The sequence below is a fragment of the Papio anubis genome, chromosome 17 (genome assembly GCF_008728515.1).
Source record: "Papio anubis isolate 15944 chromosome 17, Panubis1.0, whole genome shotgun sequence".
NCBI classification, from domain to species: Eukaryota; Metazoa; Chordata; class Mammalia; order Primates; family Cercopithecidae; genus Papio; species Papio anubis.
In genome coordinates this window covers 68,430,998-68,572,742 of record NC_044992.1, presented here as the reverse complement: position 1 = coordinate 68,572,742, position 141,745 = coordinate 68,430,998, and the positions used below count along the sequence as shown (strand labels likewise).

At 52.5% G+C, this 141,745-nt stretch overlaps 1 protein-coding gene and 2 long non-coding RNA genes across 10 annotated transcripts; 1 reads left to right on the top strand and 2 right to left on the bottom strand.

Moving 5' to 3' along the window:
• The first annotated feature begins 35,770 nt into the window (after positions 1–35,770).
• LOC110741526 lies at positions 35,771–46,564 on the top strand. Of its 2 annotated transcripts, XR_002517807.2 has the most exons (4): positions 35,771–36,805; positions 41,457–41,619; positions 43,816–43,947; positions 46,378–46,564. It is a non-coding gene; the product is annotated as an uncharacterized LOC110741526 (long non-coding RNA). The 2 variants fall into 2 exon arrangements; XR_002517806.2 differs by lacking the exon at positions 35,771–36,805 and having other exon boundaries at positions 41,020–41,619.
• A 9,391-nt stretch (positions 46,565–55,955) lies between these two features.
• On the bottom strand, positions 55,956–135,988 carry MGAT5B (alpha-1,6-mannosylglycoprotein 6-beta-N-acetylglucosaminyltransferase B). Of its 7 annotated transcripts, XM_031657802.1 has the most exons (20): positions 135,308–135,705; positions 131,382–131,494; positions 121,753–121,900; positions 102,162–102,277; positions 101,456–101,529; positions 100,414–100,584; positions 99,504–99,668; positions 98,676–98,845; positions 81,407–81,538; positions 79,695–79,828; positions 75,389–75,466; positions 73,276–73,406; positions 72,755–72,760; positions 68,049–68,204; positions 65,688–65,834; positions 65,388–65,504; positions 59,870–59,944; positions 58,235–58,491; positions 57,494–57,688; positions 55,956–57,379 (listed from the first exon to the last, which is right to left on the bottom strand). In XM_031657802.1, the coding sequence occupies exons 1-20, from the start codon at positions 135,373–135,375 to the stop codon at positions 57,322–57,324; spliced, it is 2,511 nt and encodes an 836-aa protein (XP_031513662.1). In that variant the 5' UTR covers positions 135,376–135,705; the 3' UTR covers positions 55,956–57,321. The 7 variants fall into 7 exon arrangements, with proteins under 7 accessions (XP_031513662.1, XP_031513663.1, XP_031513664.1 ...); XM_031657803.1 differs by lacking the exon at positions 72,755–72,760 and having other exon boundaries at positions 135,308–135,706; XM_031657804.1 differs by having other exon boundaries at positions 55,956–57,688.
• LOC116271082 lies at positions 94,577–97,448 on the bottom strand. The gene is made up of 2 exons (XR_004179517.1): positions 96,536–97,448; positions 94,577–96,227 (listed from the first exon to the last, which is right to left on the bottom strand). It is a non-coding gene; the product is annotated as an uncharacterized LOC116271082 (long non-coding RNA).
• Positions 135,989–141,745: the final 5,757 nt, after the last annotated feature.

Sequence of the window (141,745 nt, the reverse complement as noted above, 5' to 3'; positions counted from 1 at the left end):
TCCCTACCTCAGGTGATCTGCCCGCCTCGGCCTTCCAAAGTGCTGGGATTTCAGAAGTGAGTCACCGTGCCCGCCCTGTAATGAGTGTTTTTAAATTATTCTTTTTCACAATTTCTAAAAAATAGAGACAGGGTCTCGCTGTGTTGCCCAGGCTTGTCTGAAATTCCTGGCCTCAACTGATTCTCCTGCCTCAGCCTCCCAAAGCAACTGTGTCCAGCCTCGTTATTCTTATCGCCTTTAGCTGTATCCCACGCGAGGGTACACCATTTCTTCACTGTCATTTACTTCTAAATATTTGATACTTTTATTATGATTTATCTTTTGAATTGTTTAGAAGTATGCTTTTTAGCTTCCAAGTATTTGAGATTTCTCATTTTATTATTTAGCATCAGAGGAAGTCATCTGTATATCAGTTCTCTGGTGTTTATCGGAATTTCTTTTGTAGCCTAATACCTAATTGTTTTCAGTGTCAGGCGTGTGTTTGAAAATAATATTTCGTTCCGAAGGGTGTAGCGGTTCATGCCTATAGTCTCAACACTGGAGGCCGAGGCTGGAGGACTGCTTAAGCCCAGAAATTTGAGACCAGCCTGGGCAACATAGCAAAACTTTGTCTCATAAAACAAAATAAAATAAAATAGCCAGGTATGGTAGCACATGCCTATGGTTCCAGCTACTCAGGAGGCTGAGTGGTGAGAATTGCTTGAGTCCAGGAGGTCGAGGCTGCAGTAGCCATGATTGCACCACTGCGTTCCAGCCTGGGTGACAGAGCAAGGCTCTGCATTAAAAAAAAAAAATTAGTTTCTATGTATGTCTAGATCAAGTTTGTTAGTTGTGTGGTTTAAATCTTCTATATTCCTACTAATTTAAGCTACAGTTTTGTAACAAAGATATGTTAAAATTTTCCACTGTAATTGCAAGTTGGTTTCTCCTTCAGTTTTGTTTCTATAGTTGAGACCAAATGGTTAGATGTATAGAAGCTCAGGATTAGTACATTTCTTGAAGAATTATTTGTTTTATTATTGAGTAGCAACTTGCTTTTTATCTTAATGACTCATTTGTCTGGTATTAATATTGCTGTACCAGCTTTCTTTTGTATACATATCTTTTCAACTTTTATTTTTAATCTTTCTGTGTTGTTTGGGTTTAGTTGTATCTTTAAACTTTTGATGTCTGGGTGTGGTGGCTCACAACTATAATCCCAGCACTTTGGGAGGCCAAGGTCTTTCACCATGGCCAACATGGTGAAACCCTGTCTCTACTAAAAATACAAAAATTAGCCAGGCATGGTGGCACGCTCCTGTAGTCCCAGCTCCTTGGGAAGCTGAGGCAGGAGAATTGCTTCAACCCAGGAGGCAGAGGTTGCAGTGAGCCGAGATCGCGCCACTGCACTCGAGCCTGGGTGTCAAGGCAAGACTCTGTCTCAAAAAAAAAAAAACTTTTGGATAGATGGACTTTTCTTTTCATTCTGAGTCTCAGTCAATGAATAGGCAAGTTTAATACCTTTACTATTATTGTAACTACTCACATATTTGGACTTAAATCTATTAACTTACCTATCAGTCTTTTCTCTAATTTTGTCTTCCCATCTTGCACGTTATTATTGGCTAGCTTTTTTTCTTTTCTTGTTTTTTTGAGACAGAGTCTCACGTTGTCCCCCAGGCTGGAGTCCAGTGGTGCGAGCTCGGCTCACTGCAGCTTCAACTTCCCAGGCTCAGTGATCTTCCCACCTCAGTCCCCCAAGTAACTGGGACTACAGGCATCCGCCACCACACCTGGCTAATTTTTGTATTTTTAACAGAGACAGGATCTCGCCATGTTGCCCAGGCTGGTCTTGAACTCCTGGACTCAAGTGATTCGCCCATTATTGGCTAATGTTTTATTTTTATTTTTTTTTCTTCCAGTTTTGTAGAGTCAATTATCACCTTTTATTCGTCCCCTGAATCTTGATCTTGTAATGAGGCTATACTGCCCCCATGTGGTATGGACTGCCCTGGAACTTTATTCTGAACTAGTAGTCTGCAAACTTGCTGTAAAGGGCCAGATAATAAATATTTTAGACTTTGAGGGTCTATGGTCTTTTTCCTTTTTCTCTTCTTCTTTTTTCTTTTTGTAGAAATGAACCCTCACTATGTTGCCCAGGCTGGTTTCAAACTCCTGAGTTCAAGTGATCCTCCTGCCTCAGCCTCCCAGAGCACTTAGATTTCAGGCATAAGCCACCATACCTGGCCAATTTCACTTTGTTTTTAATCTTCTGAGTTCATTGTCATGATCATTATTAATATTAGTATTATTTATAGCAATGCTTGTTAGGTTAACTGTCATTTAAATTCTCCTGGATTTAATTTCCACTCCAAGGGAAGCAAACTTCTTAATAGTTCATTCAGTGAGGATCCATGAATGGTAAACTCTCTGCATTTGTCTGAAAATGTCTCTATTTTAGCCCTCCCTTTTGGATGACAGTTTTGCTGGGTATATAACTCTAGGTTAACAGATACACTCCATCAGTGCTTTGAAGATATTAAAGCCTTGTCTTCTGGCATCCACTGACAATGCTGAGAATTCTATTAATCAAAGTGTTATTTCTTTTTAGGCAGGTAGTTTTATCTCTTTGGTTTCTTTTTTTGTTTGTTTGTTTTGTTTTGTTTTTTTCATCTGTTTGTTTTTGAGATGGAGTCTCGCCTTCTCGCCCAGGCTAGAGTGCAGTGGTGTGATCTCGGCTCACTGCAACCTCTGCCTCCCGGGTTCAAGTGATTCTCCTGCTTCAGCCTCCTGAGTATCTGGGATTACAGGCACATGCCACCACACCCGACTAATATTTGTATTTTTAGTAGAGACAGTGTTTCACTATGTTGACCAGGCTGGTCTTGAACTCCTGACCTCAGGTGATCCACCAGTCTCAGCCTCCCAAAGTGCTGAGATTACAGGCGTGAACCACTGCACCTGGCCAGTTTCTTCTAAGATCTCTATGTCTTTGATGTTCTCTAGTTTATCCACTGTGTATCCAGATGTATATTTACTTTTTATTTACCCTGTTTGGATAATGTGATACTTTGGTGACTTGTTCCTTCAGTTATGGAAAAATCCTGTCATTTTGCATTTTGAATTTGCCTCCCCCCACCTCACATTGTCTTTATTCTCTTCTAAATCTATAAAATATGTGCTAACCTACTTATTCTGTCTTCCACATTTCCTTATTGTGCTTTCAAATTTTCATACTTTTCATCTCTTTATATCTCTGTGCTACATTTTAGATGATTTCCTTGTATTTATCTTCTATTTCTGTAATTCTCTCTTTGATGTGCTCTTCTCTGCTATTTATCTCAGAAATTTAATTTATAATTTCAATGAAAATATTTTTTACATCTAGAGCTATTTGATTAGTTTCCAGGTCTGCTTACTCTATTTTCAAAATGCTTTTTCTTTATGATTTTGATTCCTTCTTTTTCTTCTCATGTCATTTTAAACACATTTCAAAGGCATGTCTGCCTAGTCACATGTGGAAAGAAAAAAAAATTCAGTTATTGGTGGGCCAATTCCCCTTTTGTTATGTTTGTTTATTTATTTACATATTTATTTATTGAGTCAGGGTCACCAAGGCTGGACTGTAGTGGTATAATCATAACTCACTGCAGCCCCAAACTCCTGGGCTCAAATGATCCTCCTACCTCAATCTCCTGAATAGCTGGGACTACAGACACGCACCACCATGTCAGGCTAATTTTTTTTTTTGTGTGGGGGACAAGGTCTTGCTATGTTGCCCAAGCTGGTCTTGAACTCCTGGTCTCAGACAGTTCTCCTGCCTTGGCTTCCCAAAGTGCAGGGATTACAGGTGTGAGCCATCAGTCTCAGCCTCCTTTTGTTAGTTCTAATGTCTCTCTTTCAAGGTGGTTTGTTTATCATATGTTTTGTCATACTTTTGGAGGGGGCTTATATTGAAAGCATTTGCCCCCGCTCCTGTGGGAGTTCAGTGTTCTCTACTTTGTGAAATTGTCCCTGAAGGGCACTTTCATCCTTGCTTCTGCCAAGGCTCATGTATGTCAATGGTTGTGGACCAGTTTTTATATTATTTTCTTGACTCAGACCTCCTGAGCTCTCACATAGTATAAAATCACACTCTGCCTATAATTTTTGGCTCAGGATTGGGGTTTTGATATCTGACCACTGGCTTCTTTTTTGCTATCCAAGGCCCTAAGTCCCTGGTCCAAAAGGTAAAGTTTTTCTAGTCCCTTTTACACCACCTTAAGGGCAGCAATGCACAGCTCCAGGCTTTGAACTGGGGTTCCATTCCCGCCACATTACCTCAAGTAAGCTCCAAATATTACTTCCTATTCCTACCTTATAACCTCAGTCCCATCCAAAACCTTGAGGATTGCCAGTCTGTGCTATCCTGCTGTGGCCTGGAACTCTATTTCCCATCCTGAGGATTTATCTTTCCTTCTTTTGAGTATTTGTTTTGAGGAGTTTGTTGTTGTTGTTGTTGTCCTTTCCTTTTTGTGTTTGAAGAAGGAGAAAAGCCCAGGTCCACCTGGTCTACCAGGTGACAGGAAGCCCTTCTTCCCCTCCAGTCACCTGGGCTCACCTGGTTCTGTTTGTCTGTGTGGTTTTTTTGTTTTGTTTTGTTTTGTTTTTGTTTTGAGATGGAGACTCACTCTCAGGCTGGAATGCAGTGGCACAACCTCAGCTCACTGCAACCTCCGCCTCCCAGGTTCAAGCAATTCTCCTGTCTCAGCCTTCTGAGTGTCTGGGATTACAGGTGCCTGCCACCACGTCCAGCTAATTTTTGTATTTTTAGTAAAGAGGGGGTTTTATCATGTTGGCCAGGCTGGTCTCGAACTCCTGACCTCAAGTGATCGCCTACCTCAGCCTCCCAAAGTGCTGGGATTACAGGTGTGAGCCACCGTGCCTGGCCTGTTTGTGTTTTTTGAGACAGGGTCTCTCTCTGTTACCCAGGCTAGAGTGCAGTGCTGCCATCTCAGCTCACTGCAGCTTCAATCTCCCGGGTTCAAGCGATCCTCTTGCCTCAGCCCCCTGAGTAGCTGGGACCACAGGCATGTGCCACCACACCCGGCTTAATTTCATTTTATTTTTTGTAGAGACAAAGTCTTACTATGTTGCCCAGCCTGGCCTTGAACTCCTGGTCTCAAGCTATCTTCCCACCTCGGCCTCACATAAGTGCTGGGATTATAGCGTGAGCCACCATGCCTGGTCTTACTTGGTGGAACAAAGACACAAACATCATTCAAAGAGTCCTTATAGAGGGAAGATGAGAGGGAAGGGCAAGGCCAGAAAGAGAGAGGGGGGGCTGAATAATGATGAAAGGATGGGCCTGCGGGGCCTCAGGGGCAGTTTCCACACGGATGAATTTAAGGAAACCAGCTTTGGGATCAGAGAAGGGTTTACTTACATTAGCAGCCCAGGTGATGGGAGAGTGTGTGATCTGAGAAGCAGCTTTGAAGAGTAGACACTCTGTGCCTAACTCTAGTTCTCTCTCTCTTTTTTTTTATTTTTATTTTTTTTGAGATGGAGTCTCTCTCTGTCACCCAGGCTGGAGTGCAGTGGCGCAATCTCGGCTTACTGCAACCTCCACCTCCTGGGTTCAAGGGATTCTCCTGCCTCAGTCTCCTGGGTAGCTGGGATTACAGGTGCACGCCACCACGCCTGGCTAACTTTTGTATTTTTAGTAGAGACGGGGTTTCACTGTGTTGGCCAGGCTGGTCTCGAACTCCTGACCTCGAGTGATCTGCCCGCCTTGGCCTCCCAAAGTGTTGGGATTACGGGCATGAGCCACCACGCACGGCTATCTCTTTTCGGCTGTCACATGACCTCATGGGAATCACAACTGTGGTTGCCATAGGTCAGCACCATGGTCTGCCCCTGGGAGTCACCCGCCCCCTGCAGGGGTCCAGCCTGCAGGCATGTGGGCCCCCAGGGAGCGTGCACTGAGCCCCACAGCTCTAGATGTAGGGACGGAAAGAGGACGCTGGAGGGGGAGCTTCGCAGAGAGCCACTGGCAGTCGGGAGAAGCCATCAATCTCTGGTAAAATGGAAGCCTGCCTGCTTCCGGTCGCCAATCAACCAGAGGAGACAGAAGAGGCGGCTGTCACCAAGCTGCCACCGCTCCGGAATCACTGCTGAGTAATTGCTCGGTACTTCAAGTCCTGGGCTGGGGGCTCTCCAAGCAATATTTCATGTGCGAGATATTGAGCCCTCATCAAGAAGAAGAAATACGGTTGTTAAACAGGCAGCTAATGGTGCACCATCTATCTGATGGCAAGTGGGGGAGGCTCATTAAGCTGACCAGCTCAGCCTCTGAAGGGGAATGCAAAATTAGCCAGAGGAGGGAATCAGTTAGGAAATTAAAGGGGAAGGGCCAGGCGCAGTGGCTCGCGCCTGTAATCCCAGCACTTTGGGAGGCCGAGGGGGGCGGATCACTTGAGGTCAGGAATTCGAGACCAGCCTGGCCAACGTGGTGAAACCCTGTCTCTACTAAAGGTAGAAACATTAGCCTGGCATGGCAGTGTGTGCCTGTTACCCCAGCTACTGGAGAGGCTGAGGCAGGAGAATTGCTTGAATCTGGGAGACGGAGGTTGCAGTGAGCTCATACACACCAATGTGCTCCAGCTTGGACGACAGAGCAAGACTCCATCTAAAAATAAATAAATAAATAAATATAAACAAATAAATAAATAAACCGGAAGGGGCAGACAATGCTGACCGTACAAATGGGTGTGGTTCCAGAACACTGAGGGGAAGGAATTGGAGGTTCGCTTTCTTCCCCGCTCCTCAGAGGAAGTATTTTGACTCCGCAGCACGGACTTCTGAGAGGAATCTCTAGTAAGTGCAGCTGAGACCCCTCCACAGATTCAGCAACTTCCATTGTTAAATTCCCGCCTTACACCATCCCTGAACCCAGAAAGCTACTCTGCAAAAACCTGCACAATCAACCCAGCCTCTGGATAATCAGAAAATGAAGAACAACCTCACCTTCATCAGGGAAAAGCTGGGAACCTACCTGCCCTGGGAAATCTATATGTAAATTCAGATTTGCAGATCTCCAGCCAGAGGCCAAGCCAAGATGACGCAGAGCCAGCAGCAGATTGCAGTTCAGAGCTGAGGGTTTTCTGTTGGGGTCGGGTGAGGAGAGGGGGTGTCCGGGCTGCTTCTGAAAGTCATAGAAAGTCAAACGGTCTCTACGTGGTCCTAGAGAGCCCAAACCTACAGCTCATATTCTAGTTCTTAAAATTGTAATTTGCAGTTGAAAAAAAAATAAAAGGAGGCTGCTAGTGGGGGAAATCATTTTGAAATACTATAAAGCAAACTTTCTCTTTTTTTATTTCAGACAGGATCGCGCTCTGTCACCCAGGCTGGAATGCAGTGACATAATCATGGCTTACTGCAACCTCTGCCTCCCGGATTCAAGCAATTCTCCTGTCTCAGCCTACAAAGTAGCTGGGATTACAGGCATGCACCGCCACACCAGGCTAATGTTTGTGTTATTAGTAGAGATGAGGTTTCACCATGTTGGCCAGACCAGTCTCGAACTCCTGACCTCAGGTGATCTGCCCACCTCGGCCTCCCAAAGTGCTGGGAATACACGCATGGGCCACCGCCGTTGGCCTTACGGTACTCTAAGGCAGCCTGTCCAACTGGAATAACCAAAAGGATCAAAATCCAGTATAAAAGAGTTGATTTAAGCGAAAAGCTGAGAATAGCCATTCGGGTACACAGACTCCACAGGAATAGGGTCAGTGCTCTGAAGTTAAAAGTTAAGGTCTTGGCTGGGCACAGTGGCTCACGACAGTAATCCCAGCACTTTGGGAGGCCCTGGCAGATGGATCCTTTGAGCCCAGGAGTTTGAGACCAGCCCGGGCAAGATGATGGGACCCCATCTCTAAAAAAAAAAGTTAAAAAATTAGTGGGGCGTGGTGGTGCACACCTGTGGTCCCAGCTAGTAGGGAGGCTGAGGTGAGAGCTCAGTTAAGGCCAGGCAGTCAAGGCTGCAGTGAGCTGTGATTGTGCTACTGCACTCCAGCCTGGGCAACAGAGCAAGACTCTGTCTCAAAAAAAAAAAAAAAAAAAATTAAAGTCTTGCTTGTATAGTCAGAAAACAAAGAAATTTAGTAGGAATATAGCACTTTGTATACAAGTCTAGTTTATGAATTACAACAATTTATGTATGTATTTATTTATTTATTTATTTATTTATTTACTGAGATGGAGTTTCACTCTTGTTGCCCAAGCTGGAGTGCAATGGTATGATCTTGGCTCACTGCAACCTCCGCCTCCCAGGTTCAAGCGATTCTCCTGCCTCAGCCTCCCAAGTAGCTGGGACTATAGGCGCCCGCCACCACGCCTGGCTAATTTTTTGTATTTTTAGTAGAGACGGGGTTTCACCGTGTTAGCCAGGACGGTCTCGATCTCCTGACCTCGTGATCTGCCCGCCTCGGCCTCCCAAAGTACTGGGATTCCAGGCGTGAGCTACCACGCCCAGCTTAGTTACAATTGAATCGGTCACAATTTATTTTCTGTACAACTCATTTCTATTTCCTTTCCAATTTAAGTGTTTATTTAATGTTCTTAGACAATGTGATAGTCAGAAGTCTTTGCATGAGAGAGGAAAGGGGAAAGTTAATCTATGATGAAGACCAACAATGAAGAGGGACAGGGTCTTCCCTGCCACACTTTAGTCACAACATTTTCAATACAGTGAGGGAAGGAAAAATGCTCATCTATAATCACAGAAACAAAGGTTATAGCTGCCTGTTTATGTGACTCAGGTCTTATAGTCACGATCCCTTAGGGCTCAAAATATTTTAAAGTTCCAACAGTTTAGATTTTTTTTTCCTTGTTCTGTCGCCCAGGCTGGAGTACAGTGGTGCAGTCTCAACTCACTGCAGCCTCTGTCTCCTGCGTTCAAGTAATTCTCCCGCCTCAGCCTCCCCAGTAGCTGGGATTACAGGTGCCCACCACCACGCCCAGCTAATTTTTGCATTTTTAGTAGAGACAGGGTTTCACCTCTTACTTGTTGACTCCATATGTGGGTGGCAAGAGAGAGTGAGCTGGTGCCATATGTTGCTATTGGAATTTCAGAGAAAATGTATTAATATTGGCCGGGCTTGGTGGCTCACACCTGTAATCTCTGCACTTCGGGAGGCTGAGGTGGGTGGATCACTTGAGGCCAGGAATTTAAGACCAGCTTGGCCAACATGACGAAACCCTGTCTCTACCAAAAATATAAAAATTAGCTGGGCGTGGTGGTGGGCACCTGTAATCCCAGCTAATCGGGAGGCCGAGACAGGAAAATTATATAATATTATATATTATATAATATTAAGTAATATAGTATTATATAATATTATGTAATATTAAATAATAATAATATTATTATTTTGAAACAGAATCTCACTCTGTCACCCAGGCTGGAGTGCAGTGGTGTGATCTCGGCTCACTGCAACCTCTGCCTCCCAGGTTCAAGCAATCCTCCTGCCTCAACCTCCCAAGTAGCTGGGATTATAGGTGCCCGCCACCACACCCAGCTAATTTTTTTGTATTTTTAGTAGAGACACGGTTTCACCATGTTGACCAGGCTGGTTTCAAACTCCTGACCTCAAGTGGTTCTCCCAACTCGGCCTCCCAAAGTGCTAGGATTATAGGCATGAGCCACGGTACCTGGCCTAGATTAAGTATTTTTAAATCTGCAGCTTATATAACAGTTTGTGCAGAATCTGCCTGTCTGGCCTTGGGCAGGTCACGAAACCATCTCAGTGTCCATCTACCTCCTCATCTGTGAAGCAGAGATCATGACGGCGTCTGCACTGAATTCTGGAAACTCTATGGTCAGAGGGCACAGGTCCCACAAGGCAGCCCCCACTTCAGACCCCGGCCACAACTATGAGGGTCCCAGGACCACCCTCACTTTAGACCAGCTGGTTATGAATTTGGGGGCCCACACAACTACTGTCTCATTTGATAATTTTCTAGAATGACCTCCAGAACTCAGGAAAGTGCTATACTTAACAATTATAGTTACAGCAAAAGGTTACAAATTAATGGCCAGGCACAGTGGCTCACACTTGTAATCCCAGCACTTTGGGAGGCCGAGGCGGCTGGATCACAAGGTCAGGAGTTTGAGACCAGTCTGGCCAACATGGTGAAACCCCACCTCTACTAAGAATACAAAAATTAGCCATGCATGATGGCGCGACGCCAGTAATCCCAACTGTTCAGGAGACTGAGGCAAGAGAAATGCTTGAACCCAGGACGTGAAGGTTGCAATGAGCCGAGATCGAGCTACTGCACTCCACCCTGGGTGACAGAGGAAGACTCTGTCTCAGAATAAATATAAATAAATAAATTACAAATTAGGACCAGCCACAGGACAAGATGCAAAGGCCAAAGTCTGCTGGGATCCAAACGCGGAGCCTCTGGCCGTCTTCTCTCTGGGAGCCCTGGACGGCCTTCCCACCTCCTGGCCCTGACACCTGACAACATTCAAGAGCGCTTCCCGCCAGGGAAGCTCACCCGAGGCTTTGGGGTCCAGAGCTTTTACTGGGGCTCCATCACACGCTAACCATGCGACTCGCCTGTCCTCTTCAGTCCCTCTGGAGGTCGGCACTGACAGGCGATGTCCAGAGGTCCCCATCACAAACCACGTTGCTGGATCCTCCAGGGGCCAAAGCCCGGGCGACAAAGACGCTCCTGTCAGGAGGGACCTGGCAGGGCCTAGAGATCGCTCCCCGGGTAACCGGGTCAGAGGCCAGGCATTCTTTGGGTCAGTTACCTCTCCTGCACGCAGTGTCCAGCTCCTGGCGCTGGGAGGGTTCTGCGAGCTAATCACCGTGTTTGTTGCGGTGAATGCTTGGTACATGTGAATTGCCATCATATCACAGCACTGTATTTAGAAAGGACGCTGTCTCAGGCTGTTAGAGCAGGGCCTGAGTTGTGGCTGGAGAGACGATGCTATAGATACCAGGGCCCCTGCCCTGCCAGGTGCAGGATTTACAGTGGGATGAAGGAGCACCGCCCCTGGTCTCTTGAGCCCCCTCGCCCTCTCCCAGAACCCTGGAAGGGAGAATTTCCAAGAGCACAGTGTTCCCGGCCAGTGGACCCTCAGAAAATAGAGGTTGACCGAGAGTCTGAGATGGGCTTGAGCAAGGCAGTTTATCAGGGCTTTCAGCTGGAGCAGCAGGGGGGACAGTACAGGAAGTACAGGAAGAGACCTGCAGCTGGCTCCCCAAAGCAGTTTGGACCGGGGTTTTATTTTCCTTCTGGCCTCCTCCAGATGACGTCATTGCAGCATGTTCAGCGTGGTCTGTCCATCACGACTGCACTGTCTCCCGTCACGCTTCTTCACACGACGCACGTCTCATTAGCATCTCAACTCTCCACCCGGAGTATGATGTTTACCATTAAAATGAAGCAAAGGTGCAGTTAGGGCGGGCTAGGACCTTGCTGGGGATGTGCATTTGGAGACTGTGGAGAGTCCCTACTGTTAACAGCCAGGACGCTTGTGTTTTCTTTTTTTTTTTTTTTTTTGAGACGGAGTCTTGCTGTGTCGCCCAGGCTGGAGTGCAGTGGCCGGATCTGAGCTCACTGCAAGCTCCGCCTCCCGGGTTCACGCCATTCTCCTGCCTCAGCCTCCCGAGTAGCTGGGACTACAGGCGCCCGTCACCTCGCCCGGCTAGTTTTTTGTATTTTTTAGTAGAGATGGGGTTTCACCGTGTTAGCCAGGATGGTCTCGATCTCCTGACCTTGTGATCCACCCGTCTCGGCCTCCCAAAGTGCTGGGATTACAGGCTTGAGCCACCGCGCCCGGCCGACGCTTGTGTTTTAAGTGCTCTGTGTGTTTTAAATGTACGTGGCCTATTTTTGTGAAAGGAAGTGTTTGTGGTTACACGGCTGCAAGGCTGAGTAAGGCTGCAGTCAGCATGGTGTGTAAGGAAAACGGGGACCCTTCCCCCGTCTCTGTCCTGCTTTCCCCGGCTGTCTCATAAAGGGCACTTATGGCAGGGCGCCAAGCAAGGGGAACGGGCAGCTAAGGCTGAAGACTCGAACTCCTACAGCTCACAATCAGGGGTTTTGTTTGTTTGTTTGTTTTGAGACAGAATTTTGCTCTTCTCGCCCAGTCTGGAGTGCAGTGGAACGATCTTGGCTCACTGCAACCTCCGCCTCTTGGGTTCAAGTGATTCTCCTGTCTCAGCCTCCTGAGTAGCTGGGGTTACAGGCACCCGCCACCAGGCTTGGCTAATTTTATTATTATTATTATTTTTTTTTTTGAGACGGAGTCTCGCTCTGTCGCCCAGGCTGGAGTCCAGTGGCGTGATCTCGGCTGACTGCAAGCTCTGCCTCCCGGGTTCACGCCATTCTCCTGCCTCAGCCTCCCCAGTAGCTGGGACTACAGGCACCCGCCACCACACCCGGCTAATTTTTTTGCATTTTTAGTAGAGATGGGGTTTCACTGTGTTAGCCAGGATGGTCTCGATCTCCTGACCCTCGTGATTCGCCCGCCTTGGCCTCCCAAAGTGCTGGGATTGCAGGCGTGAGCCACCGCGCCCGGCCTAATTTTGTATTTTTTAATAGAGACAGGGTTTCACCATGTTGGCCAGGCTGGTCTTGAACCCCTGACCTCAAATAATCTGCCCACCTTAGCCTCCCAAAGTGCTAGGATTACAGGTGTGAGCACAAGCAAGGGTTTTAAAAGGCAGGGGTGCATTTCAGGAAAGCGAGGGGTGCTTTGCAGGTGAAGTCATAAACCCATACATGGAGGTTGTACATAAGTGTGGCCATGGGCATGACTCTTCAGGCCTCTCAGGACGAGACTCTGAACAAAGAGCAAACTCAAGATTCTTCCTTTATTTCCATGCTTTGGTTGGGGGTGGGTGCAGACAGGCCCCTAGGTGGATCCCTGCTCTGTCTCTGCATCAGGAGAACTCATGGGACCCCCCAGAGAGCCTTGAAATGTGTCTCCTGCAGCAGAGAAATGCAAAGCACGGACACCTGGCCCAGCCTGGAAACGCGTGAGTGAGGGGGGCCAGGCGTCTGCCTCCCCCAGAAACGTCTCCATGGTGGAGAAATGGCTGTGGCCGTTTGGATGGTGGAGCAGGAGGCCTACAGGCCCAGGTTTGTGTGTCAGAGCAAGGAGGTGGGAGTGTTCCTTGCAGACTAGAGAGAGAATCACAAGGGGCTGCCCAAGGACCCTACCAGTGGGGCCTTCTGGAAGGGGATAGGGCAGTGCCCAGAAGGATGCTGAGGGGGGCTTCTGCTGGATGTCACATAGGACTACCCAGGATTTGAGGAGCATCCCCCAGGGTCACGGGGACCCGGAGCCCAGCAGGGAACCTTCCAGGAGCCCATGGAAGCCAAGAGGGGAAGCTGTCCAGGCGAGTGAGGACTACCCTAGCAGGTTCCCATCTCCTTCGCCTCCACCCCCTCTCTTTCTGCCAGGGCTGGGGCAGATCATCCGCTCCATCCCCTCCCCGTTGCAGCCTCTGGACTGGAGCAGGCTGAGCTGGGGAAGGGAGAAGATTCAACCCCTATTCCCTTGAGAGATATGATTAAATATCATGGGCTTGTAGGGGTGGAAAACTCATTTGTTCCTATAATACTTATAAGTTCTCAGCTGGAACAGCCTCCTGGAACAAAAAGACAGATTAACAAGAGAAAGACAGGGCGACGGGCGTCAGCATGCACACTGCCCTTCTCTTCTGGTTTTTGTTGTTGTTGCTGTTGTTGTTGTTGATATGGAGTCTCACTCTGTCACCTAGGCTGGAGTGCAGTGGCACGATCTCAGCTCACTGCAACCTCCACCTCTCAGGTTCAAGTGATTCTCCTACCTCAGCCTCCCGAGTAGCTGGGATTACAGGTGTGTGCCACCACACCCAGTTAATTTTTGTATTTTTAGTAGGGACGGGGTTTTGCCATGTTGGCCAGGCTGGTCTCCAACTCCTGACCTCGAGTGATCTGCCCACCTCGGCCTCCCAAAATGCTGGGATTACGCCCAGTCGGCATACATGTTTCCTATGTGCACAGGAAGCACCCAGGGAGTGCCTGGATCATGTTGCTTCTTCCACAGTACATCTTTAGAGAAGTCACAAGACAAAGGGAAAGGACTTTGGGTGTCGAGGGGCAGCCCCTTGGGGAGGCACAGAGCTGGCAGGTGCAGGCTGGCTGGCAAAGCCTGTTCCTATGGATGCCTCTGGAGCTGGCCTCAGGCCCACAAGGGTGCAAAGGTGTCTTCAGTGGCTCAGCTTTGCTCTGTGGTAGAAAGGGGAGTGGGACAACTTCTGTCTCTATAAATCCATGTCCTGCTTTTAGGCAAACAGAGGGAGTGCAGAGCTTCCTGCACCTGCTTCTTCTTAACTGCCCACAGCTCAACAAGCCTGATGCAAAAAGGTGCACATGTTGGGGTGGCATGTTTCTGCTCTCCCACAGCCCGAATATTCTGAGGACCAAATTAAGACTGTGTTTGCAACCCAGCGTGGCCATGAGCTATTACCTAAGAGAAGGAGCTGGGGGTCATGCATTTGCTTATGTTTGCATCCGGGGGTGAGGGGCAGGGGAGACAAAGCAGTGACGTCAGGAGCCAACAAGGCAGTTACCCAGAGAGACAGGACTGGAAAGGTTTACAGCCAAATGCTAGCGGTGGGTATTTGGGGTGTGGGCGGGATTATAATTGACTTTACCTTATTCTGTGTGGTTTTCTCTATTTTCTCATTTTTCTGGATGTGAATGACTTATGTAATTAGGAGGAAATGCTGGGTATTTTTGTTTTTATTTTATTATTTTTATTTTTTAATTCTTTTTTGAGACCGAGTCTTGCTCTGTCCACTCAGGCTGGAGTGCAGTGGCGTGATCTCAGCTCACTGCAACCTCCACCTCCCAGGTTCAGACAATCCTACCTCAGCCTCCTGAGTAGCTGGGATTACAGGCACGTGGACCATGCCCGGCTAACTTTTGTATTTTTGGTAGAGATGGGGTTTCGCCACGTTGACCAGGCTGGTCTTGAACCCCTGGCCTCAAGTGATCCACCCATATTGGCCTCCCAAAGTGCTGGGATTACAGGCACGAGCCACCACGCCCGGCCCCTATTTTTGCTTTTTGTATAAAAAGGAAGGCACTCAGAATAGGGAGTTTTCTTTTGCAGCTGAATGCTGGAGTCTTGGTATGAAATAGGCAAAGCCGGTCGACCGTCCGGCCTGCTCAGGGAGGCTTCCCCCAGAACCCTCAAGGTGGCCTCTGGTGTGGGTACTCTGGGATTTTCTGCTTTTGAGTTGGAATTTTTTTCCCCTGTACGTGGCATCCTTCACAGAGATCAGAACAGGGTGAAGGCAATTTGAAGTAAGGAGCCCAAGACAGTGGAAGAAAAGGAGAAAAATAAAACCTCATTGCCTTTGACATTTCTGGAAGGCTCTGGGTTAATTGCAGTGCCAGGAACTGTGTGTGGGAACCACAGAGGCTGCTCCTCCCCTGTGGCCAGGGCAACTCCTGGAGTACTCTGTAATTAATAGTGTCCTTTCCGGTAGTGGCTTCTCGGCCTCTCCTCAGGCCCATCTCCTGGAAACAAAGACCTGTTCAGAGGTGCTGGGCCTTCTGGTAATTTCCTTCCTCAATCCGTTTGTCTGGAGGAGAGTTCACTTGAAAAGCACTTCCAATGAATTCCATTTTACAATCCCAAAAGCACGGGGGGCAGTTGCCATAGCAACCAGGGATGGGCCAGTCTGTTAATTTGTAGGGGAACAATGATGGATGTCCTGACCCTCACAGGAAGCCTGAGGTCAGCATGACCATTGTTTCTCCGATTCTCCTCCCATCATCTCTGAGCAAGGGAGACATAAACCTACGTGGTCAGCACTGGACCAGGATAAGAGAATTATCCAGAACCTCCGAGGCCCCTGGTTCGTCAATGTCCGCTGCTCTGGCTTCTTTCCAAATATGTTTATATCCTGTTCCCGACTCTCCAAAAACAAGGGGTACAAGTGTCAGCTGTGTGTTTAAATAAATAAATCTCCATCAACCCCAAAGGACAAATCCGGAGATGCCTGGTAAAGAAAACAGATTCCCAGGGCAAGGCCTTGAGGGAGGGTGGTGTGGGAGGCCTCTGAGGGATTTCTCAGTATCCACCTGCCTGCCTTCACAGTCTTGCAAAACTTTTTTTTATTATTATTTTTTAATTTTTTAATTTTGAGACAAGGCCTCGCTCCGTTGCTCAGGCTAGAGTGCAGTGGTGCAATCGTGGTTCACCTCAGCCTTGATCTTCCAGGCTCAGGTGATCCTCCCACTTCAGCTTCCCAAGTAGCTGGAACTATAAGTGTGCACCACCAAGCCTGGGTAATTAAAAAAAAAAATTATTTATAGAGATGGTATCTCGCTGTGTTGCCCAGGCTGGTCTCAAATTCCTGGGCTCAAGTGATCCTCCTGCCTCAGCGTCCTGAAGTGCTGGGATTACAGGTATGAACCACCTCACCCAGTCTCCAGTCTTACAAAACTTAATGTTGACTTTCATTTTATCTAAGGATGAAGGAAAGCCAGGGGGGTGTAGGGTTAGAGCTCAGGAAAACCTTGCCTGAGGCTGTGCTAAGAGCTAGAAGGAGAGGCTGGGCACGGTAGCTCAGACCTGTAATCCCAGCACTTTGGGAGGCCGAGGGGGGCAGATCATGAAGTCAGGAGTTCAAGACCAGCCTGGCCAACATGGTGAAACCCTGTCTCTACTAAAAATACAAAAATTAGCTGGGCATGGTAGTGCGTGCCTGTAATCCCAGCTACTTGGGAGGCTGAGGCAGGAGAATTGCTTGAACCAGGACCTGGGAGGTGGAGGTTGCAATGAGCCAAGATTGCGCCACTGTACTCCAGCCTGGGCTACAGAGCGAGACTCCGAAGAGCTGGAAGGAGAAGCCCAGGAAGATGCAGAACCGCTTCCCCTAAGATGCTAAACTAGAGAAGAACCAGGGGAGACAGCGATTGCTCCTCTCATCTGTAAAACCTTCCATAGGAGCCCCCATGCTTGGTTCAATACAAAGCCTACGGCCTCCCCTCCACCTGCAGAACTGAGACCAACAGAGACCAGGGAGCATGGTGTGCCTTGGACGAGAGATGGGAGGGGCAGCAACAGGGCCACCTCCCTGGCCCCAGTTCCAACTTGGCCTTTCTTTCTTTTCTGGCACTTTCCCAGGCAGACCAGAGCCATGCACTTAGCCCTCAACGCTGGAGAAATTGGTCTTCAGCCAGAAAAGTATAAATATAAACAGGCACCACAGTGCTTTCTTAATCTTCACAGCAGTCCTGTGGGCTAGGACTGCCACTGCCCAGAGGGAGGCCTTTTCAGATTTACCCAAAGGTACCATATAAAACCAACAGCCACCCCGGCAGCCTCCACTTTAGATAGGAAGAAACTCAGAGAGGTTAAGTAACATATATAAGGTCACACAGCTGGTCAGCGGTCACTGGGATTCAAGCCAGGTCTTTCCATTTCACCGGTGGGGAAACTGAGGCTCAGAGAAGTGAATTATCTGTCCAAGTTATACAGCCAAGAGGTGAATGAGCAAGGCTTCGACCTCGTCTTTGATTTCTAAGCTTGTGTTTCCCACCGTGTTATGTTGGTGATGCTCCACCCAGCAGAGTCCCTGGTCGCTGGACATTTCCCTTTATAAACACAGCATCTGTTGAGGTCTTTTGCTCAGCAGAACCTTGCTTTCGGCAATGCTATAGAATGCAAAGACCGGGCTTGGATCCCAAGGATCACTGACAAGCTGTGTGATCTTAGATATGTTACTTAACCTCTCTGTGTTTCTTCATTTCTAAAATGGAAGCTGTCAGGATGGCTGTCATTTGGTACCTTTGGGCAAATCTGAGAAAGGCTACCCTCTGGGTGATTGCAGTCTGTGTGTGGGCTCCCAGTTGGGTGCATGGAGCCCAGGCTGGATTTCAGCACCACTCAGCATTTGGCCTTTTGCTCTTGTGCAGTGAAAACCTGCACAACTGAACAGGGCGGCCTTGGAAACTGCAGAGGGTCTTGGATGCAGTGAAAAACAAGCTTTGAAATCAATGAGGGCCTGAACCCTTGCTTGGTCATATGTGCGAAATGTCTTGTGCAGCAAAGATGCAACGAATGGGGGCGAAAACAAGAAGTGATGCCTTGAGAAGAAGCAGCTTTGATGGCCGGAGCTTGAACTCTGAGATTCGAGGGCCACGCTGTCTTCACATTTCCAACCCACATAGGACCTGCTCCTGGGTAAGGACAAGAACAGACTTGGGAGAAGGCAGAGAGCTGCCCCATGATGGGGCCCTTCCTGGCCACCCCAGAGCCGCGCTGAAGCTGAAGACCCATTTCTCCAGCGTTGAGAGTTAGACCAACCAGCTGTGTACAGCCAGCCCTGCCTGCCTCCTCCCTGCCCACCTGCACTGACGCAGGGCTGTGGTTACAGAATGCGAAAAGCACTTGTATTCATCTGTTCTCACATTGCTATTAAAAAACGCCTGGAGACGGTGTAATTCATTAAGAAAGGTTTAATTGGCTCATGGTTCTGCAGGCTGCACAGGAAGCATGGTGCTGGCCTCTGCTTGGCTTCTGGAGAGGCCTCAGGAAATAATTATGGCAGAAGGCAAAGGAGGAGTCGACACCTCACATAGGGAGAGCAGGAGCTGGGCGGGGAATGTGCTACACACTTTTATTATTATTATTTATTTATTTTGAGATAGAGTCTCGCTCTGTTGCCCAGGCTGGAGTGCAATGGCGTGATCCTGGCTCACTGCTACCTCCACCTCCTGAGTTCAAGAGATTCTCCTGCCTCAGCCTCCCAAGTAGCTGGGATTACAGGCGTGCACCACCACGCCTGGCTAATTTTTTGTATTTCTAGTAGAGATGGGGTTTCACCATGTTGGCCAGGCTGGTCTCAAACTCCTGACCTCAGGTGACCTACCTGCCTCGGCCTCCCAAAGTACTGGGATTACAGGTGTGAGCCACTGCGCCCAGCCTGCTACACACTTTTAAAAAAGCAGATCTCAGGAGAACTCACTCCCACTGTCCTGAGGACAGCATCCAGGCGATGGTGCTAAACCATTCATGAGAAGCTGCCCTCATGATCCAGTCACCTCCCACCAGGCCCCACCTCCAACACTGGGGATTACAATTGAACATGAGATTTGGGTGGGGACACAGAGGCAAACCATGTCAGCTCTCAACCTCCCACTTCGTGGTATGTAGTCCCATCCAGGCCAAGTCCTGGGGCTTGGGGCTCAGCCTTCGAGCATGCTGTATGTATGGCCATGCCCTCCACAGACCCCCAAAAACTGGAATCAAATTCCCTCCAGAGTCAGGAAGGTCCTGGGCGCCAGTCACAGGGTGTGGCTGCAGAATCATGGCCCCCAAACGTGCTCATGTCCTAGGCCCTGGAACCTGTGACCGTATTACTTAAATGGCAAAAGGGACTTGGCAGATGGGGCTAAGTTGTGATGCTGAGATGTGGAGAGTGTCCTGTACTATCCAGGTGGCCTAATCTCAGCATGTGGCGGCTCAAAGGGGAAGGGGGAGGAGAAATGATGGCGATGTTCGACATCTTGTCACACATCCGTGTGGCGGGAGGTCACGGGTCCTGAGCACGATGGAAGCTTTGCAAGTGGGACCCTCCAAGCCCCCGCCCCACGTGTCTCTCCTTGTGGCTGGTTGATTTGTATCCTTTGTTAAAATAAAACTGAAATCCTAAATTGAGTAGTTTCCTGAGTTCTGTGAGTCATTCTAGTGGGGTGAAACTTAGGGGGTAACAGAAACCCCTGAATGTACAGCCAGCTGATCAGAAGCGAGGTGACTGGAGACCCTGACTTTGCAGCACAGTCTCCTGTTCTTCATCTGTGACATGTGGCCCAAATCATGGTGACTCCCTGCCCTGGGGGAGGGGTGGCCCAGGGGTGGCCAGAGCGTGGCCTTCTGCAGCCTGGGGCTCAAGGCAGGAGTCCCACCTGCTTGGGTGGAAGGGTGGTTCCCAGCTTGAAGGGACAGCTGTATTTTAGGGTAACAGGCTCCGGGACAGTGCAGGGGAGGAACTGGCAGGAGCAAGCTGGTCTAGGTGGCACATAAGGGTCTCAAGGACAGTGAGGATAGGAAGAGGGAGTCCCTAGGCTCTGCTAAACCTCACACAGGTAACCTGGGGTCACACCACAAGCTTCTACCAAGTAGCCAGTGATTCTCCTGACCTGAGAGCTTAAGGGATAGCAAAGCCCCGCAGAAATGCAAATAGGGCCGAATGCTCCAAAGTCTCCTGCGGTACTGTCTGGAACCCTGGAGCATTCGGCTGGGCCATAGCTTACTGGAACTTCCCAGTGATTTTTCTCATGCTTGGATTCCACTGTTCCCAGCCCCAAGCACAGAGAAAAATTGAAAATCAAATTTACCAAGAAGGGATAGAAGAGAAAGCTGATTTGCATTATAATGATTTCTTTTTCTTTCTTTTTTTTTTTTGCCTCAGCTAAAATTTTCCTTTTAAATAGCGAGCATTCCTGGGGCAGTGGAAATGGAATTCAGCTTACAAAATCAGGGTTCACGCTCCGATTTTAGGGACTCTCTACTGCGCTGGGTAAAGCCAACCTGGCCTCTGGAGATCATATTTTGGAGGGTGGAGGAGGAAGCCGTTAGCGTGTTACCCATCAGAGACAGCGACTCTGAGGCAGCGCCCACAGCAAAACAGACATCATTCTTCCCAGTTTCCTAAACCCTGGCGATTTCGGCTTTATATTAACAGATAAATATTTTTGCAGGAGATTCTATTTGAGCTCATGTGATTTTATTCTTTTTAATAAAGGAGAGCTGTTCAATGTGTAACAGAAAGTGACTTAATGTTTATGGCTGTTTCAGTGACGCTCCCAGGATGCGCTGTGGTTGCCTCAGTCATGGCAGCGGGAGGGGAATTCTTGTTATTAAGAGGAATCTTGTGCCTGCCGAGGAACCAGGAATAGCTGAAGACCCAGGCTGGGATGAGCTGCAATGAGGCAGGCCACGTGGTGCAGACCTGGCTCTTGTCATCTTTTCTTTTTCTTTTTTTTGAGATGGAGTCTTGCTCTGTTGCCCAGGCTGGAGTGCAATGGCATGATCCTGGCTCACTGCTACCTCCACCTCCTGGGTTCAAGTGATTCTCCTGCCTCAGCCTCCCGAGTAGCTGGGATTATAGGCATGTGCCCCCAAGTCTGACTAATTTTTGTATTTTTAGTAGAGACGGGGGTTTGCCATGTTGGCCAGGCTGGTCTTGAACTCCTGACCTCAAGTGATCCTCCCACCTCGGCCTCCCAAAGTGCTAGGATTACAGATGTGAGCCACCGCGTCCAGCCTCTTGTCATCTTTTTTACCTAAATGCATTCTCAAGTTGAAGGAGGGAATCCAGGGCCATCATATTTGACTCAGAAAATATAGAGTTTTTCGCTTAGTTTTCTTTTCCCCTGCCTTCCCCAAGATGAACTTGACTTCTCTGTACAGCTGTTCCAGCAGGAATTAAATCATTCCTCTACATCCGGGGATCCCAGTTGCTATTGCCCCTCAGGTACTTGGACACTGTCCTCCAGCTACCTGGTCACTGCAGAGGCCCTCTCTCCCCCTTACTACCTCCCCCACCGACTGTGGCAAGGTGGGCTGTGGGCCTCTTTCTTTGCCTCAGTGGGAAAGTCTTGGCTGTTTGCAAAAGCTTTGCCTGTGGCTTCTTTAACAAGAGGTGGGGGCAGATGCTTGAGCCCAGGAGTTCCAAGTTCGAGGCTGCAGTCAACCCTGATGGCCGCACTGCCCTCCAGCCTGGGTGACGGAGTGAGACCCTGTCTTAAAAAACAAAACAAAACAACAACAACAAAAAGACAAGAACTATTCAAGAATCACTTGAGCCTAGGAGGTTGAGGCTACAGTAAGCCATGATGGTGCTACTGCACTCCAGCCTGGGTGACAGAGCAAAACTGTCTCAAAAATAAATAAATAAATAAAAATCCCAGGCTGAGCGTGGTGGCTCACGTTTGTAATCTCAGCACTTTGGGAGGCTGAGGCGGGCAGATCACCTGAGGTCAGGAGTTCAAGACTAACCTGGCCAACGTGGTGAAACCTCCACTAAAAATACAAAAATTAGCTGGGCATGGTGACACGTGCCTGTGATCCCAGCTGCCTGGGAGACTGAAGCAGGAGAATTGTTTGAACCTGGGAGGCAGAGGGAGGCTGTAGTGAGCTAAGATCATGCAGCTGCACTCCAGCCTGGGCAACAGAGTGAGACTCTGCCTCAAAAAAAAAAAAAATATTCCTTCTTTTGTAAGGCTGAATAAGCAATTCTCCTGCCTCAGCCTCCCAAGTAGCTGGGATTACAGGCGTGCACTACCACACCTGGGTAATTTTTGTATTTTTTCTAGTAGAGACGGGGTTTCGCCATGTTGGTCAGGCTGGTCTCCAACTCCTGACCGCAAGTGATCTGCCTGCCTCGGCCTCCCAAAGTGCTGAGATTACAGACATGAGCCACTGCACCCATCCAGGAACTTTAATTTGGAAATATTTTCAAACTTATTTTTAAAAGTTGGAAGAACAGTACCACAAAACTCCTGTGTATCATTTACCCAGACTCATCAGTTTTTAAAAAATAAATTTTTGTTTTTGAGTAATTTTAGATTTGCTGAAAATGCAAAGTAATTACCATTCCCATCTCCATTTCACTCAGCCTCCCCTGATTTTAACATCCTACCTAACCAGGGTGCATAGATCTGTCAAAACTAACAAATGGGCACTGGTATCAGACTAGTAACTAAACTACAGACTTTATTAGAATCTCACCAGTTTCTCCTCTAAAATCTTTTTTTCTGTCGCAGGATCTAATCCAGGGTTCCACGTTGCCTCTAGTCAGACACCAGTCAGAATTGGTAAGAGATGATACAAACCAGCTGAGACTGAAATATCATTAAATGTCAAGATCAAGACAAAATGTCTCCCAGGTTGCGAGGAGGTGTGAGCAGGGCTCTAAGGAGGATTAGAGATTGGAAAGGAAGCTGCTGTCTCTGCCTGTCTGTGGAGAGGTGATGTGAGCACCTTGACCGCCTAAGGGGAAGACTTGGCCCAGGGCCTCTAGGAACCCCACAGCCAGGGGCGGGAGGGGTGGATGCGTCAAGGGTCCAGGCGGGGAGCTACGTCTCAGCAGCCTCTTCCAGGCTGGAGGAGAAGGGAGGAAGGCAGAGGGTGCAGGGCTGGCGCAACGCGCAGGAAGACAAGGGAAGCAAGCCTGGAAGCCTCTGCTCTTCCCCAGAAAGCAGGGTCCTTGGGTCATCTGCTAAGTGGAAGGGGAGAGGAGTGGCGTTTGGGAGCCTTGCTGTGGCCAAGTAGAGCCAAGGATGCCCCAGAGTGTGGGCATGTGCTGCCTCCAAGGAGCTGCGCTCTAGGGGCTATGCAGACCAAGGTGACACGAGAAGGCGGCCACAGGCTGATGCAGGGCTGGGTGGACTGGCAGCTAGGACTGAGGGTACACGGAGGGGCAGTTAGGTGAGCAGCTTTGTTGTCGGAAAAACAGAGTGCTGTCCCTGTTCCACCTCAGACACGCAAAAGCAGCCGTTGGCAAAGGCCTCCACCCCTTGGGTGGGGTTATGTGAGGAAGGCGATGCCCCTTCCCCGGTAAGCTGGACAGCTCCTTTCATAGCAATGGGTTTGTCTGACTCCCCAAGGTTTTACGTCTGTCCCCAGGGAGATGCTCATCTACCCTCAAGTATTCTCTGAGCAGAAACTCCCGGGATGCTTGGATGAGAACAGGCAGGGTTTAAACAAAGGAAGCCCCCAAAAGCCAAGCCTGGGCGCTCATGGTGGGATTCTGGCTGTGAGAGTCTAGGTGGGTGGGTAGGGGGACGGCTGCCTCCTCTCAGAGTCTGTGACCTTCCTGCGTCTTGCCTCTGCACAAGACAAGCATGCTTCAGGGTCCCATGTCAGCCTGGAAATGGGTGGGTGGGGCTCTGTTTGTGGGTGCCTGTGACCTGCCTTTGAAGATGGTGCTGCATTGCTTAAAATTGCAAACCCCTGCTTCTCTGATCACCAGTATCCAGGGCTGCTCGTTTCTTCTTCCATAGCATCTTTCACACTATTTATCATGCATGCACTATGTCTACTGTCCACTCTCTGCTTCCCCTGCCAGAATGTAAGCTCCTTGAGGGCAGGATCCTTCTCAGATGTGTCCACTTCTGCATCTCCAGAATAGCGCCTGGCAGAGGAGCAGTTGTTCATGGATGCTGATCCAAGGAGCCTGTGTACCTTGGCCTGGTGATCCCAGGGAGTCAGCCTCGGGCCTCTCCCTGCAGATGCGGGATCTCACAGGACAGGGGACAGATGCTGAAATGACACCAAGCTGCCCTTCTCCATCCTCTGTCCCACCCTTTGGCTGCCTCTCTGTCAAGCATGAGCCACAGTTCCCCCAGTTTGCTAGCAAATGGTGGATTATTCCCTCCAGTACCTCCCTACTGAGCCCAGGAGAGACTGTGAGGTCTAAAGCTGTTTCTATGGCAACAGGATCAGGGATCAGGGATTTGATGCTACAGTAACTGGTTAGGAGGTGGCTGCCTCCCCGCTCCTGGCGAGGGTCTTGTCTGAACTGGGTGTGGGTGGGGCAGTATTGTCGTGGGACTGCATCATGAGATGGAAAACATCCAGACATTGATGGACCTTAATCCCAAATTCATCACCTTCCTTACTTCTCTAAGCCTCAGTTTCCACATCCCTAAAATGGGGATTAAAAGGCTGTTTTAGGAGTCACTGAGAAAGCTGCTATAAGGTACCAAGCATGGCCTGGGCAGAGCAGGGTTCATGGATGTGAAACTGCCTGGCACCGAGAAGAGCCTTGCCATGGTAGGGGCAGGGGTGGGCGACATGTGGGCAGGTGGTGGGCTGACGCCACTCAGGGCTGGCGGAGCTCAGGACTGGTGGGAAAGCAGCCTCTGGTTGTAGGCAGTTTCCCCATTTCCCTTTCTGAATTCTCTCCCCCGTCTGCCAGCTGGTAAGCCCCGCTCCCAGCTCCAGGACACTTTCTTTTCCCAATCTCATCCCCGCAGCTAAATTTCAAGGAGACACTTTATGCTCTTTCAAAGGATCCTCCCCACCCCCAGCCTCCCAAAGTGCTAGGATTACAGGCGTGAGTCACTGCACTTGGCCAGGGATCCATTCTTTTAGAGACCGGCTTTCAACTGGAGAAAATGTACGTGGGGCTGGTCAAAGCACCTCACTCCCTGCCAGAGTATTCCCTAAATGGCATCTTGCCTTTCCCAGGAGACATGGCTTTAATCCATTCGAGGGACATGTGTCCCCAGATGGCTCCAAAGAGTGACTCTTAGGGATGGGGTTCCAGGCTCCTGGACAGGCCCCAGCAGAGACCTCTACACAGCTGGAAGTCTAGACCATGGGCCCAGCTGACCAGATTTACAAATGTGAATAAGATGAGCCTAATAGGGCTGTCTTCCCATCCCTCTCAAGTGCTGTGATTATCCACAGAAAAGGTGAGTACTTGGTCGGGCACTTTGGGAGGCTGAGGTGGGCGTATCACCTGAGATCAGGAATTCGAAACCAGCCTGGCCAATATGGTGAAACCCTGTCTCTACTAAAAATACAAAAATTAGCCAGGGGTGGTGGTAGGCGCCTGTAATCCCAGCTACTCAGGAGACTGAGGCAGGAGAATTGCTTGAACCCAGGAGGCAGAGGTTGCAGTGCGCCAAGATGGCACTACTGCACTCCAACTTGGATGATGGAGCAAAAACTCCATCTCAAAAAACAAAAGAAAGAGAGAAAGAAAGAAAGAGAGAAAGAAAGAAAGAGAGAAAGAAAAGAAAGAGAGAAAGAAAGAAAGAAAGAAAGAAAGAAAGAAAGAAAGAAAGAAAGAAAGAAAGAAAGAAAGAGAGAGAGAGAAAGAAAGAAGAAAAGATGAATACTGGAAAGGCCTGGAGAAACCACTAAACCCTGGCTGCATACGCCCAGCTACAGGGCCATGTAGGTGATGGAAGTGGGTGGGGAGAACCACAGGGCATGGTGGAGCCTGTGGCAAACTGGAGAGCATGTGACCCTTCTCTAGGGGGCAGCCACTACCCAGCTCCTGTGGGCTGTTACCACGTGGGCATGTGACCCTTGTGGATGGATGATCTGCTCGCAATTTTTCTTCCCTCCCTACCCTGGCCATGGCTTCCCACGAGCATCATGAACTTCCCCATCCTAGAGATGTCGGCCTTGGCTGACTTGCTTCAGCCAATGAGATATGCGTGTCTAGGGTGTGTGCAGAGGTATTCGATGCCCACATGGTAAGCCTCCTGCACATTTTTCATCACAATGAGACACACCTGTCCTAGGCAGCCACTGCCCCTCCGGCCTGCTGCCCCCTTACCCAGAAGTTCTGTCCACTTCTGTCCACCTGAAAGAAGGGGAAATTGGATGGTTCAGGGTGCCCAGATTTGGAGTCCAGCTGCAGCTCCCCTGTCCTAGCTGGGCAATCCTGGGCAAGTTCCTTAACCTTTCTGAGCCCCAGTATCCTCATCTGTAAAATGGGGTGGGTGAGAGAACTTACTGTGTTTCAGGGGATCCAATGGAAAAATCGGTGCCAACTGACCATCAGGTATCAACAACGTAACTTCTCTGGGTGCCCTGTCCCATCCTTACTCCTTCTTTGGTACCCTCCTGTGATCCACTCAGTTCTTTGACAAACATTTATTGAGCGTCTGTGTGCTGGGTGTCATAGCCACCCAAATTCCTGTTCAGGACTGAAGGGCTTAGAACTCCAGCTGCTGAAAGTGTCATTGACACTCACCATCAGGTGCCAGCCCTGTTGGAGACTGCTTCAGCTGAGACAGCTGCCTTCCTAGACAATCTCCCCTTCCCAGCATGGCTCCTCGCCAAGCACCGCCCAAAGCAGGGATATGGAGTCCCGACCCTCTTCTCCCGGCTCGGGATGGCCCTGAAGGGCCATGTCTTCAGAACTCCCTGCACAGTCCACCAAGGCTTCTGTTGAGGCTGCATCACAGCTCAGCTTCTCCTTTGGCCCCAAGTGCTCTTTTGCACCCCTCCCACAGGCAGGACCCCCAAGAATGCTCACCAATCAACCTTGTGACGCGAATCTCCCAATCAGTTGATGGGCATTTGAGTTGTTTCCAGCTTTGGGGTGATTATGAACAAAAGCCGCTATAAACATTCTCCTACAGGTCTCCGTGTGAACACAGGTTTTCATTGTTCATGGATAAATAATGAAGGGAGGTGTATTAGTCAGTTCTCACGCTACTGTAAGGAAATACTTGAGACTGGGTAACTTCTGAAGAAAAGATATTTAATTGGCTCACAGTTTCACAGGCTATACAGGAAGCATGGTGTCATCTGCTTCTGGGGAGGCCTCAGGGAGCTTTTATTCATGGCGATGGAGGGCAGGGGGGAGCAGGTGTCTTACATGGCAGGAGCAGGACCAAGAGAGAGAATGGGGAGGTGCCACACACTTTTAAAAAACCAGATCTCATGGGAACTCACTGACTATCACAAGAATGGCACCCAGGGAGATGGTGCTAACCCACTCATGAGAATCTACCCCCATGATCCAACCACCTCCAACACAGGGGATTACAATTTGACAGATTTGGGTGGGGACAGAGATCCAAACCATATCAGGTGGGACTGCTAGGTTGGATGGTAAATGTAGGCTTAACTTCATAAGAAACTCAGCTGGGCACGATGGCTTATTCCTGTAATCCCAGCACTTTGGGAGGCCAAGGTGAGTGGATCACGAGGTCAGGAGATTGAGACCATCCTGGCCAACATGGTGAAACCTCATCTTTACTAAAAATATAAAAATTAGCCAGGTGTGGTGGTAGATACCTGTAATCCCAGCTGCTCGGGAGGCTGAGGCAGGAGAATTACTTGAACCCAGGAGGTGGAGGTTGCAGTGAGCCAAGATCATGCCACTGCACTCCAGCCTGGCAACAGAGTGAGACTCTGTCTCAAAAAAAAAAAAATTGAAGTCCAGTTTTTTCTCTTATGGTTTATGCTTTTTATACCTTATCTAAGTAATCTTTGCCTAACCTAAGGCCACTAAAATTTTCTTCTGTTTTCTTCTAAAAGTTTCATAGTTTTAGGTTTTCCGTGTAGGTCTATGATCCAGCTTCAGTTATTTTTGTATATGGCAGAAGATATGGCCCTAGGCTCATCCTTTGGCATATTAATGCACAATTAGTTGTCCAACCATTTGTTGATTTTTTTGTTTGTTTGTTTTAAAGAGACAGGGTCTTGCTCTGTTGCCCGGGCTGGAGTACAACGGTGCAATCATAGCTCACTCCATCCTTGACCTCTCAGGCTCAAGCAGTCCTCCCATGCCAGCCTCCTAAATAGCTGGAACTATAGGCATGAGCCATTGTGCCCAACTGATACAATAACTTTTTATTTGTTTTTATTTTTATATTATATTTATTTTTATTTTTATATTAACTTTTTATTTCTTTTTCTTCCCATGTTACTCATGGGGTCTTCGCCTGTACTCAGGAAGATCATTCAATTATTAATTCATTCGACACCTACTTATTGACACATTTTCCCAGACTGGGTGCTGGTGATGTCAGGCTCCTGCCTTGGAGGAGGTAATGGAGTAAAGGAGGGAATGAACCATGGCATGGGAAAGGCCCAGCCTGGGGAAGGTACATTGGCCATGCCTGCTGCTCTGCCAGCCCCCAGGGAGCAGGTTGGAGATGCAACTAGAGGCCACCCAGGCCACCTTGGCCAGCTGTGGCCGACTGCCACGGTTACTACTTGAGACCGTCATTAGAGCAGTTACTACTGTTATTGCTTGAGACCGTCATTATGAGACTGAACGGAGGGACGAATGTAGAAATGATAACAACAACAACAACAAAAAAAGGAAGCCGTTTTAAAGGAAGGGTCCAGGGGAAGAAGAGGAGAGCTCCCTGCTTCTCGTAAGCAAAGGCAGCCCCGAGCGTCCACAGTCCTTCGTATTTATTGGGTAGAAAGAGCAGAGAGGAGGAGGTAACCACTGAGCAGCTGCTTAATTGATCACAGGTTCATATTATGACTAACAGGCTTCAGATGTACCTAATCCCAAGAAACACTGCGCTTGCGGAGTGACTGCCCGCAGCGTTCCTTCTGGGTGGCAGATGCAGTTTGTCAGTTTTGCCAACATTCTGCATTTGTGAGAAACAGTTTGCTATTTACTCATGTAGCCTCCAGTGGTATACTGAGTTGATCACGACCCTCACTCTTTCGGCCTCCCATGGCCAACTCTTCATTTTTTCTACAACAGCGGTGTCCGATCTTTTGGCTTCCGTGAGCCACAGTGGAAGAAGAATTGTCTTGGGTCACACATAAAATACACTAACACTAATGACAGCTAATGAGCTACAAAAAAAAAAAAAATTGAGGCCAGGTGCAGTGGCTCAGGCCTGTAATCCCAGCACTTTGGGGGGTGAGGTGGGTGGATCACCTGAAGTCAGGAGTTTGAGACCAGCCCGGCCAACATGGTGAAACCCTGTCTCTACTAAAAATACAAAAAAATTAGCGGGCGTGGTGGCAGGCGCCTATAATCCCAGCTACTCAGGAGCTGAGGCAGGAGGATTGCTTGAACCCGGGAGGCAGAGGTTGAGGTGAGCCAAGATTGTGCCACTGCACTCTAGCCTGGGTGACAGAGTGAGACTCCATCTCAAAAAAAAAAAAAAAAAATTGCAAAATAATCTCACAGTATGTCAGGTGTGGTGGGTCATGCCTGTAATCCTAGCACTTTGAGAGGCTGAGGAGGGAAGATCACTTGATCCCTGGAGTTCGAGACCAGCCTGGGCACCATAGTGAGACCCTGTTTCTATTTTAAAATTTCATTTATTAAAGAGTATGTTTTAAAAAAAAATCTCATGTCTTAAGAAAGTTTATAGATTTGTGTTGGGCTGCATTCAAGGCCATCCTGGGCTACGTGTGTCCCATGGGCCACAGGTTGGACAAGCTTGTTCCACAGGTTGATTTTCCCATTGCCCATCTTCCTTTGAGTGTAGGAGTCTGAAATGGAGGTTAGCATGTAAGAGGCTTGTAGGGAGTGCTCTTGGACCAATAGCTGTGGAAGGGAAAGGAAAGAAGCAGAATTGAGCAAAAAGAGAAGTTGAGCTGGCACTGTAGTCTCAAGAGAGGCCTCAGCCTACCCTACGGACGTTCTGAAAAATCAGACGACCCTTCTGAACTGCTTGGGTTGGGGTGAGAAGGCCAGGCCTCTGTACCCTGCATCAATCAGTTGGTCCAGTCTGAGCAGAGCCAATGACAGTAGCAAAGGACTAACAAAGTTCCAGGTTCTGCGGAGTTTGAGGGAGAAGCCCAGGAGAAGCCTCAGCCTCTTCCCAAGAGGATTCTCCTGCTTGTGTTCAAGGTCACACAATCTATGGACTCCAGACAACTGGCAGGACGTATTTGCACCCTAGCAAAGCTGAAACCACAAATGTTTTTTCTCTTCTATGCTTACTTTCTGGCCCCTTCCTACAGGTGGGGCCCATGTGGGAATGCTGCTTTTCTTAGGATAAATTTTGGGAAGGGGGAACAGCTGTTTCAGGATGATGAGTTATCCTGAAAACCCTCCCTCTCAACCACACCTAAAACTTCAGGTAAAACATTTTAAACACTCTTTGGCATACAAAGGTGAGCTCAGAAGAAAGTGAGGGAAGTCCTCAGAGGTCCCAAATGAAGCAGGAGCACAAATCAATGGGGTTGTCTCAGCGACTCGTTAGAAATTCGGGGAAGGGTTACGTTGGAGACATTTGAAATTGGTTTATCACGCAAACCAAATCTTGTTCTAGTGAAAGGCAGCTTGGGCTCTAATGGCTAAAGAAGGAACATAGGTGTTTGGAACTTGTTGCTTTGGGAATTTAATTTCCATAAGGAGAGGACAATTTTGTTTGGCATTCTAATTCTTGGTGGAAACTTGGTCAGGGAAAAGTGTTTGCATCCACACTTTGGACACTGGGTATCTGGGCTTTCTGATCTCATGCTGTGCAGGATAAACCCCTCCTTAATGACCTAGGTGTCTGTATTAGTCTGTTCTCATGCTGATAAAGACATACCCAAGACTGGGCAATTTACAAAAGAAAGGTTTAATGGACTTACAGTTCCACGTGGCTTTGTTCCAAGATGGGAGCAGGCACCAACAGCAGAAACAAGCCAGACAGTGTGGGCAGGCACTTCTGAGCCTGCGAGGGTAGGGGTGCCTTCCTGGGACCCCAAGAGTACAGGGATGCCTGAGTCTGCTGCCACAGTTTGGGTAGCTGCAGTGGCACCCAGGAGGGCAGGGCTCTTTCCTGCTCCTGGCCCCCCAAGAGCACAAGGAAGCTCAGATCTGCAACCACAATTTGGGTGGCTGCAGCCCCACCAGGAGGGCAGGACTCCTGCCTGCTCCGTAGAACGTGCAGCCCCAGCCATGCCTCCCTGCTGCAGCTGGTGTGACGGCAGCACCAGGCCATCTGGAGCAGCTGCTACCATCATTAGAGTCACCCATCACCTCGGTTTGCCCAGGACTGCAAGATTCCCCAGGAGACAAGACTTTCAGTACTGAAACTAAAAAGTCCCAGCCAACTGGGATGAGTTGGTCACCCTGTCTAGGCCTGAGATCAAACCTTAGAACTTCCCTTGACTCTCTTCTAGGTTGGATTCAGTTTCCTGGATCTTCCTCTTTCTTCGTTTACTCCCTGATTTCTCTGGAGAACATTATCAAGCAACTTTTAAAGAAAGGCTGTGTTCGTGTATGTATACCAAATCATCACGTTGTATACCTTAAATATACACAATTTCTATTTATCAATGGTACTTTGATAAAGCTGAGGAAAAAATGTTTAAGTGGGTGTGTTGAAGATAATCTGTATCCTTATATGTTTGAAATGTCTTTATTCTGCCATGAGGTTTTTGATAGATAATGTAGCTAGATATATAATTCCAGGTTGAAAATAATTTTCCCTTCTAACATGCAGCCATCCTGCACCCATTGCCTTCTAGCACCCAGTGTTACTGGTAGGCAATGTGGTCCTAGTCTGCCCCCCTTTCTGTACAGAGCCTGCTCCTCTTTCTCCTGGGTTCCCCAGCTCTGTTTTCTTTAGTTTTTGCATTTTGAGATTGTGTATTTTCCAGTCCTTCTATTGAACTTTTCATTTTAGCAAGCATATTTGTTCATCTCAGGAGCTCTTTGATGGTTCTCTGGGGTTTTCTTATCCCAAGAAAACTGAGCTCTCTCATAGATGGAATATATTCTGCAGTCTCCCTGAGTATATTCATTAGAGGGCTTAAATGCTATCTTCTGTTCCGTGAATTATTTCTGCTTCCTCTGGGCCAGCATTTTTGTTGCTTTCCTGCTTTTTCTCCTTCGCATGGATGGTCTTCTTCAAATGCCTGGGGATCCTTCATGGCTCATTCACATGCAAGAGGGAAGGACGGGGTTGTAGGCTGGTGTTTCCTCTGCTATGGAGGAAATTGGCCTCCCCATCCCCTCCTGTGTAGGCTGGGGTGGGGGCCTACGTGCGGGATGGGCAGGGATTTTCTCTGGAGCATCAGTATCTTCACAGGGGCACACTCATATTTGGCAGCCTTGCGGTTCAGAGGCCTTAGCTTTCCCCAGCAGTTCTTTAGCGAGGAGCCTTCCAGGATGTCATTGAGTGACATGCACAGAGGGTGGGAGAGGGTGAACTGCTACGTGTGCAGTTGTTTCATAAACAGACCGTCAATGACTCCCCTGTCCTCAGCAAGCACCTTTTGCTCTACAGAATCTCTTGCCTCTGAGCCCCGAGTCTCGGGGGCTCTGTCTGGTCACTGCCCCCTCTCTCTGCAGTTCTATCCTGAGCTGCAGCACTCTCTACCTGTGTAGCAAGCAACACCTCCCATCCACTGTCTCCCAGGGATTGGTGACCCCCCACCCCTGTCTTGGTGTTGTGGGTTTATTCTTTTTAGTCTATTACCTTTGCATTTTGAGGCCAGGGGCAGAGGGGAGCTTGGAAGATACACATATGCACAGCCTTCGAAACGGAAGCTTTGGCTCAAGATTGAATTGGGGCTTGCCATGAAATAGAGGCTCCCATAACACAAATAAAATTGGACATTTATGGATGCTTGTAACACGTGAGGCTCTGTGGTTCACATGCTTTGTCTTTTTTATTTCTCATTGTTTTTATCCCCATATTACAATTTAAAACTGAGATGTATAAAAATTAAGTAACTTGCTCCAAATCACACGGCAGGTAAAAAGTGGAGGCAGAATTCTAACCCCCACCCACTCAAAGTGAAATTAGCCAAGTACCTGCCAAGCAGCCGGGGAGATGTACCCGTGGGGCTGCTTCCAAAATCCCCAGCCACGTTTGTGTTCCAGGAAAATTGCACACACCAGGCTTCCTCCAGGAGCCTCCCCCAAGAGAGGCAGCCTTGGGAGCCATCTGACCCAGCTTGGGACAGGTATGGGGCTGCATCCTGCCCCTTCCCATCTTCCATGCCATTAATGGGCCTCAGCTAGAGCCTCGCCTGGGGCCACCTCTTGCTCTGACAGCTGTAGGGAGGAGGGAGCTGAGACTTCTTCAAGCTGAGCCTAAGGCAGAGCTCTTCCTGCATTCCCTCCCCTGGGCTGCCGGTAACACCACCCGAATGAGACAGGAATAAATACAGGGTGGGTCACAGGATAATTAAAAAATTCCAGGCGCTGTTTTGTCAGAAGCCTTGGAACCAGAGCAACTCCATCTTGAATAGGGGCTGGGTAAAAACAGGCTGAGGCCTACTGGGCTAGTCACAGGATGAGATAAGAGGTCAGCACAAGATACAGGTCATAAAGACCTTGCTGATAAAACAGGTTGCAGTAAAGAAGCTGGTCCAAACCAAAACCAAGATGGCCACGAGAGTGACCTCTGGTCGTCCTCCCTGCTACACTCCCACCAGCACCATGACAGTTTACAAACGCCATGGCAACATCAGGAGGTTACCCTGTATGGTCTAAAAAGGGGAGACATGAATAATCCATCCCTTGTTTAACATATAATCAAGAAATAACCATAAAAATGGGCAACCAGCAGCCCCGTCTACAGAGTAGCCATTCTATTATTCCTTTACTTTCGCAATAAACTTGCTTTCACTTTATTCTACAGACTCGCCCTGAATTCTTTCTTGCACAAGATCCAAGAACCCTCTCTTGGGGTCCGGATTGAGACCACTTTCCTATAACAGTTTCACATGACTAGAGGGTATGGGCTGATAAAACCCTGGAAACCAGGGTGTGTGGACCCACCATGGTGCTGGATTTGACCCAGGTTCCTCCTAGGATCTCATTATACGCTCATTAACATCCTAAATCACACACCTGCCAGCGCCAGGACAGTTCCAAGACCACCTGTATTTGGTGTAAAAATGAGTGGCACCACAATTCTGAGAAATGTCCACCTTTCTCCAGGAACTTTCGTGAACATCCCATCCCTTGGCTGAAGAAACCCATAAAGATGAAACCCCAAACCCACTGCGCCATCCTCTCTTGAGAACGCTGCTCTCCCCTTTCTTGTGCACTTTGTTTTGCAATAAATCTCCATACTTCCACTGTTTTCTGACTCATCCTTGAATTCCTTCTCGAAATGGTGTCGAGAGCTGGGGTTGAGGTCCCACCGGCATTTGGGGCCCTCCTCAGGCCCATCAGTATCGTGAAGAGTATTTGAAGTGACAGCCACTGTGTACTGAAGGACTACCATGGTCAAATACATCAACTCCAATTCTCCATAACCCTTAAAGATAGGGACTTGCGTCCCCATTCTTCTGATAAGAAAACTGAGGCTCAGCAGTGAAGGAACTTGCCCAAACCACCCAGCTGGTCAGCGACAGAGCCAGACTTTAACTGGGTCTGAAATGTGTTCATGCCAGTGTGAGCTATAGACAGCGACAGGACTTCCACCTCCGCCACACCCTGGCATGGCCCTGTGTAAGTTTCAGTGCTGTAGAAGGAATAGCACTCGAATATAAAATTTGCTTTTTTAATTCTCAGCAAGGCAAGTTACTTCCATAGAAGGGTGGCCCTTACAGATGGAGCAATGGTAAGCGCACCCTTGGACAAGGGAGGGGAAGGGGCTCTTATCCCTGACGCAAGTGGCCCCTGCTGCTGTGTGGTTCCCCTATTGGCTAGGGTTAGACTGCACAGGCTAAACTAATTCCAACTGGCTAATTTAAAGAGAATGATGGGGTGAGTGCTTTGGCAGGAGTCAGGGCAGAGCAGGTAATCTGAATGAGTTAGGGTGGAGTAGGTGATCAGAAGGAGTCAGGGTGGAGCAGGTGATCAGAATGAATCAGGGTGGAGTAGGCAATCAAAAAAGGTTGCTTTATGAGACAGTAAGTTTAAAAGTAGAAGGCAAAGAATTAAACACACTGACGTATTAATTCTTGGAAAATAAATGTAGAACTCATATCTAATAACCCTAAGGGGCAACCAGGCCCCAAAACCTGGGTTCAGGCTCAAGAGGCCCCTAGCCAAGGCGCTCCCAATGCCACTGGGTTACGACCCTTGGGAGTTTTCAAGGGTGAACCTTGGGCACTGCCCCCTTCAGAACCATTGTCTGGGGAAAACAGCCACCTGATTGTTGGTCAAGATTCTGGATTAATCCTTCACCTGCTGGCGCCAGCTGGCCACTTGACCCAGCGCTGTGCCCCAGCCAGGGATGCGTCCTTGCAGCCAGCAGCGCTTCCTTCAGCATTAATCACATTTACAGCTGGCTCACAGAGCCGGCAGCCTGGCAGATGCAGCTGTGAAGAATGTGGGTTGGGAGGTAGTGGTAAAAAAAAAAAAAAAAAAAAAAAAATTCGGGGAGTCCAGGGAAGGGGGAGGGGGTGCGGGTGACAGGAAAGGAAATGGATGAAATGGATGTAAGGTCTAACTTTTAAGGGTAATTGTCACAAAGATTGGAGATTGTAGAGAAAATATTTGCAAAAGCATCTAGCCCACTGTCTCCCCTTTCCTAGAGGAAGTCAGCGCCAGAGACCAAGGAGGTAGGGAGGGGGTCTTGGTGCAGGGGTGGCACCAGGAGGGGCTGGAAGGGGGTACTAGGTTCTCCGGGCAGGAATTGCTGCACAGAGCCACTGGGTGGAGAGGCCAGAACCCCAGGGGAGCTCCCGCTGCCTGCCAGGCTCTCAGCAGGCTGAGCTCATGCAGTTGCCCTGAAGACCCCGGATGGAGATCGCACAGTCCCCCTCCTCACCGATGAGTCTCACTCCACTTCATGGCAGCCTTGCTTCAAGAAATTTCTGTTTTCATCACCAAGGTTTGGTCTTGGGCTTCAGCCTCGGATCCTGCCCTCTGGAGACCCCTCTCCTCCTTCCCGACGTGGGAGGAGGAGAAGGCAGAGCCGGGGCGGGTGAGCAGCCGAGGGTCTCCAGGCAGAGCTCCTCATGCATAAAACAGGAGGCTTTTCCTGCGCAGCTAATCAGAGCCTCTGGGCCGAAAGACTGCAAATGAAGGGCCTCGTCAAGTCATTTCCCTTGCAAATGAAGCTGTCGCTCCGGCGCTTTTGCCTCTTTCATACCTCATCAACACCGCAGGTGACCCGGGGCCCGCTGCTCGGCTCGAACCCGCGCCGGGGAGCTATTTGGCACATTTCAATGAGCGTGACGGGTGCCTGGTAAACAACCGAGGCCGGCTGCTGGCACCTGCAATCCCTGACCCCCGACGCCCTCCCCGAGACCCTGGAGACGCGGCTCCGCCCCCACCGGTAATTAGCAGATTTTCAAGGCCGAGGTCCCCAAAGCCCAGCCCAGCTGGAGAGATCAGCGCTGCGGTCCTGCCGCGCACTCCACCGCCAGCCTCTCGGGAGTCAAGGGATCCGCCTTCAGGGTGTAAGTGCGGCTGGGGGGCCTCGGGAGGGGAAGGGTGGTGTCTGGGGAGTCCAGGCCAGTTCTTAGGGCAGACGGCTACGGGCCACGTCCGCCGGCAGAGCTCAGCTTCAGATACACCCAGAGAGAAAGAAAACCTCAAGCCGCCCACCCTCTGGGTGCCTCAAAGTCTTTCTATCTGTAACATAGGCCAATGAAATTACCTACCTTGTAGGGACTTAGGAGTAAATGAGATGATCTGGGTATAGACTTGCCCGCAGTATCTGGAACTTAGGAAGTGCTCAGTAGGGGCCAGGCGCGGTGGCTCACGCCTGTAATCCCAACACTTTAGGAGGCCAAGGCGGAAGGATCGCCTGAGGTCAGGAGTTCGAGACCAGCCTGGCCAACATGGTGAACTCTTGTCTCTACCAAAAATACAAAACATTAGCCGGGCGTGGTGGCGCACGCCTGTAGTCCCAGTTACTCAGGAGGCTGAGGCAGAAGAATCGCTTGAACCTGGGAGGCGGAGGTGGCAGTGAGCCAAGATGGCACCATTGCACTCCGGCCTGGGCGACCAGCAAAACTACGTCTCAAAAAAAAAGAGAGAAAGTGCTCAATAGATGCTAGTCACGATTTTTGTTAATATTCTATCAGCGCTTTCCCTCAGTGCAGATATCAAATCCACCACACAGTGTACAGTGATCCTACTATAGAAACAACCACTTACCGTGAGAGAGAGGATGAATTACTTAACCTCTGTGCTGCCGTTCTTGACATAAATAATGTACCTATTTTGCCTGGTGGAGTGGCTCATGCCTGTAGTCCCAGCACTTTGGGAGGCTGAGGCAAGAGGGTTGCTTGAGGTCAGGAGTTTGAGACCAGCCTGGGCAACATAGCAAGATCCCAACTCTACAAACAGTAAAAAGATTAGTTGGGCCTCGTAGTGTGCACCTGTAGTCCCAGCTACTGAGGAGGCTGAAGTGGGAGGGCCACTTGAGCTCCTCAACCTCCTGGTTGAGGCTGCAGTGAGCTATGATCGGACCACTGTACTCTAGCCAGGGCAATGGAGTGAGATCTGTCTCTAAAAATAAAGTACCTATTTTGTGGGGTTACTTGGGGGACTGACAGATAACAGAGCTCAAGTGCTCTTTAAGGACTTTGAACGAGATTGCTGCATCCAAATCCTGGCCCCACCCCACCTCGCTGTGTGACCTTGGGCAAGCTACTTCAAGTGTCTGTGCCTCTGTTCTTCCTCTTAGCGTGGGGGCCTGTAGTAGTTCTCACTACGAGGACTATAAGGCGTTGCTAGAGAATACTTTTTATAAAGGAATATCATGGCTCCATCAGATAGAACAAACAAATGCCCATGATTTTATTTAACTCATTAATTCATGAGGGAGCCTGCAAGGTGCCACAACCAAGTTCAAAGGAGAATTCAAAGAGCATACCTCAGTAGACAGTCAGGAAATGAATTTACAAATAGATGCAAACCTGGCCATGAGGCAAGAATCAATTGCATTCCAACCAAGGCTTCCTCCTTGGCACTGAGCTTGGGTGTGGGGACCCCTTGCCAGGGCTTCTGAGGCCAGAGCTCCTGGGATCATCACGGCCTTTTCAGCCATCCCTTTTCAGGACCTGTCACCTTGTAGGGAGACTGCTAGAACTGGGACGCAGGTTCCCCCATCCTCCGAATCATCTGCCCTCAAAGCTCCAATCCTCTTCCTTTCTGGGGAAGTGACATTTAGTGAAACTATCTCCCATTCTCCAAGGCTCAGAGCCGTCCCACCCTCAGAATTTTATCTTCCACCCTCCTAGCCCTTAGGGGTGGATGAGAGAGAGAGAGAGAGGACAAATGACACATTATCATGCTGGGAAATTAGCCTGCTCCAAATGGTCACTAGTACTTTAAAATGTTGCCTTGCCTCTGTTCAGAGGGCGGCTTCTCAGTTCACCCAGGAGGAAGAGACCCTCAGAACTCTGCCAGTCCTCTCCTCAGGGGAGCCTTTCCTGTCCTCACCTCCCTCGTCCCAGCAGCCTGGCTTGGCATTTCCAGAACTCCAGGGCTTAGCTCAGGCCCTACAGGTGTGGTCTGTCTCCCTGCAATGACCCAGGAATTCCCTGAGGGCAGGGCTGGGTCTTCATCTCTCCACTGTCTGGCATCATCCTGGCAGGGATGGAACTCAACACATTCCAGCCCCAGTCTCCCAAATGAATGAGCAAACCCTGAGTCTTGGTTCAAGGCTTGGTTCATGCAGCAGGCTCGTCCCTTCGCCCTGGGAAAGCTCCCAGATGAGCAGCATTGGGCAGAGGTGCAGGGTCCTCAGCCTCTGGCTTACCCCACTCTCTTCCACTCTACTCCACTCCACTCCTCTCCTCGATCCACCCCACCTCTGCTAGTTAGAGAAGCTCCTTGGAGATTCCTCTTGAATTTTCATTAATTTCTATTGAATAATTAAAACCGGGAAATTAATACTTTAATCCTAAACCCGAATTGCAGTGTGTGGTTTTTCATAATTATAATTCCACTGTAGCATTAAACTTTCAAGTGAGCCATCCCTCTCGAGGGGCAGAGGGGACAAAGAGCTATGTCCTGGGAGCTTAAACACAATATTTGGCTCAGGATATGCATGCAGTAATTACTTTTTAATGGATGGATGGATACGTGGGTGGGGGGAAACAAAGACCTTTTCAGGACCCAGAAACTGATACCCCAAAACATGGCGCTTTGACATGAGGTGGCCTCAAGGTCTCCCTGACCGCCTCTGCAGTCCTCTCTCTGTCTCAGAGCACAGGATGAAGCTGTTCTCTGAAGTTTCCTTATCTACCCAGAAACCAGACCTGCTAAAGAAGGATGCAATTGCCTTCCCTGAGGTGTTTTTTGTTGTTGTTGTTGTTGTTGTTGTTTTTGAGACAGAGTCTCACTCTGTTGCCCAGGCTGAAGTGCAATGATGCCATCTCAGCCACTGCAACCTCTGCCTCCCGGGTTCAAGCAATTCTGCCTCAGCCTCCCAAGTAGCTGGGCCTACAGGCACACACCACCACACCTGGCTAATTTTTGTATTTTTAGTAGAGACAGGGTTTCACCATGTTGGTCAGGCTGGTCTCAAACACCTGACCTCAAATGATCTGCCTGCCTTGGCCTCCCAAAGTACTGGGATTATAAGGGTGAGCCACCATGCCCAGCCACTTCCCCGAGTTTTCATTACTAACTCATATTGCAGGAAGAAAGACTGCAGTCTGTCAACACACCTAGGCAGACTTGTCACACTGCTCTGTGGGCCCAACAGACTCTGACCCAGGCCATTATATGTTCTCCAAGCCCACAGAATCCCCCTGAAAATCATTTACCCTCTTAAAACATCCCTCTTGAAATCATCCCCATTTTCCCACCTTCCTTTCCCCTATGACGAAAAGTCCGTAAGTATCTGTGCTGGACGCGGTAGCTCACGCCTATAATCCCAGCACTTTGGGAGGCCGAGGCGGGCAGATCACCTGAGGTCAGGAGTTCGAGACCAGCCTGGCCAACATGGCGAAACCCCGTCTCTACTAAAAATACAAAAAAATTAGCCAGGCATGGTAGCAGGTGCCTGTAATCCCAGCTACTTGGGAGGCTGAGGCAGGAGAATTGCTTGCAGTGAGCTGAGATCGCACCATTGCACTCCAGCCTGGGGGACAAGAGTGAAACTCTGTCTCAAAATTAAAAAAAAAAAAAAAAGGTATATAAGTATCTGTAAGCCACCAAGTTACTGGGTGATCATTCTACAATTCCCCCTTGCTATGCACATTACAACAAATTGTGAACGCCGTTTCTCCTACTAATTAATCTGCCTTTGGTCAACTGATTTTCAGAGAAGCTTCACCCCTACAAGCCCAACAGCCAAGACAGCTGTTTGAAAGCTTCTGAAATTAGGGCTGACACCACTACTTCCTGGGCTTTGTTTCTTTCATCAGGGAAACTGCAGGATACCAAGAGGCAGGAACCTGGTCAAAGAGGCTTTGCTTTTCCTGTATTCTTTATTATTATTATTATTATTATTATTTTTTTTTTTGAGAAGGAGTCTTGCTCTGTTGCCCAGGCTGGAGTGCAGTGGTACAATCTTGGCTCACTGCAACCTCTGCCTCCCAGGTTCAAGTGATTCTCCTGCCTCAGCCTCCCAAGTAGCTGGGATTACAGGCCTGTGCCACCACGCCTGGCTAATATTTGTTTTCAGTAGAGATGGGATTTCACCATGTTGGCCAGGCTGGTTTCAAACTCCTGACCTCAGGTGATCCACCCGCCTTGGCCTCCCAAGTGTTGGGATTACAGGCGTGAGCCACCGTGCCTGGTCTTTGCTTTTCCTGTATTCCTATCCAGTGCCAGGCCACCTCACATCCAGGTGTTCCCTGCCCTGCATCCAGCCTTGCCCAAAAGTGGGATTCCTCAAACATGGCATCTGTTCTGGGCCCTGGAACAGACTGACTGATGAGAAGCAGCAGAAAGGTTTGGTCTGCAGCCCACAGCCTGGACTCTCAGGGACAGCCGGGAGATTGTTCTTGCAGGTGTGGACACCCTTCTAATCCCGATTACTACCTCTCTCGATCCTGGCAGGAATTGGGGTTCCACCATGTCATCCTCGTGGAGCTTTCGTTAGCCTTATTTGGGATACCAAGGGATAAGTGTCCCCTGATTTTACAGAAAGATCAAGAGCCAGTGAATAGGGTTTCCCAGCAAGAGACATGGAGCAGGGCACCTGCAGACGGTCCACGTGCTCGAGGCTGAAGACAGCTCACCTCCCGAGGGGCCCGCGTACATTTCCCCCAGGAGGAGAGAAGGACCCAATCATTATCCGGAGTCAATGGTGAGTCCCAGACTCATGTTGTGGGTTGGGGGCAGCAGTGGTTTCTAAGGGGGTCTCCACAGCCAGGGCAGCAGGGAGAGAAGCCGGTGGGAAAGAGATGGGAAGTGAGTAGGATACAGCCTGTAGGGTGAAGCTGCTTTGAGCACCTGGGGAACTCCTGAGAAGATGAGAGGTGTGGCGGGAGGGCTCTCCAGGCTTATCCCTTGTGTAAGTCGGGATGCCCAGGCTTTTTTTTTTTTGGGGCAGGTCTTGCTCTGTCACCCAGGCTGGAGTGCAGTGGCCAGATCTCAGCTCACTGCAAGCTCCTCCTCTTGGGTTCCCGCGTATTCTCTGCCTCAGCCTCCCCAGCTGGGACTACAGGCACCACCACTTATTGTGGATTTTTGTGTACTTTGGTAGAGGCGAGGGTTTCACCCATCCAATAGCCAGAATGGTCGATCTCCTGACCTTGATCCACTTCCGTCTCGGCCTCCCAAGTGCTGGGATTACAGGCTTGAGCCACCGCGCCCGGCCAAGGATGCCCAGGCTTTTGTTTGTTTGTTTGTTTTTGAGGTGGAGTTTTGCTCTTATTGCCCAGGCTGGAGTGCAATGGCGCAATTTCGGCTCACTGCAACCTCTGCCTCCTGGGTCAAGTGATTCTCCTGCCTCAGCCTCTCAAGTAGCTGGGATTACAGGCTTGTGCCACCAAGCCGGCTAATTTTGTATTTTCAGTAGAGACAGGGTTTCTCCGTGTTGGTCAGGCTGGTCTCAACCTCCTGACCTTAGGTGATCCACCTGCCTCAGCCTCCCAAAGTGCTGGGATTATAGGCGTGAGCCACCGTGCCTGGCCAGGCTTTTCAGGTCAGTGCTCCCACCTGGCCAATCAGAAGCCCCCAGGAGCCGCATACCTCACCACCACCCATCTAAGTGCCTCTCCATGGTGGGGCCCTCCCTATAGACACTGAGCTTTTTGAGGATAAGGATGGCTATGTTTACCACTATATCTCGAGGGTCAAGTCCAGGGCCACCCACAGGGCTGCAGTTCAGCAACTCTTACAGAGAATGGGTCTGATCCTCACTCTACCCTCCCTGCTCTGCTCCACCCACGCTAGCCTCTTTCCTCCATCTTGCACCTGCCTCAGGGCCTTTGCACAGGCTGTTCCTGCTACCTGGATGCTCGTCCCTTTAGCTCACTCCCTCACTTCCTGCCCAAATGTCATGTCCTTGAGATCTCCCTAGAAACCCAGGACTACCTTCCCACCTTCCACACTCCCTCGCCCTCTTGCTATGAGTTTCTCTATGACATGTATTAAATATTTGTTTATTGTCTGTCTTCTGCCAACTGCATTATAAGCTCCCCAAGAGCAGGTGCCTTCTTTCGTGCACAGCTGTATCTCCAGAGTGGTGCTTGCAGGCAGCAGCTTCTCAATAAACTCTTGATAAATGAATGAATGAATGAATGAATGAATCACCATCCCTGGCCAGAGAAGGAGCACAGGGCACTGGGCCTAATAGGGGAAACCCTTTAGACTCAGCTGGCATGCAGGGGCCAAGTGGCCTGAGTTTGGCACCAGGGATTTCATCCTCTCCCTCTGTAGCAAACGGTCACCTGCTTCCAGGCCATCCTGTTCCCTCCCTGCTGGTGGCCATGGCTGCACCAGCCCTCTCAGACTGAAGACCCACTCTGATCTTTGGGACCACACTCCTCCAGGTCCTCCCCACGGTTTCTGGCTGTACCCTTGCTCTCAGGACCAACCTCCCCTCCTCCTCCCATCATCTCAGGCTCCATCTGCAAAGGTGGAATCAGAGAGAGGCCCAGACTGTACTGGGCAACCAAGCCAGTGTTCCATTTCAAATTGACGTTTAAAAGATGCCACTTTTAATTATGCTTGAGTGCAGTGTACCCTGAGGCCTTTTGTGGTAAATGGCTCTCAATAAACCCAGTTTATTCATTAATTATTATGAATTATTTTCTTAAGTAGTGGCAAGGGGAGGCAGGGCCACTCTCAGACTGCAAGTCACACATTGACTGTCAAATCCTCGATGAGCAGGCTCGGAGGAGCTGCCTGTGCTGGCTTCAACCAGCTCGCCTGGCCCCGGGCTGGGGTGCAGGAGACTCTGGACTGAGGCGGGGCTTCCAGAGTGTGGGGCAGGGCTGAGGGAAAGGAGGGCCTGGAGGAGCCATGGGCCACACCAGACAAAAATACCTTCCACCAGGGTGGCACTTCACCTTTGGGAAGCTCCTTCACTGGATAATGAAGACTTCTGTCTTCGGCAAAGCAGGGAAGAGAAGAGAATTACCATTACCACCAGCCAAGGCACCTGACACGTGTGGTCAGTGGTAAACTGGTAAGCTCGCTCTCCAGAAACAAAACAATCATCCAACATTTCTTTCTTCTTTTTTTTTTTGAGACGGGGTCTCGCTCTGTTACCCAGGCTGGAGTGCAGGGGCGCGATCTCAGCTCACTGCAGCCTCAACCTCCCAGGCTCAAGTGATCTTCCCACCTCAGCCTCCTAAGTACCTGGGACTACAGGTGCAGCACCACCACACCTGCCTAATTTTTGTAATTTTGTTTGTAGAGATGGGGTTTCGCCATGTTGCCCAAGCTGGTCTCGAACTCCTGAGCTCAAGTGATCCTCCCACCTCGATCTCCCAAAGTGCTGGGATTACAGGCCACTGCACCTGGCCTACCAATTCATTATTCATGGTTCTGTAATATTCCACTGTAGGGGCGTACAGGTCCCTTCACTTACCAGCTCCTCACTACTGGGCCATTCCCCACTTTTCATTATTCTAAACAAATCTGATGAACAGGCTTTTGCATAAATATCTACCCATACCCTCATTCACTTACCTCGGTGACATTTCTTTTTTTTTTTTTTTTTTTTGAGACAGAGTCTTGCTCCGTCGCCCAGGCTGGAGTGCAGTGGCCAGATCTCAGCTCATTGCAAGCTCCGCCTCCCAGGTTTATGCCATTCTCCTGCCTCAGCCTCCCGAGTAGCTGGGACTACAGGCGCCCGCCACCTCGCCTGGCTGGTTTTTTGTATTTTTTTAGTAGAGATGGGGTTTCACCGTGTTAGCCAGGATGGTCTCGATCTCCTGACCTCGAGATCCGCCTGCCTCGGCCTCCCAAAGTGCTGGGATTACAGGTTTGAGCCACCACGCCCGGCCCCTCACTGACATTTCTAAAGGTGAAATTACCTGATCATAGGACATGTGTTTTTAAGGCTTTGATGCACATTACTTAACTAATCTCGGGAAGAATGGTGATAAATTATACCCCAAAGTCAGCACTTTGGGAGGCCGAGATGGGCGGATCACTTGAGGTCAGGAGTTGGAGACCAGCCTGGCCAACATGCTGAAACCCCGTCTCTACTAAAAATACAAAAATTAGCGGGTGTGGTGGCAGGTGCCTGTAATCCCAGCTACTAGGGAGGCTGAGGCAAGAGAATCGCTTGAACCCAGGAGGCGGAGGCTGCAGTGAGCCAAGATCACACTACTGCACTCCAGCCTGGGCAAAAGAGTAAGATAGATAGATAGATATAGGTGTATATATAGATATATAGGTATATATATAGGTATATATATAGATAGATATAGGTGTGTGTATATATATGGGGGGTGTGTGTGTGTGTGTGTGTGTATATGCCCCAAGGAAAGCTGTGTATAAGGGATCACAATGATCTTTATATACAAAATCTAGAACAAGGAAAAATGCAAATAAGAAATAACAAGTCCTGATTTCTAGTGCTTGCCAGTTTCCGTGGTGTAATACTCCCACCCTGGCCAGTCTGGAGATACTAACAATTTAACAACTGGCTTGCAAAATTCCTGAAAATCTAACAACCATCTCTGGAAGCTCATGGGAGCTGACCCCAGCACCTTTGTGTGTGTGATGAGATTTACTCCTTCCCTGAAAGGAGGTCATCGTGAGCAATTTTATCTGTCAACTTGACTGGGCCATGGGGTGCTCAGGTGCTGGTCAAACATTCTGGGTGTTTCTCTGAGAGTGTTTCTGGATGAGATTAACATTTGAAGGCCGGGTGCAGTGGCTTATGCCTGTAATCCCAGCACTTTGGGAGGCCAAGGTGGCCAGATCGCTTGAGCTCAGGAGTTCGAGACCAGTCTGGGCAACACAACAAAACCCCATTTCTACTAAAAATATAACAATTAGCTGGGCATGGAGGCACATACCTGTAGTCCCAGCTACCTGGGAGGCTAAGGTGGGAGGATCACTTGAGCCTAGGAAGTTGAGGCTGCAGTAAGCTGTGCTCACACCAGTGCACTCCAACCTGGGCAACAGAATGAGACCCTCTCTCCAAAAAAAAAAAAAAAAGAAAGAAAGAGGGAGGCAGGAGAGTCAGCATCAGAGGGATGAGATATACAGGAAGGACTTGACTGGTCATTGCTGGTTCTAAAGATGCAGGAAGGAATCAAGAACCAGGGAGTGCAGGCAGCCTCTAGAAAACAGAAGAGGAAGAAAATTGATTCTGCTACAGCCTCCAAGAGGGATGCAGGCAGCCCTGCTGACACACTGATTTTAGCCCAGTGAGGGCCGTTCCAGACTTCTGATGTTCAGGACTGTAAGATATATTGTGTTATTTTATGCCACTAAATTTGTGGCCATTTGTTTCCAACACAGTGGTATTTAACCAGGTGATGGAACAAAATTTCAAAGACGTAAACTCTGTGGGTCACAGCTAGTGATGGGGGCCCAAAACAGGGTTTGACCCCAGGGCTGTCTGACTCCATGGCCTACGTTCTTTATTATATCCCAGGAGAGAAGTCACTCTTTACATGAAAGCACCTCTGGGAAGGTTGACAACTTCGTCCTATGTCAGGCACGGGAACTGGGCAGCCTTTCTTTATGAAACACCAAAAATAAAAGAAACCTGCCGGGCGCGGTGGCTCTGTCACCCTAGCACTTCGGGAGGCCAAGGCCAAGATCACTTGAGGTCAGGAGTGCGAGATCAGCCTGTCCGGCATGGCGAAACCCTATCTCTACTAAAAATACAAAAAAATAGCCAGGAGTGGTGGGCGCCTGTAACTCCAGCTACGTGAGAGGCTGAGGCGGGAGAATTGCTTGAACCCAGGAGGTGGAGGTTGCAGTGATCCAGGATCGCGCCACTGCACTCCAGCCTGGGTGACAGAGCACGAGACTCAGTCAAGAGAAGAGAAGAGAAAAGCAGAGGGGAGAGAAGCGGAGAAGAAGAGAAAGGAAAAGAAAGAAGAGAAAGGAAAGGAAAATGCAAAGAAAAGGAAAGGAACCACCACAAGCAACTACATCCAGCTTAAGGCAGAGATGAGCTTGCAGGAAGGAGGGGAAGCCCAAGGGCCAGAGTGAACCAGGAGCTGAAAACCAGATGGTGGCCGTGTGAGTGTGGCCTGCGCGGGCTGAGGGTTCCCGGTCCTGGGGTCCAGGGCTTGGACTCTGACTCCTCCATGGAGACGAGAGGTGTGGCCTTGGGGATGGACATGCAGAATCGAGAGCCCTGCGGAAAGCCAGGCCCCTTCAGGACTGCGGCCTCTGTGGAAGGACAGAGCGAAAACACCCATCCCCAGCACTGTGAGATGGGGAGGGGGGTCTGTCATTGGGAAAAGGAAGATTGAAGATATTGGCAGAGCGGTCTCCAGAACTGATGAAAACCAGGCACCAGCAGATTCAAGAAGCCTGCTTGAGTCCCCAGCAGGTCCCAGCCCTGGACACAGGGGCTCGGGACTCAGCCACTAGACAGGAGACTGTACCCTCCAGGCCTAGTGCCTTACCCAGCCCTGCTCCTGGGAGAATGTTTGCTGAACGGATGGTGATGGGGAGAGGGAAAAGAGAGGGGAAAGTGAGGGTGTCTAAATCTGGCTTGAGACAAGGCTGGGGGATTCATAGTCTCTACCCACCCTCCACCTTCAGAGGTCCAAGGATCGGGTGGGCACCAGCATGGGGCTGGGGGAGCCATGGGGGCCAGGGGTATCTTCTGTGGGCCCAAGGAGCCCTCCCAGGGCTGAGACCCCAGCCTGAAACTCCCAGCACTCCAAAAGCCAAATCCCACCCAGCTCTGGGCTACTCCATGGGGCCCCAGGCTGGAGAAGACCCCCGGCAAAGGTTCTCTAAGGAAGAGGCGGCTGGTGGTCAGGCCTGGGCAGCTGTGAGAGCTGAGAGTTGAATGGGGAGAAAGTACTCTGTTGGCTTCACGCCCCAACATCAGGGGGAACCAGCTGCACCGTTTCCCCAGAATCATGGTCTCTTGAGCCCAATATTCAAATATATGCAGACATCGGAGCCTGGACTATTTTTAGCTGAGACTCAGAGATGATCTCAGGCTGACTCGAGTGAGAGGGGCCAGTCCCAGAGGAGCGCAGAATCAACCTGAAAAGTCCAGCTTGAGGACCACCCCCGTCTCCTGCTGTAAGCGCCTGGATTCTGCACCCCAGGTGCCCTGAAGGTCTGTGTTGTGGGTGTTTATTTGGGACGGGGGGACTCGTCTGGATCCCTGGGGGGCTGCGTTCTTTTTCCTTCGAGGCTTTTCTTCAGCAAACACTTTGCTTTTCTGCGAATAGATAAAGCGGGCTGCACACTGGAGCCAGCAGCCTGACCGGGGGCGCTGTTTAACTCCTGAGTCAGGACGCGTGGCTCGGCCTCTGTTATTATCTTCAAAGGCAGAAGTCTGACCCTTCTGTATGTGCCTCCCTGGGCTGTTATAATAACTTACCACAGCTGTGGCTTAAAACCACAGGAGCCTATTTCCTCACAGTTCTGGAGGCCCGAAGTCCAGCATCAGGGTGCCAGCAGGGCCGTGTTCCCTCTGAAGGCGCTAGAGAAGGGTCCTTCTTTGCCCTCCCAGCTTCCGGCGGTCACCAGCCGTCCTTAGTATTTGCTGGGGCAGCTGCATGGCTCTGATCTCTGCCTCTGTCTTCACAGGGATTTCTCCCTGTGTGTCCCTGGGTCCTCTTCTGATAAGGACACCAGTCATCGGACTTAGGACCCGTGCTAATCCAGTCTGGCCTCCTCTCAAATTGATGAACATCTGGAAACACCCTATTTCCAAGTAAGATCCTATTCACAGGTACCAGGGGTGCCTTCAATGCATCTTTTGCGGGGGAACATAATTCAACCCACAGCATCTTCTGCGTTGTTCTGCCCGAGGACAGCCACCCCTCCCGCAGCCGCGGTGAGGAGAAGGCCCCCCAGGTTTGGGGTTTCTAATCTTGGGTGGCAGCAGGCTGGGAACTGGGGACCACTTGAGCCTTACTGTGCTCTCCTGCCAGGAGGGGCGGCAGCTTCTTGCCCCTGGAGTCAGTGCGGCTCCTGAGAGCAGCTGAGTGCCTTGCAGTCATCAACAGCCACCTCATCTCAGAGGCAGCACCTGGAATCTTACCTGCCTTACCTCCTTTAGTCCTCAAAACACCTGTGTCCCAGGATGATGTCCCTTATTCTACAGAGGAAGCTGAAGTGCAAACTAAGGAAGTTCTGCAGCAGCAGGTTGGGTGCTGGGTGCCAGCCTGGCGAGGAGCTCGGTGCTGTTGCGAGGACTGTGACAGGGCTTTCACCCCATCTTCCCTTCTGAGCCGGGCTTGTCGGGATGGGGTGGCGGGGTCTGCACCTGCACAGCCAAGGAGGAGCAGGGCAGCCTCTCCCTAGCACAGTCCTGAAAAGAGGACCCCGCCCCCATTAAGGGAATGCATTGATCCCTTTTAGAGAGTGCTAGGCCAATACATGGAGGAGCCAGTGTGGCCAGGCAGAAAGGGGTGGATAAACCTAAACCCTGCGGACCTCTTTTTTGAGACCCCAAACTGCTCTTGACCCCCAGAGGTCAGATCTTCCCCAGGGGAGGGCGTGGGAAGGTGGGGTTAGGGAACATAGAGTCTTTGGGAGCCTTTCTAAGTCAGCCAAGGGAGTTGGGGCAGCCGCGGGGCCAGAGCACAGGGAAGGCAGGTCCACCAGGTCTAGCTGCTCGGCCTCCAGCCCCGCCAGGCCCAGTTAAGAGGGTGCCTTGGCTGCCAAGAGAAGAACCCAGGGTAGGGACTGCCTCCTGGACCTCCACAGGCAGCTGGCCTCCTACAGGCCTGCTGGGAGCTGGGACCCTGTCCCCTCTGCTGCCCTCCAGCTTTCCTAGCTCTGGGGGACGGAACTCGTTACCAGCCTCCCACTCATTATTTCTCGTGCCCTTGAAGTTCAGGACTGTCTTGAAGCCACCGAGGCCTGTTTGCATCCTTTGCCCCCAGGTCCAGCTGGATCCCCCGCCTTTTCCTCCACTGGGCTCAGCCTAGTGGACCCTGGGCTGCAAGAGAAGTTGCGTCAGCCCACGTGCTGGGGCTGGAGGCCAAGGCTTCAAATGAGGCCTCCCCGAGTTGGTACGCAACTGCTTGGAGGGCAAAGCCACGAGGGCTGCAGAGGAGCTAGCCAGGTATGATGGGTGAGTGCAGTGGTTCACAGCAGAACCACATTAGACACACAGAGAAGTGCTTTATGAAACTCGGATGCCTAGCTGGGTGCGGTGGCTCACGCCTGTAATCCCAGCACTTGGGGAGGCCGAGGTGGGAGGATCGCTTGAGCCTAGGAGTTTGACACAAGTCTACGCAACATAGTGAGACCCCCCCTCCACCACCCATCTCTATAAAAAAAAAATTAGCCAGGTTTGGTGACACTCGCCTGTGGCCCCAGCTACTCAGGAGGCTGAAGTGGGAAGATTGCTTGAGCCCAGAAGTTTGAGAGCTCCAGCCTGGGTGACAGAGTGAGACCCTGACTCTAAGAAATTTTTTTTTTTTTTTTTTTTGAGATGGAGTCTCAACCTCCACCTCCTAGGCTCAAGTGATTCTCCTGCGTCAGCCTCCCGAGTAGCTGGGATTACAGGTGTGCACCACCATGCCCAGCTAATTTTTGTATCTTTAGTAGAGACGGGGGTTTCACCATGTTGGCCAGGCTGGTCTCAAACTCCTGACCTCAAGTGATCTGCCCACCTCGGCCTCCTAAATTGCTGGGATTGCAGGCGTGAGCCACCGTGCCTGGCCCTGCCTAGATATTTTGGTTTTTGGCTTAATTGGCTCCTCAGGTGAGTCCACAGGCTGAGGGACTTCATCACACCTGTTTCCTCACCTGTGAGTGGGGAGGGGTGGTCACCTGGCAGGGTGGTGCTGAGGCCAGCTCGTGCCTGCCCTTCCCTCCACTGTTCAGAGTTGGGCCAGGGCTGAAGGAGGCGTGGCCAACTTCAGAGGCAGGCATGGGAGCCGCAGCTCTGCCTGGCACTGACATCTGGGCTGCAAATTCTTTCTGATTCTCAACTTCTCTCCCTCTACTGCCAGCCAGCCCCTCCAGCTTCATTTAAAAGTTCAGACAGGATTCAAAAGTAGGCTGATATACAGAGACCTATTAAAACTCAGCAATAAGAAAACAACTCAATTAAAAAATGGGCAAAAGACCTGAACAGACACCTCGCCAAAGACGATACACAGATGGCAAATACATATATATGTCACATCATATGTCATCAGGGAAATGCAAATTAAAACAGCAATGAGATACCACTGCACATCTATCAGAATGGCCCAAATCCAAAACACTGACAACCCCAAATGCTGGTGAGGCTGTGGAACGACAGGAATTCTCATTCAGGGCTGGTCATACAAAACCAGGGATTCTCATTCAGGGCTGGTCATACAAAACCAGGGATTCTCATTCAGGGCTGGTCATACAAAACCAGGGATTCTCATTCAGGGCTGGTCATACAAAACCAGGGATTCTCATTCAGGGCTGGTCATACAAAACCAGGGATTCTCATTCAGGGCTGGTCATACAAAACCAGGGATTCTCATTCAGGGCTGGTCATACAAAACGCTGCAGCCATTTTGGAAGACAGCTTGGCAGTTTCTTACAAAGCTAAACGTACTTTTACCATATCATCCGGCAATCGTGTTCCTTGGCATTTACCTGGATTAGTTGGAAATTGTGTCCAGGAGCTTCTGGACAGCTGCACATGTGGAGGTTCCTGGAAGGTGGCCATCCAGGGAGGGCATGGAAGTTCCATGTCCTCCGCCCCCCTCATACCTCGCCCTACACATCTTCACCCCTGCATCTCGTTCCTTACATGTCCCTGCCCAGCACATGCATCAAGTCCGCCCTCCGCCCACAACTATACCTGCGCTTGTTTACCCCCGCTCTCCTTTTTCTCTTTCGTTGGATGGAATGAGGCCTTAGAAGGGAGCCATCTTGGACCAGATGAGGGCAAGAGTCCAGAAATGCTGGAAGACCAAGATGCATCTTTGGCAGATGATATTTTCCAAAGATAGAGGCAACACTATATCCCATTCCACGAGCGCTTCTTCTACTGTGACTTTGACACCCCTCCCATTGAGAGGTGGCATCTATGTTTCCTCCTCACGAACTGTAGCAGGAGGGGCTTTGTGACTCCCTCCACCAATAGAGAATGCCAGCATCGACAGCGTGCGGCTTCCAAGGCTAGTTAAAAGAAAAAAAAAAAGCCTTTCACTTCCATCTTGTTCTCCTGGGACGTTCACTCTGGGAACCCAGCCACCATGCTGCAAGGAAGCACAAGAGTCCTGGGAAAGGCCCACGTGGATGGGAACCACGGGCCCCAGCCCAAATCCCCTGCTGAGCTCCCCAGCTGACAGCACCAACTTGTCAGCCACGAGTGAGCTGTCCTGGAAGTGATTCTCCAGCCTCCGGGCGAGCCACCTCAGCTGATGCCACGTGAAGCAGAGACAAATTACCTCCACCAAGCCCTGCCCAAATTGCAGATCTGTGAGCAAAACAAATGACTATGATTGTTATAAGCAAAAAAGAAAATAGAAAAGAAAATGGATTCCACTCAAAAACTTGGACGTGAACGTTTATAGCAGCTTTATTCAGAACTGCCAAAACTTAGAGGCAACAAAGATGTCCTGCAGTAGGTGAATCTGTAAACAAACTGTGATGCATCCAGACAATGGAATATTATTCACGGCTAAATGGAAATGAGGCATCAAGCCATGAGAAGATGCGGAGGAATCTTAGATGCATGTTACTAGGGGAAAGGAGCCAATCTGAGAAGGCTGTAATCTAAGAAGACTGTAAGGGCTCCAACTACCTGATGATCTGGAAAAGGTAAAGCTGTGGAAACGGTCGTAAGATCAGTGGTTTTCCAGGGTTAGAAGGAGGGAGGGATGTATAGGGGAGCACAGAGGACTTTTAGGGCAATGGAACCACTCTGTATGGTGCCGTAATAGTGGATACATCTCATTCAAGATTTGTCAAAACACGTAGAATACACAGCACCAGGAGTGAGCTGCAAGGTGAACTGTGTTTGGTTGATGATGTCAGTGTGGGCTCATAGATTGGAACGCATGGACCACTCTGGTAGGGGATGTGGATGGTGGGGGTGGCCTGTGTATGTGGGGGAGGTGGCATATGGGAAATCTCTGTACTTTCCACCCAACTTTGCTGTGAACATAAAACTGCTCAAAAAAATAAAGTCTTTTTTTTTTTTTTGAGACAGGGTCTCACTCTGTCACTCAGGCTAGAGTGCAGTGGTGCAGCACAATCACAGTTCACTGTAGCCTGGACCTCCCGGGCTCAAGTGATCAAGGGATCCTCCCACTTCAGCCTCCCGAGTAGCTGGGACCACAGGCACTTGCCACCACACTAGCTAATTTTTAAATAATTTTTGTAGGCTGGGTGCAGTGGGTCATGCCTGTAATTCCAGCACTTTGGGAGGCCGAGGCGGGTGGATCACCTAAGGTCAGTAGTTCGAAACCAGTCTGGTTAACATGGCAAAACCCTGTCTCTACTAAAAATACAAAAAATTAGCCGGGCGTGGTGGCAGGTGCCTGTAATCCTAGCAATCTCAGCTACTCGGGAGGCTGAGGCAGGAGAATTGCTCAAACCCAGGAGGCGGAGGTTGCAGCGAGCCGAGATCCCACCACTGTACTCCAGCCTGGGTGACAGAGTGAGACTCCATCTCAAAAAAATAATAACAATTTTTGTAGAGATGGGTTCTTGCCATGTTGCTTGAACTCCTGGGCTTAAGTGATCCTTCTACCTCAGATTCTCCCACTTTGGCCTCCCAAAATGCTGAGAAAACAGGCGTGAGCCACCGCACCTGGCTTTTTTTTGTTTGTTTTTTTTCTAACTAGGTTCAGTTCCTAAAAGAAGGCCTTGGCCAGGTTTCTGAGCGCTACCCCCCTCCTGCTGGACAAGACCATGGAAAATGCCTGGCTCAGCTATCTTTTTCTCAGCCTCTTTTAAGCAGCATAGCAGAGAGGGACAGAAGCAGAGACAGAGAGGGACTGAGATCTGGGCTTTTCCTCCAGCTGCACGATATGGACCAGGCCTCTGGTCTCTTTGGGCCTCCATCTGTAAAATGAGGGGACAGGAGGAATTCTGATGGCGTGGCTTGAGCAGATTTGGTTGTATGAGGACTCTTACCTGGCATTACATGCTGGAACAAGGAAATGGCCATAGTCACTGTTAATTAAAAACTGGCATCGAGTTATTGGTACTCTCATGTTTGAAATACCTTCTAGTACCTGCTTGGTCTAGACCAGCTGTTCTCAAAGTGCGGGCCCTGGCCCCCTGTAGCAGCAGCAGCACCCAGAGTTTTTTTTGTTTGTTTTTGTTTTTGTTTAGACAGATGAGGTCTGTGTTACCCAGGCTGGTCTCCAACTCAAGCATCGGCCTCCCAAGTGCTGGGATTACAGGTGTGAGCCACCATGCCTGGCATTTTTTTTTTTTTTTTTTTTAGACAAGGTCTTGCTCTGTTGCCCAGGCTACAGTGCAGTGCACAATCATGGCTCACTGCAGCCTCAAACTCCTAGGCTCAAGCCATCCTCCCACCTCAGCCTCCTGAGTAGCTGGGAACACAGGTGCATGCCACCAACCTTGGCTTTCTTTTCTTTCTTTCTTCTTTTTTTTTTTTTTTTTGGTAGAAACAAGGTCTCATTATGTTGCTCAGGCTGGTCTCAAACTCCTGGGCTCAAGCAAGCCTCCCACCCACCTGGAGCTTATTAAAGACTCAAATCCCAGGGTCCAACCCCAGACCTGCTGAATCAGAAACTCTGCAGGTGGGGCCCAGCAACCTGTGTTTCAGTAAGCTCAGGAATCAGGTGACTCTGATGCATGCCAAAATTTGAGAACCACTGGCCTGGAACAGGGTGTGTCAAGCTTGGCGCTGCTGACGCTCCAGGCCAGATCTTCCTGTGTCGTGGGGCTGTCCTGTGCACTGGAGGATGCTGCCAGCATCCTTGGACTCTACCCCACTGGAGGCTAATAGCATGCTACCCCTGCCTCAAGTCACAACAATCCAAAACAATGCCAGCTGTCCTCCAGGGAACAAAACTGCCCCAGTGGAGAACTCTTGGCTGGAAGGAAGGCCCTGATTGTGCAGCGACTCAAATATAGGATCACATAAAACCGGGAGCGAAGGCTGGGCACAGTAGCTCATGCCTGCAATCCCAGAACTTTGGGAGGCCGAGGCGGGTGGATCACCTGAGGTCAGGAGTTTGAGACCAGCCTGGCCAACATGGTGAAACCCTGTCTCTATTAAATACAAAAATTAGCCAGGTGGTAGCGGGCACCTGTAGTCCCAGCTACTCAGGAGGCTGAGGCAGGAGAATTGCTTGAACCCAGGAGGCGGAGGTTGCAGTGAGGTGTGATTATGCCACTGCACTCCAGCCTGGGTGACAGAGCGAGACTCCGTCTCAAAAAAACAAAAAGCCTGGAGCAAAGACCATGCATGCAGGGTCACCATGCCAGGCTGTCACTCTATCCAGCCATTTGCTCCTCACCACGACTTGAAAATGATCCCCATTTTATAGCAAATCCCACCTCTCTGCTTACAAGCTGTGTGACCTTGGGCAAGTTACTTGAACTCTCTGTGCCTCTTGCTGTAAAGTGGAAATATTAATACAATAGCACTTACCTGCTAGGGTAGCTGAGTGCATGAAATGACAACTCAAGCATGGGACAAACTCTCAGCCCAGTGCCTGAGGCAGTAAACACTGGCTCATTTTCTCATGATGTGGCTCAGGCTGTTATCAAAATGGATTTGTGTTCTCTGACCTCACACTGCCACTGTCACAGCCAGCTGGAGGTAGGCGGAGGCCAGCCTGAGGTGAACATGACTGAGTTCGCCACTGCTTGTCAGGGTGCCTGCAGTCACAGCTCTGGGGCAGCTAAGAGACCCTGGGTCTCTGCCATCAGCAGGGACTTCCTTTGGGCGGCTTGAAGCAGACAGCACCCAGCTCCGCAGGCCTAACGCCCCATGTGCCCCAACTGACACGGAGCAGAGCCCGGGGACCCCGGCCATCTGCCCTCCACCCTGGGCGCGCTCTGGATGCCACAGGAAGATGAGAATCAGCACAGTTCCTCTTCTGCGTCTCACATCCCAATAAAATATTTATTATTTCAAGAAATAAATCTTTAAAAAAAGAGAGAAAAAGAGTGTCTCTATTGCTTTCCCCCACAGGTTAGTCCTTGGGAACCAATGAGTTTTTTTTGCCATCGTGGTTTCTGCGGCTGCAGGGGCCAGCCATGTCTGGAGGGGACTCCCGTGGGAAGTGTCCAGCCTGGCCCCTCCACCAACTCTCAGCATCCCGGGGCTGCCTCCTGGGAAGGGCGGAGGAGCAGGCCTAGGTTGGTGGGTGGGAGCAGGATTATAAAACTGGGTGGGTGGCAGTGTTCTGAAGGCCTGACCCGCTGAGGCAGGTGGGGCTCTGGGCATGGGGGGAGGGACAGGGGGCATCCTGGGGCAGGCATGCCACTCGGAGAAGGACGGCTAGATCTGGAGGCCGTTTGAGGCCGGAGGAAGCTGGAGGTGGGGATGAGGACTCAGCACTGATGGGCTGGGAGGTTATCTGGGGTAAGCACACAGGGCAACTGGAAACTGGGCAGGGCGTACCATGGGGCTAAGGCTCCATCCCAAGCCCTCGTCTGCAAAAGATGCTGGGGAGTTGGGGAGTCAGCACCTGTGGAAGTGCCTGGTGCATGAAGGCCACCCCCGGGCGGGGGTCCCAGAGCCCATTCTCTGAGGCTGGGGTGGAAACCTGCCCCTTGGAGGGGGTAGGGATTGAGGCTTTAGAACAAATCCACCGTCTGGAGTCAGTCACAGGTCATGCCAGGATGGGTTTTGGGAGAAGCCCAGAGTGAAAAGGGTTAGAACAAGCAGGAGAGAGAAACAATTCAACTAGGGTTTGGGTGGTTCCTGCACCCCCAACTGTGGTCCTCAAGTGTAGAAGGAGGGTGGGGGAATCGGGAAATCGGGAGGGAAGGGGCTAAGGGGAGGCACAAACAGGACTCCTCAGCTTAGCCTTCTCCCAGCCCCCTGCCCCTCTGTCCACATCCCAAACACCAGTGGGCCCTGTGTGCCTGGCTTCCCTCATAGGAGGAGGGCGAGCCCCCAGTTTCCTTGCCTGGAGCAGGTACCACCCAGGCCTGCTCTCCAGGGCCATGGGGAGGGCCCCTCCTTGGACCCTTCAGGGACCACAGGGCAGTCTGGTCCCTGCTCCTCTCCCTTGCAAGTCTAGAGGCCCCATCCTGGGCCCAAGAATGACTGGGCCCCTTTCACCACCTGGCCCAGATCTGGCCTTGCACAAAGCCAGGGGCCTCCGACCACCTGCTCCTGGGCCATGAGGACTCTGAGTAGTCCGACATCTTCTTGGCCATGATGCTGCCGTGAGTCCCCAGGAGAGAACCAGGAGCCTGCCTGGGAGGTCCCAGGGGCTCAGCGTGCTGCCTCCTCCTATTCCTGTGCACGGCTCTCCTCTGCCAGCTTCCTGGCTAAGGAAGGAAGCTCCGGCCTGGAGGGGTTGCAAGAAGGACAAGCAGCCGGAGCTCAGAACCTGCTGGTGCTTTCTCCTGTGGCAGGAGAGAGCCAGCATGGGTGCCAGGCAGGGCGGCAGAGGTGGACTCACAGACAGCCCTGGCACAAGGCCACCTGGCCTTTGCGGAAGTCGCGGCATGGGCAGAGCCGGCGGTACTTGGTGTTGGAGCCGGCACAGCTGAAGAGCAGAGGCTCCTTCTGCAGGTAGCACTCCTGGCCGGGCTGGGCGAAGGCCGGGTACAGGTGGTTCATCTCCGATTCGGTGCTGTCACAGGGCACCTGCAGCCTGGCAGGCACCGCACAGCACCGTCACTCAGCGTTGGTCACTTGGGCAGAAGGGCTGGGGCAGGGTAGGGGCTGCCCCGAGCCTAGACCCGCCTGCCCCACTTCTCTGGCCCATCCCCATCCCAGACTGGGTAAGGAGATGTGTTATGGCTCCTTTATCCCACGTGCTACCCAGGGACCCCTGGAGAAGAGAGGGGCCTGGCCTGGAGGGGCTGGGGACCCAGGCAGCCCCAGTAGGAGGAGCACCCGGGACAGTTTTCATGGTCTGGGATAGGACAATGCCCAAATAGGATGTGTAGGAGGCTGAGTGGGTGGAAGACGGCAGGCACTGGAAGGAGCTTTCCCTGGTAGTTTAGGGCTTGGCCAAGAGTAGGGCAGCAGTGACCAGGATAATGGCCTGGAGGATCCCTTCTGGATCCTTCCTGACTCATTGGAAAGCATTAAATCCCCCCGACTGGCAGGGCTGAGGGCTGGTTCTAGGTGTGAGAGCTCTCAGTGAGCCCGGCTGGGCCAGTGAGGATAGGGGCTGGGTGAGGGGCACACTCACTTGAGGAAGGCGTCCTGGCTGTTGAGGAAGGGGAAGAAGGAGGGCTCACAGATCAACCCGTGGTCCAGGCAGGTGTCGGTGCAGGCCCTCCCAGGTGTGGCCAGCCAGGCCCGCAGGGAGTGTGCAGGGGGCCAGGCTGCAGGGGCCAAGCTGGCGTTCTGAGCCCACTCGAGGTGGGTGGCATTGGGGGCCAGGACAAAGGGGCTCTGCGGGGTGTGGGCCCCTGGTAGAGCAGGGCCTGGAGCTACGCAGAAGTCCTGCAAGAAGGAGAGCAGTGTTAGGGCGGGGAAATGTGACCCAGGTGTGCCTGGGAGACACCTGAAGGTGTGGCCCTGCCGTGCCAGTATGAGCCACCACTATTGGGCGCTTACTGAATACCGGGTAGCTTTACCTGCATTATTTCATTTACTTCTCATGGACACTCATGTCTCCAGATCGCTTACAGGAATTATAGAGGTTCAGAGGTCACAGCACCTGCCCAGGGCCTTGGGGTTGGATGGCAGAACAGGACTTGGATTCAGGGCCCTCTGCATCCTGTCTGCCCTGGAGCAGCCTCGACGCTCAGGTCAGGCTGGGGTTTCTACTCTGGGGCCCACGAGCCCTGCCCTCCATGGGGACACGGCCCCAGGCTGGCCGTGAGGCTCTCCCTGCAGGGTTCAACTCCAGGGGTAGGAGGGCCCCGCGAATGCCTTCCTGTGAGTTTCCTGTCTGGGTTCAGTCCTGGGTTCTGGCCACGGCCCTGACCCTCACCCTGTCACCTGAACACGCTCTCCCTTCTGGGGGCCTCGGTATTCCCATCTGTAAAGGGACAGGGGAGAACCAGACTCTCCCGGCCCCTAACACTGGTGGGGCCAACAAGATGGAAAGGGAGGCCACGCACTATCCGTGGAAATTTCTCACAGCCATACAGCCACCAGCCCCAGGGCCCCCGAGCCCAAGGCCCACCCCGGGCATCACCCTGGCGACCTGGAACCTGCAGAGCCGCGCTCCATCTGGGCCACCGGCAGCCCTCACGGTGGCTTAGACCCACCAGGATGCAGTGGGGGGCCAGGACTCCCCAGGAATAGGGCACATCCTCCTTCTCACCCACTACTTCCAGGCACTCTGAGCACCCGTGGGAGGAGAAAGGAGTGTACTCCTGGGACAGCTGCCTGCCCGGGTGCTCCCTTGGGGGGCTGGGGTAGCCGAGCTTTCGAAACCGTGGGGCTGTCCTTGGTTTCTCAGGGCAGAGATCCCAATCTCCTGTTCCAGTCTCACTGCCCTCCTTAGCGGGTGGGTGGGGAGTCCGGGGATCTTCACTTCCCAGTTACCAAATCCCAATCAGTTACCAGACTTTCCAACCACTGTTTTCTAAGAATGAAAGTCTTTGTGTTTCTGTTAGTGCCGTGGAGCTCAGCTCTAAAGTTGGGCCCCGGGCAGGGGTGCCCTGAGCAGTGCTGCTTTCTACACCCGCAGTCAGGCCTGCCTGTCTCCAGCCCTGAGGGAACTCTGGGAAAACAGACTGGACAGGCTGGAGGAGGGAGCAGGGAGCTGGATGACTTCACGGGTGCAGGTCCCTGGGCAGACAATGAAGCTGGCTCAGCCCCCTCCTCTGGTCTGACGGGATCTGGGGCAGAGACCAGAGGGCTCACTGACCTGGTGCTGGATATAGGCGTGGATCCGCTCCAGCATCCCCTCGCAGGTGTACTCGTAGGGTAGGTAGGGGTCTACCTGTGGGAGGGACGGGAAGAGACATAGCGTGGGAGGAGGCCCAGCTGTTGGGGGCCCTGCCATGCTCAGCCTTGGGAGTGGAGGTCTGGTGGGCTCTCATATCCTGTGCCATGCCCAGGGAGGTGACCACCCCATCCACCTGGCCCTTCCGCCCAGCTCAGAGTCCCTGTTCCCCGCATACCCTCCAGTGGTCCCTGGGACTCAGGCTCAGGACCCACGAGGCCCAGCCTCATCCCTCCCCGCCCCTCCCAGGTCCTGGTCCCAACTGCACTGGGGATAAAGCTCATACTCTGTCCCTTCCTGGGCTTTGACACCTCCTCTTCCCACAGCCCACCCACCCTCTTAGGCATCACCTGCTCCAGGGAGCTTTCCCTGAACCCCACCCCCACTCCTGTTACAGGAATACTTTCCGTGGTGGCTCCCAGCACCCCAGACTTCCCCAGCACAGAATGAGCCCCTGTGTTGTCTCCTGTTTATTCCTCATGTCTCTCATGAACTTATGAACCCCTTGAGGGTGGGGACTATGGCTTGTTCACTTTGAATCCCCGGTGCCTGGCACAGTACCTGGCATACAGTGGGTGCTCAGGAAATAGCCATGGAATGAAAAGGCATCCCCAGCTCTGCCTGTATCCTGCCCAAGACATGGGGCGTTCATGCAGAGGAACACAGGGACATCTCCCAGTCGGCGGGAATGAGATGACATCTGCAAAGTACCCTGCCCCCACAGGCACAAACCCCCAAACAGAGACCACGGGCTGTCTGTCTAAATATCTAATAGTCATCCAGGCATGGTGGCTCACACCTGTAATCCCAGCACTTTGGGAGGCCGAGGCGGGCGGATTGCCTGAGGTCAGGAGTTCGAGACCAGCCTGGCCAACATGGTGAAACCCGGCTCCACTAAAACTACAAAAAAATTAGCTGGGCATGGTGGCAGGTGCCTGTAATCCCAGCTACTTAGGAGGCTGAGGCAGGAGAATCGCTTGAACCTGGGAGGTGGAGGTTGCAGTGAGTCGAGACTGTACCAGTGAAACCCCAGCCTGGGTAACAGCGAGACTCTGTCTCAAAAATAAATAAATAAATATCTAATAGTCACACAGCAACCTGTCATGTGGGCAGATGCACAGAGTAGCTGGGGTCCAAGAAGCCAGGGAAATGGAGGGAAGAGGTGACAGAGGAGTAAGGGGGTACTCTTGCCTCCCCCCACTTCTTAATCAACCAACCCCTTCCTGTTCCATTAACCTTCTCAGGCCCAGCGCGGCGCACTGTGGGGGAAATCACTGACCTGGAAGGGCAGGGGCAGCGGTCAGCACCCGGGAAGGAGCCATCCCAGACTCAGAGAAAGGTCTGTTTTAGCCTTCAACCTCCCCACCCCAACATGTCTGGTGGCACCTGACCTGGCCCAGCCCATCTCCTAATGAGGCCACTTTCCTGTCTTTAGCCAGTGGGTGAAATCTAACTGTTTGATTCAAGCCTGCAACCACTTCCTTTCTTCCTCATTGGCATTGGGTGGTGCTAGAAAGTGCAATTGTGCCAAGCTCCGTCTTGCTTCCTGTGTTTCTTAGGAGACCTGTCCTGGGGCCTCTGGCCAAGGGGACATTCCTGACACTCAAGGGTCCCAGGGAAGCAGCAGTCACCGACGTCCTTGAAGCCGGACATTGCCCCAGCACTGACTTCCCCCGGCACTGTGCACGGGTATTCTTAACACTGGGGCAACTTCAAAGTCCTGGAGAATCTGCAGGTCCCATCCTCAGCCCAGCCTTGAAGCCCCATGCTCTGCACAGCCCTGTCCCGACCTGCTCTCGTTCCCAAGCTGATGGCCCAAGAAGACCCTGGCAGCCAGTTGCTGCCCCAGCTGGTTCCCTAAATACTCAAAGTCCTGGGAGCCTCTGAGCCCCACACACTCCTGGGGGTCTTGCAGGGACAAGGCTTCACTCCCAGGTTATAAATAAAACTCCCCAGAGAAGAGCTTTCCCCTCCAAGTGCCGCTCCCCCTCTCCGTGACAGCAGATCTCTGAGTTACTCTCGCTCCTGTGTCTGAAGCTCTTGTCATAAGGTAATTCAAAGGTCCCTGTGTGAAGCGAACACTCACAGCCAGGGGATGACGTTCCGCCTGCCACGAATCTCCTGCCGGAGGAGCCAGCCTGCCTGGCCTAGAAATCACCCCCATTAGATCTAATTACAGGTGTGCACCCTCATCAGTCTTGACAGAGTGACAGGTGCTGGTCCTGCCTGGGAACTGCTGGCCTGCGGGAATGACAGCAGGGAGGGGTGCAGCGGAGGCCGGTGTTGGCATCACCTTGAATGGCCTTGCTGTGGACACAGAGATGCCCACAGGCAAAGCCGGGGAGGTGCAGAGACACAGAAGGGGTGCTGGGCCCTGGTTTTCCATGGCTGTCAGGCCGGGGGCTGGCTGGGCTGTGTGTTAGATCTCCCTCTTCTCACCTCCTCTTCTCACCTCTTTCTCCCCATCCTGGCCGCTCCTCCCTCCCTTTCCCTGTAAAAGGCCACAGGACTTGCTGAACAAGCCACTCCCCCTGACGGCGGCCCTCATTTGCTCTCAGCCTCCACCAGCTGGCCCTAAACCTGTTTTCTAAAATAGAATTATTAGGCCGGGCATGGTGGCTCACGCCTGTAATCCTTGCACTTTTGGAGGCCGAGGTGGGCGGATCGCTTGTGCCCAGGAGTTCGAGACTGGCCTGGGCAACAAAGTGAGACCCCCCCCCACCCCGTCTCTATTCAAATAATATAAAAAGAATATTTTTAAAAAATAATAAAATGGGATTATTAGAATTACCCAGAGTTCTTATTTAAAATGCAGATTCCCACGCAAAGCTGGGTCCTATTAAATGGGAAGGTGCGGGATGGACTCGAGAATCTGCATTTAAGCCCCTCCCCTGGGTGACTCTTGGGCACATGAACGTTTTTGAGTTGCTGTGAGCTAAGACGGGGTGAACTGTTATGCGGAGGGGTGGGGCCCACAGAAAGGAGGGGCCTGAAGGCAGAGGGGCCTCGGCTGGTTTGGGGCCCGGCACAAGTCTCAGCTGGTCGGATTTGCAATACCTTGCTTCCTTAATCCCTTTGTAATTGTTATTTTTTAATTAATTAACAAAATTAAACAGATGTTCATGTAAAAAAAAAAAAAAATCAAACAGGAAAGCAATGAAAGGGAAGTTTCCTCTCACCCCAGACACTCAGTCCTTCCCCCAGTTGTCAATTTCTTATGTGTCCAACCAGAAATACCTGCGACTATCCCAGCACCTTCATGCACACAGCCCTCCCCTGACCCTGCTTTCTGGGCCTCCAGGGGGCAAGTTATCCACAGGGTGGAGTGTCTTCCTCATTCAGCTCAGCAATGTATCTTGGAGGTTGGGCCAACCCTGCTCCCCACATTGGAAAAGTCTATGTAGTCCCCCTCCCCAGCCTTGCTCAAGCCCCTCTGTAGGAGAAGTCTTGGAGGATTGGTTTGCAATGGGAGGGGAGAGGGAGGAGAGCAGAGGCAGGTGGGTGGAGAAGTGGGGAGAAGGAGGAGGAGACTGTGGGGTGGGAGGAGCCCCCTTCACTACCTGTGCACCTTGCTGCCAGCTTCCCCATGCAGTGGGCTGGGGTTGGTCAGTTTCCAGCAGTGAAATTGATCAGTTAACCCCCTTCAATCTTCTTTCCTATGCACTGAGGTCCCTACCTAAGGCCTCCTTCCTGGCCCTGGTACTTCTAGCCCCATTTAAGCCTATGAACTGGTACCAGTCAAATACCTGGCCCTCTTCCTAGGGCGTGGCCAAGGGGCCAAGTTCCTATTGGTCTTTTTAAAAATTTTTTGAGATGGAGTCTTGCTCTGACACACAAGCTGGAGTGCAGTGGCATGATCTTGGCTCACTGTAACCTGTACCTCCCAGGTTCAAGCGATTCTCCTGCCTCAGCCTCCTGAGTGGTTGGGATCACAGTCGTGTGCCACCACGCCTGTCTAAATTTTTTTTTTTTTTTTGTATTTTTAGTAGAGGTGGGGTTTCACCATGTTGGCCAGGCTGGTCTCAAACTCCTGGCCTCAAGTGATCCGCCCACTTCAGCCTCCCAAAGTGCAGAGATTACAGGTGTGAGCCCCTGTACCTGGCCTCTATTTGTTTGTGCTCTATAAGGCCTTGCCAGAACTTAAGCCACCAGCCCAGGACAGGGGACAACACTGGGTTGAGAGCTAGCAAGGGAGCTTTTTATCCCTCCCCACTCTGTCTAGGCCGGTGCTTTGCTAGGACCCAGCATTACAAGGTCACACAACCTCTCCCTGCAGCAGGACCATCAGCGCCCCACCCTCAGTCACCTGTGACTCCACCTCAGGGCTGTCTCTGGCCTGCTGAGCCCATCCATGTGCAGGTCAAAAGTGTCAGGAACTGGCATCCCAGGCGCCACCCTCAGCCACAGATGGATGGGAAGAGGAGGATACCTACCCTAGCCTCCTTCTCCTCGGGCAGGACAGCTCTGGGATGTGACCTACCCCATCTCACAGAGGCCCCCGTGGTGATGAGCTCCAGGTGCCACCTGCTGATACCCACCCTGCCTCACCTGGCACCTCCGTCCCTGCTTCCTGGGGTTGCCTCCCAAATAAGCTACTGCTGAAATTCCTGTTTTCATGTTACTTCCTGGAGGAATCCAATCTCAGACAGCCCCTGACTTTGAGAAACCTGCCATGTTGGCCAGGCTGCTCTCAAACTCCTGGCCTCAAGTGATCTGCCCGCCTCAGCCTCCCAAAGTGCTGGATTACAGGCATGAGCCACCATGCCCGGCCTGGAGCGATTATTTTTGCTCAGCCTGAGGTCTGAGCCTCCCCAGAATGAAGGAACCAGCCAAGCACAAGGCATGCTCAAAAGCCACAAACATGCCCACTGTGGAGATGAGCATCAGGCACAAGCCCCTCCTCACTCTCACCCAGCCCACACATGTGAACCTACACACACCAGCACCCACGTTCGCTGGAGACCCAGGGTGTTCTACCCCCTTGCTACTCAAAGCGTTGCCCTGCATTTAACAGATGGTCTGTGTGCACATTATATTTTGAAATGTGCTGGGTAAAGGCTGCAAACCCACACCTGCAGCAGTTTAAAGAACCTCCACACATTAATCGTGAAAACACTCACTTAGCACCTGGCCCTCAAAAGTGCTCCATAAACAATTCGAGATCCAGGGCTCTCGAATCCATGTAAGGTTGTGCAGGTTGCTCACTGCACAAAGGCATTTCCCCACACATTACACCTGAGTAGATGAATGGGGGCCCCCATTCCACTCCCCAGTCCACATGCCGGGGCTCAGAGCTGTGTCTGACCAGGGGAGGGACGGACACCTTTGTCAACCCAGGCCTGCAAGTCTGAACTCACCCAGAGGGGCACCGTTTTCTAATCAGAGTAAAGACCAGCAGTGTGGACTAGTGGTGGTCTGGACGGCATGTAGCTGCTCTCACCTGAGTTCTCATGATGGCCTTGATGGCTGCTTCAAACTCCTCTGAGTTGTTGTAGTCGACTGTCCACACGTGGGGCTTGCCGATGAAGTTCTCCGCGTAGGGATGCTGGGAGAACACCTGGCAAGGGTATAGAGATCGCAGCTGCCCCCTGTGCCTGCCAGTGGGGCAGGGACAAAGGAAGGTACCCCATCCACTTGTCCTATCTCCTTTTGCCCCACATCTCAGTCTGCCTCTTCCAGGACCTGCAGGGGTCTCTGTCCTGGCCCCTCCTGATTGGGGACCAGGATGCTTTTCACTCACCTCTCTGGAGGTGGGCTTGCCTCGGAAGAACTCGTGGTTGAGGGAGCTGTGGGGTGGGCTGAAGCGGGACTGCAGGAAGATGCAGCCATTGGCGATGGCCTCCAGGGGGGCGGGGCCCTCATAGGGGAAGCCAAACCCGATGAAGAGCTGCAGAGTCAAGAGGCACACGGTAGTCAGGAAGCACTGCACCGCACAGCCCGGTCAGCCCCAGGACGCCGGGGACAAGGTTAGGCTTCAGGATATTCACAGGAGGCAGCTGGGCCAGAAAAGCCAGCCCAGAACATCTTGTGCCATGGGCAAGCACTTCCCCTCTCTGGGCCTCAGTTTCCCCATTGGTGAAATAAGGGGTCTAATTAGCTATTATCAATAGTCTCTTCTTGCTCTATCAGGCTATGATTTATGATTCTGGAGGGAGGAAGAGAAGAGCAAGGGTTTCAAGTCGAGAAAGGTGCAGGCCCGCACCTACAAGAGACCTCCAGGAACCTCACTCACTCACCCCAAAAACATTTATTCAGCACCTAACTTGTGCGAGGCTATTCACAATAGCAAAGACATGGAACCAACGCAGGTGCCCATCAACGGTGGCTTACATAAAGAAAATATGGTACATAAACACCATAAAATACTATGCAGACATTTAAAAAAAAGAACAAAATCATGTCCTTTTCAGCAATATGGATACAGCAGGAAGCCAATATCCTAAGTGAATTAAAGCAGGAATAGGAACCAAATACCGCATATTCTCACTTATAAGTGGGAGCTAAACATTGGGTACTCATGGGCATAAAGATGGCAGCAACAGACACTGGGGACTCCTGGAGTGGGGAGGAGGAAGGGGTAAAGACTGAAGAATTAACTGCTGGGTACTACGCTCACTACCTGGGTGACAAGATCCTTCATATCCCAAACCTCAGCATTATGTAATATACCCAGGGAACAAGCCTGCACATGTACCCCTTAAACCTAAACTAAAAGTTGAATTTTTTTTTTTTTTTTTTTTTGAGATGGAGTGTTGCTCTGTCACTGGGCTGGAGTATGGTGGCATGATCTCAGCTCACTGTAACCTCTGCCTCCTGGGTTCAAGCAATTCCCCTGCCTCACCCTCCTGAGTAGCTGGGACTATAGGCACACGCCACCACGCCCAGCTAACATTTTTTTTTTCTTTCTGGATTTTAGTAGAGACAGGGTTTCACCATGTTGGCCAGGACAGTCTCGATCTCCTAACCTCGTGATCCACCCACCTCGGCCTCCCAAGGTGCTGGGATTACAGGCGTGAACCACCGTGCCTGGCCAAAATTATTATTTTTTAAGTAACCTGCGCTAGGAGTGCACAGGGCTGGCCTGGAAGGCACTTAATAAATGATTCTGAATCCAAGGCTGTTCTGTGAGGTTGTTCAGGTTATTCACTGCACACGAGCATCTCCACTGCCCCCAACACACACACACACACACACACACACACACACACACGCCCAAGATGCTTTGGGAAAGAAGCTATTGTGAGATCAAGAGAGGGCCTGGGGTCAGGTGCAGTGGCTCACGTCTGTAATCCCAACACTTTGAGAGGCCGAGGTGGTAGGGTCGCTTGAGCCCAGGAGTTTGACACCAGCCTGGGTAACATAGGAAGACACCATCTCTACAAAAAATTTAAACATTAGCCAGGTGTGGTGGTGTATGCCAATAGTCCCAGCCACTCAGGAGGCGGAGGTGAGGGGACTTTGTGAGCCTAGGAGCATAAGGTTGCAGTGAGCCCTGATTGCACCACTGCACTCCAGCGTGGGCGACAGAGCAAGACCCTGTCTCATAAAAAAGAGGGTGGGGGTGCCTAGAAGCTGGCTGAAGACTCTCCAGCCTCAGCTGATACTCCAGGGTCCAGTCAGGGTTTTGCCCACTGTGTCAATTGCTGCTCCAGGAGTACAGCTCAGGGACCCCGGAAGCAGTCACTCAGGACTCGTGGCTCAGTGGCACTCTAGCCAGGACCCCTCTCTCCACCCACTCAACCACCCCAGCTCAGTGTCTCCAAAACCTAGGCCTGACCCAGGAGTCCATTTGGCTGGACTGGTACTGCAAGGGGGCGGATGGGCAGCGCAACTCTACTTCCCCATCACTGAGCCACGGCTCTGCTGCTCTGCTGGCCCTGCTCAGGTGCCTTTCTCTATAGGGCCTCTCCTGCCTGGTGGGCACCCATATCTCTGCCCCCGGGCTGTGGCCAGATGTGGGGCTCAGGACAGTAGAGCATGCTGGGTTATGTCCACATGCGGAAGGGGCCTGAGTGATGGTGGCAGGCCTGGCAGGCACGGGTAGTGACCTCAGTGTCTGCAGCCGGCACGTGTGAGAATGGTGTGGGGGATGCGAGCTCACTTTGGCCTTGCGCAGCAGCTGCTGAAACTCAGGTTGTGGTAAGAGGCCGTGGTTCTTCACAAAGGCTGGCACCTCCGGGGGCCGCTGGCTCTCGTAGTACACAGTGCCATGGATTTCCATGTATTTGTTCAGGATGCCCAGGAACTTCTCCTTCCCCTGGAAAAAGAAGAGGAGGAGATGGGAACCTCATGCAAACCATAGAAGGCAAAGTCGGTGGAGGAAATCCCCTTGGTTTGGAAGTCAGAAGATGTGGACCCAGTCTCAGGTTGGCCATTAACTGGCTGTGGGACACTGGGAAAGGCCCCTCCCCTGTCTGGCCCTCAAAATCTATGAGTTGCAGAGACTGGACTAGAGCAGAGGCTTCAGGATTACTTTTAGCCGTGAAACTGTTTTCTTTCCAAAGGAACCCTATGGGGACCAACATTTAAATGGATTCACATGGTGCCACTTGGCCTCCACTGAACCCCTAATGACCTCTAAGCTCCTCTGAGGAGCTGTAGAGCTCTCTGTAGTCCATTCATCCGTCTCTCTCTCTCACCCATCCCATCCATCCTATCCATCCATCTACCCAACCACCATCCATCCATCCATCCATCCATCCATCCATTTGTCCATCCGCCTACCACTCTATGCGTCCACCCACCCATCCATCCAGTCACCCATCCATCCCTCTCACCCATCTACTCATCCACCCACCCATTCATCCACCCATCCCTCTCACACATCCCTCCACTCATCCATCCACCCATCCACTCATCCATCTACCCATTTATCCTCTCATCCATCCATCTTATCTGTCCATCCCTTCTTTCATCGAAGGAGAGGGACCTCTGATGGAAGCTCCATAATTGGAATTCGAACTCAGGGGAATTACACCCTAGAAAAAAGTATGAAACACAGCTAGACCAGTCCTTGCAGGGCCTGAATCCATTTTGTCTCAATCAGTATATTGATTAAGGTGATCCGAGATTGCTAGGGCCTCCAGCTACAAGCCAAGAGTAAAAGTAAATTCTCTCTGGAATAAAATAGAGTCATCCTTGGTCTTAAATTATCTCTATAATTCTTCATATTCATTTTCCAGAACTCAAAAAAAAAAAAAAAAAACCATTGAAATCCCAATCAAACCTCCAGTACTTTTTTTGTAGAAATTGACAAGCTGATTCTAAAACTCATTTGGAAATGCAAAGGACCTAGAACAGACAAAACAACTTTGAGAAAGAACACAGTTAGCAGGCTTATATTACCGATGTCAAGACTTACAAAGCTACAGTAATCCAGATAGCATGGTATTGGTATCAAGATAGACAAATAGATCAATGGAACAGAATAGAGACTCCAGAAATAGACCCACACACAGTATGGTCAATTGATTTTCAACAAAGGTGCAAAACATTTGAGTGGAGGAAGGATGGTTTTATCAATAAATGGTCATGAAACATGATATCTATATGCAAAAAACTGAAAGAACTTTATACTTATATGTAAAAGTTCATGCAAAATGGATCACAGACTTAAATGCAAAACCTAAAACTACAAAACTTATAAAAAAAATAGGAAAAAATCTTTGTAACCTTGTGTTCGACAAAGATTTCTTAAATACAACACCAAAAGCACAATCCATAAAAGAAAACACTGGACTTCATTAAAATTAAGAACTTTTGCTCTTTGAAAGACATTGTTTTTTGTTTGTTTGTTTTTGAGACGGAGTCTCCCTCTATCGCCCAGGCTGCAGTGCAGTGGTACAATCTCGGCTCACTGTATCCTCCACTTCCTGGGTTCAAGCAGTTCTCCCGCCTCAGTCTCCTGAGTAGCTGGGATTACAGGCATGCACCACCACACCAGGCTAATTTTTTGTATTTTTAGTAGAGATGGGGTTTCACCTTGTTAGTCAGGCTGGTCTCAATCTCCTGAGACCACCCACCTCAGCCTCCCAAAGTGCTGGGATTACAGGTGTGAGCCACCACACCCGGCCAAAAGACACTGTTAAGAGAAAGACAAGGCCAGGCACAGTGGCTCATGCCTGTAATGCCAGGACTTTCAGAGGCTGAGGCAGGAGGATCACTTGAGCCCAGGAGTTTGTGACCAGAACGGGCAACATAGCCAGACCCTGTCTCTCTGTCTCTATCTACACATACACACACACACACACACAAACACACACACACATATATATGTTTAAAAAGAGAGAGAGAGACAAGCCACAGACGGGAAAAAAATATTTATAAAGCACGTATTTGATATAAGACTTGGATCCAGAATATACAAAGAACTCTAACAACTCCATAGTAAGAAAATAAACAACCTAATACAAACAACCTAATATTTTCAATGAGTAAAACTTTTTAAAAAGACACATCACCAAAAAAAAAAAAAAAGAAAAAGATATATGGAAGACTAATAAACACACAAAAATATCTTCATCATGAGTCATTAGGAAAATGCCAATTTAAACCACAAGAAGACACCATTCCATGCCTGTTAAAATGGCTGAAATTTGCAACACTGACCATCCCAAGCATTGATGAATTTGTTAAAGAATTGAAAGCCTCCTACATTGCTGGTAGGACTATAACATGGCATGACCACCTTTTTTTAAAAAGTTAAACACACTTCTACAGTATTAACCAGCCATTATATTCTTAGGCATTTACCCAGGAGAAATGAAAGCATATGTTTCTACAAAAAATTGTACACGAACCAAAAAGGCTAGTCAAGACTCCCTGAGTTGGTTTTGCAATGTATTCATGGGTTGCCACCTACGGATTGAAAAGTTCCACCCAAGCTCACCCAGATGACTCTCTGAGGGCCTGGAATGTTTCCTCCAGGGATGAGGGTGGCTTTGCCCTGGGCCTGAACCAGCTGCCTTTCCCTCTTTCCTGCTTCATTCCCTCAGTCCCTCACCCTCGCTTCCTGGGACTACACTCTACTAAAATAGCACCTAAGCCTTAGCCTCAGGCTCCACTTTCTGGGGAATGCAGAATAAGACAGACACGCTTAGCACAAAAATCACCCAACGCCTTGCCCTGGGTCCCCAGCTCCTGCTCCCCATAAGGATGATAAATGACCTTCCATCTCCCCTCCTTCCTCCTCTGCTTCCCGGCCACCTGGTCCCCTGAACTCTGGAAGGCATCTCTCCTAGGATGCTGCTTTCATTTTTCTCTTCATCCAGCCACCTCTGACTTCCTTTGGTTACAAATACCAGAGCAAGGATGTCTTTTTTTGGAAGCAGCTTCTTTGAGGTCTCTAGCTGAACAGGATTGCCTCAGGCTATCACAGAAGTTCCAGCGCTAGAGATAAAACCTTTCTCTTTCCAGACTTCATAACCTCTCATTCTCTTGGGCCAGTTTCTTAATAGCATTTTCTGATAAAGGTAGATCCCGTGTGTTCCACGACCCTCCGACTCTGCCCTCTTCAGCGCCCAGTACCCACAGCTTCCCGGGCTTCCCTCCCTGCAGCTGTGGTAATCAGCATGGGGAGCCTCACCTGCCAGCGCCCCCTCCACACCCCACAGTGACCTCTGACATCTCGGCAGAGGTCTTGGACCTTGATTCCTGCTTCCAAGCCTTCTCTCTGCCATTCTCCAAGGCTTCATAATGCTGAACAGACTGTGGAGTCAGGGCCAAGCACCCCTGGCTCTGGACTTAGATCGATGTAGGCTGGAACATCAGCTCGGTGCTTACTAGCTACGGGTCACCTTTTAACCCACTGTGCCCTGGTGTCCTCATTTGTGGAGTGGGCAGGATCACACACAGTACCTACCTCATGGTGTGAAGGTGAAATAAGAGATGCACATGAGCCCTCAGCACAATGCCTGGCACATAGCAAGCTCTCAGTGAACAGTAGCCTCTTGGGTGGATGCCACCCAGATGGTGAGATCCCCCCCCGAGTCCTCCTTCTCTCCTCCTTCCTCAGTCATAGAACCCAGAACTGGGCTGGGCACATTGAGCTGAGCTGCCTGGAAATAAAGTCACCCAGCGTCCCCTGGAAGTGGGCATGGCCCTGTGGCCAAGACGGAGCTGATGAGCAGTGCGGGAAACGTGGTGTCCCCCTCTGCTCCTTCCTTCTCCTTGCGGGCTGGGATGCAGATGTAATGACTCGAATGCCTGTAGTCATCTTGAACCATGAGACAAGGCCAGGGTGGAAACTCAACACGGTGGGTCAAGGTAAGAAGACCCCCGGGAACGCCACACCAGCCCTCCCGGCCTCTGGAATTTACAAGCAGGAAAGAAAATATACTTCCATCTTGTTTAAATCATGATTATTTCGGGGTTTTCCTGGGACAGCTGGATCTCACACAGCTGTGAGAGTGATTAAATCCAACGATCATGTAACAGGCCTGATGTAGGGTGCAGTGGCTTCCCCTGACTGGTATCTTCATTATTAACCTTGACCTCATGCCACCTGCCTGATGCAATAACCCATCGAACGCTGGTCCCTCTCACTGCCAGAAGCTGCCCTGTGGCCATGCCAAGCAGGACCTTGACCTCCAGGGACCTGCCTCCCTGTCACAGAGGAGCCAGGAAAGACGGCTCCTAGGACCCTGCTGTCCCCATCACCCTCCTCCCCACCTTGGTCCATCCACAGGAACCACAAGCCCCAGAGAGCCTGAGTCAGGGGAACATCACGAGGAGAGACCCCTGGAGCGGCTGCTGGAGCGGGGAAGGGAGCAGAGGGCAGAAGGGGCCGGCTGCAAGCGGTTTCCGTACCTGGAGCTGCCTCGTGGCCAGGGAGAGCGCAGGGAACAGAGAGAGAGACAGCAGGTTAGTGCTGATTCGCAGACAACACCCCGTGCAGACAGCTCCTCTCTGGGGACTCCCAACCCTGAAGATGGGGTTCTAATCTCTACGCCTCTCTTGCTTCTCTCTGCCTTTCATCCCACAGAACCCCCAAGTCTAGCCTGACCACCCCCCACCCACCGACGACGCCCTTGCTGGGCTTACATTGTCTATTGATCTGTTCCTTGGGAGGGTGGAAGATTTAGTCACAGTCCTCAATTAAGGAATCATTTATTACGAGAGTCCGGGGGACAAGCTGTCAGCTTCCAGACTGGGTGTCTTTAAATAGCAGTTAGGAACTTTCTGTCCTGAACTGTTCATGGGAGACATTTCCAGCATGCAGGGCTTGGGCGGGAGGTGGGCGCCACATCCTGGAAGGAGGAGATGCGGGACCCAGGCGGGGGCCTGTGCGGGGCAGGCTGGTGCTTTCCGCGCGCAGGGGCCGCGCTCACCTTCCAGATGCTCGCCTCCTTGCCGTACACCACGGCCATGTTGCTGGCCTTGCCGCCTTTGATGAGCTGCTTCTCCGTCTCGTTGAGCTCCTCGGACACGAAGCCCATGAAGGAGTTGTCCGGGGTGTGAGCTGCAGCCGGAGTATGCAAAAGGCACGGGGTCACCAAACAACCAATGGCAGCCCCAGGCCTCCCTGGACTGCCCCGCCCAAGAGGTCCTCTTTTGGCAGGGGTGGGAAAGGGGGCGGGGCGTAGGAGTGCGGTCCGGAGAGCCCTGGCCTGGGAGCCCCCTTCCCAGAGACTGCCACAAAGCTCAGAGCAGAAGGAAACCCAGGCCTGGCATAGTGGCTCACGCCTATAATCCCAGCACTTTGGGAGGCCGAGGCGGGAGGATCCCTTGAGCCCAGGAGTTTGAAATCACCCTCGGCAACGAAGTGAGACCCTGTCTCTATTTAAAAATAGAAAAATTAGCCAGGCATGGTGGCACGCGCCTGTAGTCCCAGACACTCGAGAGGCTGAGGTGGGAGAATCGCTTGGGCCCACTAGTTCAAGGCTGCAGTGAGCTTTGATCGCACTGCTGCACTCCAGCCCGGGCAACAGAGTGAGACCCTGTGCAAGAAGGAGAAAGAAGGAGAAGAAGAAGACGAAGACAAAGACGGAGATGGAGGAGGAGGAGGAGGAGGAGGAGGAGGAGGAAAAAAGAAGGAGGAGGAGAAAGAAGAGGAGGAGGAGGAAAAAAGGAAGAGGAGAAAGAGGAGGAGGAAGGGGAGGAGGAGGAAGAAGGAAGAAGCACCAGCAGCAGTAGCAGCAGCAGCCTAAGAGGTCATCAAGTCCCCCTGTTTGTTTTCAGATAAGGAAACTGAGGCTGAGGCCCCGGGTGACCCAGCAGGGACTCTGCCCTCCTCACAGTCCCCAGAGCACCAAGCTTCGGCTGCACCTCTGACTCATCTTTCCGCCCTCCACCTGAGCCCATAGGCAGCGTCTGTCATCCCAGGTAGAACTTTCTCCACCTTCTCCATGACTGCACCCCGGCCTAGGCTGTATCAGCTCTCAGTGGGACCACCCTGACAGCTGCCTCCCCATTCCTGTGGCTGTCTTGGTAGAGTCTTTTCTCTGAAATGACACTTTTGAATCTAGGCCATATCAGGTTCCTCCTCTGCACAAAACCTCATATGCCAAAGTCCACCTGACAATCACCAGGCTCTGCCGCCATTCCCCTCCCACCACACCTTTGACCATCCAGCCCACCCACAGCCCTGCTGGACGCAACCCCTCTCCATACAGAACTGTGCTCACAGGCCGGTGAGAGGTCTCTCCTGACCCCGGTCACTCATTGTCCCCTTAACAGCTTTATTTTTCATCATAGCACTTACTGACCAGACATTAGACTATATATTTATTTGTTCATGTATAATTGTCAGAATAGGCCAGGTGTGGTGGCTCACGCCTGTAATCCCAGCACTTTGGGAGGCCGAGGCGGGTGGATCACCTGAGGTCAGGAGTTCAAGACCAGCCTGGCCAACATGGCAAAACCCCATCTCTACTAAAAATATAAAAATCAGCCAGGTGTGGTGGCACACTCCTATCATCCCAGCTACTCAGAAGGCTGAGGCACGAGAATCACTTGAACCTGGGACGCGGAGGTTTTAGTGAGCCGAGATCACACCACTACACTCCTGCCTAGGCAACAGAGCAAGACTCCATCTCCAAAAACAATAATAATAATTGTTAAAATAGAAGCCCCTTGTGGGCAGTGGTTCTGTTTTGTTCACTTCTGTGCCCCCAGCACCTGAAACAGAGCCTGGGCTGGCTGAATGAATGCTGGACAAAGATGGGTGAGACAGGGGAGACAGCCTCCCATTCCCACCTCCAAGCATTGTCCCTGCTGCTGTCCCCTCGGCCTGCACTGCCCTCCTCCCTTTGTCTTGGATGAGGAAATTCTACTCAGCCTTCAGGGCCCCTCTCACACAACACCTCTTCCTGGAAGCCTTCTCGGGGGTGGACTGTGCCTCCCTTTGTGGCCCCACCTGCGGCAGTTAGGTCTCTGTCAAAGCAGGGATCGCCCCGGGACTTCCTTGCCATTTGACTTATTTATTCCCAGGAACCCACGCACCAGGGCCAGGGAACGTGTTTGCTCTCGTGCTCCAATTCCATGGCCATGTGTGGAGCGCAGTGACTGCTAAAGCTCTGTCTGCCAGGGAGGGGTTAACAGGAACATGAGAGCTGCGAATCTGCAAGACACACAAGCCCTGCTTTCTGCGCACTAGGATCCCGAATAAACCATTTACTGAATCCAATGATATTTAATCTACCTTCCTGCATGGAAGGGGCTATGGTGAGCGAGCAGTCTGGGAGCAGCCACCCAGCCTTGATTTCCCACAACAGCCTTGATTCTAAATACCCTAGTTCTTCATTTTGAATGCACATTCCCCACATTTTAATGTTTCTCCAATTGGGATGCATGTTTTAATCAAATGCGTAGATCTACTGTAGTATTTCCACCCACCCCTCAAGGCCCACAAGATGTAGTAATCGACATCTGGTACAGCTTAGAAGAGATGACGGTTTCCTGTGTAAGTGCCTGCAAAGCTCACAGATTCTTGGGCCTGAAAATCCAGCTACAGAACCAACCATTCTCTCCTCTAGAGCTTCAGGAGGGTCAGGAGGAGCCCTGGAGGCCTGGAGTTCTTTCTGTGGGTGGTCAGGGTCAAGACAGCTCTCTGTCTGAGGAGGCTCTGTCCACGCCAGGCAAAGCAGCCCCTGCCCGCCCCTGTTTACCTGTCCAGCACCCATCTTCCCCCTCCACTCTGGCTCCTCCAAAGCTGCCACCCAGCCCTCTCTCCCATTTCCACCACTCTCTAAAGCTGAAGAATCCTGCACTAAACTGCCTTCACTCCACCAACCCCACCAGAAGGGACACATTTAGAACACGATTAGCTAAGCCAGTCGGAGGGGAACAGGGAAGTATGGCAACCAATTAAAATAACAGGGACCATTAAGCCAAGAGCTCCTGGGGGCAGAGCAAGGGTAAGGCCAGGAGAGGCAGCAGCTCCCCCAGTTAGCTCCCTGGGGAAATCAGTCAGCTAGATGGGAACAGGCCTGCTCCTGATTTCCTTCCTGGACTCTGAGCCATTAAAACTGGCCAGCCTCCCTCTTCCCTTTTGTCCCCACTTTCTTCGATTTATTCAATCAATTAATGTTCTCTGAGGATCTAGGTTGGCTCCAGAGAGATTAAGATAAACCAATTAGTGGCCCCTTTTTGAGTGGTTCATGATCTATCAGGGAAAAGCAATGTATAAGCAAATAACTCTAGCATACTTCAATATATGCTTTAACAGAGTTAAGTTTAAGAATTATAAAAATAGAGGTAAAGAGGCAATACATTCTGCCTGGAGTAGATGAGGGGATCAGTGAAAGTGATGGTAAAAAGAGGAGACATTTGACTTGAGGTTTTGAAGGATGAGTAGGAGTTTGCCAGGTCTAGAAATCTACATCCAGTGGGCTCCATCCTGGGACAAGTCCTCATTTTCTCACTGCAGGACATTGCAGAAGCCTCTTAACCCATTTCTGCTTCCCCCTCCTACCTGCTCCATCGTCTTTGGCCACCTGCAGTCCGACAGGATAATATGCCTCAATAAAGATCTTTCTCCGGCCGGGCACAGTGGCTCATGCCTGTAATCCCAGCACTTTGGGAGACTGAGGCAGGTGGATCACCTGAGCTCAGGAGTTCCAGACCAGCCTGGGCAACAAGGTAAAACCCTCTCTCTACTAAAAATACAAAAATTAGCCGGGCAAGGTGGCGTGTGCCTGTGGTCTCAGCTACTCCAAAGGCTATGCACAAGAATCACTTGAACCCAGGAGGCGGAAGTTGCAGGGAGCCAAGATCGCACCACTGCACTCCAGCCTGAGCGACAGAGTAAGACTCTGTCTCAGAAAGAAAAAAAAAAAAAAAAGGCCAGGTGCGGTGGCTCACGTTTGTAATCCCAGCACTTTGGGAGACCGAGGCGGGCAGATCACGAGGTCACGAGATCTAGACCATCCTGGCTAACATGGTGAAACCCCATCTCTACTAAAAATACAAAAAATTAGCCAGGTGAGGTGGCGGGCACCTGTAGTCCCAGCTACTTGGGAGGCTGAGGCAGGAGAATCGCTTGAACCTGGGAGGCAGAGGTTGCAGTGAGCCAAGATCATGCCACTGCACTCCAGCCTGGAGGACAGAGTCAGACTCTGTATCAAAAAAAAAAAAAAAAAAAGTTTCTTCATGACATTCTCTAGTTGAAGAACCTTCAGTGGTCCTCCAACGTGAACTCAGGAACCTTGGCTAAAAGACCCCACTCCTTGGTGCCCTGATCCTCCATGCTCCTCTTACCAGCCTCCAATCTGACTGCTTCCCTTCTTTTTCTCTTTTCCTCTCTTTTTTTTTTTTTTTCCCTGAGACGGAATCTTGCTCTGTTGCCCAGGCTGGAGTGCAGTGGTGCCATCTCAGCTCACTGCAACCTCCACCTCCCGGGTTCAAGGGATTCTCCTGCCTCAGCCTCTTGAGTAGCTGAAATTACAGGCACCCACCACCTCGCCCAGCTAATTTTTGTATTTTTAGTAGAGATGGGGTTTCACCATGTTGGCCAGGCTGGTCTCGAACTTCTGACCTCATGATCTGCCCGCCTTAGGCTATCAAAGTGCTGAGATTACAGGTGTTAGCCCCATGCCTGGCCTGACTGCTTCCCTTCTAAGTGATCTAATTACCCAAGCCTCTCATCTCCGTAGCTTTTCCTCTTCCACAGCCCAGAGCAACACCATTTCCTCCCCACCTCTATTTCCACTCCCCATTTCCTTTCCCTCCAGAAATCTGCTCCCTGTGCTTGCTCTACCCCAAGCACTTTTCTGCTGGGAGGACAGTGAGAAGTCTAATGCAACCTTGAAATAGGCCCTGCAGAAGGAGTCTGGTCCCGACTGAGCTGTGTGACCTCAGGCTGCATGCTCTACCTCTCTGGGCCTTGGTTTTCTCATCTGGACTGCGTGGGCCCCAGGAACCTTCCCACTTTCCCAACCTTCTGCAATTCAATGATGCCATTACTTATTTATTCAAAAATCACATCTGCCCCAGTACAGCCTAGAGTCTAGAGAATCAGAAAAAAAAAAAAAAAGAATAGTCCAAGCACCCACAAGAGACGCCATGAATTTGACAGGCTAAATACAAATCATATACTTTACTCACAAGCAAGTCCCTCAGGACTTCGCTCAGAGTCTGTGGCGCTCTTAATTTAATAGATGCAATCCTAACAAGGGTGCTTATCTAGCCTTCTGGCCCAGAGCCTTCAAAGAGCCACACGCAAGATGCCGCTGGAGGCAGATGTACTGACAACAATTAAAAGTGACAGCCAAGAGCCTCCCACTAAGGTGGAAGAGCGCAGCGCGAAGCAGACACGAGGAGGGGACACAGCTCCGCACCTCTGCCGTCCAGAAGAGCAGGCCCATGCACTTGGGTGGGAGGCAGAGAACTGACCCTGAGTTGTCAAGAAAAGGTGAAATTGTTTTCAGTGAGCTGCGTTTAACAGGATAGGTCAGTTGTATATACATTTTAGAGTATCATTAAAAACAGCTGAAACCCAGGCACGGTGGCTTGCGCCTGTAATCCCAGCAGTTTGGGAGGCCTACGTGGGCCGATCGCTTGAGCCCAGGAATTCAAGACCAGCCCGGGCAACCTGGTGAAACCCTTTCTCTACAAAAAATATAAAAATTAGCTGGGCATGGTGGCGGATGCCTGTAATGCCAGCTACTTGGGAGGCTGAGGCAGGAGGATCACTTGAACCCAGGAGGTCGAGGCTGCAGTGAGCCGAGGAGATCACACCACTGCACTCCAACCTGGGCAATAGAGCCAGATCCTGTCTCAAAAAACAAACAAACAAATAGCTGAAGCCCAGCTCCACTCACGTTCCTTGCCTGGAGCCCTGGCAGCCAAGTCCACTCCTGCATTTCTGGAACCTTCCAGTTCTTCCCGCATCCCTCTTTACTGCATCTGTTCCCTCTGCCTGCCTGCTCCTTTCCACCCAGGGAAGTTCTCCAACCTACTCTGGAATGCCTGTCTTTCTGGGAGGCCACGGAGTCCCCTTTGTTCTGGAACTGTGTGCCCAACCGCCCTCCTGGAGGGTGAAGGCTATGTCTGCTGGAGTCAGGGAGGTCACCCCGCCCTGGACATCCCCTCCATGCTTCCTGCTCCCCAAATAGCACCAGAAGCTTCCTTCCTGGTTCATACACTTACGGAGAAGGAGAAGGCGATGCTTGCTGGGTCCCACCACCCCACTGGCTGGAGAAGGAAAGAGAGGGAGGAGCGAGACCCTGGTCGCCTCTCGTGCCACCTCTGAGAACCATGAGGAGGACCTCCTGACCCTGACCCCACCCTCACCCGGTGGGGCACTCACGAAACATGGTCATGAACTGCTTGGGGTTGAGGTTCCAGTAGCCCCAGTTGGTCCGGTAGCCATGCAGCGTGGCGTACTCCTCGTGGTTGTATGCAGGTTCCGTCCCGAAGGTGTCGATGACCCTGATTCGGCACCTGCCCCCCCAGGGACCGGGAACCAGGGTCAGTAACCTCCCTACGTGTCCCTGGGCTGGAGTTGCCCCAGCCACGAGCACTGTCACCAGCCAGTGGTGGGGTCAGAGTAGCACAGTGTGTGTTAGCACTTGGACTAGGACACTGCCTCACTGTGTGACCACAGGCAAGTGCCTTCACTTCTCTGTGCTGCCTCATCTGTCAAGTGGGAAAAACAACAGCCCAATTGTCTCAGGGTTGTAGGGAGGCTCCTGGCCCACGGTCCGTGGTTAGCACTCAGGAACTGTCACCATTACTGCCACCCAGAAGGGAGGCACTGTTTGGAGAGGGGGCCCTCTCTGTTGTCCCCCAGGTCCTCTATACAATTTGCACCTGCCTGGGTCGGGAGTCCATAGCCCCTCTGCTCAGGAGCCTGACACCCCTGGATGTGCCCGGTCTATAGGGCCAGGATGCAACAGGCAGGGTCCCAGGCACTGCCCATGGGCTGTCTTTGGGTGGCAGCACTTCTGAGGCTCCTCTGCAAGGCTGGTCCCAGCCGGGGTGGACCCTGCAGCTGGGCAGAGGCTCTGTTCCACAGGGTTCTTCTCCCTCTGCTGCCTCCAGCGGTGGAGGCCCAAGTTCAAAACAGAGGGGGCTTGTTCCTATAGATCCGCCAACCGCAGGGCCAGACGAACTCCGAGGCCACTCTCAATGGGCCACAGCCCCAGAGCCACACCCTCTGCCCACCCCACCCCTTGGAAGGGGCACCTGAAAAAAAGCACCAAGACTCAGAGGCCCTGCAAGGAGCTCCTCACCCCAGCGTCCTTCCTGGTGACCCAGAATTGTCTGCAGAGTGCTGAGGTCGGCACTTTTCCCCCAGGGAAGGGGCCTGGGGTGGGAGAGAGCGCCCAGTGCATAGAGAACGCGCATTAATAATAAAAGCAATAACACTGCCTGTCACTTTTTTCCCTAATAAAATCATGTGGGATCGTCAATGGGACTGGAGCACACGTAATAAATAGCAGGGCTCTCTGTGCTAAATTAAGCCCCACATCCCGCTGGCTGCAGTGAGACAGGGAGCGATGGCCTTGGCCTTCCTCCAGACGGAGAGAGGGTGGGGTGGAGGAAGAGGGGAGTGCTGAGCAACTCTCCCCACCCCAAGGTCCCCACAGCAGGGTCACAGCCCTGGTTACTGTCCTGTTCCCTTGTACCCCTCTCCACTTCCTCAGCCCCACTCCATGTAGATTACCCTGGTCCCCTGCCCCCAGCCTCAAAGCAGCAGAGGGGTGATGGAGCAACTCCCTGGGTGGTTTATTAATTATCATTGTGTTAGCCGGGAGGCAGACATGGAAGTGGCAGGGGAGGGAAGGGAAGGGGAGGGGAGAGAAGGGGAGGGGGAAGGGGGGAGGGGGAGGGGGAAGGGAAGAGAGATGGGAGAGGAGAGGGGGGAAGGGGAGGGGAGGGCGGAGGGCAGGATGCAGGACAGTATGTTCTCCCACTTGGGCCCAGCTGGCCAAGTGGGGACATGGGGGCAGGGTGTGAAGGAGGAGCTTTCTCCCCTGGCATGCAGGTCACGTGCCCACCCTCTGGCCGCCCTCTCACCGGTACTTCTTGAAGGAGAGTCCCATGTGCTGCTTCATCTGCTGCAGGCCGTGGTAGTCGGTGTAGATGAGGTCGAAGGGCAGGGGCATGGTGAGCGGGCAGCTCCCCCGGCCTGGCGGCACCCCTAAGTTACTGAGAGAAGAGCCCTTCAGAGTCTGGGCCCCAAGACCCACCTGCCCAACCAGCCGCCCCAGTTCCTTAGAGCCCAGGATGAACGGTAAAAGTGCAGAGAGCTTAGCACAGACTCTCAGACAGGAAGTGAGCAGGATGGCCCTGTACAGTAGCGTAGGTTTTTCACTGCACAAGGCAATCCAGCGAGGGGCAGGTGGGACTGAGGTCAGTGTGGGCTCCCGTGCACCCAGCCTGGGCTACCTGCCGGGAAGAAGGGGCACTTTTTGTCATTGCCACAAATGTGCTCCCGCAGGGCTGTGGCTATCCAGAGAGGGAGCCTTTCTCTAACTCTCACAAATCCCATGGATGCTGGCTGCAGTCCTCAAGCTCAGCTATGTGTTTGTCTGGATGAGGGCCCCAAACCTCCTGCCTCAGAAAAGTGCAGTCTTGCAGGAGTGACCGAGCTTCTGGCGCCCAGGTTGGCTGAGGCCACAAGCTCCTGCAGGCCACTGGTCACCTGTTTCCCACTCCGGGCACCGCACAGGACCTGCCTGCCCTCACCTGCCGGGTCATTTACACACAGGTTTTCATCTGGGACAAGGTTGCCTCTGGTGACCTGGAAGACGCAGCTTGGTCAGAGAAGGGGTGGTGCCCCTCTGCCATCTGGCATCCCATGTGGCTGGAGCTGCTGGGTCATCTCCTCCTGCTGGCCCCCCCAGGTCCCCGGCTCCAGGAGCATGGACAGGAGGACATGGAAGGACATGACCACACCCCATGGCTTCCTCTAGAATCCCCACATCTGCTCAGTCTGCCTCCCTGGGGAAGGGTTCAAAGCCCCCTGTCCCGGCAGCCACAGCTGCCATTTTAAACTCCTCTGCCCACAACCCCCCTGCCAGCATCCGTACAAACCAGCTCCTCCCTCCAGGAGCCCCTGCTTATTCCAACTCCATAGCTTCGGTGTCTCCCCTGCAGGGAATAATGAGGCATCCGGTCACTTGTTCATTCAGTTAAGTCTACGCTGAGCCCGAGTCAGGTGGGATGCGCCATCCTCCACAGAGACGGTCCTTCCACATTCCCTTCCCCACTCCACCAGAGGAGGACGCCCGGGAGCTCAGAATGCATGCAGAACCCGGTCAGGCACCTGCTTCCCCAAACACCCACTCCCCACCGGGTCCTCAAGATAATTCTCTTTAACAAATGTTTCTTGAGTGCACGTGGGGTGCCAGGCCCTGTGCCCACATCATGAACTCAGAGACACGTGGGATGTGGCCCCAGCCCCAGGAGCACGAGCCATGTGAGGTGTGTACACCTAGGGGTGCTGGAGCGGAGATCTGAACATCTGAACAGCATGTGCTGAGGCACAGTGGAGGTGTCCTGAGGAGGGGCCCACTGGTGGAGGGATGGGCAGAGAAGGCCACGTGCCCTGTCTTCATCTTTCTCTCTCAACAGCTCTTGGTGGACGCGTCACCTCATGGAGCTGGATGTAACTGTCCTTTGCTCCCAACCCAGATTGGGAAGCAGCCAGGCCATCGGGCCCCATCTCCCGGGGATGCAGACCTCCCCAGGATTCGGGGTTCAGGTGCCAGCTCTGTAAGAGACCTAGGATACCTCCTACTAGGGAGGCCCTTCAGGGACCCACATGATAAGCAGAGTCAGGCTGGGGAGGTGATGAGCTTTGACAAGGTCACCTGCTCATTAATGGCAAGGGGCCAGGATTGATCAGTTTCCTGGGCTGTGTCTGGGCTCCTTGAAACCATTCACGCCAGGTGGAAAAGTACCGGCCCGAAAGGTGCATGCTTGTTTTGCGCATGCTCAGAAGCTCGGGGAGGGGACTGTGCACACCATCCGTTAGCACACCGTCCAAAGTGGCACCGTGTCAGTGATGTTTCTGGTGACTTGCCGACAGCGCTGTGATGGAAAGAGGTGGGGAGAAGCTGCCAGCAGAGGGACTAAGCCATCAGAGGTCAGCCTTACCCTGCAGAGAAAGGCAGCAAGAGGGGAGGCGCTTTCTCTGGGCCTTGCCCCCCACTTCCAGCTGGTACCCCCACCAGCCTCTTGCGCTGTCCCCACACTGGCTTCCCCGCCATGTCAGAACCTTTGCTGCTAAGTGTGAGAGGGGAATGTGAAAACCTAATAACTGTTTCCTCCTCATTTCTTGTCTATAAACTTAAAAATGGCCACGGGCTCCTCCCCCATCCCTCCAACCTTCCCGTCTTCCCCTCTTTCCAACCCAGACCGCCTGCCACACGGGATTCTCTGATCCAGGCTTCTAAGGCAGTGCCTCCCTCTTCAGCTTTTTGGTTGAAATACCCAGAAAGCAAAGGAGAAGGAGCACAGGCCCCAGGGGTCTGGAGCCATCACAGGCAGCAGCTCCCACAACCTGGAGACTTCATGAAATATTTGGTGGTACGTTTAAGTGTCGAACAAATTCTGCATTCACTCTGCAAGATACCCCTGTTGTTTTCTGTGAAGCATGGACTTTCTCACTCCCAAAACTCCTCCAGTAAAACTGATGCCCCAGAAAGAAGCTTCATTTTTTTTTGCCCTGGGGCTCCAGAAGTCCCCTCTTCCTCACCTCCCCAACCCAATTGAGAACCACACACAAAAGGACACAAAGATGCTCCCTCTATCCCCTTCCTTGCAGAAACCAGGAAGGGGGTGGCTGCTCCTCCCACATGGAATCTGGGTCTAGTAAAATTAAGACAATCCTGAAAATACAAACCGTAGGTGGGTCTAGGAGCTGCTACCTGCACCAGGAACATGACTGGTTTCCCTACAGATCTCTGGTTGGTTTCCAGGCAACATGTTATCTCTCTGTCCTGGGAGCTTCCTTTTGTTGCCCCATCACTGACCACACCCCTGACCCTAGTCCCAGACACCGGGGCCACTGAGAGGACAGAGGGGTTGTAGCACTTCACAGCCCTCTTCTGGGAGACCGCCACGCTGTGGTTCTAAGGCGAGTCCATCATCCTCGCTATCTTCAAGGCTAACATTTTGGACACAGGCATCATTCTATGTGCTTTCAACTTACTGATGCATCAGTTCCTTTCATCTTAGCAACTACCCTACCAGATCAGACCCATTCTCATCCTGTTCCCATCTTTACAGATGAGGAAACAGAGAGTCTGAGTAACTTACCTAAGGATACACAGCCAGGAAGGAGCAGAGCTGGGATCAGAGTCTTTCTACAATGGAAACTTGGTCACATCTCCCCAGCGTCCTGACCCTGTCTGAGGCTTCCCACTGCCTCTGAGCCAGGACTTCCAGGATGCTTCCCCACCTAACCCCTGTGGAAGCAACAGCTGCAGCCCCTGCACCACACCCTGTGCCCCCCAGGGTCTGCAGCAGCCTCTCCAGCACAGGCCCACTGGGTGTGCATGGAGGGAGCAAGAGAGTGGGCAGAAGGTGGACCCCCACTGAGCCCCACCTTATGCAGGACCCACTTGGGCAGTCAGTCCTCACCCCACGAAGCATCAGCCCTAAACCTTCGCACCCAGGTCCAGAGCCAGGCAGGAGCAGGGGCACCTTGCTGAGCAATTGCTTCCCCCATGCACACCCCGCTCAGTGTGAAGTCAAAGTCTTGACTAAACCAGAAAAAAAGGGAGGAATATTAACGGATGGGGGAGAAGGAATCTACAATAAGACAGCAGCTGTCACCAGCGTGCAACTAAGATAAGTGAGAGCGGACACTTTCTGTCTCTGTCACGCGTGAGGCCAAGGGCCGCAGAAATTTCAAGGTGGACCCAGTCAAACCCTCCCCTCTGATCCTACCAAGGTTCTCCTGCGACGGCGCCCTGCTTTCACAGAAACCATTCCCTGGGCCTAGAATACTCTTCTCACCTCCACGTGCTTAACTCAAACATCGCCTCCTCCTCCAGGAAGCCTTACCTGAGACACCCCTCCCACTATGCTCCCTCCATACCTGGGACACACCTCTTCCCACCTGGAGGCCCCTTTGAGGGCAGGGTCAGGCCATCTTTAAAACTCAAGACCAAGGACAGGACCTGACCCACTAAACATCTGCTGTATTCATGAAGCAATAACAAAGCGGTAGATGGGATGACCCTCAGGAATAACTGGTTTCAATGTTTAACAGTTGGGAAGAGCCTCCCTGGAGAGAGAGTGTGGGTGAGTGAGGGGCCCAGGGGCGAAGGTGCCTCGGCCACTGGCCTTCGGGTCTGGACCTGAGCCCAGTGGCCCTCCACGCGGCTCAAAGGACATCACAGCAGAGGAGGGAGACCAGTCAGCCCAGAGACAGCAGCATCCCCTTCCCAGGAGGAGTTAAGGAGAAGCCCACATGTCCCCAACCCCAGAAAACAAGGATTTTCAATGGAAGGGGAGGACGTCCCTGGAGGTGTCCGCAGCGGCCTCATTGCTCTTGTCAGAAGAAACCTGAGCCTTGTCCCCTGGAGAGCAGAAAGGTCAGCTGCAGGGAGACTAGTTTTATCACTTGTATTTTAAGTTTACTTTTACGGGCAATTTTACGCTAAGTGATTGGCTGGAGCAGTGACATGAATTGAAAACACCATCCCCCGACAACCTTCAGCCAAAGGTTCCTGGGAGGCTCAGCTGTGCATTTCCACCAATCCTGCTGAATCCGCAAAACGCTCCTGTCCAGACCTTTCCGCACCTCCAAGGCCAAGTCCTCATTTCTCTTGAACTCTCCGGCCAGGGCTGGGTCAAGAGGACGGTTCAGCAGCCCCCACAGATAGGGGTGGGCAGAGGGAGGACCTCAGGGATAGAAGGAACATGAAATGCATCTGCTGCGTACCCCACCGTCTGCCCACTGCCAATAGCCAGTGCTTGGGAAGGACGGGGAAGTTTGCGTGGAATTGCCAAATTGGCTGGTTAGAATATATTTCTGAGTGTCCCCAGGCCAGATGAATAGGAGTCTAAATCCCAAGATGAAAGGGGTAGGGGTAGGGCGGCCAGGGGAATGGAGCATTTCTGCAGGTCACCTGGTTAGAGTTGGCCCCTGCACTGTGCCCAAATTAATCCACCCGGAAAAGCTACCCTCTCGGGGGAGGAAGGAATAGGAAATCATTGTTTAACGGGTAAGGAGTTCCAGTTTTGCAGGAAGAGATCTGGAGATGGATGGTGGCGATGGTTGCACCACAATGTGAATGTGCTTTGCCACTGAACTGTGCCCTTCGAAGTGGTTACAGCAGCACATTTTATGTTATGTGCATCTTACTATAATTTTTTAAAAAGCCGGCCCGGCACAGTGGCTCACGCCTATAATCCCAGCATTTTAGGTGGCCTAGGTGGGAGGATCGCTTGAGTCCAGCAGTTTGAGACCAGCCTGGACGACATGGCGAAACCCCATCTCTACCAAAAATACAAAAAATTAGCCAGGCATGGTGGCATGTGCCTGTCATTCTAGCTACTCAGGAGGCTGAGGTGGGAGAATCGTTTGAACCCAGGATGTTAAGGCTGCAGTGAGCTGTGATGACATCATTGCACTTTAGCCTGGGCAAGAGAGTGAGACCCAGTCTTAAAAATATGAATGATTTAAAAATAATTTTTAAGTCAACCCATTCACATTCCCGGCTCCCATGCCAAGCACTCTGCCTCCCAGAGGGGCTGAGGCCCCATCTTCTCCAGCTGTCACATTCCCCACCTTCCTGGGACTCCCAGCTGGCCACAAACAACACAGGGGCTTAGTAAATATCCAGGGAAGGACTGGCTCAGGCACTCTTTGCTAAAAATCCAAGAGGAGGATGGGGAGATGGGATGAGGGAGGAGAAAAATAAACCTTCACTTAATAGAAGAAACCCTCGGCTAGGAATTCAAATGCTGAATTCTGGCAATCAAAAATATCCCTCGCCAGGAGCTCCAGCAGGCGTTTGCCGGGTAGCCTTCCGCAAGCCACTGCATCGCTCTGTTGCCGCCTCCACATGTGGGACACGTGCTCAGGCGAATCTCCACGGTCTCTTTTAGGCTATAAATTCTCTGGTTTTATTTCTCTCTGTGCCTTTGGTCTGTGGCTAGAAATAATCTCTCCAGGTAGCGCTCAAACTGTGGAACAAACTATTCTCTCTCTCTTTCTCTTGTGTGGGAGAGACCTAATTAAAAAGAATCCTTGCAAAGGGCTCAGAGATCTTTGGCTCCAGGGGCTGAAGTGCAGGCAGGATCCACAACTTCACTGGGTGCCTCTCAAGGGGAACACACAGCCGGTGCAGCCTGAGACGTTCCGCCTCCCCAGGGCCCTGAAATCCTCCAAACCTGACTAGTGCCCGTTTCCCAAGCATCATGGGCAGCCCCTGACTCCACCATGGCCCATTACCAGAGCAGGTCACTGTCTGGTCCCTGACAGATCAGATGGGGGCAGAAAGAAGAAACTCAGAGGTTGAACTGGGCATCTAATGAGCTGCTTTAGGAAGTAGGGGTTAGGATCACTAACGAGGAAAGAATTACACAGTCCTGCAGCATTTTCTTCCTGCCCAGGATGGACTGACCTCCCTGTATCCAACAGAAGCAGCCCAGAGTTGCTTTATGGAGCCATTGGGATGGCCCTGCCCTCAGCTCCCATCTCCCAAAAAAGCAGATGACCTTGAACATCTCCAGCACATACCCCATGCCCTCGAGGGTTCAGGGCCACAGCTGAGAGCTGCCAGGCCCCCTCGGGGTCCGTGGCTCAGAGGAAAAGGGAGCCCAAAGGCAGATGGGGGCACAGTCCAGGTGCTCCTTATAGCCGAAGCCACCACAAAGCATGGGTGTGGGGGCAGGTGGGGTGCAAGGTGTGCGGTTGGCGGGGGGAGCCTCCGAAAGGAAAACTGAGGGAGCAGCGTATCCTCAACACTGCAGACTCAAAGTGGGGCTGGCATCCAAAGCTGGCACTTTCTTCCCCAGTGTTCTTTCCTAGTAAGCAAACTCAGGGCTAAGAATAGGGCCTTGCTCCCAGGAGAGCTGGAGGAAACGGCACACTCATCCCCCTGGCTGCCAGCACGGCTGCAGGAAGAGGAACGGGAACTCGACCCTCCGGCTGTTCCCAGTCCTCTTCCTTACAGACAGGCCTCGATTTCTAGAACAAATGCCTGTAAACACTGAGCCCGAACCCAGGTTATCTCATCCAGGGGCCGTGGGTTCTCGAGAAGGGATGGGGGGACCAGTGTTCTTCCTCTGCCAAGCACAGACCAAGACAGTGTCTTGTCAGATGGTAGCTGGAGAGGAGGAAGGTGGCCAAGCCTCCCCGAGGGTTCCTCTATTTGTTCTGGGTTGGGGCCTGGGCGTCGGGGATTATTTTTAGTTCCTCGGGTGATTCCTGTGTGCCAGGGGCTCTTGCTATTCTATCCAGTTCCACCAACCTTTGCTGAGAACCAACCTGTGCAGGGGCCTTGGGGTAAGACTGCTGTCAATCCCACTCAAGCAGTCTCGGTGGGAGATGAGGGCCAAAAGCTAAGACACAGCCCCTGCATCCTGGCTTCGGATGTTGAAGGCCTCTGGCTCCACGCTAGAGCTGCCGAGGAAAAAGCAGTCTGGCTCCCAGGAAAATGCATTCCTTTTACCAAAGCTACTCTGACTTGAGGGGCAGGTGGTGATATAGGATAGTGTTTCGTGATCCTCAATAATCTCAAAATGGAGTCACTTATGACAAGTGACTCAGCCCACAGTGAAACTGCTGATCCTTCAAAGTGATAAATGTATGCTGGACTGGGGTGATGAGATGACACCTGCTGTGGGAAGGCACCCCCGAGACTCAGCAAGAAAGCGAAGCCAGAGGCAGCTGAGAAATGACCACAGACGGCCCTGCGGAGGCCGGAGACACAGCAAAGAAACTGACTTCGAGGGACATTCGGACCCGCCTGGCTTGTTAGTCAGTGCACACGTATCCCGAGCCACTGGCCTGTGGGTGCTGAATATATTTGCAGTGAAGGTTGGTGTGCAAATCCTCACACTAAACCCGGACTTGAAAGCATTTAATTGGCCACTGAGTCATAGTGAAACCTCCCACCTGGCGTTGGACTTAGCACAACTAGGCTGACTCAAACCTGACAGCGTAGTCGGGAGGAGTGCTAGGGGGTTACTCGTACCATCCTGTGCCTCTGCCAGCTTCATCCAGAACAAAAAGGGCCCCAGACCAGCCCTGGTCCCAGTTTCCAAGAGGCAGGAACCCCTGAGTTTGACCCTTCCCGTGGGTGGCTCCTTCCAGTCTCCCTGACAGATGGTTCCTGAAGCTCGTCCGCTGCCACCTTCCTCCTCTCCAGCCACCATCTGACAAGACGCTCTCTTGGTCTGTGCTTGGCAGAGGAAGAACACTGGTCCCCCCATCCCTTCTCGAGAACCCACGACCCCTGAGATTCACAGAGGCCCCGATGCCTCCTCCACAGGGACGAATCCTGCCTCCTTTAGGAGCATCCAGAAGCCAGTCCTTCTCATTCCTTTCTCTTTTGAGTTTTTTCTTGTAGAGATTAGGTTTCACTTGCTCAGGTTGGTCTTGAACTCCTAGACTCAAGGCATCCGCCTGTAATCTCAGCCTCCCAAAGTGCTGGGGTTACGGGTATGAGCTGAAGGCCTGGTCTGTCCTCATTTCTTATCTATCTCCCCAAGTTCTCCCCACTCCACTTGGGGTGCATGGATCTCTCATGAGGGCCAGCGACGTCATTTCCATGAGTCTTCCCTTGCAGCCCTCCCCAACACAGGCCAGGCCAGACCTGGGACAGGCGACACGGCACGGCCTCCATCGGTCTTGCTTTTTGGTCAATGTTCAGACTTGACCCGGGGCCTTGACTTGCAAGAAACAGACTCCCTGAGACGTCAGTGCAGCACATGGAGCATGAGGGGAGACGAGGCCCTTGCGAGGAAGGTCGCTCCTGGATCCCGAGGAAGGATGAAGGGCAGGGGCCAGGGCAGCCCCAGGCCCCAGCAGCAGAAGCCCACAACCTTCCACGACATTTGGCTACACTGAACGAGATCCCACCACACTCGGCATGCCGGCGCCTGCTCCCTCTCTGTCCCCTTGCCCGCCATCTAGGTCTTCTGCCCATCCAGGTCTGAATTTTCCGGGGAAAGATCTGACCGCCAGCCAACTTGGGTTGGGTGTCCGGCTGCCAGGCGTGGCTGGGATATGTGGCTCCAGCCAGGAGGTTAAAATGCCTCCTTGAAACTGAAGGAAGGGGAAGGAAAAAGGAGACAGGAGAAGGGCCAGGGATTTTTAGCGTAACATAATCGTCGGCCTGTCGTGCCTCCTCTTGGAACAGGGAGGGTGATGCAGGAGAGCCGCCGTTCACAAGTCTAGGTGCCAAGACGCGGTTCTTCCCCACCTTTTCCTAATCTGTGTGCTTATAAGTTATAAAATAGTTCAAGCATCCATAAAAGTATAGAAAATCATATAATGCTCCAATGCTTCCACTTCCCTGCCTTGTCAAGCCTTAACATTTTGCCATATTTGGTTCTAATCCTTTCTCCCACTGCCTCCACCTGGCTCATGGGAAATGCCCTCTCCTCCTGCATCAAAGATAAAACAGAAACCATCAGAGGGGAGTGCGCGATTCCCGGCCCCAGCCCGGGCCCCCCCTCCCGCTGCATTTACATCATACCCTGGTCTCTGCTCCTTCTCTCACCTCAGGGCAGAAGAGCTGTCCCTGTCCCTCCTCCTGGGACCCTCCCCTGAAGCCACTGCCAGCGATACTCTCTCCCTCCTGTGTCCACAACCTCCCTACTGTTCTGGCTCCTTCACATCCACATTTAAACATGAGTGCACTCTCTTATCTTGAAAAATAAACAAGCACACCTTCCATCATGGTGTGCTTTGAACCTTTGTTCCCCACGACTGCACCACAATGCTCTTTCCAAGGTGAGCAATGACATCTATGTGGCCAAATTCTCTTTCTTTCTTTCCTTCCTTCCTTCCTTTGTTCCTTCTTTATTTCTTCTTCTTCTTCTTCTTTTTTTTTGGAGACAGAGTCTTGCTTTGTCACCCAAGCTGGAGTGCAGTAGCATGATCATGGCTGACTGTAGCCTTGACCTCCCAGGCTCAAGTGATCTTCCTGCCTCAGTCGCCTGAGTAGCTGGGACCACTGGCGCACTTGGCTAAATTTTTTGTTTTTGGTAAAGACCAGGTCTCACTATCTTGCCAAGGCTGGTCTCGAACTCCTGGTATCAAGCAATCCTCCCGCCATGACCTTCCAAAGTGCTGGGATTACAGGAGTGAGCTGCCCCACCCAGCCCCATGTGACCAAATTCTTCGGACATTTTTCAGTCTCCTTCTTACTTGGTTTCTCGCTGAGCAATGTGTTGCTGGCCACATCATCCTTCTAGAAGCATCTTCTCATGGTCACCCATGACCACATCTCGCTCGCTCTTGGCTACTCCTCAGTCTCCTTTGCCTGTAAGAGGCCTTTCTGTGTTGATATTTCCCAAGTCTGTGCCCCTCAAGCCTGTTTTCCCATCCCTCGGCAACTTCATCCACACTGTGTTCAACAACTCTCAATGGCCAAGACTCCATCTCCATGCCACACCTCCCCTGGGCCCATTACCCGGTGGCCTCCATGGGGCACCTCTGTTTCAACATGTGTGCCCCAAACCCAGTGCTTTTCTCCTCTCCCCTCAGAGAAGGGCAGCATCCTCCGCCCTGGAGCTGGTTTGAGCTGCCCAGTTCAGCCTGGTTCTGGTCAGCTCAAGCTGGTTTCCAGCAGCTGGGCCCAGTTTGCATTGGCTCAGACCAGTCTGTGCCAGTCATATCCAGATCTATCTCTGGGTTCCAACCCTAAGACCTGCCTCAGCTGGTCACCGTGAACTGTGCCGGAGGAAGCAGATGGAGTCTCCACCTTCGTCATTCTCTGGGGACCCTCCCCAGCCTTTCCTTTGGGCACCCAGCCCCAGGCAGGAGGCAGATTTCCAGCCTGGCTGCATGCTTGACAGCCAGGAGTTGTCTCTCCTAGTCCTCCTTATTTAAACATTCTCCTCTTAAGCTTTCATCATTTGCCAGTTAAGTCAACTAATTTTCTACTAAACCTAATTTCACTCATGGATGGAGGAAGAGCTCAGTAATTTTTCCTCATGCCATGTACTATTAATGATGCTTGAAATTATGCAAATAAAATTGATGAGCACAGCTGATTCTGGGAAAGCAGGAAGGGAAAGGCTTAACTTTAAAATGCCCACCCTGGACCTGTGCATACACGAGGCCGTCTCAGGATGCAGCGGCCGGGCAGACGCTCGGGTTTGACTTCTCCTTCCCTCCATGCACGGCGGGGCGCAGGCGGGGACTGGCTGACATCACCTCACTGCAATCTCATCACAGAGCGCGTGGCTCCCTCGTGCCAACTCCCTCACCCCGGAAGCATCTTGCAGCAGCAAAGGCAGATGTGGATCCTGCACACTGCCCCAAATGTCACTCCAGTGAGCAGGTTAATTGAAACACCGAAATCCGAGGAGCGGAGCAGGGCCGGCTCATCCGTCCAGCCTTGTTGCTCCGTCAGTGGCCAGGACATCTGCCATGAACATCTGTGAATAAACTACAACAAATGTACAAGCTGCGTCTTTGTCCCGCCGCCTCCCATGCGGGTCATTCCGCCAGCCAAGGGAGACGTTTCTGTCGCAGTAGCCAAGCCGAGACACTCGGAATTCAGATTACCTTCACATCCGGTTGACCTGTTTTCAAATTGAACTGGTGCTGCTCCCACAGAACGGCTCCCAGGGCTGAGAGGTGAGGCCCCGCGTGCTTCTGCCTCTCCCTGAAGGGCTCGCGGTTACTCGGTGAGAACTCTGCCCAGCGACCCATCCAGGCTACAATGGTTGCCATCTTACTATGGGTTGACATTGTGTCCCCCGCCCCCCCACATTGATATATTGAAGTCCTAACCCCCAATTCTTCAGGCTATGACTTTATTTGGAGTTGGGGTCCTTACGGAGGTAATGGAGTTAACATGAGGGCATGAGGGTGGGCCCTAATGCAATAGGTCCTTATAGGGAGGGGACATCTGGACACAGACACGCTCACAGGGAGGCCACCAGGCAAAGGCAGAGATGATTGTAGAGATGTAGCTGCAGGACAAGAGTCACCAAGTTCCTCACCAGGAAACCACCAGGAGCCCAGAGAGAGGCCTGGGGCAGAGATTCCCTCGCAGCCTCAGGAAGCCCCAGCCCTGCCAAAACCCTGCGCTTGGACCTGCAGCATGCTCCAGCGCCAGGATTCATTTCGTTCACTCCTGCTGTGTGAACCCTGCAGCGCGTGCTCCATTGTTACGGCAGCTCTAGGAGGCTCATCCATATCTCAAGCTGCACTGACATCTCTGCTGTGAGGAAAGGCCTGCGTTTATGTATCAGAGAGGCCCCGGCAGGGAATGTGCCTGGGAGCTCACAGCTGTACCTCCACCCTGGCCTTACATCTGTCACTGACCTCGCCAACTGTGGGGACCAATGCAATGCCCCCACTTTACAAAGGAAGAAGGAAGAAAGTACATCCAAGAAAGGGCGTGGCACAAAGTGCATTTCAGGCCAGCAGGTTCCCACCTGATGCCCTGGGCAGGACGCCAGAGGCCCCACCATCTGGGCCACCTCCACGGGGTGCCTCTGTGGCCCAACCCCCCGACTAGGCCACACTCCAGCAACCAAGGGTATCCTGGGTGTTCTCAGGAGTGCAGAGGAGGACTCAGGATGAATCCTCCCATTCTTTCTACATCTCTTCTAGAGCTCTGAGCCTGGGGCCCCAATCCCATCCTCCAGGACTACACTGGGGACACAGACGAGGCCTTTTGAAGAAGCCATGCATTCTACAATGTCCCAGCCCCATCGCCACCCAGACTGTGTACTGGGCTGAGGGGCTTAGAAAAGCCACAGCCTCAAGCTTTTCCAATTTGCAACCTTTGGTGCCCATTAGAATCACTGGGAGCTTAAACTTGTTACCTGGGCCCCCACCCCAGATGAATGAAGTCAGAGATGCCTAGACTGGGGCCCAAACACTGGTAAGTTTCTAAAGTGCTTCAGGTGGTTTGCTGCAGCCAGGGTTAAGAACCCCCACCCTGAATGTATTCCAACCATAGCTGATGCTGTAAATTTTGTAGGCATAACTGGGGAATTCTCCTGGGGAGGGTGGTTTAGTTTTTATTTTTATTCTTTTAGTTGTTTTTAAATTGCATTTGGTAGCAGATTTAGAAATCACCTCCCTAAGAAGATCCCCTGAGGTAGCTGAGCTGTTTACACCATTCTGCCCTGTCTGAGCAAGATCGTTCATTCACCCCACAGGGGACCAAGGGCCAGGGCATCTAAGCACAGTCCTGGTCCTGCCCATTTAACAAACTGCAAACCAGAGATGGGGCAACCTCTCCCTGGAGCTCCTTCAGATCTGCAAGAGTCTGAGAGGAAATGGAGCCTTGCTTGGTAAAAAACACTGATTCCTGTGGGCTATGGATGTGCATGTGTGTGCAAGAGACTGTGCATGTGTGTCTGTATAGGTGCATCATGGCTGCACATGCAGAAGCGTGCATTTGCACGTGTGTATGTGGAGTGTGTGCATATTCAGGTGTGTGAGTGGGTGTGCATGTGTGGGTGTGCACGTGTGGGTGCAGAGGCTATGAGTATGTGTCCATGAGTGTGCATGTGAGTGGGTGAGTATACATGTATGTGCACACATCTGGTGGATATGCACGTGTATGCATGGGTGCATGCAGAGGTTGCATGAGTGTATACACACGTGTGCATGCATGTGAATGGGTGTTCACATGTGTGTGTGCATGTGGGTCTCTGTGTGCATGTCTGAGGGCATATGAATAGTAAAGAACAAGGCAGTAAAGTACAATCAATAGTAAAGTAAAGGGCATTTCCTGATCTTGTCACTTTTTACCAGGGCCTCACTTTCAGGGCCTCCCAAGTGCAGCCACCCCCGTTGTCCCTGCTCTGGCCCTGAGATGGGTGTTGGCAACTGTCCTGACCACAGGCTCAGTGCTGGGCCCAGGGGAGAGACCAGAAGAGGATGCAGAGCTCTGGGAAAGTAAGAGCTCAGGGTAAGGCAAGAGAGCAGAAACCCAGCATGGGCTGAGATGCAGAACAATTGAGTTCCATTCCCACCTCTCAAGGAGACTCGTCAGATATCTGCCTTTCTTACAGAAAGATGATATCGGTGGCGTTGGGCTGTCATGAATGCAGAGGAGACACTTTCTCATTCCTTGAGAATTCTTCCCATTCCCCAGAATTCTTCCCACTACATCCTGGGGTCTCTGGTGACCCAGGCATCAAGGGCCACTAGACCCTTGTTAGCTGCTCTGCTGAGGAAGGTCTGACTCATGGTCAGCCACAGTCACTGGCTGTGCCACTCACAAGTTGCTCAAGACCTTTTTAGCTTCTCCCAACCCAGGTCCCTTCTCTTCTCCCTCCTCCTCAGCCCCGCCCCTTCTGACTTCCCTGTAGGAAGCTTCCAGGCCAGGGAAAAATCACCTCTTTCCATAATCTGCAAATGTTAACTGCCTCTGCAGCGTTCTGCTCCACAGACAGCCTCGATGCTTCTTCCAGGCCCTCTGTTCAGAGGGAGCCGGGGGTGGACATAGTTTAGTGTGCAGTAGTGGGTGCAGGCAAGCGAGGGGGGCCCACACCTTGGCTCTAAAGTGGCCTGCACAGTGCGAACAGCTGGATCTGACAACAAGGTGTCACCAGGGTGAGAGCCAGAGTGAGGGATGTGCTGTTTCCCTCTCCCAGCACTGGGAGTCCCTCTGTGGGTTCAGCACTAGCACTAGGGGACAGCTCCCAGTCGGGTTCCTTGCAGCTCCTGGACCTGCTGTTTCTTTTTTTTTTTTTTTTTTGAGACGGAGTCTCGCTCTGTAGCCCAGGCTGGAGTGCAGTGGCCGGATCTCAGCTCACTGCAAGCTCCGCCTCCCAGGTTCACGCCATTCTCCGGCCTCAGCCTCCCGAGTAGCTGGGACTACAGGCGCCCGCCACCTCGCCCGGCTATTTTTTGTATTTCTTAGTAGAGACGGGGTTTCACCGTGTTAGCCAGGATGGTCTCGATCTCCTGACCTCGTGATCCGCCCATCTCGGCCTCCCAAAGTGCTGGGATTACAGGCTTGAGCCACCGCGGCCGACCTGCTGTTTCAAGGTGGGGATTTCCTCCCCTAGAGCCCACCCTTGACCTGGACGGTGCTTCTCAACACAGCCACAAGCGCACAGCTGCCTCTTTAGTCTCTGGCATCAACCTGCTTCTTCCCCATAGCCTCACTTACATGTGCTGTTCCTCTCTGGAGACACTTTTTCATCTTTACTGAGCCTATCCATTGAATGCATTCACTTAAAAGGATGACTCCAGCGCTGTGAATTTCAGGCGATGGGGATGAAAACCTTCAAAGCACTGGGTCATTTAGCAGACTCCTAAGCAACACAATCCAGACCCAGCCTCCTTCTCCCACTACTCAAAACAACTGGCCCAGACTCCTCCCTCTGATCAGAGTCACGGACGTTCTTCCTGAGTTACTGGCAAACTCTGAGTTGCAGGGAAGAAGTGTAGAAACTAAGGAGCTGCCCAAGATTGGTGCTTTGCTGGGCCCTAGTGACCTAAGATTGCCATGGCTCTGTCCTCATCAGCATCCTCTGCTCTCCAACACTACTGTACTACAGAGCATCAGCATTAGTGGAGAGAAGGCCAATTAGACCAGCAAGAGGCTCTGGGGAGGCTCTGGGGAGACACACAAGGAAACCACTTGAAAACCACCTGAGTAGAAGTTAATGGGCTAATGAAGAAAAGTTGATTCACATGCAAACAATTCTGGGGTCTTTAAGGAAGACCTTGAGGAATAATCTCATCAAATGTGGTGAGGAGCGGGGATAAAGAGAGGTTGGTTTGGTTAATGGGTACAAACATATAGATAGATAGAAGGAATAAGTTCTATGTTAGATAGCAGAGTAGGCCGGGCACGTGGCTCGTGCCTGTAATCCCAGCACTTTGGGAGGCTGAGGCAGGCAGATCACGTGAGCCCAGGAGTTTGAGAGCAGCCTGGGCAACATGGCGAAAACCCATCTCTATTTTAAAATAAATAAGATTTAAAAATATATGTATAGCAGAAGCTGGGCGCAGTAGCTCACACCTATAATTCCAGCACTTTCGGAGGCCAAAGCAGGTGGATCATCTGAGGTCAGGAGTTGGAGATCAGCCCTGGCCAACACGGCGAAACCCCGTCTCTATTAAAAATACAAAAATTAGCCTGGCGTGGTGGCGCGCGCCTGTAATCCCAGCAAACTCAAGAGGCTGAGGCAGAAGAATCTCTTGAACCTGGGAGGTGGAAGTTGCAGTGAGCCGAGATTGCGCCACTGCACTCCAGCCTGGGTGACAAGAGAGAAACTCCATTAAAAAAAAAAAAAAAAAAAAGCAAAGGAATAATATACACAAAGTTCAAGTTAAGGCTTCGTCTAGGGAGGAGGCAGAGAGATCAGCGGACACCAGACACAGAGTCGTTGGTGACATAATGATCTTAAGTGGATGGTCACACATGGGAGGTGATTTGACTCTCATGTTTCACAACATGCTTTAAATAGACTTTGTATGCATCAAATATCATATAATAAATATTAATAAAGAGAGAAAAATCTTCTGTATTCCTATATCCCACAGAAACAGTGGTTAAAAATAAACCCAGTCACACACTCTTACCCCCTTGGTATCCCCACACTCTCAGCCTCACCCCATCCTACCCTCAAGCACCCAGGGGAGCCTCTAATCACTGCCCTTCCACCTCCCACAGCATCTGAGGGACCCTGAAAAACCCAGCACTGGGTAAGGGATAGGCACCACCCACCCACTCCCTTCACCCTCCACCTCTTACTGGTCTCCAGACCCTAAAGTAGACCCAAGAAGGAGCCCAGTTCCAGAAGAGAAACCAAGCCTTCCAGGATGGCAGGCAGAGGGGCTCAATTGGCGTGCAGACGTGGCTCAACTCCACAAGCCAATACGTGTCAGTCCCTGAGCAGAAACACCAGAGAAGGAGCCAGGCCCTGGCCAGACAGAGCTATGCAAACACACTTCCCTGCTACATCCCCCAAGACCGGGCAGAAGGAGGGGAATTGCGGGCGATGTCTCGCAGAACACCAGGACGCCTCCCAGGATCTCAGGGCCTCAGGGCCGTGGGACCTGCAGGCGGAACAGGGGGTCCCACGGCCCCCGGGAGGGAGGGGAGGGTTCCCCTTCATCTCCTCCCTGCCCCACTCGACGCCAGTGGCTTTCCCCAGCACTCACCTCTGCAGCTCCTTCAGGGAGACTGTGACCCGCAGGCCATGGCCCAGGACATAGAGCGCAGCCAGAATGTCCGCCCACTGCACCATCTCCCCCAGGGGCCCGCCCTTCAGGACCCGAGGGCTGAACACGTCCCCAGACTCCTCCGTCAGGAAGCCGATGTGGACCAGGATCTGGGTTGGTGCAACACAGAGGGTGAGCAGGGAGGAGCAGCAGCTCTCAGCCCCGCCCCCCAGGGCACCGGCCAGGAGACCAGCTGGCAGCAGACCCTGTCTCCAGGCTGGGCCCCAGCAGGTGCTTTCTGGCACCAGAGTGACCAGATCGGGCACTGGGGACACGAGCAAACAAGATAGTCGCGTGCTTGCCCTCATGGAGCTTATGTTCCAGATGGAAGAGGTAGACAACAGTGAACACAGACAAGAGATAATTTCATGAAATGATAAGGGCTCTGAAAGAAATAAAGGGGCAATGTGACAGTCATGTAAATATCTACTGGGTGGAGGAAGGAAGAAGGGAGGGATGAGCTAACAAAGCTCCCCAGAATATTCCCAAATTTTCAGGCCAATACCATGACTTTTCTGCCTGACATGAACCAGATGTACACAGAATGCAGGACCCCTTGGGGGCTTGTCATTCGGTCCCAACCTTGAAAAGGGCCAGGGGCCACCACCACAGACATCTATCCTGACTCTGCCATTTCCACCCCTTGCTCCCTCTGATCAAATTCAGAAGCCCACTACAGCTTGTTTGAAGACCTATTCCATGCCCACCTGGAAGTGGGGGCCCTGAGCTTTCTCAACTCCTGCACATGAGGGGGCAGGGGCCACACACCTGCTTTTGGTCCCTCCAGGTGGCCCCCAGCTTCTGTGCCAGGCGCTGGGCAGCCAGCGCCCACTGGGCTGTAAGCCTCTTGGTCCGCTTCTTCATGAAGATCAGGGACTCCTTCCCGCTGCCCATCAGGTCCAGGAGGTGAGACAGGTTGCTTCGGAAAACTGCCTGGAGGGGTCCAGACCTCAGTTCTCTCTGCCCCTCGACCTGTAGCCACCATCATTCCTGCTGGCCTGGGGACAGGGGCTGGCACCCTCCCATGAGGCTGGGGCCTGCTCCAGCTTCTCCCACACTTTGTAAGGGGCTCATCAGCCCCCAAAACTAGGAAGTCCTGCCCTCCCCATCAACACACCCTCCCCAGCCCAGCTCTAACGACCGGCACCCAGCCCTTCCAGGCAGGTAGCCAACCACAGCAGTTCCTGGGATCCCAGCCACAGCAGGGAGGCAGTGGGCGGTGATCATAGCAGAACTCTGATGGCAGGGGACAGATGTGGCCACCACAGCAACTGTGCGCCTCAAGCCCATTAATTCAACGGTAAACCTCAGATGCATCGTCTGTCAAATATGATGGCACAAGGATGGCTGGGAACTTTAAGTGCAAATAAAGCGCCTGGACACAGAAAGCCCTTAATAAATGACAGCTGCTATTACTACTATTCTAGTCCATTAAGGGGGCACCTCCAGGCCCCCCACCTGCTCTGCAAACAGGCCCAGCTTGGTGGCATCTCAAAGAAGGCAGACAGGCCCTGGCAGGCTGGCCTCCTGTCTGCCCGGCAGGGTGGGCTGGGACTCGCCCACACATCTGGCACAGCCGCTCAGTCTCATTCCCCCAGGGCAGAGGTTTCTGCCTGCTGTCCCTGAGGATGTCCAGCCATGCCGGCCCCTCACCAGCCCACCCACCTCCCAGGCCCACCTGGACTTTGGGGAGGGGCTTGGGTGCCCTCTGGGCAGCCGTCTGGTTCCTCCAGGGCAGCGGTGGGCAAAACCACTCGACCTCACTGAGGTAGATGAGGAAGGAGCATTCGGTGCCGTCCACCCCGAAGAAGGCGTAGCAGGGGTCGGAGGTCCAGCGGGCACGCATCCACTGCAGAGAGGGCCAGGCTGGGCAGGGGGCTGCGCCAGCCCCACCAACCCTCGGGGGCTCCCCTGCACATGCACCCCAGGGGCCCTGAGGTCAAGGATGGGGCCCATGCGGCCCGCCCTACTGATGCAACAGGGGACAGGGCAGAGAAGAGACTGAACAAGGACCTGCCTGAAGGACCCCAGAGATGGCAGGGGCAGGACCACCAGCCCTCATGTCTGGAAAGAGGAGGGACTGGGAGAGAACGCTGGCTCAAAGGTCTGGGGCAAAGAGCCAGGAGTCCTGGCTGTCTCACTCTCCCTTTGGTCCCTGTCTCCCCACTACCAGAGCACTATTGGGCTAGAGGCCAAGGTCAGGCAGCAGCCTCCAAGGCGGCCAGGGCTGGAGCCAGGGCAGGATCCAGCTGCAGTGATCCCAGATGGTCACTGAGGAAGGGGTCTGCGGCTCCACTGCCCACCCCTTAGGGCATTCAGAACCAGCGGGGCGCTGGCTTCATGGCTGCGGACAGCTCCTACAGGGGAGACTTCACGCAGCCAGCGGTGGCCCCAGAGATGGGGCAGGAAGACTCTGTGTCCAGCTGTTGGCTGGGCCAGGAAGAGCGGGGACAGGGCGGCCAGGGCCACTCCTCTGAGTCTCTGGGGGACTCTGGCTGCTGGCGGTGACACTCAGAGATTTAATCATTTGCTGTGAGAAAGCACCGACACCTGAGGGCGACTCCTCCTGGGGGATTTGGGTTGATGGGTGGGGTGGATGCACTGAGCAGAGAAGCTGTTCCTTGAGGTTGGCCTCTGCCAGCTTGTGCCTAGGTTAGGGGCGGGGCTGGACAGAGAGGCCCTAGCTAGTGGACATCCCCGCCCCCAGCCCCAGGCCTCACCTCCACCTTCCCTGAGCAGTCAGGGAACTTGGGGTCACTGGGCGCCTCACACTGGTCCCGCCGGCCTTCTGATACTGTAGGGAGAGGTCACCTTGCTGAAGGCCTGGGTCCAAGGAGGAGCCCAGGGAGGGAGACCTGGGTGCAGGAGGCAGCTTCCCACACAAACTGCTGCCAGACTTTCCCACCTTAAAGCTCACCAGCAGCACAACCCACGCACAAGGTCACCCTGGGCCTGGGCTGCCCGCAGCCTCCTTAGGGGGTTCAGGAGCAGTGAGGAGCTGGTGCGAACAGCTACCCAGCAGCCGCCTGGATGGGCAGACCTCATGCACCCACCGAAAGCGTCCCCAGCGTTTTCTGAGGAGGCAGAAATGAGGTTTGCAGCCCCCAGCTCGCTGCTCCTCACATCACAGGGACTGGAGGGGGCCGCCCAGGGACCCTTCCCCAGGTGGCCTCACTCCTGGAACTGTGGACCCCAGTGGCTGGGATTCCAGGGACTCCCTCTGTCCTCAGCGCCCTCCTGCCGGGTCGGGGGGAGTGAACCCCCAGTCCTCCTCCTGAAAGCCTAAACTGGGGCCCCGAAGACCCAGGAGAGCTGCTGTGAAGAGAATTCAGCCACGCCTCAGGTGTCCCACCCTTCCAGGGCCCGCCCAGCACCCAGTTCATTGGCTCCCTGGGGTAGAGGGCACCCCTGCCCCCTGGCACCCACCCTTGCTGTGCAGGAGCAGGCTGTGGCGCAGGATCTGGTCCACCTTCACAGCGATGTCGGAGACGTTCTGGGCAATAGCCTGGATCCGCTCCATTAGGCCGGCCCCAGGGGGCATCCTAAGTGGGAGAAGCCGGAGGTGAGCCACAGCACCGGCCAAGATGGCCTTCCCAGGAGGGTCCTGCCAGTAGGCCCACGGGCAAAGCTGGCAGGCTCTGCAACGCCCCAGGCTCCCAAACCCTAACCCCAAGCAGACCAAATGGTGGGGAGTGGATCGGGTGAGAAGATGGAGCTGGCAGCCTACCCCAGCCAGTACACACGTTACAGACATCTAGGAAAGCCCATATCTGCACATGTTGGTCATGACTTCATGTGTGCCCACAACTGCACATGTGACCACAACTGCATGTGTTATCATATCTGCAGAGAGGCCCTTACTACTGGACATCCCCGCCCCTCGGCCCCAGGCCTCACATCCACCTTCCCTGAGCAGTCAGGGAACATATCTTCATGTGCCCACAACTGTACAGGTGCCACATCTGTGCATGTCCCCACATCTGCGCATGTCCCCACATCTGCGCATGTCCCCACATATGCACATGTGCCCACAACAGCACGTGTGCCCACAACTGCTCACATACCCATAACTGCACACATACCCATAACTGCACACGTACCCACAACTGCACATGTGATCACATTTGCATGTGTGCCCACGACTGCACATGTGACCCTATCTGCACATGTGACCCTATCTGCATGTGTCAGGCATGCCTGTGCATTACTGCATGTGTGCTGAAGGGCAACACATGGGGCTGAAACAGGCAGACGAATTCCATTCAAGAGCCTGGCTAGGTTCTGTCCAGGGACCACACAAGTGACAGAGGCCTTTTCCCAGGCACAGCCAGGCCTCTCCCAGTCTGTCTCTCTATTTCCTCCCAAGAGGCCGTATTGTGCCAAAATGAATTCCACCCACAGAAGCCTGGGAACTTGCCAGGTATTAAAACTCCGGTAAATTATCACTGGCTTCCTGAGAACAAATCCTTCCCAGGATCTTAAAGGAGGTGACTGCCACCACCACAGCCCTCCACCTCACCATCGATACCAGTGTTGCTTCTATTTTTGGAGAATTTATTTCCTGTGTTGATTACTACTCAGCTCTCAGGGACATTTATTAGCCGTCATATCTTGTACTTATCTCATTGCAAACTTCTATTGAGATGGATTCCCCTCGACTGGCAGATCTTCTCACACAAAGATAGCCCTGGGGGGCTTTCTCCAGGAAGCTGCTTGCCTTTTTTTAAACATATTAATTCGGTTTCCTTTGATTCTCACCTCACCCCGTGGCTTTGCCGGCCCTGTTTAAGCTCCGTTTATCCCTATACAACGTACTGGTCTTTATGGTTGCACATAACAGGAATTCAATGAAGGATTTTTTCAACCTGGGCTCCGCTCGGGTCTGCAAACCCCACCTCTCCTCATCTTCTGAGCCTGGTGAGCTGCCCACTAGAGAAGGCATAACAGAAACCCTCAATGGCCACCCGCCCTCTGCAGCCATCCTCCTCTCCCACCTCCACCTTTCCTAAGGAAAGAAAGGGCAGTAGCCCCATACACGTCAGAGGACTAGTCAGGATGACGACAGGTGGGAGCAAAGCAGACACAGAAGTGGAGGGGACAAAAGGCAGATGACAGGAATGGGGAATGAGCCCCCTATGTACACACATGCATACACACACATGTGCACACACACACATATGCACACACGCACACACTCACACATGCACACACACATGCACACACGCACTCACACATGCACACACATGCGTGTGCACATGCATGCACACACGTGCACACATGCATGCACACACATACACACATGCACGCACACACGTGCACACATATACACACCCCAGTAGACACATGCACACATGCGCACAGACACACACACAGGCACACACGCACACATGGACACACACACACACACATGCAAGCACACATGCACACATAGATGCACATTCTTGCACACACGCATGTACACACGCACACACACATGCACACACGTACACACAATCCAGTCTGTCCTCTCACTCTTTAGTTCAGTGCCCAAGGCAAACTTTGACAAAAACAAACAAACATAAAACTCTTAAAATAAAAAATGCCACCACTTTTGTGTTAGTTTCCTTAGGCAACTGAAATAATCTCCACAAACCAGGTGGCTTAAAACCACACCCATTTCTCCTCTGGCAGCTCTGGAGGTTGGAAGGCAGACAGCAAGGCGGCAGCACGGCCAGTGCCTTCCGACTCTGGAGGAGTCTCCCCCAGGCCTCCCTCCCAACTTCCGGAGGTAGCAGCAGCCCTCAGTGTTCCTCAGCCCGTGGCTACTTCACCCCGACCTCCACCTCCGCCTTCACACGGCCTTCTCCCCTGTGTGTGTCTGTGTCCACCTTCCTCTCTTTATAAGAACACCAGCCATGGAACCGGGACCCATCCAAATCCAGTAGCACCTCCTCTTAATTTGACTACATCTGCAAAGACCTTATATCCAAATAAGGTTACAGTCACAGGTCCTGGGGACCAGGGCTTGGACATGGCTTTTTGGAGCGCAAAGTTGAATGCACGACAGCCTTCTGTGAGATTGCAAAGAAGAAAGAGAAGAGACTTAAAAGCCACCTGCTTCGTTTGCTCAAAAAGTCTTCAGGCAGAAGGAAGTAGGAGTATTTTTCATCCGTCCAAAACGCATCAAGGTTCATTACCATTACCAGTACCACACAAGGAGACGAGAGAAGCTCAGCTCCCTATGAGCTGTGTGACCCTGGGCAGGTAACTGAGCCTCTCTGTGTTCACCAGTCTCGTCTTTTAAGAAATAAGGGCAGCTACCATCGTGAGGCCTGAATGAAGAGAGAGCTGTGAAGTGCATGGCCAGCGGCACCTGTGCAACGTCGGCACTGTTTGCATTCGTGATCAGCACTGATATTGATGTGGCTGAAGCAGCAGCCACAGGGACTCGGGTTAGACCAGGGCACATCAACCTTTTCTCATTATGGCCCATCTAGGAAATTTCTTACACGTTCTTACCGCTACTATGCTTGTTTCAAGAACCAGTGTTCGCCCTTTGGGCAGTGATGTGCTCCCACCGAGAATGCCTGGGTTCACCCCAAGAAGAAACATGCTGATTTGATGTCTGCTGGGCTCTGAAATCAGTCCAGATGAAGATCGTGGAGCTGCTTTCCATGCTGACCTACAGGGGCAGGATGGACGCTCCTTTGACAGGAATGAATATTTTTTATATACAGAGAGAGAGAGGGAGAGAGAAGGGCTCTCACTCTGCCACCCTGGACAGAAGCTGGAGTGCAGTGGCGAGATCACCTGCAGCCTCAACCTCCCGGGCTCAAGCAATCTTCCAAAGTCAGTTTCCCAAGTTGTTGGGACCATATGGATGAGCCACCACGTCCAGCTAATTTTTTAAAAAATTTTCTGTAGGGCCTGGCGCGGTGGCTCAAGCCTGTAATCCCAGCACTTTGGGAGGCCGAGACGGGCGGATCACGAGGTCAGGAGATCAAGACCATTCCTGGCGGACACCTGTGAAACCCCGCCTCTACTAAAAAATACAAAAACTAGCCAAGGAGGTGATTTGGCTGTAGTCCCAGCTACTCGGGAGGCTGAGGCAGGAGAATGGCGGGGAACCCCGGAAGTGGAGCTTGCAGTGAGCTGAGATCTGGCCACTGTACCCAGCCTATGGCAGAGCGACTGCCTCAAAAAAAAAAAATTTCTGTAGAAAATATGCCCAGGCCAGCCCTCCAACCCTGGGCTCAAGTGACCCTCCCCGCCTGCTCTCTGGAAAGTGCCGGGGATTACAGGTGTGAGCCACCATACCCGGCCTGGAATGAATATTTCAAGGACAGAGTGTGAGCAGGGAACCCACCAAGTTGCAGGGTCAGGGGTTGAGACCAGCAAGGGCAGCTAAGGCTGGGCCTCTAGGGGCTCCCATCATGACACAGGAGGCACGCAAGGTGGAGAAAAACTGGGCGCCTGTCCTACCTTTCTGCAACCAGGTAATCCCAGGGCACAAACAACTCACGCCGCTAAGACAAGCTGGGGGTCCTGCATATCAACTAGACTTTGAATGGACCTCAACCCATTTCTCAGCCCCTCCTGGAGGCACTTCCTTGAGCAAGGCTCCTCTCCATCTGTGCTGCAAGAGCTGTGATCACTTTCTGAATCTCCTGCCCCCGCTGTGGTGTGGCTGTGAGTGGCCAGCCTGAAACTCCCTAACGGAGTCCTGGAGTCCCCGAGGACACAGAGACTCAGTTTTCCTGTGTGGAGCCGGCACTGCCCAGTGTGTGGGCTCCCCGTGCTCAGGGCTCCATCGCCCAGAGGCTGAAGAGTGCCCCCAAAATTCATGCCCAGCTGAAACTTCTGTGAACCTTATGTAGGATAAAGACTACACATAGTGTGCAGTGTATACTGCCTGTGTGATGGGCACCAAAATCTCACAAATCACCACTAAAAGAACTTACTCATGTCCCAAATACCACCTGTTCCCAATAACCTATGGACATAAAAAAAATTTTGTAAAAATGAAGTTACTGCCGCAATGACATAGATGAATCTCAGAGTCACAATGCTGAGCATGATAAGCCAAATAAAAAAGATTATGGCTGGGCACAGTGGCTCACTTCTGTAATCCCACCTGAGGCCGAGGCAGGTGGGATCACCTGAGGTCAGGAGGCTCCAAGACTGTGCCTGCCAATATGGTGAAACCCCATCTCTACTGGGGTACCACAAAACAAAAAATTAGCCGGGTGTGATGGCGTGTCCCCTGTAATCCCAGCTACCAAGAGGCTGAGGCAGAGAATCACTCTGGAACCCAGGAGGTGGAGGCTGCAGTGAGCCGCAGATCGCGTCACTGCACTCCAGCCTGGTGACAGAGCAAGACTTTGTCTCAAAAAAAAAAAAAAAGATAATGTACCTGTGACTCCAATTCTATATGATGTTCAAGCAACAGGTAAGCAAACGTAATGTTTACGGTAGCCAGTGCAGAAATTAGGTTTAGGGGCTAAGAATGACTCTGCCAGCAACACAGGAAATATTGTGTACTAGAAATATTCTGTGTAACCTAATCTCGTAGGTGAATCTGTCTATATGTAAAACTCCCACTCAAATTCCTACCCTGCGGTTGGGTGTACTTGGTCGGCCAGCAATGGCTCAAGCCTGTAATCCCAGCACTTTGGGAGGCCGAGATCAAGCGACCAATGCAGGGTCAGGAGATCGAGACCATCCTGGCTAACACAGTGAAACCCCACCACTAAAAATACAAAAACTAGCCGGGCTGAAGTGGTGCCTGTGGTCCCGCTACTCGGGAGGCTGAGGCAGAGAATGGTGTGAACCCGAGGCGGAGCTTGCAGTGAGCCCAGATGGCGCTACTGCACTCCAGCCTGGGCAAACAGAGCTGAGACTCACCCTCAAAAAAAAAAAAAAAGCTAAAGCTAAGTAAGCAAGCAAGCAAGAGGGGCCTTACTTGGGAATAGGGTCCTTGCAGATGTAATTAGTTCAGGTGAGTTCATATCGATCAGGCCAGCCCTGGTCCACCACGGGGTTCCTTCTAGAAGGCTAATGGGCAGACACCCAGAGAGAAGGCCGTGACGAAGAAGACAGAGAGTGAGTGATGCACTGGTGCAGGACAGAGAAGGCTGTGGCACTGCCAGCGTCCACCAGGAGCAGCCAGGAAGGGCAGGGAGGGGTCTCCCCTGAGCTTTGAAGGAATGGCAGCCCCGCCGACACCCTAATTTCAAACTTCTGTCTCCAGAACTGGGAAAGAGTAAATTTCTGCTGGTTTAAGGCATCTGGTTTTGTGGTCATTTTTATGGCGAAACTTAGGAAACTACTTATAATCACCATCTGCAGAATTGAGTGTTCGGTTTTTAACCATCACAAAGAGAGTCCAGGCTCAGGCCCAGAGGCTCACGCCTGTAGTCCCAGTATTTTGGGAGGCAAGGCAGGAGTGATCACTTGAACCCAGGAGTTCGAGACCAGCCTGAGCAACCGAGGATACTCATCTCTAGAAATAATTTTAAAAATTAGCTGGGCATGGTGGTGTGCCTGTGGTCCCAGCTACCAGATTGAGAGGTGCAGGAGGATCAAGCTTTGAGCTCATGAGGTCAAGGCTGCAGTGAGCTGTGGTGATCGCACTGCACACAGCCTGGGTGACAGAACAAGACTTTGTTAAAATAAAAAAGAGAGAGAGAGCCATTCTCCTGGATGCCCCTGCTGTCAGGAAAGTTCTTTGCCAACCATGTCCTGGCCAAGGAATGCCAAGCTTTAATTCACCTGCCAGCCTTATAGGAAAGAAAGAAATCAAGGGATGCCCTTGAGCTTCAAGCCCTGGGTCAGTGGACTCTCCACATTATCCAGAGATGTATTGGAAAGAGGAAACCCTGAAGTCAGAGGTCCTGGGTTCAAATCCTTGCTGCATTTCACATTTGTGTGGCCTTAGCAAGTTACCTTAACCTCTTGAACTCAGGCTTTAACTCCTGTGAAATTCGAGTAACAGAGCTATTGTGGAGATTAGCTGTGAGCTTCAAATGTAAAGTACTCCAGCATACAGGAGATGCTCAATACATGCTTGATATGCTTTTGCCCTTAGGACAGCAGTCATCCCATTCCTGAGGAAGCATCATACCAAATACAAAGCAAAGCACTTTACTTTCTGGGATTCAGTAATTTTCCTAATGACAAGCCGGTTCAAGGTGAAACCTATCGCTTTTACACAGGCTTTTAAATAGTAGATGGCATCTGTCTGATTTAACAAGTTCAACTTGTTCAAACAGAATTACTTTGGCATCACTATTATTATACTGGACTTAGCATTTGCACAGCCCTTTCTATTTCAAATCATACACGATAGAGGCTTTCTCTCCTGAGGAGGTTTTTCTAAAAGTGAACAAAAAGTAGATAAATAGCAAAAGCCTCAAACCGCGAACAGATCTATGGCCTGGGAAATGCCTGGTTGGAAAGAAAAAGAGGGGCTGGACTGGGAGGAGGTGGCCAATGGCCTTCAGCCAATGTGGTCTGGGGAACCCAGGGTTCCTTGGTGTTGTCACCATGTGGGGAACCCAGGGCCTTGGTGTGTGTTGCCCACCATGTAGGGGAACCCAGGGCCTTAGTGTTGTCACCTGCGGTGGGGGAACCCAGGGCCTTGGTGTTGTTGTCAAATCGCGGTGGGGAACCCAGGGCCTCGGTGTTGTCACCGTGGTGGGGAACCCAGGGCTCAGGTGTAAAGGTCACCGTGGAGAAGCAGCACAGCACTGACTTCTCCACCAGGGCTAGAGTACAGGCCAGGGCCCACGTTGGATTTTAGGGACCCTCAAATGTTTGAATTTCTTCTTTAAAAATCGGGGGGGCAAAAAAACCCTTGTAGATCAAAAAAACATTTTAATATGTGATTTTCATATATTATAAAATATAATTTTTGCACTGGGTTAAACGATGTTCCCCCCTCCTTCAAATTCATATGTTGCAGCCCTATCCCCCAATAGGTAAGAATGTGACTTTACTTGAAAACAGGGTCACTGCAGATGTAATGAGTGATTATATGAGGTCATATTGGAGTGACCAATATGACTGGTGTTTTTATCAAAAGGGGAAATTTGGTCTGAAACTCACATACAGAGAGAACACCATGTGAAGACTCGAATTGTGCTCCCATCAGTCAAGGAACAACCAGAAGCCAGGAGCAGGGCCTGGAACAGATCCTTCCCTAGCACTGCCTGCTGACGCCTTGATCTCAGACTTCCGGCCTCCAGAGCAGTGAGACAATCAATTTTTATTGTTTAATCCAGTGGTCTCCAACATTTTTAGTACCCAGGACCAGTTTCTTGGAAGACAATTTTTCCATAGACCCAGGGAGAGGGGCAGTGGGGGTGGTTTCAGGATGATTCAAGTGCATTACATTGATTGTGCATTTTATTTCTATTATTATTGAAATAATTATATAACTCACCACCATGTAGAATCAGTGGGAACCCTGAGCTCATTTTCCTGCAACTAGATGGTCCCATTTGGGGGTGATGGGAGACTATGACAGATCATCAGGCATTAGATTTTCATCAGAAGCAGGCAACCTAGATCCCTCACATGGATGGTTCACAATAGGGTTTTCAAGCCTATGAGAATCTAATCTCACCGCTGATCTGACAGGAGGCGGAGCTCAAGCGGTAATGGGAGTGATGAGGAGCGGCTGTAAATATGGATGAAGCCTCACTTGCTTGCCTGCTGCCCACTTCCTGCTGTGCAGCCAGGTTCCTAACAGGCCATGGAGCAGTACCAGTCTATGCCAGGGTGTTAGGGACAGGTGGTTTAATACAATCAGTTTGTGCTTCTTTGTTACAGCAGCCCTAGGAAACCAATGCCATTTAAAATCTTTTTTTTTTTTTTTTTTTTGAGACAGAGTCTCACTCTGTCGCCCAGGCTGGAGTGCACTATCACAATATCAGCTGACTGCAATCTCCACCTCCCCGGTTCAAGGAATTCTCTGTCTCAGCCTCCTGAGTAGCTGGGATTACAGGTGCCCACCACCATGCCCAACTAATTTTTGTATTTTTAGTAGAGATGGGGTTTCACCTTCTTGGCCAGGCTGGTCTTGAACTCCTGACCTCATGATCCACCTGCCTCGGCCTCCCAAAGTGCTGGGATTACAGGCATGAGCCACCGTGCCCAGGCCTAAAATCTTTTCTATGGACGTCATAAGGCCGCCCAGGGAGGCAAGACTTCTTTTAGACTTTTAGGAGGACACGAGAAAACCGTTCCACTAACGATAATGACAGTTACATAGCCAACAGGTATTGAGCAATCACTTGTCCAGCTCTTTCTATACTCTGATCTCGTCTAATGCCCATGACAACATCCTGGTCCCTCTTAATGCCCCCATTGGACAGATCAGGAAGGAAACCAAGGCACAGCAAGGCTGAGTGACTTGCTTAGGGTCACACAGTTATTAAATGAGAAAATCAGTCCAACCAGGCAACCTAGCCCCAAAGCTCACCCCGCCCAGCACAGAAGGCTGCTGAACAGGCAACATGGCTGGAGAGGGACAGCTGGAGACAACGTTCCTGGTGGAGAACAGGGAGCCAGGTGGCCCTAATGAATGCCTGGACACAACTGCAGCGCCTACAAGCTTACAAGAGGCCTCCAGGCCTCGGTCTTCAGCAAAGGAAGCATCCTAGAGCCACAAATGGAACACTGTCTTCAATCAATCAGAAAAGGCTGCCCTGAGACACGCTGGGTTGCCGGAAGAAAATCCATTTTCCACCTCTTACACCCCAGGAAGGTGGTGCCAACAGGGGGGCTCTGAGACAGGCAGGAATGCACCATTTCACCTGGAAGGGGTCCATGCACAGGGTGGGAGCAGGACATCAGGATCAAGGCCAAAACTGAGCAAAAGGCCCTGCAGGAGGCGAGGCCGAAGCTGCTCTGGCAGAAGGAGTTTCCCAGGCAACAACCACCCTAACCCTGTAGAATCCATGACCAGGGTACGAACCTTGAATTCTATCTACCCCGGCAGGGGGGACAGGGGACAATCCACTGGGCCTTACTCCCACCACCAAGTGCACCCAGTCTTTCTCCAGCTGGTGCAGATGCCCCTGAGCCCTTTGGTCCTGCTTATAGTACATTTTCCTTTCTTTTCTTTTATGCCTTCGTTACACGCATTTTAAGAGAGGAAGGCTGTTAACCCAGGTGAGCTTGAACCAGCGGCTTCCGGCAGAGCAGCATGAACGTGCATACACACAGTGAACAGTGAAGACCTGGCCTGTGAGAGTCAGGGAGAGGGGAGGCTGGAGAGCTCAGGAGCGGTGTCCCCAGAGGAGGTCCCATCATCCACGTGCATACACACATATTTACCACGTGCCTGCTCGGTGCTGGGCTCTAGGCACAGAGGAACCAAACAGATGAACCAAACGCAGGCCCAGCCTCAAGGACACCCTGAGGGGGGTTATCAGGGAGAGCGAGCAGAGGGGAGAGCAATCTAGGGTGTGTCTGTGTGGGGTGACCCTGGGGCGCATCACAGGGTATCACTGAGCCACTCAAGGGCAAGAAGGAAGAACACGCAGGTACCCAAGAACCCATACTGTGCGTGCAGTAACAGGTGAGCTGGGCAGCTCCAGGATGTCCACACCCACACATCCGAAAGAAGGGCCTGCCCTGGATCCGCTCCCGGGAGCTCACCCCTCAGCCCTTGGAGTGCTCCCTGATAAAAGTGTCCCTGTTTATGTGGGGCCTTGGGCCACCCCCAACAGTCTGTGCTTCCTTGTGACTGACGGTGGGGGCCTTGGGCCACGCCACCTCAGCTTGACCTCTGGAAGGGCCAGAGACTGAGATCAGCCCCTGAGTGGTCAGTCATGCCTCTGAGACTGAGCCCCCATAACATCGCTGGACACCAAGGCTGGCAACACCCACGCGTGTTGTCCCACATCATAGCTGGGAGAGCAAGCGTTGTCATAGCTCCACTGGGAAAGGGACACCGGTGCTCCATGCAGATCTCCAGGGCCCTGCCCCGCCCGTGCGCCCCTCCCCTTGGCTGATTTTCATCCATATCCTTTCACAGGAATAAGCTGTCACTGTGAGGATCATGGCTGTGCTGAGTTCTGAGTCCTCCTAGCAAATCACTGGACCTCAGGCTGGCCTTGGGGACCCCAGATGTTCTGTGCCAGTACCCTGCATCTGGAGCCCTAGGACCAGCCTAAGGTCACCTTCTGTTCTCCACACAGGGTCTGCCAGTTTCCTTCTTGCCCGGCACTTGGGGCTTCACTGGGGGGCAAAGGCCACTGGCCCATCACAGTCCTGGAGCTTCCTTCTAAAGACTTCCTACCTGGTCAAGCATGGTGGCTCACGCCTGTAATCCCAGCACTTTGGGAGGCTGGGGCAGGTGGGTCATCTGAGGTAAGGTGTTCGAGACCAGCCTGGCCAACATGGTGAAACCCCATCTCCCCTAAAAATACAGAAATTAGCCAGGTGTGGTGGCACATGCCTGTGGTCCCAGCTACTCTGGAGGCTGAGGTGGGAGGATTGCTTGAGCCCAGAAGGTTGAGACTTCAGTGAGCCGTGATTGAGCCACTGCACTCCAGGCTGGGCAACAGAGCAAGACACTGTCTCAAAAAGAGACTTCCCACCTCCTGGCCCTGATACCACACCTGCCTTGCTGTGCTGGCTTTTTCTTATTCAGTGGGGTCAGGGGACACACTCCAGGAAGCCTCCTGCCCTCCTCAAGGCCTATCAGGGCCACAGAGGGCTTAGAAGAGGAACAACCTGTGTTCGAAGCACCGAGAACTTTGGAGCCAGCCAGGCCACCAGGCTGGCCCTGTGCTGCATGTCCTGGACCCACGAGCCTTCTGAGCCTCGGCTCCCTTGTTCTGTCAAAGGGAGTCTGGGAGCTGAGCGGCGCAGTAAGCACAGAAGGCGCCATCTGCCTGCTGCTAAACCAGCTGCCCCGTGTCCCCACAAACTTCTATGTTGGAAACTTAACCCCAGGGCCAGGCGCAGTGGCTCACTGTACCCTCGCACTTTGGGAGGCCGAGGTGGGCAGATTGCCTGAGCTCAGGAGTTTGAGACCACCCTGGGAAACATGGTGTTCACCGATTCTACTAAAATACAAAAAAAATTAGCTAGGGGTGGCATGGTGCCTGTAATCCCAGCTACTCCAGAGGCTGGGAGGGCGGGAGCATCAGCTGAACTCCCAGAAGCGGAGGTTGCAATGAGCTGAGATTTACCACTTACCCAGCCTGGTGACAGAGGGAGATCCTGGTTCCAGAAAAGAAAGAAAGGAAGGAAGGAAGGAAGAAGGAAGGAAGGGAAGGAAGGAAGGAAGGGAAGGAAGGGAAGGGAAGGAAGGAAGGAGGGAGGGAGGGAGGGAGGGAGGAGGGAGGGAGGGGAGGAGGGAAGGAAGAAGGAAGGAAGTGGGGTGGAAGGAAGGAAGGAAGGAAGCAAGGAAGGAAGGAAGGAAGCAAGGAAGGAAGGAAGGAAGGAAGGAATCCTAACCCACAGCACGGCCAATAAGAGGGGAGGGAAGGTCTCTGGTCCCACCCTGCCTTCAACAGAAAAGCTGGAGACATTCATCACGATCAGGAAGCCCTCAGGGCCAACAGGACATACTTGCAGCCTGAAGGATCCCACCTCCCTCCCAGCCTGGCAGGGACTGCACTGGGAACTTGGGACTTTTTCACATCCCATCTCCAGTAAACATGGCTGTCACGTGGTTGGTCCGGCTCTCAGCACCGCGGGGCTGTGCCAACTGCACAGGCCTGGCTCAGACCTAGACAGGATCCTCCTCACCAAGCTGCTGGTGACATTCAAAGTTCAGAAGTGCCTAATAGAGGGTGGCTGTTATTATTGTTTACTATTGTCATTAATTATCATCATTAATTATTATGATGATTAATAATTATTACTTCAGCTAGCTCTGCAGCAAAGTCTGTTGGAATCCAGAACATGCCCCTGGGGGTCGAGGGCTGCCCTTGGGTGGCACTGGCTGAAAGAGGCCCCTGACCTGCCAACCACACGCCTCTATCCCAGTGAAGGTACCCATGGTGGCCCGAGACAGCTTCTGAGACCAGAGGGGTTTGCAGACAGCTCTGGGCGGGGATGGGGAGAGGGAACGGTGACTTCCCAGGCTATCAGGTGTGTTCCCTGAGAGCTCTCCCCTCCCTGCCTGCTGGAGCCGCCCCTTGGTGGGCCCAAACCCATCACAGTGACCTCCCGTGGGCTCAGTCACCTCCCATGGGCACTGTGACCTCAAGAGCCTGCCTGGGTCCCAAGGTCCCAGGACGTCTGACAGATACAGCGGCTTTCCCAAGGTCAGACGGCAAACTCCCAGGACTGATACTGCCCTGCACCAGCCTTGCATCTCCTCACTGCATCTGCAAAACAGCTCAATGCACCTGGCATGGGAGACCTGGGCCTCAGTATATTCTCTGCACACCCACTAAGCCCCAGGCATTCCACCAAAACCATCGTTTCTTACTCGGAAAGTGAAAGAATGCCAAGCGAGGCCTCTGGTCACTGTCCACCCTTCTTCCCAAGGCCAACCTCGTGCAGCCAGCCTCCAGGCACTGCCCCAGGGGACCAAAGAGACAGCCAACACTGCAGGCCACATGCCAGACCCAGATGCTCTGTTCCCTCCACCACCTGAGGCCTAGGCAACAGGCTGGGGCCAGTGGGGAACTCTGGCTCCGCAGGTGGCCAGTGGCAGGTCACTATTTCCTCGCAGGCCCCAATCCTCAACTCCCTTCAGGCTGGTACCCCAAAGAGGCCCCTGAGACTCAGCCCCTTCCTCCCGGCCCCACAAGGTTACCACTGATTCTGGTCCAGTCTGCTTACCCTGAGAACGAGCTCTCCAGGCCACCTCTGGAAGGAGGTTTAATTCTGACTTCCTCTCCTGATTTATGAGAGTTGCATTCAATTAACGGGGGTATTGATCTCCCCGCTGCTGACTAGGGTGCTTGCTGGGGCTGTTATTTTACTATGAAACTGATCACTTTCCTTTTTAAAACACAGAGACTCACGTACACAGGTGCCTACAGACACGCATACCGGGAGACCTGAGTGCACACGGCTGGAAACACGAGCGCCGGAGCCAGGGAGACGGATCCTCTCTGTCGCTGTGTCTCTGTGTCCGCCTCTGTCTCTTTCACACACACCACACGGGACATGGAGCCCCCACCCCAGCATCCAGCCTGGCTTGCATTTGCACTGCTTTCTTCTGCTTCAGCTCTTCCTTGGCCCCATCCAGAGCCCCCCCGAGGCTGGGGAGGCCCCTCCCCAAGTGAGAGCAGAGAGGACTCCGCTCTCCTAAACAAAAAATAAATACATAAATACACCCATGCACACATGCACTCCCCCTGTTAAAAGGACAGAGCTGGGGTTGGGCTGTGTGCGGTGTCATTACCACCTGCCTGGGGAAGCAAAGCCTGAGATCACTGTGTTCCAGGGACAGTGGCAGAACCAGCAGGAGGAGCCACAGGGACATGGGGCCAGGCACAGTGCGGCCACTGGAAGGACCTGGGCTCTTACCTGAGTGAGCTGGGGGCCATGAGGGAGCTGGGAGTAGAGGAGGGACCTGGTCTTATTGATGACTTAGAAAGACCCCACTGGGCCAGACATGGTGGCTCACACCTGTAATCCCAGCACTTTGGGAGGCCAAGGCAGGCAGATCACATGAGATCAGGAGTTCGAGACCAGCCTGGGCAATATGGCGAAATCCCATCTCTACTACAAATACAAAAAATTAGCCGAGCGTGGTGGTGCACACCTGTAATCCCAGCTACTTGGGAGGCTGAGGTGGGAGAATTGCTTGAACCCTGGAGGCAGAGGGTGCAGTGAGTCTAGATCGTGCCACTGCACCCCAGCCTGGGCAACAGAGCAAGATTCTGTAAAAAAAAAAGAAAAAAAGAAAAGAAAAAAGAAAGAAAGGAACTAAGGGAGGGAGAGAGGGAAAGAAAGATCCCCGTGGCTGCTGAGTTGGGAATAGCTGGTTGGGGTCAGTTGGTGGGGTGAGAAGAGGTGGGCTTCTACGGTGTATTCTGAAGGTGGGAGAATTTGCTGAGGGACAGGGTGAGTGTATGGGAGAGAAGAGTCAGGAGTGACTGTAAGGTCAGCATCCAAGCCATGGCAATAATGGTGCTGATACAGCCTGAGATGGGGGCTGGGGGAGAAGGGGGTCTTGGGTGTAACCAGGAGACCCCAAGTCTGAGCATTCCCAGGACACCCAGGTGGGTCGGCAGGTGCCTATTCTGAGAGCAGCGGCATCAGCCCCAGCTTAAGATACAAACTGAGGAGTCTAGAGGACAAAGGTGTTTTTTTTGTTGTTGTTGTTGTTGTTTTGTTTTGCGAGACAGACTCTCACTCTGTCACCCAGGCTGGAGTGCAATGGTGCGATCTTGGCTCACTGCAGCCTCTGCCTCTCCGCTTCAAGCGATTCTCCTGCCTCAGCCTCCTGAGCAGCTGGGATTACAGGCCTCTGCCACCACGCCTGGCTAATTTTGTATTTTTAGTAGAGACAGGGTTTCTCCATGTTGTTCAGGCTGGTCTTGAACTCCCGACCTCAGGTGATCCGACCACCTCGGCCTCCCAAAGTGCTGGGATTACAGGCATGAGCCACCGCACCTGGCCTGAAGGTGGTTTTTAGAGCCATCAAAGTTCAGGGTTGAAGCCCACCACTGCCCCTCACTCACCAGGTCCTCCAGCCACAGTGCTCCCAGGTAGCCCCTCCTCCCTGGTCTGCCTCCCTCGGGCTCAGCCACGTCTGGGTCTGCAGGGTCATCTGCTCCTTCCCTCTGTCCAGAGCGCTGGCTGTCTCCCCAGTCAAAATGACCCTCCTTCAAGGCTATCCCAAACTCCCCCTGTGCTGTGGGGACTTGGTGATTCTAAGCCTCCCACAGCGTGGCTGGGTCACCCCCTTCTCTAGACCCTAACAGTACAAGGAAAGGAAAGGAGACAAGCTATTCTTCTGAGCGCCGAGCACAGGGCCCAGGCCTCCCATCAGCATCATCTCTAACACACTTGAAGACCCTGAGGCTCGCAGAGCCCAAGACCGCCCAGGTCTGCCCCACTCCCAGCGGCCACCGGCCAGGCTGGGCACCGGGCATGCAGTGGAATTCCATCTCTTTTGTGCCCTCCACTTGCTCTCAAATCTCCAGCCCAGACTCTGCACACACTAGTCATTCAACAAATACAGACTGATCTCCTCAATCCAGACAGCCTCAAATTTCGGTGGTTTTATGGCCTTATGGAAAATTCAAAGATCATTACTATTTGGCTTTAGGACACATAATACGATGCCATTTGCAGCAAATCTGCCTCCCTAATTATGTTTTCCTAGGCTAAAATCACAAATTTACTTTCCCTGAGGACACACCAGCCACGAGTGGAAGGCGGCAGCCCAGAAGCTTCCAAAAGGGCTGAGGAAGACCAGTGGAGGTGTTTTTTAAGCCACAGGAAATTTCTAAGTGGGGAATCCAAGTGCAGGCCTGACAGTTTTCCGGAAGCGCAGCAGCAGGCACTCCTGCCGGATTCTTGCCGGTCTAGCTGCAGGTTGGTTAACCTGGAGTCAGGTTCGGAGGGCGGGGGAGGGGGCAGGAGTGTTTGTGCACAGGGGCGTGTGAGCAGGTGGCTTTCACAGGCCCTCGACACACCCACCATTTCTCTCCCTGAAACCAGCAACCGCAGTGTCCCTGAAATTGATGGCTCTGCCTGTGGGTGTGATGGGGTCTGCCCACACTGACGGTTGCGATTTCCCAGGAGGGAGCTGGGAGGTGGCACGTGTTCCCCCTTCCCCAACAAGTTCCCTCCTTCCCCAGGAGGAGACAAAGGGCAGGGCAGGGGAGGGAGGCACAGGCCAGGACCGGAACAAATGAGAGAACCACCGGATGTGTCAGCAGTACCACCTCCAGCCAAAGAAGGCAGATCTGGAGTCAGGTCCACTGGACCCTCAGCTCTGCTGCCCGCAGCGATATCCTCAACAGAGATCAACAAGGGCTGCTCCTGACCTGGCGAACAGGCCTGCGGACAAAGGCTGCATCAGAGGCACAGCTGGGGGCAGACAGGAAAGCAGAAAGAATGAAAGAGCGGCAAAGGACTGGATCCGAGGGAGAAAGATGGAGCTGGATCCGAGGGCACACAGACAGTGTCAGAGAAGAAGGATCTGTGCACACAGAGAGGAATAGAATATGGCCTCATGCCTCAGGGGAATTTCCAAGGAAGCTGAGATCCCTTTGCCAGCACTCCTCATCTCTACCACAGCCTCGCTGCTTCCCCTCCTGCCACTGTTAATCCAGTTTTCACTCAGCAGTCAGAATGATCTTTTTAAAAAATAAATCCAGTAGGCCAGGCGCGGTGGCTCACACCTATAATCCCAGAACTTTGGGAGGCCGAGAGGGTGGATCACCTGAGTTCAGGAGTTCAAGACCAACCTAGGCAATAGGGCAAAACCCCATCTCTACTAAAAATACAACAATTAGGCCGGGCGCAGTGGCTCACACTTGTAATCTCAGCACTTTCGGAAGCCGAGGCAGGTGGATCACGAGGTCAGGAGATCAAGACCACCTTGGCCAACATGGTGATACCCGTCTCTACTAAAGATACAAAAATCAGCTGGGCATGGTGTCACGTGCCTGTAATTCCAGCTACTCAGGAGACTGAGGCAGGAGAATCGCTTGAACCCGGGAGGCAGAGTTTGCAGTGAGCCAAGATCGTGCCACTGCAGTCCAGCCTGGGCAACAGAGTGAGACTCCATCTCAAAAAACAAAAAACAAAAATTAGCTGGGTGTGGTGGCACACACACCTGTAATCCCAGCTATTTGGGAGACTGAGGCAGAAGAATTGCTTGAACTCAGGAGGCGGAGGTTGCAGTGACTCGAGACCGTGCCACTGCTGGTCTCCAGCCTGGGCAACAGAGCAAGACTCCATCTCAAAAAATAAATAAATAAATAAATAAAACCTCTTAGAAAGGGACAAAAACCAAACCACACATAACCACATATTTAATGAATCATCAAGAGCACAGTGCTTAGAAATGTGGGCTGTGGAGCCAGTCGGCCTGAACCCAAAGCCAGGTCCAGCCTCTTACAGCTGTGCAACTTTGGGTGAGTTACTGAACTTCTCTGTGCCTCAGTTTCTTCCTCTGGGAGAAAAAGTTTCCTCCTCTGCGAGAGTAAAGATTTAATTAAATCTTTAAAGATTAAACTATAAGATGGTTTGTGAGATAGGTAAGATCACGGCACGTATGCAGTAAGAACCATGCCAGGTGCTTAGTGCACTTTGAGTAAATGTCAGCTAATATGAGGGTAATGATGCTCACACCAGGTTGGCCTACTAGGCATCCAGGACATTCACTCAATCGGCAAGGCCAGTTAGAGGTTAGCCCTACGGCCAGCAGCCCAGCACCAGCAGGCTACATAGCACAGGATCCCACACCAGTCCACACAGGCGCACTGTGTTTCAGGCCTGACTCAGGCAGGCGTCCCTCCAACCCTCCTGTGGGCACAGTGACCTCCTGTGGGTCAGCATTTCCTTCTGTTTCACCCAACTCCGTACTTTAGAAATGCCTAGAGCTTTGGCTTTTCCATCACACATGCTGGCTGAGAAACAGCTTTTCTGCAAATTGTCTAAAAGTGTGTTTCAAGTTTAATTTTTAGCAGTTAGAATACATTTAGCAAATCCATTTCATAAAGAACCCTAATATATAAAAGAGGGAAAGTGGAGCTTGTCTCCCTGGAATAGGGTGAAGTCAAAGTCCCTCCTTCCACATCCACTTCTAGGGGCCAATCAGGACGGCCTGACCTCCCACACTCCTGTTCTCTGAGGTCCAGGAGATGCCTTATATACCTAGGACACATGATTTGGATGTCACACCACATGTGCCCCTGGAGATGCTGCTGGGGCACGTAGGATAGCAGCACAGACTCTGGGGCTCTCAGACATCCTGGCCGAAGTAGGAGAATATTTAGAATAAATAAACCAGAAAGTTCTACTTGGCAAAAATGGCCAGGGGTACATGAGTAACATGCCCTCAACACAGAGTTCAAAATCATCACGAAAAAAAAATTTTAAAAAAAGGCTGGGTGGCTCATGCCTGTAATCCCAGCACTTTGGGAGGCTGAGACGGGTGGATCACCAGAGGTCAGGAATTTGGAGACCAGCCTGGCCAACATGGTGAAACCCCATCTCTACTAAAAAGAATAGAAAAACTAACTGGTGTGGTGGTGTACTCCTGTAATCCCAGCTACTCAGGAGGCTGAGTCATGAGAATCACTTGAACCTGGGAGGCAGAGGTTGCAGTGAGCCAAGATCATGTCACTTAACTCCAGCCCAGACTAAGACTGTCTCAAAAAAAAATTTTTTTTTTTAATATTTAAAAGGCAGTCGATGTACTCCCAACTTTAGGAGGCCAAAGTGGGTGGATCACGAGGTTAGGAGTTCGAGACGAGCCTGGCCAACATAGTAAAACACTGTCTCTACTAAAAACACAAAAATTAGTCAGGTGTGGTGGCATGCACCTGTAGTCCCAGCTACTTGGGAGGCTGAGGCGGGAGAACTGCTTGAACCTGGGAGACGGAGGTTGGAGTGAGCTGAGACTATGTCATTGCACTCTCCAGCCTGGGTGACAGAGTGAGACTCCATCTCAAAAAAAAAAAAAAAAAGGCAGTGGAATATGTACTGTGAGATGCCACTTACATGGAATTTGTTAAAATCACACACTATGCATGTATAATGTGTGTGTATATTAAACATATGTGCAAATGTGCTTGGAATGGACTGGAAAAACTTACAGCAAATTCAGGGAGGCACTTGTCTCTAGGGAGAAGTTGTTAAAAGGCCCTTCAGTTTTCATCTGTGATGTTTTATTTAAAGAGGAAAACAGGCCACAAATGCAACAAAATGTTAACAGTTGTTAAATTTGGGTGGTAGAAATGCGTTCTGGGCTGTATTACCATATAGTCAAAATCTTCTCCAGATTCACAAAAGGAGATGATGGACAGCATGCTGGGCAGAGTGGCAGGTGCCACCGCTCCCCTGCTCTGCGTGCCTCCTCCCCGCATCCCCTCACCTGTCTGCGGGAAAGTGCAGGTCGCCGCCAGCCCGGTGCAGCTCACTGATGTTCTCCAGCCTGGCCAGTGCGTCCATGCGCTTCACCATCAGCTCCAGCAGGTCGCTCATCTTGCGCAGGACACCACGGGACTCAGGGCCCCCCATCACTGTGGGCAGAGTGTGGGTATGGTTAGGGGAGGCCTGAGCAGCCTGGAGGCCACCTGAGGCCACCTGGTGTCCAGGCTGGGGCAGCTCAGACAAAGCTGGCCCCAAAGCCCCCCAGCACCAACACTAGACCCCAGCCTCAGCCCTATCTTCCCAGTCACTCCTGACCCCTTTGCTGCATTGTTTTGCGGTACAGAGAACAGCATTGTGGTGGAGTGAGAGCCCTGGGCAGCCCTGTCTCCACCAGCCATGTGACATTGGGATCATTTCCTAAGCCCTCTGGGCCTCAGTTTTGTCAACTGTAAAATGGAGCTTTAGATGTAATCTTTGAGGTGTCCTGGGGCCCAACAACCCTCATATCTGTGAGATGGCAGAAAAGGCCCAGCACTGGGACAGAAGCCCCAGAGCCCCCAAACAGCAAGCTCCAGGCAGGACTTCTAGATCAGGGTTCCTAGAAGTGTGGCCAATCACCCAGCAGCATCTGGATCTTCTAGGCAGGCTGTTAAAATTCAGATTTCTGGGCCTTGGTCTAGATTTGCCAATTCAACTGTCTAGGGTCTGGGCCCCGGGAATCTGCACTTTCCTTGCTCCCCATAGATCCAGACATGCAGGGAAGTTGGGAGCCTGTGTTCACGGGCCCAGGGCCCTGTTGCTTCCCCAGCCCTCCTTCTCCTGCCCGGCCCCTGGGCCCTAACCCCATCTCTTCCCCATCCCTCTTCCCTGGACCCTCCTGTAGGAAACCATAATGCATGAGTTCTGAATCTCAAACTGGTCTTTGGGTTCCCAAAGATCAACTGACGAGAGCAGGTTCCCTGGGGCTGAGGCGCCTGCTCTTCCCTCTGCTCCCACCCTGGGCAGGGGAGACCTTGTGAAGAAGAAAATTAAATGAAAATGAGGCACTTCGACCAAGATCCCATCAGCCAGCCTGCAATCCTCCACGGCTTCCTTTCTAATCATTCCCGATCATTAGCACTGCACGTGCCAGTGTGCAGGAGCGAGCTCTCGCCTTCCTTTTTAATTAAATCTGAAGGCTTCACATTGCCCCTCCACACAGTCCATAGGGTGCTGGGCTCCAGGCACTAAAATCCCCAACTCAGCTCCTCCCAAACCCCTATGGGTTGGGCTTGAAATCACTCCCCAAAAATGAGCCAAGTCACCTGGGGACACGAACCTTTGACGCTCAGGCTGCCAGTCCAGGGGCCCAGTGGAGGATGCCATGGGTTGGGCCCCCCAGAAGCAGAGCCTGGGACAAGGGTTTAAGGGTGAGTAGTTTAAACGGGAGCTAATGGAAACCTCGGCAGGAGAGTGAGGAAGAGAGACGGGGAAGCTGGGGAAGCTGGGAAAGCTGCATTGCCGAGAATGTTACCACCAGGGCGCCCAAGCTCAGCCCTGCCAGGGAGCCCCAAGACCAAGTAGAACACACTGCAGTCACCCCACCTGGGGAGGGCAAGGGAACTGGGGCCTCTGCCCGCTGACCCCCGTGTGACCGGGGCAGTCACTGAATGGCTCTGAGCTTCAGCATCCCGGTCTCAAGGCAAGAATAACAGGCCCCATCTGCAGACCAACATCACAGCACCAGGAAGGTGACAAGAGAGAGGCCACTGAGAAGAGGCAGAGCAGGGAAAGGAGAGAAGGAACTAGAGGCTGTGGGCTGAGCAGGGGCAGCCAGCAGCCTCCGCATCACCGGGGCTGCTGTTACATTTCTGCTTTGCTTCTGCCCTTCTTCCCTGGCTCCGGCCGGCCCAGCCACTGCTGCCGCGTTCCCACCCTGATATAAGTCACCCCCTGGTGGGGCTCCCCTGCCAGGTGACCCCGCCTGAGGTCAGAAGGGAGGCCACAGGAGCTGGGGAGGGGCCACTCACACACCGTGGAAATGCCAGCCAGGCTAGGGCTGCAAAACAGGAGAAGCTGTGATTTCCTTAAAGACACAGGGCTCCTGGCTCCGAAGAACAGGCATGAATGGGAGCAGGGGGGATGTGGGGGGCAGAAGAAAAGAAGGAGAGAGAGGCAGAGATGCCCAGGAAGGCTCACGGATGGGGTCGGGCATTGGAGAAAATGGGCATATTTCCTCCCCACCCCAAGAGCTGAAGCAGCAAAGGACCCCCCCCCGCCGCCAACAAGTCCCTCTACGGAAAACAGAGTGGATTTTCAAACACTCAGCTGGGACCGGGAAATTTCACACTAGCATTAAATGACACTAACTCAGGTCCCTCCAGCCTCTCAGGCCCTCCCCACGCACTCACACACTCAATCGGTTAATCTGGGCAGCTCTGGTGAGCCATCGCTCATAGCTTGGGCTGCAGTAGTCCTTCTCCAAAGTAGTGGGATAAAAACAGGATATAGATGGCTCGCTCTCTCTTTGAGCTTCCCAGAGTTGGGGGCAATGGTTTACTTTTTCAGATCACTCTCATTTCAGAGATGCCTGCCCAAGCCCACCCTCCAAATTCAATACCGAGCTTGCAACCAGTGCTTGTAGCACAGAGTAAATGAAGAGATTCCCATCATTTCAGCTAAAAACACTGGAGGACTCAGATGACCTGCCTGGCCACTGCTTTCCACAAGTCCACGGGGCACCACTGGTACTGTGACCGCTTGAAGGGTATCATGGAGTCGTGCAGTACACAGCCTGCCTGGCCTCACTGGGCAGCCCTGGTGGGCTGTCGCTCACAGCTCAGGCTGGAGGGTCCTTTCCCCAAAGGACTAAGATGGAAAAAGGAGTAACAGACCACAGCCGGGACACCGTAGTGGTGCTGTGGCCAGAGCACTCAGGCCTGACTGACCACAGAGCCTGGTCAGCAGCTCGCTCCTGCAGATGCAGCACCCCACTAGTGCTGAGCCCACAGCATGGCTTTTGGGGTGATGCTGTGTTCCCTGGAGTGCCTCAGGCCTGGCACCCTGTCTGCTGCTCTACCGGTCCCACTCTCCAAGCCCACCCCAAGCTTCCTCTGCTCCTGCCCATCGCCTGAGCCCCTCCCAGAAACCTCACGGTCACAGCTCCCCACCCACACCCCACGCTCCCAGCCCCATTGCACAGGCTGAAAAACAGCTGATGGGCCAAAAACTATGAGGTCTGGCCTAGAGCTGCAGGGGCCCCTGAGAGTCGACAAAGCAGAGGCTGCAGCAGCAGCAGCATGGTGGCATGGGCCCGGTCAAGAGGGGTGCGGCAGAAGCCTGGACTCCAGGCCTGCTCTGCCACGGACCAGACAGGTGGGCAGGTCACCGTCCTTCTCTTGGCCTCAATTTACTCTCATGTAAAACGAGGGGGCTGGGCTCATTGAGCTCTGAGTCTCTATCACCCTGACTTCCGTTTCTGACTTCCCCTAATTGCTTCCAGAGATTCGAGAAACGGGAAAAGAAAGAATCACTCCTATAAAAGCTGGCAGCAGGCCAGGCGCAGTGGCTCATGCCTATAATCTCAGCACTTGGGGAGGTCAAGGTGGATGAATCGCTTGAGCTCGGGAGTTCAAGACCAGCCTGGGCAACATGGCAAAACCCCTTTTCAATAAAAAATACAAAGATTAGCCAGGCATGGTGGCATGTGCCTGTAATCCCAGCTACTTTCAGGGCTGAGGTGGGAGGATTGCTGGAGCCCATGAGATTGAGGCTGCAGTGAGCCGTGATTGCACCACTGCACTCCCGCCTGGGCAACAGAGCAAGACCCTCTCTCAAACAAACAAACGAAAACCCTGAGGACATACAGAGGCGTGGGTCATTGCAGCCTGGGTTTCACGATGACCATGTCCACAGAGCCAGATCCCCCATCTGTAGTTCTTCAAGCCCCACCTCATCAGACTGGACCAAGGCAGCAAGAGTCCCATCCCCCAGTTCCAGGGGCTCAGGAGCTGCTCCTATCTTCTGCAGATGGCATGGAACTCCAGAAAGCCCTGAGACCTGGGGAGACAGCCCTGCCCCTTCCCAATGAGCCCTTGGGGTATCAGGCACATTTTCTACTCTAAAAATGCCCAAAGACAAGGCAGGAGGGTGGATACCCAGGAGGGAAGCAGGTTAGGCCGACCTTCCCCCAGTGACCCACTCCCCTAAAAGCCACCACTGGCCCTGGGACTGTCAGCAGAGCCAGCTGACATCGCTTCCCCCGAGTCACTTCACCACTCTTGGCGTCAGCTAAATTGAAATATATTTAATGTGAGGCCCCAGTGATACATCTCAGAACAGGCACATGTTCCCTCCATATTTCCATATAAATAAGGAAAGCTGGGACGCTGGGAGATACAAATAGATCCTCTCATCTACAGACGGGGTGTGTTTATTACCCACGGAGGCCCCATCCCCTCCCCAGACGCTCTGTGTCTCTCTCTGTCTCTCTCATCCTCCTTCGTCCCCCTTTTCTTGTCCCCATCCTCACCCTTTACCATTGGAAATTGAATGAGCCCCCATCTCTCCAGAAAGCAGAGGCTTCCCTGGCACTGAGAAGGGAGCTGTGACCGGGTGTTTGTGCAGCTGGAGAAATGTGCACATTTTTCTCTCTGTCCTTGCTCACCGCAGAAACCAGCTGAGGCCATGGGCGCTCTGGGCTCCGGGCAGCAGAGAAGACAAGGACAGGCCGTGGGAGGCCGCATCAGGCTCTCCCTCAGACCTCCGGGCCCTGGCCCCCCATCCACTGAGCCTGAGAGAAGAGCCCCAGGGCCCCTTAGCACCAAGGGCCAGAGCCAGAACCATCCACGGAGCCAGGGAGCCTTCCCCGGGTTCAATTCCTGGAGGAGGCCTGGGAGGTCTGGCAGGGTGCAGTAGACACATGCAGCTGTGCCATGGACTTCCAAACTACAGACCCCTCCCAAAACACAGCCTCCTACCACTACTTTTTTTTGTTGTTGTTGTTTTTTAAACCCAAGACAGAGTCTTGCTCTGTCACGTAGGCTGCAGTGCAGTGGCGCAATCTCGGTTCACTGCAGCCTCCTCCTCCCAGGTTCAAGCAATTCTCCTGCCTCAGCCTCCTAAGGAGCTGGGATTACAGCATGTGCCACCACAGCCTGCTAATTTTTGTATTTTTAGTAGAAACAGGTTTCACCATGTTGGCCAGGCTGGTCTGGAACTCCTGACCTCAGGTGATCCACCTGCCTCAGCCTCCCAAAGTGTTGGGCTTATAGGCATGAGCCACCATGCCCAGACTCCTACCACTACTTCTTCAAGACAAGTCAGAGGGCAGGAAAGAGCCCCACAGCCCTATCTGCAGCCACATGGGGAAGGAGGCCTAGGAGAGAAGGGATGGAAGGGCAGGAGACAGGAGGAGGGCCTGGGGTGGGAAGTGGGGCAGAGCTGCCTGGGAGGGGGCGATGCCAGAAAGCCCTCCCCAGGGTCCAGGCCTGGCCCAAATGCAGCAAGAGGGAATGAAGTCAGATCTCCTCTGGGTCATGATTCCCCATGCAGCCTCCTCTCTCGAATCTTTCAGATGAGTGTGCAGAATACAGAATGAGATGTCAGTCACATTTCATCCCCCAAAGTATGCAGAGTTTATCATGAAGTATAAACAGGCACAGAGGAGAATTTGGAGGCCCCACACATAGACCACAGTCCACAAGAGGCTGAATGACGCCTTGCTCTTCTTTTCGAGAAAAGCCTTCTCCTCCCTCCCCCTTCGCAGCCACAGTCCATGTGGGACCCCACTTCTGTCACTTCTGTCACTTGTCACTGGTTTGACAGGGGAGGAGAGATGGTTTTTCCCATTTGTACACAGATTGTTTTTTGACCAATGCTATGATTTTTTTTTTTTTCTAAATAGCACGGCCTTAGAGGGTTTCCTTCTCCTGATTCTGCTCTGGGGTTGTCTAGACTCCACAGATTTCTTTTGTGTAACAAAATGTGCATTATCCAACAACCCAACCCTGGCCCGAACTTCCAAGATCCCTTCCCTGGCCTGGTTCAGCCAAGCAATCTGCCAAGCACCTCCCTTGAAGCCCTGATCCTTCCCTCAGGCATCTCCTAGGTGGAAAGGCTGGCACCTTCTCGGTTCTCGGCAGGGCTGCCCCAGGCACTGTGTGGGGATGTAGTTTGAGGGGCTTCTCTTGCAGGATCAGGATGTTAAACCCACATTGCAAACTCCTTTCCCCACCTGAGTCCCTGCCTTGGGTCTGCCCAAGCAAATTAGCTTGATCCAAGGGTATGAAAGAAATCACGGGGAACAATGCGAATAGGGATCTAAAGTGAATCAGGGTCAGCTCTCCCAGGTTCTCAGCGGCCCCTTTTTCTCCTCCTTCTCCCAGACTTCAGTTCTGTATTCCAGGCACTCAGCTTCTGAGGCCTGGGAAATGTGAAAAGACTGGCTTGGATAAACTTGGTCTGAGAACTAACATTACAACATGTAGACTCTCCACTCCTAGGTATACCCAACAGAAATGCCTACATGTGTTTACCAAAAGACATGCACTAAAATATTCATAGCAGCGCTGTTCGCAAAAGCCCCAAACTGGAAACAACCAAATGCCCACCAATGGTCGGATGGATAAAAATATGGTGGTGTATGCATGTTCTCACTCATAGGTGGGAATTGAACAATGAGATCACTTGGACACAGGAAGGGGAACATCACACACCGGGGCCTATTGTGGGGAGGGGGGAGGGGGGAGGGATAGCATTAGGAGATATACCTAATGTAAATGACAAGTTAATGGGTGCAGCACACCAACATGGCACATGTATACATATGTTAAAAACCTGCATATTGTGCTCACGTACCCTAGAACTTAAAGTATTAAAAAAAAATGGTGGTGTACTCACATAATGGAAGGTTACACAGCAAAAAAATAAAAATAAAAATAAAAAAACAGTGTAAAAGTGCAAGTGACATACAAGATATGTATGCAACCACATACAAGATAGTGAGTCCCATACATGTACTATTGAGAGAAAAGCCACACACAAAAGATTACTCCTGTATTAGTTCATTCTCAACGTTGCTACTAAAGACATACCCAAGACTAGGTAATTTATAGAGGAAAAAGGTTTAATTGACTCAGAGTCCAGCATGGCTGGGGAGGCCTCAGGAAACTTACAATCATGGCGGAAGGGAAAGCAAACATGTCCTTCTTCACATGGCAGCAGGAAGGGGAAGTACCAAGCAAAAGGGAAAAAGCCCCTTATAAAAACCATCAGATCTTGTGAGAACTCATTCACTATCACAAGAACAGCATGGAGGTAAACCACCCCCATGATTCAATTACCTCCCACAGGGTCCACTCCACAAGAAGTGGAGATTATGGGAACTACAATTCAAGATGAGATTTGGGTGGGGACACAGCCAAACCATATCAACTCCCAAAATGATTCCATGCTCACAAAGCCCAAAAAACAGGCAGAACTCTTCTATGCGATCAGAAGTCAGGTCATGACTATCTTTGGGTGAGTAATGACTGTGAAGTGGCATGGGGACACTTGGGGGCTGATCATGTTCTGTTCCTTGATCTGGGTTGTTAGTTGCATGGATTGTTCATTTGTGTATCTTATATCCCATTAAAAAGTTTAAGCCCATGCACATGCACACACATGCACATGTACACACATATGCACACACAGCTCTAGTCCAATTGCATGACCTTGGGCAAGTGCTCTCCCCTATGTGGTTCCATTCATCTTTAGACCCAGACCTGCAATTAGGGTTGGACTCCCACCCCCATACCCAAGCAAAACTGCACAGCACGGAGTACAGCAGGGCTCCCACACCCCTTGTACTCCGGACCACTGAGCCTGATCCTGCCCAGATGGGGCAAGAGCCATGGGGTAGGTGAGTTACCTTGACTCTCCAACCCCCTTAGGGAGATAGGCATAAAAACCAGAGCCCAGCCAAAAACCCCTCTTCTCCCCGACCCCTAATTCCCACCTCTTAGACCGCTGACCTTTCTGGAGGTTCAGCTTCCTCAAGGCCTCTGTAGCAGCCCACCCAGATAGGCACACCCCCTTTCCAGGGGTGGCAGCCAGGTACTTTATGAATCTCTGTCTATACTCCATCTTCCCATGCACCACTTTTCCTACTAGCCCTCCCTCAAGCCACCCTTCCGGTGTACCTTCACGACTGCCTCCTCCCACCCCTGCCCACCTCAATCCTCAGCCTCTCCTACATAGACATTCCAGCACCTCCTTGGTCCTCTTCCATAAACATGCTTTGCTGCAGTGCCCCCGTTTCTAACTCGAAACATCCATTAAGTATTGATGAAGTGCTCGCCGTTTGACAGATGCTGCTGAGGCCCCTTCCCATGCTTTATCTTAGCACAGCCTCGCGACGAGCCTGGGAAATGGGGATTACCATCCCCATTTACCAGAGGAAAATTTGGAGGCTTAGAGACTGAGGAATCTCTGCGAGTCAGATACGGGATAAATTAACTTACACTCAGGCTTGAATGACTAATAAGTGTGAGATTCCTTCTGAGAGCTTTTGCAAGTTTAAAGAAGTGCATGTGAAACCAGAGGAATGAATCTAATGATGAGATGACAGATGGCATAATAAGAGCCCCTCAGCACCCACCCAGATGACGACCTATTCAACTTGGGATGTCTACAATATTCATCGCTGAGAACAGGGGAGCCAGATACCCAAGCCCTGCAAGTTCAAGAAGGTGGACTTCAAGGAGAGACTTCCCCAGAGGGGCAGGGAAATCTCACAGAGCCAGCCTTCAAACAGTTCCAGAAACCCACTTGCCTCAGTTTCCCCACTACCCCATGTCCCTCCTTTTGACCAGTGACCAAAAGAACCCCCATGATACAGTGGACAGGACTCAGTTCTGACCCCCACCCCTCCTTAGGTGAGATGAGGTGGGGCTGGGCCCAGTTTCAGGAGGAGGGCTCCCAGTTGGGCACTCTTGTGCCATGTGGCACCAACCATGCTAGGTAATGTTCACTTGTGAGCCCCTTCAATCCAACCTCTGCAGAAGGTCACTGCTGTCCTTCTCTGTAGGGATGCCAGGTGACTCGGCCAACGGCACACAGCTGGTAGGTGATGACCAGGATGCAAGCCCAGACCCGCCAGACCTCCAAAGCCCATGCTCTGATCTCCATTCCACTGCCTTGCAAATATCCTGTGGGCAAGGAGTGACGGGGCCTGGGAGGGAGCTGTGTCCCAAGAGCTCAGAGATAAGACATTTAAGCCTATGGCCAGACCCGTCCCCACATGGCCACAGCCTGGGCCAAAGACAAGGATATGTGTGCCTCAAGGGTTCAGGTGTAATATCCAGAGACCGCTCACCCCGACACCCAACTAAAGAAGCAACAGTGGCAGCCTCTTCTGAGACCCGGGAGACCCTGGCTTAAAGGCCCTAGCCTGGCCTGAGAACCCAGGCCAGAGGAAGCCTGATGACTGCTGCCAGACCAGAGCCAAAGCGTATGGAGGGTCACACAGAGCAAGTCCAGGCCCCCTCCACTCACATCCACCTACAGGGTGGCCAGAAAGTCAGGTACAGGGCTAGGCTCAGAGGCAGTTCCTCTTTGACCCACAAACACCCTCATTCATCTCACACTTCCCTTGCCCCACAAAGGTACCTTCTGTGCGGATGGTGAATGGCGAGTCCCCCAGGCGCCGGGCCGAGAACTGGCCTCCCAGAGACGTCATCAGGAAGCAGAGAGTGAAGAAGCCGATGCCCAGGACAAAAAGCCTGCGGAGAGGAAGGAGGCGGGTCAGGAGGGCAGGAAGGGCCATCGTGCTCCGGCGCTCCACCAAGTACCGGCTGCACAGATGCTTTAAGAATGAGTGCATGAGTGAAGGAAGCAAAGGAGAATGAAAGGATGGGGGCTGAGCTCCAGGCCCAGGAGGGCTCCCCCACTACAGGATAAAGAGAGCTCGACTACAAGATGCTGGCCCCAAGCCACACGAAAAACCACAAGGCAGAATGACGCACACTTAGGCATGAGGCGGGCGGGCTCTAGCCTCCAAGCGGAGCTGGTTCATTAACAGCTGCAGTCCTCAAAGTGTGGTCCCCAGACCAGCAGTCAGCATCACCTGAGACTCCTTAGAAATGCCAATGCTGGGCCCAGACCCCAAATTACTGAATCTGAGGCTCTGGGGTGGAGCGAGCAAGCTGTTTTAGCAAAGTCTCCTGAAGATTCCACCGCATGCTAAAGTTTGACAACCAGTGATGGACACAGCAGGGCCTGAGGCCAGCTAGAGGGCAAGGAATTGGTCCAGACAAAGCCCACCTGGACCCTATCAGTCACTCAGGCCACCCTCAGTGCTGTATGCAGAGGCCTTGCTGCAGCAGTCATGAACTTGTTTGAACACCCCCAACCACTTCCACTACTAGATGGTAAGATCTCCAGGGCAGGGCCACATGGCCCATGCCCAGGCTCCCCCCAACACACATCTCCCCTAGGCAGGCACACCCAGGGTCATCAGCCTGCACCACGGACTGGCCAGGGTGTCCTCATACCTGTGCAAGGGATGTAATATAGGTGTGTGTGCTGTCACACTGGGTGGGAGGGAGAGCTGGCCAGGACAGGACTCCTGTTCCTGCCTTCAACACGTAGTTATTGATTATCCACCAGGAGCCAGGCTCTGGGGTAACCCCAGGGAGACAGCAGGGAAGAAGGCAGAGAACCCTTCCTCCCTCAATCCAGACCCAGGGTCCTGCTGCTTCCCTCATCAATCCTAGGCCCCAAACAGGAGAGCTGAGCTCGCAGCACAGCCTTGGGGCTTTTCTGGGACCTTGAACCTATCAGGGGACTTGATGAACTGGCAGAGCTGAGAGGGGCGCCCTCCCACCAACCCCAGATCAGGGTGAGGAACCCTCTCTTGTGTGGAGTCAGGCTCCCTGGAAAGAGCCCCACAAGTCATGCCAGAGACCTCCGGGTTTTGCCCCTCCACTCCCCACCCTCAAGTTCCACACTTGTTTGTGTCTTTATGCAAGACTTGCTTTATGCATTTTAATCTTCATTATTTGAAACTGGCAGAGCAGTATTTAATTAAAATTTGGTCCATTAAAGAAAACACATAATTGCAGAAGAAAATAAAAGGCACAACAAAATTCCCAGCCCATATTTAAAGGAAGCTGTTAGAGATTTGGGCAGAGAGGAGGAGAACCCCAAAGCAGAGAGGTGCTTGGGAGCTTCCCGAAGGAGAGACTCAAAGGCCACACCCTCGACAGGAAGGTCAGGAGACATGATGTGGTAGGCGAGACCGCACAAGGGACACTTCCCTCAGCACAGAAGGACACCTCACTTAATTCCACCAAGCCTGGGGGTGGGGCTCAGATCTTGGGGTCCCTCAGAGGAAGTCAGGAGACTCTAGAGACAACAGCCACAGCCACGGCACAGGAAAGGTGCTGTCCCATGCTCGGGAGATCCCAGGGGAAATCAGCTATTTGTCCTCCCAATCTGAGGACAAGGACGGACTTCCCCCACTCATATCTCTAGTCCCTAGGGAAGAGGCCAGGGGAGCGAGGGAGTTGTACTTAGAGCTGGGGACCTGGGTTGCCCACCAGGGTCCAACAACCCTGCTATGAGAACAGTGTCTATCCCCTTTAACCCCGAACCTGAAGTCCCCCAACACACCTCATCTGCATCTCCCTCTGCCAGCCCCCGATCCTGGGATTCAATGTCCCCCAAGGCAGCTGGGGGGCATTTGGAGTGGGCTCAAGTTAAAATGGTTTCAGCCATCCATGTATCCACTCAAGCAACATTCCAGGGGCACCTATGGAATAAAGGCCCTGCCAGCAGCCCTGGGAAAACCAGAGAGAACAGGACCCCAGCCTGCCTTTGAGAATGAACAAGCTGGGGTGCTATAATTGGAGCCTGCCCCCCACCTCAACTGAAGGGACTCACTGATGATGGCTGCGGGTCTCCGGGAAGCCCAGGGAGACCCTGGGGTGAAGTTACACAACTTTGGGGACCCATGCAGCTCCACCCCCAGTCCTGCCTTCAGATAAGGGCCTGAAAAAAAACCAGGGCAGGACGAGACAGGGAAGCAGCCCTGGGGCACGAGCGCTGTCCATGGTACTGGGGTCCCGCAGCTGCTTCCAATCGCGCCAGGAAACATCCAGCCGCCCGGAGGGCGGGACCTGAATGGGGTCGGAAGAGAAGGGGTGAGGACCCTCCAGCCTTCCCAGTCAGCTCAGGGATTCAAGGGCTTCCCTGGAGGAGCAAGGCCCTTTTCAGAGACGCCCGCTTCCCGCCCTGCTTCCCATGGGCTCCCGAGGCCCCTATCACCGCCCAGGGCCTGCACCAGCTCTCCGGGCCTCCCGGAGCCCTGAACCGCAGCGGTCCAGCCTGACCCCTGCCGTCCCCTGGGGCTGCCTCCTCGGCCCAGCAGGCAGGCCCGGTGTGCTGGGAGGCGGGCGCCAGGTGAGCCACCGTCTCCCCACCCCCATCCCTGTCTGGAGCCGGCAGGGAGACCACAGTGGGGCTGGGCGGGACCGGGACTCTGGCCGAGACCTGGAGGGCAAGGGTTCAGGGCCCCTGCCAGCTCCGCCTTCCCGGGCTCCCTCCCGCGCCCGGAGCCCACCTGTGGCCGCGTCCCGAGTCCGACCCCTGCACCGGGGCTGTCACTCCCCCAACTTCCTCACTGACCAGCTACCCAGGGGGTGACACTCTGGCCCCGCCGGGCGTCCACCAGGCAGCGCCCCCTCCCCACCCCACTGCGGGCCGGCTCCGCGGGTGCCTGGGAAGAGAGGGGGCTGCCCCGGCACCGCTGGGCCCTGGGGGCCCCTGGCTGGGTCCAGTGAGTCCTGTGCGGCCCCAACCCTGCCTGGCCTGGGCCCCCAGGTGCTGGCCGCCCGAAGCATGTCGCCTTCGCCACCGCCCGCCCGCCACGCTCCGCCGCAGCCCCGGCTCCAGCCGCCCCATAGCCCCGCAGCGCCGCCTCTACCCCCGCCTCTCCGACGCCTGCGATCGGGGGCGAATCCCGGGATGAGCGGGTCCTCGGTCTAATCTCGGGACCCTCTCGTCGGAGCCAGGCCCAAGCCCCGTGGGGAGGAGAGCAGTGCCACCAAAGGCGGGGGAAAGGGTGGCACAGGCGGAGGGGTTGGGGGTAGCCGACCTAGGGGCAGACAGGAGGGACGGGAGGGACCAGAGGGGGAGCTCCTGGGCGCCGCTCACTAACTTTGCCGCCCGGATGGGACCGTCCGCGGGGTGAGGAAGGACCCCGAGGGGCTAGGAAGGGGCGGGCAGGCTGGGGCGACTTTCTGGGCCCAGGACCACCACCTGGGGGTTTTCTGCCCCCATTCTTACCTCTGCATCCCGAGTCCTCTCCAACCCTGCCCAACTCGGGACAGGTCCCCGAAAAACACACCCCACCCCACCCGCACCCCGAATCCCAACCCCATCCGTTTCCCCAGCCCAGCCCCACTGGTCATCACCAGGGGTTGAAGCATGAACCTCCCCTTCTGCCGCCGGGACTTGCACGCTCGCAGGAACCGACCTCGCCCACCTCCATCCCGCGCCCCCCGGGGAAAAAACCAACCAGGAGGGAACTTTACCGAAAGGGTCTCAGGGTGACCAGGCATCTTCTGACCATTATCTTCCCATCGGGGTTGACGGTGATCATTGTTCAAACTTGTTGGTGCGAGCAGCCGCGGGCGAGGCCGGACGCACAGTCCTGGGCCCAGTTCTCGCCGCTTCCGGGCCACGAACCCTCTGCGGGCCGAAGCAGCGTCCGAGCGAAGCTGGGAGCGCTCGGCTCGGTGGCCTCGCTGCTCGGGCCTGGGAGGGCAGCGGAGGGAGCGGCGCGGCTGCCGGAGAGCGGTGAGGGCGCCCGGCCGGGCCGTCTCTGCGTCTCCGCCCTCCCCGCTTCACATTTTGGGGGCCGGGAGGCGGCGCGCCCCCAGACCGCCGGCCACGCGTCTGCCTGCTCGGGCTCGCTCGCTGGGCGGGACGGTGCCGCGGCGCGCAGACGGGCTCCCCGCGGCGGGCGCCCTCATCCCCGGCCCCGCGCCCTCGGTGCCGGCTAGAGGGGGCCCCGGGCCCGCGCCCGGGACCCCAGCGCCTCCGGGCCGCGCCGATCCTCGGCCCCGCGCCGCGCCGCGCCCATGGCTCTCGACTAGGGCAACCCGCGCCCGCAGCCCGCCCGCTCGCTCCGCCGCCCGCGATTTGGTGTCCGGCGTCCGGCCCCGCGCCGCGCTACGCCCGGAGGCGCCGCATTGTTCCTCGGAGGAGGCGGCCGAGCGGCGCTGGGGCGGCCCGGGAGCGGCCGCTGCGCTTCCAAGGCGCGCCGGCGCCACCTCGTGGCCGCAGCTCCGCTGTGCGCCCTGCCCGGGGCCGTGCGGGGCTGGGACGCCGAGGACCCGCTTTGGGGACCGGCGGGCGGGGGTCCCTGCTCCTTCCCCTGAGCCAAGCTACTTCCCAGGGCGCCACCAGCCCCGAGGGCCGAAAGCTGCTTTGGCTCCCGCAGAGCACAGAAGAGATGCGCACCCAGCGGAGACCTTTCTCTTCCGCCAGGTGCCTCCACGGGCTTCCTCACCAGCTGCTTCTCACCGATCGGATTTCGCTTGGCAACACACGCCCATCTTCTGCCCCTCCCTGATCAGAAACTCCCGTGGCTCCTCTTTGCTTACTGATCTGAGTATAAACTCAGCCTGTGGTGTGGGGCCCGCTCACAGAGCCAGGCGCAGGGGCGTACTGAGTTTTAGCCCCAGATCCCCCACTAGTCAGTGGGCGATCAAGTGTGCACGTCTCAGTCTCCATTATGATAGTGACCAGAAGCTCACCAAGGCCCCTTGCAACCCTAAAGCATGTAGCATCTCATGTCATCTCTTAGCATCTAGGCGTCCTCCCCTCCTCCTCCTCGCGCTTCCTGGCTTTGGAGATGTGTTTGCAGTTGCAGAGATAGACAGAGGCTCCTGGGAGCTCGCAGAGCCAGCCTGAAGAAAGCTCTCCGGCTTCAAAAGCACTTCCCGAGGTCAGACCTAACCACTCCACCCTGGAAAGTGCCCAAAGCCTCGGTCATATGTCAAATGACTCTGAGGGTCTTCCCAGCTCAGGCCACCATGCTGCAGCCTGGCTTATGCGAGGAGGAGACTTTATTTTCCTCCAGCTGCGCCTGGTCCCCTCCAATCCGCTACACCCAGGCCCCTTGCTGCCTGCCCTGCCCACCTCCCGGCCCCCTTCCTGGGCCATTTCTCACTGGCGGTGACACGCTCTCTGCTTTTCCTCCTCCTTCATCAAAATGTACCTGTCCCGAGTTCCATTATCTCACTGCCTTGCTCTCTGCTAATGTGAAAATGGGTGATAAATTGGTGTTAGCAGATATACTGTGTTACACGGGTTAGGTAACAAATTTGCATTGAACAAGGACATGCTGACCATGCCTTTGTGCAGAAGAGTGATGAATGGTGGCAGGAAATTTGGGCATCGTGGCAGGCTGGCTAAGGAGATATTGGAGGGCAGAGGTCTCTGCCAGGCCTCTAAATCACACCTCATGCCTGGGTGCCTACATCTGCCACAAACTGGCAATAAGCCATATGTACACTAAGGAATGAAATGGTCCTTCTGATTAGGTGTCTTGCTCATGTAAGCTCAGGGGGTGGCATTTATATCTGGTTGCCATTTTAGGCCAAAGGGGAAGCCTCTTGCTGAGTGGTGGAGATGGGGTTCCCTAGAAGATGTGGCCACCTCTGGTGTGGGTCATCTGGGGAGGTGGCCTACCCTCCACAGAAGCCAGAATTTAGAAGGTAGGGGAGGGTACTCCCCTCTTCCTCTGGGCCACACTCCCTTAGATATGGACTTTGAGGTTGGAGTGGGAGAGCCTGTCTGCCATTTGATGGCTGGCTTGGGCCAGGGAGGGAAGCAAGCAGAGGACAGCCAGTGACTTTTTTTTTTTTTTTTGAGATGGAGGCTCGCTCTGTTGCCCAGGCTGAAGTGCAGTGGTGCGATCTCGGCTCACTGCAACCTCTGCCTCCTGGGTTCAAGCGATTCTTCTGCCTCAGCCTCCTGGGTAGCTGAGATTACAAGCACGTGCCAGATACCTGTAATAAAGGCCTATAAAAATGCACAATTTTTGTATTTTTTAGTAGAGACGGGTTTTGCCATGTTGGCCAGGCTGCTCTCAAACTCCTGACCTCAAGTGACCCGCCTGCCTCGGCCTCCCAAAATGCTGGTATTACAGGCATGGGCCACCGTGCCAGGCCAGCCAGTGACATTTTGCAAGCCAGATTGTCCAGCTGCCTGTCCCTTTTGAAGTCTGTCCCCTTTTTTTGGCCTCTTGTCTGCAGTACAGTTCAGTGTAAACAGTCCTGCTTGCTCTCCACTGTGCTGTAGGCATTAGGAGAAAAGCTGTGGATCGGCATCGTGCAGTCTTGGATCCAACCTCTTCATACCTTGGTTTCCTCAACTATAAATCGGGCTCCTTGTAACCTGCTGCATAGAGCTGTTCTGAGGATTGAGCCGCTTAATGCAGGTAAGTAGCCCATTGCCAGGACCTCCTGAGCCCTTCAAGCATGGTGGTTCTGATTATTGTTACTGTCCATCAGGAACAGATGCTGTTTGTACCCCACCCTGGTTCCTGCTGCAGTCACCTCTGCAAGCAAAGAGGCAGATTACTGAGAACACCTTCAACTCTCTGCCTGAGGACTTTTTTTTTAATGGCTGTGGGAATATTCTAGAACATAAAAGGGCAAGAACAAAGGACCCTGGACAAAGGATCAACACCTGGGAAGCAGCCCTGAAGCAGTGGATAGACACCCCACTCCCTCTCCCTCAGGGGGATAATCCGTGGTGTGTTACCCCGTGGCTCCACGGGTTCCCAGCAAGTTTGAGCTCCAGTTGCCCATGATGTGACCAGCCTTGTGATGCCCCTGTGCTCACTCCCTTCCCTCCTGTCTCATTCCACTCCCCGGTCAATGTTCCTGGGGTCACCATCCAAATAAACCACTTGCAGAATCCTATTCTCAGCATCTGTTTCTGGGGGACTCATACCAAGATCTGAACATGCTGCCTCATCGACTGGTGGTTCTCAGCCCGGATTCCAGCAGAATCACCTGCAGAATTTAGCAAAATTGTCCTTATTCTGATCCAGTACTTGAGGTGTGGCCTGGGCACGCCGGTGCTTTAATGCCACAGGTTATGCCGACACAGGCCCGGGTGGGAAAGCACTGTTCTGTACAAATACTTGTGGCCTCCTGAGGAGGAAGGAGAGTCTCTGGAAGCAAGCCAGGGGAGAACAGGGGAGTAGGAACCGCGGCACCTGCTTCAAGGCCTGGCCAAGGACTGATGGTGGGCCAGGCGCCGTGGCTCACACCTGTAATCCCAGCACTTTGGGAGGCTAAGGCAGGAGGAATGCTTAAGCCAAGAGCTTGAGACAACCAGCCTGAGCAACATAGTGAGACCCCATCTCTACCAAAACCTTTAAAACTTACCCAGGTGTGGTGGCATGCACCTGGAGTCCCAGCTACTCGGGAAGCTGAGGCAGGAGGATTGCTTGAGCCCAGGCGATCGAGGCTGCAGTGAGCTGTGAGCGCACCACTGCACTCCAGCCTGTGTGACAGTGCGATGCCCTGTCTCTTATAAAATAATAAATAAGGACTGATATCAGATGTACCCGTTTCCAAACCCCATCCCTTTTCATCGTTTCTCTCCTGAAGCTATCAACAGACCCACCACCAGCCAGTGCAGGGCTAGGAGGCACATTCACCCAGGTGCCCTAAATAGAGCACTTCCTAGCCGGGCGTGGTGGCTCACGCCTGTAATCTCAGCACTTTGGGAAGCCAAGGTGGGTGGATCACAAGGTCAGGCATTCGAGACCAGCCTTGCCAACACAGTGAAACCCCCGACTCTACTAAAAATACAAAAAATTAGCTGGGCCTGGTGGCAGGTGACTGTAATCCCAGCTACTCAGGAGGCTGAGGCAGGAGAATTGCTTGAACCTGGGAGGTGGAGGTTACAGTGAGCTGAGATCACACCACAGCACTCCAACCTGGGTCACAGTGCAAGACTCAGTCTCAAAAAAAAAAAAAAAAAAAATAGCTGGGCTCAGTGGCTCACGCCTATAATCCCAGCACTTTAGGAGACTGAGGCAGGCAGATCATGAGGCCAGGAATTCAAGACTAGCCTGACCAACATGGTGAAACCCTGTCTCTACTAATAATACAGTAATCCCAGCTACTCAGGAGGCTGAGGCAGGAGAATCACTTGAACCTGGGAGGTGGAGGTTGCAGTGAGCCGAGATTGTGCTACTGCACTCCAGCCTGGGCAACGGTGCAAGACTCCGTCTAAAAAAAAAAAGCATTTCCAGCCCCTCCCCCTGCCCTTGGGTCCTGCTGGCCTGGTTGGAGGAGTCAGAAGAAGCCCACAGTTGTCGGAAAGCCCTGGCCAGGCAGTGGAGGCCTGTGTCCAAACAGGCAGAGGACTTCGGGGAAGGGATTGGGGTGCAGCAGGGTAAGTCCTGCCATTCAGGAGTCCAAACTCAATATACTGAGAGGGTGGGCCAGGAAACAAGGGGAGTGGGGTGTTTCCCAGACAATCACAACAAACCACCACAACCTGCGTGGCTCAAGGCAACCGGAATTTATTTCTTCACATTCACCCTGCTCAAGGGGAGGGGCTGGAAGTGCTGTATTCAGGGCACCTGGGCGAATGTGCATCCTGCTCTGCATTTGACTGATTGTGGATCTGTTGATAGCCTCAAGAAACAGTGAAGAGGGAAGGGGTTTGGCAACAGGGACACCTGATGCCAGTCCTTGTTTATTTATTTATTTTATAAGAAAGAAGGCATCACTCCGTCACACAGGCTGGAGTGTGGTGCTGCGCTCATAGCTCACTGCGGCCTCGATCTCCTGGGCTCCAGCAATCCTCCTGCCTCAGCTTCCTGAAGGCCAGAAGTCTGAAATCAAGGTGTTGATAGGGTCTGTTTCTTCCAGGCTCTAAGAGATAAACCACCCCATGCTTTTCTCCCAGCTGCTGGTAGCCCCAGGCAGCCCTTGGCTTGTAGCTACATCACTCCAGTCTCTGCCTTATCTCCATCTGGCCTTTTCCAGGTGTATCTCTGTGTGCCTGAATATCCCTTCTCTGGTAAGGACACTACTCATTGATTTAGGACCCACCCTAATCCTACAGGACCTCATCTTAACTAGTTAAATCTGCAAAGACTCTAGTTCCCAATAAGGTCAGAGTCTGAGGTTCTGGGAGGACATGGATCGGGGGACACACTGTTTAACCCACTACAGGGACCTAGTTCAAATGACCAGCATGGTGAAAGACCGTCAAGGGCTGCACCCCCAAAGGGGACATGCTGCCATCGTGTTTGTGTGACTGTGGGCCCAGTTATTTCAAGAGAAGCCCGAAATCTGGACTTCTCCTGTGAAGTCGCATAATTTTGAAATGTAGGCTCAGTATTTTTAGAACATTGTGCAAGACCAATAAAATCCACTGGAAGGCCTGCCATCTGGGCCCCCTGCGGGCGTCACTGGAGGGCAGAGCAGTGAGCCCACCAGCTCCCCGATCTGGCAAGTCCAGCTTCCCTGAACTACCCCACCACCCTCAAGCCTCAGGCCAAGCTGCCCAGACACCTCTCTGCCCCAGGGAGGAAAATCAGCTCTCCTAGGTGCGCTTTGGGGGTGGGAAGGCTAGGTTGCTTCCTAGGGACCCCTGGACCCCCTCACTGGTCCTGCTGGAGCCTCACTGGGCATCAGAGCCTCGACTGCCACTCCTACCTTCTCAAGGCTTCAAGGTTGTTTCTGGAGCTCACAGACGGGGCCTGGGGTACGCAGAGGGAGAAGAGAAGCCGTTTACCATGTTTGAAATCCCCATTTAATGTGATCCGACTGCAGCAGCACACAGCGCATTACGAGGCAATAGGCCATTGTCCTTTGCCAGAGTGTGCAGCATTAATAGTGACATAACAGCATTTACTGACACTGCGTACAAATCAGCAACAGCGGCACTGTGCGAGGACAACTGGCCCGCACACGCCAGCCACCTCGAGT

Excerpts from the sequence above, each read along its gene's own strand:
- MGAT5B (XM_031657802.1), bottom strand. The coding sequence starts at position 135,375 with ATGATCACCGTCAACCCCGATGGGAAGATAATGGTCAGAAGATGCCTG. Across the intron at positions 100,585-101,455 it reads ACTGCTCAGGGAAGGTGGAG|TGGATGCGTGCCCGCTGGAC; the intron begins GTGAGGCCTGGG and ends CCCTCTCTGCAG. Across the intron at positions 65,505-65,687 it reads GCAAGCCCACCTCCAGAGAG|GTGTTCTCCCAGCATCCCTA; the intron begins GTGAGTGAAAAG and ends TACCCTTGCCAG.